Consider the following 136,535-nt stretch of genomic DNA (forward strand, 5'->3'; position numbering starts at 1 on the left):
TTTGTGCTTTTTTTTGACAACAGATGTAAATTATTGGAGGTATGTTTAAATATGTGCCCAAGGGGGTTTCTGAAGACAGGAACTTAAGCGAACCCCCTCAAAAAAACATGAAAATGGCTTTTATTAAAATTTACTTTTAAACAGTTGTAGTTTCAGGCAGCTGCATATCATATGAGTTCCGGCTGTGTTATCTCAGCCCAATCTATTAGAAAACCATTGACTCTTTATCAAATTGCCATGCTGCGTGTGTGAAACAATAGAATGGCTCAGTCAGACTCCCTGACTAACAAGTCTAGTGCATGAAAGGATTCCATTGGATAAGCAGGACTCCATTAGCATTGCCATAAAGCATCAGCTAAGTGTGGTGGTTGCACAGGGAAAGTCACTTAAAATATCACACAACTGACAACAATGGCGGCCGACAGGTCTGCAGATCAAGAACATTTACAGGATCAAAATGAAATAAAATTATTATGCCCAAACAAAAAGAAAAAACATTTTCCCATGGGATTTCCACTTTAAGAGCAGGGCCTTTTCCCACAGTATTCATATAATGTGGGATTCAGCTGCATATCTCCTGCATCTTAGTATGCAAACCTCGTTACAAAGGTTTATTTTACCTTATAGAACAGGATCTGCTTTGAATAATGCGATGTCCGGCGCGAACAAATAAATTACTCACGTAAAATAATAACACTTTTCCTTTTGCCCACCAGGGGGCACTATCACGGTTTGTGTAGATTTGATGCATGCCCTGTCTTTTATCATATGATGCGATAAATCTATTGACTGTACTTTGAGAACCACAAAAGTCGTTTAGCATAAATAAGAGAAAAGGTCTCATAATGGGCAACGGTCTTATCATGTAAGCTGTTTTTACACGTGACACTTTCTTTTTTAATTCTACATTATTTTTATATAGCAGCAATGATTTATTCAAAGGGTCTGACATAACTAAGCTCCTGTTCTCAAGCTTTGGATAAACTATATAAAAAAAATATCAAAATCTTTTGCTCCCAACAGCTTGTTTTCACTCCTGGATTTTTTTGTATTTTCTTTAAATGCGGTGATCTAAAGATGGGAAAATCTTTATTATTTCAGGGGTTTTGCAGAAGAATGGAAACGTGTGGGAGGGAGAATAGACTTGTAGCATATATATAATGTATATATAAATGTTTGCGTACTATATATATATATATTTTTTTGTTTATCAGAAGGTACGAATTAAAAAGGCAAAAAAAAAAAAAAAAACCCTCACCTCTCCCAATTCTGTTTCTTTTATTATGTGAAATGGTGACATATATATCCCTACCATACTGCCCTGTGACCTTTTGCCAACATGAGAGCACTGAAAGAACATTACATTGCGTAGTTTGTGCCATTGAGTCATGTATGGTACCAATAAAAATCAGTTTTGAGTTTCCGGCTGTCCTTTTTGATTCTTTTATATTTGTTTTCTCTTATGCCTGCAGTTTCGATTGAAGGGACTATTCAACCATCAAACGCACTTTATTACCAAAGGGGTCCCTTTACGTTTTCGTGGTATCCCCCGTTGCAAAGGCAGAATCCCCCTTGCATGCATTTTCCATTCGCCATATGCATTAATTGTGTAGGGGGCTTGCTTGGGGAACCGGAGTGTCCCTTTAATTCGTTCTCTTCCTGCAGGGTATCTTTCCATTTAATAAAAAATAAAAAAAAATTAAAAAAAAACCTCCGGCGAGGATGGATGGTTGGGGGGTTACATTTTATCAGCTTGGTTTCATAAAAGATATAAGAGCTACACATCGATGACATATTGATGATGCGGGTCTTACGGCGGGGAGTATATAACAGTTGGGTTCACGCTTTTTAGTCTGCGTCTGTTGCCGATTTTCACGGTCATTTCCCAGAAAATAATAAAGGGTAACGTTTGAAGTTTTTCTATCCGATGGACACGTAAGTCCAGGATATTGTTTTGTGAATCATACTTCCTGAGTTGCGGTACACATATGGTAGTGCTATAGAAATTATGCAAATTCCCTTTTTTTGTTTTAGTCTTATTTTTAACCCTTTCAGTGGAAAATGTCATCGTATCGGTAAGAAAAAAAACCTTAATCCAGCAGTGCTTAACAAACTCTTGGGGGGGTTATTATTTTTAACATTACAGTTTACTATTCCATGCAGCTCCACCGACGGAGAATGCATACTAAAATACTTCATAAGTAGTTAAATATGTATTCTTCAACCCGTACGGCAAAACAAAGTTACTTTATAAGCGCTACAGTGCACAACCCCTGTGTGATGCCATATGTGTATAATGCCCCAAGCGACAAATCAACAAAAAGGCGGCAAATCAATGATAAAAAAAAAAAAAATGATAATGCAAATGGTCCACTCAGCTATGATATGATGGCTGGAATGTCTCTTTACATTTTATTTCAAACTGATTATAAAGCTAACACGTGGCATACATGCTAACTAGCTTTGTATGTATTAATATAATATATAATATATATATATATATATATACATAGTGCTTTCTATGTTTAGTAGTGTAAAGGTTTGCTACTGAAATATATATGGAGTTTAAATACAAAACCTTTTTTTATGTGAAAACACTCTTTTTATGTTCTTTTGACTTGTGTTTTAGGACTATAATATTTTATAGAACTTTTCACAACACTACACAACACTACAATGTTAAACCAACCAATCCAAGGTATTATTTCTAGTTTTTGTAATTTTCTCCATATTTATAAAAGGGAGGACCCGAGATTTTCTGCGTCACCGTAGAGGTCATTTGTTTATTTAGAGAGAGGTCATGTGGCAAATATATATTAAAATGAAATGAGGGGAGAGAACAAAGGGGAGAAGTGTCGCTTCTCGCAGGAAGTGCGACTGAAGACGTGATAAAAAGAAAGCAGGGAAGCACTCATGCGGTGTCGGGTTTCTGGTGGTTTGCTATTAAGAGGAAGCAGAGTCAACCTTTCTGGAGACCAACCTGTGCCTGGGATTTATATCTCATCTCGAACCTGTTTTCGATCCGAATAGAAATAAGTTTTCACAAATGTTCTGATGTTTTCTTATAAGAGTCCTGGTTTTTGCAGAATAAGATGTTTTAGGCTCTGTTATATGCAGGACAAACACCCTAACCCATACTGCCTTATGCTGAACAATAGAATGGCTCAGTCCTCATTACCCAGCTGGACACTATAACTATGTAAATGGAGGAACGGACTTCATTAGCATTGCCAAAAAGCATCAGCTCAGTGTGGTGTTTGAGCAGCCAGAATATCACATGACTAAAAACAATGGCCGCCTCCAGGTCTGCAGATAAAGCAGGGTGATAGAATCACAGAATTACATTTACAAAAAATATTAACATAATGAATTAAATGTATTAATACAAATATATCTCCCTCCATCCCTCCAATCAAGCACATATAATTCCAGACCAATATGTGTACAAATATATATATATATATATATATAATGTAAATACACTCTATGCAGGAACAACGGAGCAAAGAAGAAGGGTTTTATAACTAATTAATTCATTTATTGATTAGCAAATAGGTTTATTTGGTATTTTCCCGGCGTATAGTGGCAGTACCGTTGGGGGTTGCTCTCTTCCCCGGGACAAACACTAAAAAAGATAGAAGGGGTTAAGCTCCACCCCCCCCTTACCCTATAACTGCACATACCGGCGACCAGCAGTCAGTTCTTTTTTGTCCCGCAGGGACGAGCACTGGGGATTCTGCTCCATTCTTCTGCCTCAGCAGCTTGGATCCAGATCGGCCGGCACACGGGTTGTGTCCGGCGAAAGGGGGTTCCTGCAAGTCCGTTCGCTCCCCGGGTGGGAGCTCGGCTGATCTTTGCAGCACCACGTTACAGAGTGAATCTGTAGCGGTGATTTGTTTCAAGCAGGGGAGGAGCATGCGCAGTACGGTGGAACGCACGCCCGGGTGGCTATGCGTTCCACTGATGATCCGGCCGTGCTACAGCGCATGCGCGACTCGGATCATCCGATTTTGGCGCCAAATTCAAAATTGGCTGCCTATTTTATGCTGTGCAAACCTGTCTGACCACAAGAGTGTGTGTCAGGACAGGTTTCCGTGTTGTCTGAACCCCCCACACGGTTTTTGGTGATCTTTTTGATACGCCAAAAAATATGTTAACCTTCATCTCCAGAGAAGGATAAAGTGCCTTCGGCTCCTCCCTGAAAGGCTTCATGCATGTCTAAACGGCTACAGGAGGAGATGTGCCGGCAGTGTTTAGCAGATATCCGGGCAAAAGAGAAACAGAAGGATATGCTGTCCTTTCTATCCTGGTTCCAGGATAATTTGTCTCAAACATTTCAAGCATTTAAGGAGGCTGCCAAACCAAGGGTGCACGACAATCGAAGTTCATCCACATCAGAGTTGTCGTCTGGGGAATGTTCGCGTTCATCTATGGATGTGTCCAGTTCTGAAGGTTCAGAGTCGGAATCCGGTTTTCCTTCGCAAAAACTGGGGAAATTTGTTACAGGAGTAAACCAGATATGGTTGAATCCAGAAGCTAAGAAAAAGGGTTTTCCAATTTTGCCTCACCTAATGGAATTTGCACAGCGTGAGGGGAAACATCCAAGTGATGTGTGCTTGTTTCTAGACACTTTTAAACATATTTTCAAGCTTTAAGATGACATCATGTGGGGAGAGCTTCCTAAGGGTGATGTCCAGATTGCTCAGTTGTCTAAGAAAACTACGTTGCCGATCGGAGAGGTTTCCGGCCTAAAAGATACCATGGACATAGGAGCAGAGACCGCTAATAGCAGAATCTTCCAAGGTCATCAAAGCAAAGCAACATCAGCTGGAGCAGCAGTAGCGAGAGCTCAAGGCTTATGGCTCCAGAAATTGGAAGACCACATTCTGGAGGATGCAGATAAGGATCTTTTTCACAACTTTTGGAGAATTTGAAGCTTTGTAATGAATTCTTGATGTCTAGCCTACATGGAACCGCAGGTATCCCTATTATAGGCAGAGATATTCCACGGCAGCGTGATCCTCACCGTAGGATAGATCTTTCTTTCAGAAACATAAAGATTCCAGATTTTTCCCTTAACAGCTAGACAAGATAGGGCAAGACGGTTCTGTCAAAGTGGGAGGTCGCCTTCAGACTACCAGCCATGGATCCGTCAGATTATATCAGAAGGCTACACCATAAAATTTTGCAGGTCTCCATGCAATTGTTTCCTAGTATCCTCTTACCCAGCGTTGAACAAGTATGCAGCGTTTATTATAGCAGCATCTACACTCCTCGAGCAGGGAGTTATAGAAAACGTTTCAAAGATACAGGTTCCTGGTCCCATAGCCGGGGCACTCTTCATCCTGTACCGGATCTGAAGTCCATCAACAAATATATTCCATATCAACACTTCCGTGTGGAAACCATCTCTTCGGTTACTCAAATGATTCAGAGAGAAGATTATGGGGCTTCCATAGACCTACAGGACGCTTACCTGCAGGTTCCAATAGCAGTAGAGTCAAGGAGATTTCTGAGATTTGCAGTGAAGACAAGCAAAGGTTTCCATCATTTTCGGTTCAAGGCGCTACCCTTCGGCCTATCAATTGCTCCAAGAGTCTTCACCAAGATTCTCACTCCGTTGGCGGCAGAACTGAGATTGAGGGGAATAGCTGTGGTTCCATATCTGGACGACTGGCTGATAAAAGCTTCATCCGCTGCACAACTTTTAACAGCTCTTCAAGTGATGATCACTCTTCTCAATGAACATGGCTGGCTTCTGAATGTAGCCAATTCACGCTTAACCCGACCACAGAGATCAAGTTTCTGGGGTTTCAGGTAAACTCAAGATCTCTACGCCTCTATCTTCCAATAGTCAAGGCCATATGCATTCGCCGAGCTACAAGCGTATCCTCTCTGCTCTATCAGAAGGGTAATGAGCAGCTTGGGAGTTATGACTTCCACCATGCCGGCGATAGCCTGGGCACAGGCAAGAATGAGGCCTCTGCTATGGCACGTTCTGTCACACTGGTCCGGGACCGACGAGGATCTAGACAAGTACATTCTGATATCTCAGGTTGTACTTCAACGACTAGAGTGGTGGAAGGTCAAAAGAAATTTGACAAGCGGACTGTCCTTCCAGCCCAAGCAGTGGCTGATAGTTACCATGGACGCATCCCAGACTGGTTGGGGAGCTCATTTCCAATTTCACACAGCACAAGGGAAGTGGTCAGTGCAGGAAGCGAGTCAATCGACAAACTTCAGGGAACTAAATGCCGTCTTCAAGGCTTAAGTACTCTTCAAACCGTGGATATTGAGCATCCCAGTGAAGATTCAATCCGACAACGCCACAACGCTAGCCTATATTAACAGACAAGGAGGTATGAGAGTAACCAGTCTCCAAAGTTTATGCACAAAAATCGTGCTATGGGCACATGAAAATCTAGAAGCTATCTCGGCGGTCCACATCAGAAGTCAGAACAATGTACTGGCAGAAACAGATGTTCTCAAGCAGATTGGTCCCTTCATCCGCCTATTTTTCAAGGGTTGGTGGCAATAGTAGACCTGCCGGAAGTGGATCTCATGGCGACAAGACTGAATCGGAAAGTCCCTCTTTTTGCCTCTCTATACAGAATGGTTTTCCCTTCTTTTTTTGGGATGGTCTGGAGATCAAGTGGCGATTCAACCTGGCATACATCTTTCCTCCGGTGTCTATGATTCCTCGAGTCTTGCTCAAAGTCAAGATGGACAAGAAAAGAGTACTGGCAGTTATCCCGTTCTGGCCAAACCGGAGCTGGTTTTCCCACCTTTGCCAGCTTTCGGTAACATATGGGGACCTTCCGTTGTCCGCAGACGTTTTGGAGACAAAGGGAATTCCACTCCACATCCTTCAAATGTTCAGATTGACGGCTTGGTTGCTGCAAGGCTGATCATGAAATATCAAGGTATAGACCCAGTTATGACTACTCTCCTCTTGGGGTCAGTAAATCTCTCTACATCAAGATTTTATCTAAGAACCTGGAGGAAATTTCTTGAATGGTGTCAGTCTCAAGGCCTGCAGTCTTCTCCTCCACCCATTCCGGTCATTCTGCGTGTTTTACATGTGGGATTTAAAGCGGGCCTCAAGGTTGCATCATTTAAAAGGGCAGATCTCTGCTGTTCGTCATTTTCTGCTACTCAATCTGGCGTCGGATCATTTCATTCGGAGATTTTTTGTTTTTAAGGCCATCACGATTAGAGACCTCCTGTTACATCGCTTTTTCCACCGTGAGATCTTACCGTTCTACTCAAGGCTCTATGCTCGACTCCGTTTGAGCTTCTCCAAAAGGTTTCACTTATATTCCTCTCCCTGAAGACAGCATTTTTAGTAGCTGTCACATCGGTACGACGGATTGAGGAACTCCAGGCTCTCTCAGCCTCAAAAGGTTTTTTCTCATCTTTCATCAGGACGACGTACTTATGTATCCTAGGCCGTCATTCCTGCCTAAAGTCTTATCTCAAGCTACTATTAGCCAACCTGTAGTCCTGCCAACGTTTTCTCCAAACCCGATGACACCAGAAGAAAGTGACTGGCACTGTCTAGATGTTAAGAGAGCTCTTACCATATACTTGGGGCGTACCGCTTCCATTTCGCTCATCTGCCCATCTGTTCCTTTAGTTCCATGTAAGATCTTCAGGTCAAGCTGTATCTAAATCTACCCTGGCCAGATGGCTTCCATGCCATCCGGCTGGCATATGACTCCTGTGGTGCGACTATTCCTCCTCCGATTAAGGCTCACTCCACACGATCCTTCTGTCTCTTGGGCCTCCAGGTCTTCAGTCTCTCCGGAAAAGATTTGTGAAGCAGCAGCGTGATCCTCATGGAACACTTTCATTAAACATTGCAGACTGGACATTTCCTCTGCTTCGGCAGCTGAGTTTGGACGTCAAGTCCTGCACGCTGTTCAGATCTAACTCCCTCCCTTTTTGGGGGGGATCTTGCTATATCCCAACGGTACTGCCACTATACGCCGGGAAAAACAGTAATTTTACTCACCGTAAATTCTCTTTTCCCAAGTATAGTGGCAGTACAGGTTTCCCTCCCTAATTTCGTTATAAGATAATGTTTTTCCATCCTTTGGTCCTCTTGTTATTAACTGACTGCTGGTCGCCGGTATGTGCAGTTATAGGGTAAGGGGGGGGTGGAGCTTAACCCCTTCTATCTTTTTTAGTGTTTGTCCCGGGGAAGAGAGCAACCCCCAACGGTACTGCCACTATACTTGGGAAAAGAGAATTTACGGTGAGTAAAATTACTGTTTTTTTTAATAGATTTTGGATATAATGGATTGTATTGGATTAATAATTTATATTTATTTTGAGCAAATGTCCCGGAGTATGTTTAACAGCCTTAGCTCTTCCCGATGAGGTTATCTGAATACCTCTAACATTAGTATTAAGAGGTAGATCTAGTAATTATTATACTTTACATCTATTGGGCTCATTTGGGAAATTAAAAGGAACATTGCAGGCATAAACAAAAGCTTTCCATTTAAAGTGTGATTAATGATAGAAAGGGCTTTGTAACCATTATCAAGGCTGGGTATATCAAAATTCTATTTTTTTAGGGCAAATAGCTAAATTTGGAGAAAGCTATAGTTATTCTAGAAACTGGGATGTTGCTGACGATTGCTCCAAATTTGGCACCTTGAGTTTTTAAAACTTCATATCCAATATCAGGAGAATCCTTGTCTATTTATTTAACTGACACTCCAGTCTTCATCTACACTTTAATGAGTATGAAAGCTGAGTGGTCACTTAAAACTTTCACGGTGTCCCCATTACAAATGCATATTTGGATTCCGCAGCATCCCCCCATAAGCATTTGCCCCTTTCCCCACCCCGCAGCTATACGCCATGTACGATATGTGTCGGGCCAAACACATCTCCTGATGTGGTATACTTACCCCCAGTCGGCTCCAGTGTTTGAAGTCAGCTCTAACGCTGATTGGTTGTTTGAAGCAGCCAATCAGTAGTCTGACATATCTTACTATGTTTTCTTTATTTTTTTTGCAGGATAAATGAATGCGGGTGAAAGTACTTATGTAGTTATTGTTCGGGGGCTCCCTGAGACACTGGAGCGTCCCGTTGGAATACGTTATCTAACGTCCGCAGAGAGCTCGCAATTTCCAGGAACACAGAAAATGGATCCTGACCTGGACTTCCTTGGGGATTAGAAAGCTGCTGACGTTACAATTAATATAAGTTCTGCAGGTGAGGGGCATCTATGGAAACGGAGAGCATGGCAACCATCTATGTGCCAGGGCCTGCAGGCTGATAACTGCAAGGAAGTGTTAAAGCCACGTTCTCTTAAAATGTTTTCACCCCCGCCATTTATGCAATTTGATTGCATAACATGTATCATAAAAATAAATGTAAACAAAACTACACTCCCTTCTTTAGAACACATTGTTTATCCTATCACTTACCTAAATTCCATATCTCTCACCTGATCGTTGCTTAGTTAAATCAGCATGATGACTTTCAAGAATTTTACCTGTATTATGCAGGGCTGACTCAGCCCGTCTTGCTGGAGTTGGCACTAGGGTTGCCAAGTGGTTATTATTTGGCCGGCTTGACTACTTCAAGGGTCAACCAGTCTACCTGTTGGATACCCTGACATACACTTCTGTCCTGATAACAAAATACTCAATACTCGATCTTTCTGTTCTCCCCGTTGGTTAAGGATCTCCTTTTCTGGAACTTACTTCCATCGAACCTCCAGCTTTTACCCTCCCTCTTAATATTTCAGTAAAACCTCAAAACACAGCTAGATCTCCTACTGATACAGAGCCGACATTCATCTATGGCGTTATCTCTCTCAATGCCTTATATTTTGTTACTATAGAGTGTAATCATACGAGCAGGGCCCTCCTTACCTAATGTATCAGTTCATATTACTCTGTCAGTTCTAGTTTTGACATTGGATTGGATTGGATTATATGGATTGTAGAAAGCACTGCGTCAATTGTTGGAGCTATATAAATAAAGAATAATAATAAGGAGCTGAGTTTAGACAGCCTGGTCTTCTCTATGACTGCAGAAGGTTGGCATAGCTGGCTCCTTACTGTCAGACACAATGTAACAGCTCAAACAGAACCCTAGAGAGCCCTCTGCAGCCGATACATTGCGACTAAGCAAGGACTAAAGCTGGAGTGCAAAACTTCCATGTCTCTAATTAATCTCTTCAACACTGAAGGGCGACTTTCATATGTAGTTACTTGATTTCTAGATTATCTTGTATGTCTCAAGCTAAATTTGAGGTAAGTAAGAGAAAAAAGCATTGTGAAAAAGAATTACTGTTCTAACCTCACTAGAATGTGATCAGAAAAGTATTTTGATCTACTTCCTCCATTGTGTTTCAACATAGATTTGCAAACTTAACTTTTCCTGGTCGAAGAGACAAGAGACAATGACCTAACATTTAGTAATGTGATGAATAGCGTTATGACATCACCTGGGATAGAACCTAAAAAAAAATAGTATTTTAAAGCAACTCAGTCATGTGAGAATGACAGCCAGAGATATTTTTAAGTAACAGTTGCTAGCGGAAAGGAATGACTGCCTCATGTAACGTTATGTGTGCAAAACATGTATGGGCCGGTCTTAGTGCCAGGCAAGTCAGGCAGCCGCCTTGGTTGCCGGGATCAGAGGAGAGATTCATTAATTCAGTCCTTCAGGGTTGGTCTGGTACTTGATGCCAGTTAATCAGGGTGCAAAACCTAAGAAATAGACGGACGGCACCAAACCGGCCGGCCCGTTTACACTATAGAGGACGGCGCTGAGCTGGCAGAGCCTCCATAGCGTGCTGTTCCCTGGGCGCCGCGTATCTTCATAGTTGGAGCATAGCTGAGCAAATATATCATAGTATTGATGGGTATATATACATACACACACACACACATACATACTAACCATGTGACTTTGTCCCGAATCCCCACTGTTACTGGCACTAGAGCCACTATAAACTACAACCAAAGTCAAAGAGCTGGCTGAGCATCACATCACTTTTTTTTTCATGTGCGCCATCACAAAAGCTTCATTGATGTTACTATTATTTTTTTGTTCTTACATTATTATATGGTGGTGGTACCAGTAGACATTTTGGTTATGGTCACTGGGAGCTCAAATCAGCTGTATCTGATACATTGATCTTCTTCATTCTGGTCGTTCGTATGGAGCAAGTTCACAACATGAGCAAATGAATACAGAAGGAGCCAACATGCACAAATGCGCCATGTCTTTACTAAGTTACAAGTTCACTATTATTCCAACTTTTAACAGACCCAGAGAACACATGTTGCAAAAATATGCAAACATAATACATCTCGTAATGTATACATTTGCAAGGCATTTGACTTGTGTCTGCAATCTATTTACAAAAGGGGACAAAATGACCATTACTATTGGCAATACACAAACTTTACAAAGAGATAAACACGTTAAGACATACTGGTACGGAAGGATAAGAGGGAGCTTCTCTTGTGAGTTTACAATCTATTAGGTAGTTGACGTAGAATGAGACAGAAGGTGAGAGGCAGCTTGGACGAGGATAACTGATTGTAGGAAGGGTCATATGGAGGAGCCGGTGGCTACGGCACCTAGAAAACATTGACCAAAATACCCAATGTCATTGGCAATGTACCTGTGCGAGTTCTTAGTCAGTGTTTGGGGCGCAAGAATGAATGCTTTCTATCAGCAGTAATTTTGCACTGTTGACACGTTAACGCGCATGAATTGTTATCTTCGTTATCTGTGTACTAGATCTCAATTCTCAATAGAAATCTCCTCTACAGCTATCCATAATTAATCCCCAGAGGAATTTAACATGCACGTGAGAATGTGTTTTGATTAACACATCCATTATTTCCAGTATTTGAAAAGAACTTCCTCCTTTACATTAAAAGAACATCTGAATACTACATATTCTAATGCACTTATGAAAAGTGGACAGAATTCCAGCAACAAGACTTTGTAACAAACAAACCTGGGAATCCTTTAGAGCTCCGATAGGTAGGAATTATGAATTACAAGATTTCAAATCTCATATTTAAAACTGGACTCCAACAAATAATACATAAACTATATGATCGAACTTTTATGACCTGGCCATCACACCTATGTGAGCTTGTTAAACATGTCATTCCAAAACCATAGACATTCATATGGAGTAGGCCTCCCCTTTGTAGCCATAACAACCTCTACTTCTCTGGGAAGGCTTTCCTTGGGGGAGTTTCTGTGGGAGTTTTTGCCCATTCATCCAGTAGAGCATTTGTGAGGTCAGGCACTGATGTTAGACGAGAAGGTCTGACTCGCAATCTCTGTTCCAGTTCATCCCGGAGGTGTTGGACGGGGTTGACGTCAGGGCTCTGTGTGGCCGGTCAAGTTCTTCCTCACCAAACTCATCCAACCATGTCTTTATGGACCTTGCTTTGTGCGCTGGGGCTCAGTCATCCTGGAATAGAAAAGGGCCTTTCACAAACTGGAACCACAAAGTTGGAAGCATACATATATCTAATGTGCATTTGTATGCTGTAGCATTAACATTACTCTTCCCTTGGGGCCCAGTACATAATTCATGCCTGGGCCCCTCTGCCCCTCCAATCAGCTCGCCCCCTGTTCATCCCACTGTCCCAGCCATTGCTTCCTCACACATTAACATCTTACAGTAACACCCATGCTTACACCACACTCATGTACATGCACACACTATCCAACAACATCCAATAACACCCCCCCACTGACTCTCTCTCTCTATATATACAGTGTTAGTGTGTGTATACATATGTATGGTATTTATAAAATACACACACTCACTATAACACTTTATACACACAGACTCTAACACAATAGTTTTTACACACACAGTAACATACTAACATACCTGCACACACATACCTACACATAGTATCATAGTTACACACCTACAGTAACATACTTACACACACTAACATACTTACACATGTATAGTAACACACACACATACAGTATACAGTAACATACTTCCACAGACTAACATACATAATAACATACAACATACTTTCACAAGAGGGAGAGCAGGACATCCGGCCGCCCTGTCTGGTGGGGCTGTGTATAGTAGTACCGGTTGTACATTCCGGTCTGGTTGGGCTGGGTACTGTAGTAGATTGGTGGGGTTGTCCCTCCATAATGTATAGGGAAGTTGGAGCATTAAAAGACACCTGTACTCAAGAACTAACCTGAAAACTCTTGTTTTCGTGGAAAAACCCTTTTTGGTTATTCTCATATTTCACATTTTCCTTAATGAAGCAAATTGTGGAAAACAGCACATGACACAATGTACATGTATTTGGGTTTAACTAACACATTTCTATGCAAATCTTCTAGATGTGACAACAGGTTGGAAACATTTGTTTTCAAGAGGCAGATATTGTTTAAGTTGAACGTAGAATTGTAGAACGTAGAAGGACGCTAACACTATGTAAGTTTGCGTGTAATAGGAGAATATATATATATATATATATATATATATATACAGGAGGGGGAGAAATAATGATCAAAAGAACTTTGTCTCAGAACATGTCATTATACAAATACTAAACCTGTACTTACGTGCCGTTATACTGCGGAGGAAGAAACCTCAAAGGTCCCTTCTTCAGATGTAATTGGGACATTTCATTTTAAAAGTACATCATAAGCACTTTTTTATGAATGGTAGATGTGTACAGTATTAAGCTGGGAATTGTATACTATTTTGCATGATATAAAACATTATATGTGTACGTTAATATTATTGTATATATTAATTGCTACAATATTTATTGAGATATATGTGTAGAACGATGCAGCCCCATTTAATATGTTCACACATTACTAATAGAATGTGTGTATTTGTACAGACTGTAACAGGACTTCAATTATTGGGGCTAGAGGGGTTAAAATGAGCAATGAGCAAAACTACGGTAATTAAAAAGACAAGTAAACAATTAAAGTTGTATAAACAATTAAAGTATTCTTGGATCTTGGATTTGGATAAGAGCCGGCAGCACCTTTAAAGTGATTATAGTGAGAGTAAGCGTGATTGTATGGAGTCCCTGGTCCGCAGAACTCACAATCTGTCTATTGCACTTCACAATTCACGATGAACTCAATGAAATTAGAGTTTTATACAAATAAACCAGCTAGTGGGAAACTGATCAGCAAATAAATAAAGTCTAAACTTCATGCCTAAGAAGCAACCACCATGGCTATACCAGAATTAAAATGGTTCCCTGTCTACATGCTGGGCGAATGACTGGTGGGCTGCTGGCCGACAGAGCCACGCACTCCCCCAATGCTGGATTTACCCTGCCGCACGCTACTTGAGCGTAAAAACATAGCGTTCAGCCAGTCCGGCCCTGTATACATGCCCCAGGGACATTCAATGTATAGTAGCCTATCTTCTGTAGACAACAAGTCCCATCATGTCTTAGCCAACTAAGTATTTGGCATGCCTCATCACATTTCAAATATGAAATGACTGCACCATGTTAGTACCAAAAAATAAGCAAATTTGGTGAAGATGGTGATACATTTATTGGTTAACTAAATTGCAAGCTTTTGTGGCTACTTAGGTCTCAGGATAACTAATTAATTGATGGAAATGTCTCTAGCTAAGTGAGGAATAATATTAAAACAATTCTATTTATGAATCTGTTTCTGATATAATTCACACCCAGTAAACATCCAGATCTCCTAGAAATGAGGGGGATAAGGGGAGGAAAAATGAACAGAGGGATTGGGGCTCTAAAGAGAGACTGATGTTCCCAAGCAGAGACTCTTGGAATGTCTGATGAGGTCCCTGTTCAGGACACATTTGCAGTAATCAGAGGTGGTCCATCTCTGCCTCTACACACAAGAAACTTATTTCACCCACCAAGAGGAGCTAGAAACTAAGGATTGTTCTGTTCTCTTCTCTGCAGGCAGGAGAAGCTCTTGGATAACCCCCCCCTGAGAGATCTGCTAATTACATTTAACAAAAGAAGTATTTGCTCAACAGGCTAAACTGGCAAATATGCAAATAAAGAGGGACTCGCAGAGATTGCCCCCCACCCTTCCCAACAAGCCAGAGGAGAGCTTATCTGGAGCCAGGAGCCTGCAGGAGCACAGATCCCAGCAAGAGGAGCCCAGGGGAGGCACCCGAGCATTACATTCACCAACAATCATTAACCCCGTGTGAGCTGGAGGAAAGTCTATTCTCCAGAACGCATGCAAGCCATAGGAAGCCAGAATTGTGTCATATCCTTTAGACTTCACAGCAGCCTTTGGATGGCACAGACCCAGTTTGTGTGTGCAAGGCAGGCTGGGTGTTGTTAACTCACAAAGGGAGGTGATAGTGAAACCTCCTGTTCACACCAGAGCTGAGTGCCTGCTGGCTCAGGTTACAGGCAGAGAAAGGCACATCTTATTTGCCTCTACCTTGGGGTATAACTCACATCATGCTCTCACTCACCCTCCTCTAGGACAGGACTGCTTGGTAAGTATACTCAACTCAATGTATAATCTTCTTTATGTATCAGACTTGCTTTTACGCGCTTATTCCCCACCCCTGGTCCTCAGGGGGTTAAAAAAGAAAGCAACTTAAAAGAACAATGTAAAAAAATAACTAGATGTTCTGCTTGTGTGTTTTTCTGAAAGCTATTTCATTGTATATTTTTCTCATATGTTTTCTATTTAAACCTATACATTTACCTGCATACTGGCAAGCTTGTTAAAAGCCTTCCTTGGGCTGTAGCTGGTGGGATCTACTACTCCATGCCCATCATGATTCCTTTCCTTGGATTATGATATATTATTGTTTATATCATGTTATAAACAGACTTTTTATTATTCTACTTATTGTTAATCTGTTTTATGGAAACATATTGTGTTTGTAAACTAATGGAGTGGGGGAGTTTGATCACTAATGTCCTAACACATACAGAAACCACACAAAGTATATAAGATAAGATCCAAGGTTTTCAAGTCTTCAGACTCAAGGATTTTACATTGAGGTTTTTGTGTAAAACATAAAGATTATATCAACAACTGCGAGTATCACCAGTCCCATTCTTTCCAGCCAGTATTACATTATAGATCTGCATGTAACACATGCAATACAGTAACAGTTATACCACTGCAGAGTTTCACTAATAAATTATAAGTATAATCCCCTCTTTTGCCTTAAACACCATGTTTTGACAGTATTTTTGCCTCTGCTCCATCACCACCAGGTTTAGAATGCTTTAGCTGCATCTTTAAGTGATGCTACAATATGAGTAGATTAAGTGACTGTTTGGGGTCCCCAGTGATGTAGAAGCCCCCAATCAGTTATTGAGACCTATAGGTCCCTTTAGATCCCTTTGCTTTAAGTCCCCCCAAAACCTAAAGTTGCCTTTATGTTACTAGGCACATTTTTTATGACCAAAGCCCACCCTGTGACATTTTACATGTGGGCTTATTATTCCATCATTTATTATTATTATTATTATTATTATTATTATTATTATTAAATCTATTGTGCAGGGAGGTATCAGCAGCAGTAACATTGTTGGGCACAGTTATAAAAATAGGGCATACATGCCAACTGTCTAAGATTTCTGAGGGCCATTCCTATGTATGGTAAACATACTTTTCTTTATGTGACTAATACAATTTTCAAGTTTTTGTATGGTTTTAATGAATGTTATGGTGTAGTGCAGTGTTAATAAGCTCAGCAAAGTCACAAAAACATCTTAATTTTAAGTACATTTGAATCTATTTCCACCCAAAACCAACTTTGGGCACTGCGCATGAAACTGCAAAGATATACTGACTTGAGATCCTTAATAAAATTAATAAACAACAAATGTATATAATGGTGATCAGTGCTCCAGGAAAAGGCAAATTATAGTAGAAAAACAGTATAATAAGAACATACATAAAATCAAGTAAATATCTGGTAGGTAAGTGGATCAGTCATCCAACAGAAGTGGTAATGGCTAATACAGTAAGGGAATTTAAACATACACGGAAAAGGAATAAGGGATTTTTCTATATTCCCAATTAAATAAGAGCAAATTCACCCGCATGCTTGGGGTAACATTAATGATTTCTATGATGTCATCATGTTCCGTGGTGCTGTACAGTGGTTAAAATGTTAATTGTTCTGTTGTAAGACTAGATTCATTTTAATAAGACAGGGTTTCAAATCAGCTGGAAACTGTTCTTATTTTGTTACAATGTGACCTACATGTCATTTTTTATTTAAAAATATTTTTTTCAAAGTATTAAGAATTTTAAAAACACACCTGATACAGCGTTACCCATCACATTGTTCTAACATTGCTTCCCACATACAAATAAATTGTCAGAAACCGAATTTCTATTTATCTGATTTTATCAAGCAGGAATTTGAAGTACGATACACTTCCATTCAAAAGTTTGGGGTCACTTAGAAATGTCCTTGTTTTTGAAAGAAAAGCACATTTTGTCCATTAAAATGACATGAAATGGATCAGAAATCCAGCGCAGATGGGGTTAATGTTGTAAATGACTATTGTAGCTGCAATCGGCGGATTTTTAATGGAAAATCTTCATAGGCGTAGAGAGGCCTTTATCACTCCCATCACTCCTGTGTTCCAATGGCCCTTTATCACTCCCATCACTCCTGTGTTCCAATGGCCCTTTATCACTCCCATCACTCCTGTGTTCCAATGGCCCTTAATCACTCTCATCACTCCTGTGTTCCAATGGCCCTTAATCACTCTCATCACTCCTGTGTTCCAATGGCATGTTGTGTTCGCTGATCCAAGTTTAGGTTTAAAAGGCTAATTGATCGTTAGAAAACCCTTTTGCAAATTATGTTACAGCCAGAAATGTCCTTATTTTCCATGAAAACAGCTAAGTGACCCCAATAGCAAGAAAAACACACAATAATAACAGGGGCAATAATTTATCATTATGATTATCATTTATTTATATAGCGTCAACATGTTACGCAGCTCTTCTTACAGTCCACAGTCATTGAAAGGATATGATAAAACTAGAATTCATATTGTAATTAAATCCAGAATCCTGTCCTTTTCCCCCTAAATACCTTACCGCTGAACCCTTTAAGCTCCAGGAACACGCGCTCAACACCCTGACAGTATCACGCGATACCGGCTGAAACCTTCCGTGTACAATTAGGAACACTGGGTTTCCGTATACATATGTAAATGAAATTGCCATTGGGGGTTCTCTTGTTCGTCGTTTATTGGTAGTAAAAAGCACCCTTTGTGTTGAGATAAAGGAAGCCGCACAGACGGATAGACCTTATCGCCCATAAGCAAACAGTTTCACATGTATAATTGATCCTGCTGCTATTCCGGTGACTGAAAAATGGATAAAGTCGTATTAGTCCAAGAGAAAATAGAGTCTCCTGCTGAATGTCTTACCTTTTCCTGGTCCAACAAGATATCTGAAGAAGAGACCACTGAGGTCTCTTCTATGCTGGCCCAAGAAAAGGTATCAACTTCAACTTTTGGCTGATTGAGGATTATTTGTTCTTGAATAATGCAAAACCTCTGGACATATATCTTAATTGTATCTTCCATGTTAATGAAAATGCAATATCTTTGCATTTTTCCGTGCGTCCGCTGTGTCCCTATATTGGGTCGGAAGCTGAATACATAAAGACTTTATCTTGCTGCACCGGTTTAAACAAAATCTATTAATCTTCCTGTTCCAGTCAAACCATTTGAGTAATGAAGGCCTACTGGGTCATACTGGTCCCCTGGCAAACCTCTGATAAAGAATCATATTGTGTAGCAGCTTGTAAGCTCTTGAGAGCAGAGTTTAGGTTTCGTTTCCATGGTATCCTGAAATACGGTCCCGTCTATCTCCCTAAATGTAAAATCAGTCCCTGTGAATTCTAAGAGCCGCGGGTAAGCCTGACACGTGCTTCCCAACAGTATGTAAAACTCACATGCATGAATGATGTATGTAAATTGTACATGCCATTCGGGAGCATTCGTCAGACTGACCTCAGAAACCTCAATATGTCCGGCTTGGAGGAGAGAAGCGAGAGATGGGATCTGATAGAAACCTTTTAATACTTAAAGGGAGTACAAGAGGTTTATTCCAAAGGAGAACAAGAGGTCCTAATCTAAAACTAGATGGTCAGAGGCTTGGATGTAATGTAAGGAAGGTTTGCTTTACTGAGAGGGTGGTAGATTAATGGAACAGCCTCCCAGCAGACATGGTAGAGGCTAATACAGTGAGAGAATGTAAATATGTATGAGACAAGCATATGGCTCCTGAATCTAAGCCAACGTTTGAGTCTTTATAGCAGGAAAAATCGACAAACCCGGAGAGTGGAATTGTTCTTATCTGATGTAAAAATCTTGAGAATTCAGGTTTCTGTATTTCCACCTGTAGCTCATGGAAGTCGGAGGTGTCCGGTTTTAAATGGTCGAGGTGGCAAAATGTCCCATGAAAATATGTGCAAGGCTAAGCAAGCTGGTTTGTTAAGTTATACAGTCAGATAAAATGTCACAAAACTCAAAACAGTAACCTCCAAGTCATCGTGTAAAGATAAGAAATGATGATCTTATCACTACACAACTAGCTGTTGGAAATGGAGCATTCACCGTCCCACCCAAATTCATTAAGATAACTGACTATAACCTCATACGAGAGCCGGCATTCTCTAATCAACTTCCTGCCATGACGCTCTCTTCCTGCTCCTAACCCGCTCTCCCAAAGGCTGCCTGAGCCAATCAAAAACAGTCAGCAACTCAACAGGTCAGAGATAACATCATGGGGACGAATAACCACGTAGATCCTGAGAAGTTGAGATAATTTCCCTCTTTAATCTACACATTGGTCATCATATTAAGCGTAGGATATACATACATATAAAGTGATAGATCTGCTTTAAGGTTTATCATTGCCAGGGAGCTTCATTTCGACAAACATATTGATGGCCATCGGCTATATGTTCAAAGCTTGGATAGACATTCCTATTAACTTCCAGCAGCTAAACTTCCTAAAGTCTCCTACTGTATACAGGTCCAGAGGAAGCCCCTCGCTGTGGGGAGGAAGGAGAAGGGGGGGCATTAAAGAATCGCATTGTTCTCACAATAAATAACTCTGGAACTACACATTGTGCAGCTCGGTTATTTTTGTTTTTCTTTATAAATTGTTGGATTCTGTTGTAACATTGTATTTCAGGGATTATATGTTTTATATCTATTTCAGCTTGCCTAATATTATCATATTTTATGTATATAATGCCAATATAACACGGGACATGGGGTACGACTGCAATATATAGAGGGAGGATGCCCTGCGGGGAGATCTAACACATATATCGTTTTGACTGCTCTATGAAGAGTTAATCAACGTGCTTTTGTTAACGGGAAACTCTAGCTTTTGCATTATATACTGTATGCAACATTATATATATGCAGCTGCGTGTTAACCATTTGTATGAGTTCTCTTAAGCCAATCTATACGCTGACTCCTTATCATACTGTCCTTGGTAAACAATAGAATGGCTTGCTGTTAATCACCCAGCATAGCCCAGCCAAACCCCTCCTCACCCCAAACCACACATCCCGCTGGGATGGAGAGCCGCTCTGCCTCAGCCCCCACGAGTTGAGTGTGAGTGCCGGGATATGATGTCCATGATGCATGGAGACAGGTTGTATGTATGTATTTTAGTGTGGATGTGTGTGTTTTATTATCTTTGTGTTTAAATAAGTATGTTAGTATGTGTGTGTGTGTATGCTATTGTGTATTTGTTTAAATATGTTACTGTGTATCTTTGTAAATAAATTCTTGTTTAAGTATGTATTTGTGTGTGTACATATGTTAGTATGTTAGTGTGTGTGTAAGAATGTTACGGAGTGTGTAAGAATGTTACTGTATGTGTGTGTGTAAGAATGTTGTTATGCGTGTGTGCGGGAGGAGCCTAGGGGCCCCAATGTCATCCGGAATAGGTTTCTGTCTATCCCATGCATGTGTAAACTCTCTCACTATTTTAGTCTCGACCACTTCTGCTGAGAGGCTGTTATATTTCTGTATAATATCAAACAGCAAAATAGATGTCCGTATACATTTGACTAATACTGTTTAGAAAAGTCCTTCACCTACTTTATGTACAGAACGTAACACTATTTCATTGTTCTAGAGTATGATTTCTGCATGCAGAAGGGCTGCGTCAGTCCAGGGCTGTCCTGCCGCTAGTATTTATAGGACTCCGGTTTCAAATCTGGGATACTGAAGCTGTACCGTCCATTAAATCTGACCGTTCTAGCTGAGAATATCGGTGGGACGCTCCACAGTCTATAGCAGTAGGGCTTATTTTCATAATTTTGATTTTGAGATGAAATCTGGGGAAAGTCTTATTCAGAAGCAAGAATCCTTGTTATTGCCGTAAAATGACAAAAATATTTTTTCTGGTGTTGGATCCAAAATCTGCCCTTTTCACCCCAATATTCCGGTTAGCAATTTACAATCAAACTCTTAAAGATACAAAGTATATAAGTCAGATTTGCTTCCCTTCTGGTCCTGACAGAATCGCACGATGCTGGCTGAACCTTCATTACGCTTCGGAACCTCGTGATAACCCTATTGAATAAATATCAAAATTAAAAGGATGCTGGCTTCACAGTAATTTAATCATGAAGAAATGATGATATTAGGAATATCCTGATTTCTTCTTGATTAAACAAATATATTCGGGTTACCTCCCTTGGTATTCCTCTCCAGTGCAGCTCCTATCACATACAACTCTGCTTATTGATAAACCCTAAACGCTCTCCAATTAAAAATAAACTAAAGATACAGCGCTGATATTATTCCAAAAAATATGTGTAAAAAAAAACACAAAAAAAAGAAAATAGATTAATATCTATGTGGAATATAAACCGCTGCCCTTTAAAAAAATAAAATTATTATTTATAAATAATTAAATCTAAACTAAGTATGTGAATTTAAATAATAATAATTACCAGTCATATATAAATATATTTATATATATCAATGAGAAGAGGTAAGAGAGGAAGATGGGAAATAGTCAGGGCCGGCCCTATAATGGGGCAGACTGGGGCAATTGCCCCAGGCGGCACTTTAGAAGGGGCGGCACTTTGCCGCCCCAAGCGCTTTTTTTTTTTTTTTTTTTTTGAAGCGGAGGAAAGAGGGGCACCGAGTGGTTTTCGCTTACCCGCTCGGCGCCCCTCTCTCTCCTCTGCAGCGAGTCTCCCTGTTCGGTCCCGGTGCCGGCTTGTAATGCAGAGCGCCGGAAGTGACGTCAATTTCCGGCGCTCAGCATTACAAGCCGGCACCGTGGCAGAGCAGGGAGACTCGCCGCAGAGGAGAGAGAGGGGCGCCGAGCGGGTAAGCGAAAACCACTCGGTGCCCCTCTTTCCTCCGCTTCAAAAAAAAAAAAAAAAAAAAAAGCGCTTGGGGCGGCAAAGTGCCGCCCCTTCTAAAGTGCCGCCTGGGGCAATTGCCCCAGTCTGCCCCATTATAGGGCCGGCCCTGACTATTTCCCATCTTCCTCTCTTACCTCTTCTCATTGATATATATAAATACCCGGGGGGGGGGCGGCGTTTTAAACTTCGCCCCAGGCGGCGTTAAGTCTTCGGCCGGCCCTGGAAATAGTGTTCAGTATTTTTAGATGTAATTAGCAAAGCAGCTAGTCTTGAGAATTTAAGTTCCACTTGCTTGGGGAAACCTAAAATGACAAGAAATTACCTAAAAGAAGACAGTGCTAAGACAATATGCAGGTAAAAAAATATATATTTATTATAAAAAACGGAAAAAGAGATATATATATATATATAAAAATATACACAGGGTCAAATAATCAATGACACTGCTGGTACAAGGATATAGATGTCAAACATTCATATCTCAAAAATATATCCAAAAAAGGGAAAAATACAACAAACATTAGAATTAAGAATAAAACTCACTGTTGAGTTAGTTTTGCCTGGCCAGGCTTGGTGCCGAATGCAGCTCTCCAATTAACCCTTTATTCTCTTCTCTCTCAGCCATTGGGGACTAGGCTGCCTCTTTAATAACATATTTGCATTAACATTACTTGCCTCATGCGGCTTGAAAAAACATCTTCATCGTTAGCGCATGCATCTGACTTCTTTATTTAATTGAAATTATTACAAATATTTAACTTGCTACTAAAAAACCCTGAAATGAGAGGAGGTCGATAATGTGGAAAACTTTTATGAAACAAAACATTTGGCGTTTTTAGAGCTCCTCTGATGGCTGTAAAGTTCTCACGGGTGACGATCTCTTTAAGACTTTTTTATTTTGAAGGCCGTAAAGGTATTAAAGAGATTAACTGTAAATGAGCGATATGGTTATAGTTTACTAGTTAAATATCCTGTGTGTAGTTATTGCTGGCTAGTTAAATATTTTGTACAATCATAAAAATATTTCATAGTTCAGCATTGTAAAGTTACCAGTGATGTATTTACTTTTGGCAATGGCCTAAGCCTGACCTAGGCCACCTCCGGGACTTATCACCGCGGCTGCTGTCCCTACTGCAGGGGATGATGTCTCTTAGGCGGGTAGGGATAGAGTCCTCCATAGTGTACCTGGGCCAGTTGGAGAGATCAAAGAAGAAGCCAACTGAGGAGCTCTTCACCAGGGAGCTTTCATCACCCAATATGGAATTAGCCCCTCGATGTCTGTGACATCCCCTCCTTGCATGACTTTGCTTATTCTGTAGCAGGAAACTTTCTTTAAATACGCTAAAGCCAAATATGCCAACGGCAAAGTTTCAAAATTCAAGTAATCGAATACATCTTCATGCCACGAAACAGGCCGTTAAATAAATAAAACCAGTCAAGCTCACTGAAACTTGATGACTGCCAGTAGGTTGCGCGGCTTTGTTTTGGTCCTGCTTCCGGCGATCGGTTTGATCACTGGTTGTTCCTGACTGGCTGGAAAAGCAGGATCCTGAGATCCCATTAACAGTTCTCATGCTCTTCTAGTTGGTGTGATTTTTTCAGACAGGAGGTTTATGTTAATTGAGGGCTGTTTACCCAATACAATCATTGTGTAGAATGTAAAAGTCATCCTCTAGGTAACTAAATTCATTCAAACAATGACAGCGAAGCCAACTGTGCATCACTGAAAACCTGAAAAATGTTCATGACGGAAAATCAGGTTTTGGTTCCTACTAGTTACTTTCTAAATGGCCGAACCTTACTGTTACCTACAACTGGAACCTGTAATCACTGATCACATCAATTCTCTCACAAACTCAGAACCCGGTGTAGTTTCCATTTAAATTGTACAATTTGCAGCTTGAAGTTGTTCGATGTTCTGGCATCTTTGGAGTCATGAGCGTACCCTGGTACTTCCCAGGTTTGGCCAACTGGAGCCTTTTGGTGGAGTGGCTTCAGGTGAAGGTGTCACTAGCCTCGCATATGGGCAGGGCTAGCCCCAGGATACCCTTAGGCAAAAAAATTTAGAAAAGGCAAGTGGGCTGACTTTCCAAAAAGGAAAGTGACCCAGAGACTCTGGGTCAAACCCAGGTGTGGTAATGAGTCTCCTGCAACATCAACTCCAGACAACGGGGACTGGATCCTGACGATTAAGAAATGGTCGTCCTATGGTGGATTATCCAACCACATCTTACAAGCGTGTGAGAACCTAATAGTTCTCGTACCTTAACTCATGAAGATTTAAACTCTACCTATTGCCTCTAAGACTGAACTAAAAACTCCAAAACCTGGGTTGTTAACTTCTTAAGTTCTGAAGTATGGTGTTTAACTTCCCATGGTGATAACCTGGAACCTTATAAACAACATATGTCCTTTAGATGGTTTTCATTTGCACCATCCAAATCCTGGCTCCGACGAGCTAATCTGTTATGGCATTGTTTTGTCTTTTCTTATTTTGTCCCCACCCCATTTTATGTTCTAAAAACCCCAATAAATATTGATTTACCAAAATAAACACTATATGTCAGTTATCGGTTCAATCAGCTGCAGGAGATTTGCATTTTTCCGGCTTCTCTGTTTATTTATTGAACGTCTGCGAACTATAAACTAGTAAAGGATGTGGTTGCATTTTACAAGCCCAGAAATATATAAAATTATAACATCATTATATCAATTGGATGCAAATAAATTGAAAATGTTATGCTAAGAACAATTGAATATTTCTCAGGAAATTATTTCTAGTAATGAACTTATTTGTAAATTGTTCCGAGGTCACAGTAGGTTCTGTTTCAGATAAGTGATAAGCAAAGCTTTTGACATCAGAACGCTGCTCGCTTCTTGGGCCGTTGATGGTTGCCAGGAGAGGGGATTGTTAAAGATCTGTCACTGTTCCCAAATCCTATAATTTACAGTTCAGTACACAAAATAAACTCTGTTTGCAGATTAATATAAGTATATCTAAATATATATTGGAGGTTTGTCAGCATGCCAATGGTGCAGAACAAGCTATGCTAGGCCATGCCGGTCGTTGGAACCCTCTCGCAACATAAGGAAAACAAGATAAAAGTCATTAATTAATGAAGGTTTCTTTCCCATACCTGGGAACTCTCCCAGTCTCATGGCTTACCTCTCTCCCCGGGCAGGGAGAGCTGTGTCTAGCCACGCCCACTGCACACCTACTTTACCTTTATCCAATACTATCTGGGGCTAGCCATGCCCCCTACAAATGGCTAACCCTAACTACATGGGCAACTTGGCCCACCACACTCACAATGCTGCTCTAGTAGAAGAGGAAGCGCTATGGGTAGCCTGCAGCTGGATCCAAGTATTGGCCCAATATTTATAATAATTATTAAAAATATATATGATTAGAAACCCAATAAACATGCATGGCATGGGAGCAGCAATTTTTAGGTTGCCCTTGGTGGAAACTAGGTGGTTCAGGTAGCCTTTGTTAGGGTTCTGTAGGTAGAAACCTGTCAGGACAGAATATATCTCTGACTCCAAAACAAAAAGTTGCGCAAGCTATAGGTAGTTTTAGCAAATAAATGTAGTTATGAGGAAAAAGCTTTGGAGATGACAGTCCTGCAACCGTTTGAATTTAGAATAAAACCACAAAAGTTCCGCCCGCTTGTTTTGGAGGCAACATTCTATAGGATCTGCTCTGATGTTATCGGAAAAGTGTTTTACAGCAGAATAACAGTCTATGCAAGAAGCTTTGGTCAAAAAAAGGCATAGCTAGGGTTTTCCAGTTTTATTGATATACTAATTTTATTTTCAAAAGATATTTAATTATTTATAAATATCTATACATCTATCTATTTAATATTATTATCTATTTAATATTATTATCTATTTAATATTATTATCTATTTTATATTTTATTATTTTATATTATTATTAATTGTAATAAATTAAATATTACAACTTTAAATCCTTATACCTTACATAAGCATTTTTTTTTTTTGTATTTGACCTCCAGTCAGAACAAACGCACAACAATAAAACTGGTTTTGCAACATGTGACTCCCAGGACACTTTTTTTCCCTGCAGGTAGACGTTTGAATCTTTTTTGGTTCTTCTCGTACATATTGCATATTTCACACAAACGTTCCTAGATCTGTAGCTGTGAATGCTCACTTCTACCATTTATTTTTTTTCCATTTTCCAGCCAAGTGTTTATTATTTCCCTGTGGATTGCCAGCAAAACGAAATCAATGGAGTTCCAGAACGTAACAAAGCCTCAGTATGATCTGGTGGCCGTCCCAGAGAGCGGCGGAGCCAAAGTTTTTAATGATATGGTGCATTCTTATCTTGACCTTGTGCAGCCAAACAAATTCCCTTCTGGTAAGTAAACAACTTTATGCAAAAGTGTATTTAGCAAATTTACTATTATTTCACAAAATACACACTTCACGTGCACGTTCTACACATTGCAGGATGGTTTGGGGCAAGAAAGCAGATAGAATGCAGTTTTGAAGCATGTGGTTATAAAGATTTTTAATTCTTTAAAGCAGCACTAAGCTTTTTTTTTTCTAAAAAAAGCTCATTTGCTTCCCCACCGATGATCACCTCTTCCTGCCGCCTTGTCCTTGGTCGAGAAGCTGGTTGTGTCGATTCAGTGCAAGCAAATATTGGCTGTTAAGAGAAGGCTTTTCTTCCCGCTTTTACAGAGTCACATAAATTTGATGATACGTCAGATAATCTGTGGTGGGTGCCCAGGGTCCTAGTCTGCCTCTCGATCTAGTCAGTCAATGACATATAATCCACTTCAGAGCCAGCATGGGGTTAATGAGGTTTTTTAGGTTACCTAATGTATTTCCAAGTGGCAAACAAGCAAAATGCAAATATATAGTTGAGAAGACAAACAAACGTCCTGTGATAGATGTGAAAAGTGTTCATTTAAGGAAACAGCGCTGCTCACCTTGCCATTTATTTGCATTTATCAACTGGCTGACGCAAAAAACAGAAAATACTTTAGGAAAAATTAATACCTCTTAAGCACAAAGAGACGCAGCTGATTGGTTCCCTGTCACGTTCCCTGAGTGACATTATAGCGCTGCTCTAGATGACATCGCTGCCACATTCTGTCCCAACATCACGAAACAGAATCTTGACCGGTATGACCGGTGACATTATGAAAGAGTTAAGACATTTTTATATGTGTTGCTGATGTCACAGTAGCAAAAACTTTCCACCAAGAAGCCATAAGAGCAAACCTATCTCTAGTACAGCATGTAGTCTAAAAAAATCCAAAATACTCCTTAGAATCGCTTCCATTTTTTAATCTGTTCTAAGGTTAGTCAAAAAAGTTTAACTTTAATACGAAGACATTTATGCTTTATTAATGGGAAAATGTATGTTGGCAACTGTTCCTTTTTACGATGGTGCGATGGAAGTTTCCTTTTGACCGTAGTTTTGTAATCTGTTGATGATTCAAATAATATAATCCTGTACATTTTTTTTTTTACAGAAATACTTCAAAAGGCAATCAAGAAGAGCGAATATGATCCCAAAGAGGTAATAGTTGTTTTTTTCTCTCCATCGTGCATGTTTTTAATATTAATTGTTGTATTAAGGATCCTTTCGTTTTCCTTCATTAGAAGAAGGCGTGTGACCGGTCCATTTATACGAAAAATCTGGGTTTTGAAGAAAACACAAACAAAATAAGCAAACCTACAGAAGCACTTTTTCGCCTATATAAATAAGGCTGTTTTTTTTATAGTCCGCACGCTCCTTTATCCCACATAATATAGAAATTCTGCAGATTCTACATCTGGAGGGCAAGGTGCTCCATTACAACCATTAAGAGTTATTTTTAAACGTCTGAAACCCAAGCCTTACTTCCGCCTCAAAAATTCCACGCACATTTATCATGGGTGTCAAGACTGCAATCGCCCACAGATCTGGGCAAGATAACCGGGTAAATTCATGTTTGCTTAGTGGGAAGTTGCTCAACAGACTCTTTTACCTTTTTTTGCTTCCTTCATGGGAACATTGGCATATTAATACATTGCTGTTTTGCTTGCTGTAAATAACAGCGACCTTTGCAGGAAAAATACATTTTACTTAAGGCATTCTTTGTGCGACTGTATACCCATGCCAATAATCTCTTCCGTCTACACTGCCCTTATGGGTGGGATTGGTCTGAGATGATCTTGGAGATACGAGCTAAAATTGGACAATCTCTCAATTAAGGACAAATTACTTTTTTATCTCTTCTTAGATGAGCTCGTCCTGGTTTTTTTTTTTAGGAGACTCCAGGGGCTTCCACTAAGTTTCAACCGGTAGTCCAAATGTGAAGCCCCTCGCTCATTATGCTTACAGGAACACAGAGCTTACTGATGAAGCTCGTGAAGGCTGAAACATATGAGGTTGTTGGCTTCCTTGTGAAGAGGGATTTGCTATGCATTTTAGGGCAGGTTGTCAGGTGCTGAATGACCACTGGTCTCCTAGACTAGCTAACAGCATCCATCCACTTGAGTAAACTTTAGAGTATAATCATTACTGTGATTTCTGTAGAAAACCTTGGTCTGTTAACTTATCTTTATTAGCTTTATTACAAACAATCAATACGGCTGATTAATGTGTGTGCCCTTCTCCAAATACAAAGCAACCACTGTATTTCAACACAAAAGGTTTAATAGTCACAGTTTTTATACACTGATTCCGTTGCCGACAGTCTTCATTGACAAATACAATAAATTTAGTTTATTTATACTTTCTCTCTATTTTTTTTAGATTCTCACCTATGAAGTGGGCTTCCTGGTTGCAGTGGCTATTGGCTTGGTCTTCATCATCTTGATGATTCTGGTGGGTCTCTTCTTCCCTTGCTGCCGCTGCTGTGGCAACTGTGGTGGAAAGATGTATCAAAAGCAAACCAAGAGAATTAACTGCAAGAGGAGATTCCTTTATGTATTCCTCTTTGTGATAACGCTCATCATTCTGTAAGTACCCACATCTAAATGGTAATAAGACTGTATTTCCAGTTATATAGTATGGCAGACTGGGGTATTGAGGGTCCATGACTGGAAATCATCTCTGGCTCTCTAGTTCTAACAACTTTAACCAAGTAAAGACAGCTGAAGATGACCAGTGTTGGAATGGTGAGAGAGAAGGTTTATCACCATGGTCTTGTTGGAGCATTTCCAGTGAAGGGCTGGTGATATTCAGACGAGGGGGCCAACTGCCCCATACAAACAAAAGCTGCCCAGAATGTATTTGGTAGAATATATGCTCAGTGTGCAGAATAGGGTCCAAAATATCACCTAAAGATTTTTGTTCATCTGGATACCCTGCTGGCTCTGTGTGGAAATTGAAGTAATAGGCACCAAAAGGTGTCAGATAATCCCTCTCAAAAATAAATCAGAGCTGCCCATGGGGGGCAACCCCCATTCCAATCAACATTTTGATGCTTGCTATAGTGATAAGACCACTTTTGGAACTTGTAGCAGAACCAGTTTTTCAAATGTATCTTCTACAAAGTGTTGGTGTCTATAGTACACTTGAGGACTTTGTTTTTGGAAAGCCCAAGGGAAAGTATCATGACCTCACCATTAACACAAGTAGTAAAAATAATTTTACACAGACTACGGAACATTTTTTTTTTTTATATATGATCATCCATCCAAGAGCCCATTAAAACCATTAGCTGCGATAATCTCATTATATGGTAGCCTCACACTGGTTAAAAATTCAAGACCAAAGGAAGAATTATTTTGCTTGATGGAGGCAGCCCTTTATTATATTCCTTTATTGCTTAATTAGCTGGTGCTGACAAACGTGTGGCAAGTTTCCAAATAAAAGATTGGTCCTATTGAATGGTGTCTCTGGATGTACGTTCATTAAATACATACATAGAGCGGCTGAGAAGTATACCGCTACGGGAAAATCTGGCAACTCCGGGCATTGTGAAGAAACCGCTATTGTGTTAATAGAAAATAATAAACACATAACCTAATATTCTTTACAGAAACCTTAATAATAATTACATATAGACAAACCATTATATACATGTGTTTTCGCAATGCTGTACTCATTAACAGGAAAGGTGCTAATGGCAATATTAATTTCTATTCCTAACATTGGTGAACGGTTACAATGGTTTGGAAAATAACCCATGCAATCCATTGCAACCTACAAATACCAATCACGTGCTGCTCGAAACAAGGAAATAATGTGAGCTTCGAAGCAATGCCTAACCCTTAACATTATTGTTGAAATGTTCAGTGTAAAAAACAACACATAACTTGTTCAAGGATAAGAGATAAAAAACTAAATAAACGTGGGTGTCACCAACATATTGAACAATTCCAAGCTAGAATCTAAAAAAATGATCTGAACCACGTTACTTATTCTGTCGTGCAAAGATTCTGTGGTTCCCCGAGAATTCTAAATCTCAAAGACTTTACAGAGGAGATTAGTGTCGCTCGTCCTGCCGCCTCCTCCTGGATGAATCGACTGATTACCCCCCCGGCCAACAATACGATTCCAACAGGGCGATGTTTGAAGAGCAATGCTGGTGCAAAGAGTGATGCGGTCACCATAGCAGTGTCGCTCTACCTGGACCACATTGCCCCAAATTGGCTCTGTAACAGTCTGTCGTCGTGATTGGATCCGAAATTGCAAAGAGTCCTTAAACCGTTCTTTAGGATCATTGGAAGTTTGGTCGCTGATAGGAAGGGGCTCTGCAAATGAATCACTGTAAGGAATTAATTAAGATTATAGATCATGTGCGGCGATAGAGCCATTTTATCTCATCAACTTACCTGTGTATTATGAAATATATACTGCATGGGGAGGAATAAGCCAGGCTTGGCCCTTCGTAATGCAGAATTCATTTGTTCAGGTGGAATTGCTGAATTTGCAATTCGATTTTTAGTTAATAAACCCTGGCTACGTTCGCAAGTAACTTAGTTGATCATTTTTCTTTTATTTTCGCAGGGCTGGAAACATTTGTGCTTTTTTCAGTAACAACAAAATCACCATCGCAGTGAAAAACACGTTTAATTATTATAATGACACAGTTTATGTCCTGGAAAATTATATTGATTCAGTGCCAAAGGTATAATTCCCTGTCAATCCTATTGTTCCAATCCATTTTATCTAGCGCTAATTGTATTCTTGGCAGCGAACCTGTTACTTATTTTATTCCCTATTGAACTTTTTACATCTGTTGTGCGGATCAAAGGCCTTATACAGAAACGAGGAAATATACATATATATATATATATATATATACATATATATATATATATATATATATATATATATATATATATTTTATAGCCGTCTGCTTTTTATAGAATAGAAAATGGTTTGGTCCATAAAGAGTATTGGCAAAGTTCTAAAGCCTTTATGTTTAAAGGGAAAATTGTTGTTCTAGAAATTAACTTTGTAAAAAAACATTAGATTTTTTTCTTTAAGTCATATAATATAAGGGCGCCGCACCCTGACAATAAACCTCATTCATGGCAAAGAATACAGAAGCTATTGCTTCTGCCAAGGAAGATGTAGGCATTTGGCCATATTTGTCTAGGCTAAAATAATCTAGTCCTTATTTTTGACGCCTCGGATAAATTATAGTATGGAGAAATATAAAATTTGGCCTTCTATGGTCATCTGATGGACGGAATTCATAAATAGTTAGGGTATCTTCTTAAGTGACACTTCTGTGTGTGTGGGGGGGTATGCATCAGATAGATAATATTTTTGTTGGTGAATGTGAAGCTCGAGTTCTTCAATGAGGTGTAATTCTACGTTCAGTATCTGGATTTATAATCTATGTTTGCTTTTTCCACAGCAAATTGATTTTATTGTGAAAAAAAGTAATATTCCGATCGACAAGGCCAACAACAGCGTTCATGGTGAGTTTAAAACCGGAGGTGTGAAATGTACTGAGCTAATTTGTTAATGAATGAGACTTACAAGAGATGGGTTATTAAATGTGTTGGGGAGGAAATAGAGAATAAATAATTCCTGCCATTACATTGTGTCAGATAAATTAATACCAGTGGAAACGATGATAGTAACCATCACCGTCAAGGGGGCTTCTAAAGAGAACCAAGTAAAAAGTGGAGTCATCTCTCTGATATTTCTAAGTCCTTTATTAATAATAAAAATGTATTTTTCCATTAACTTGTAGTTTGTGGAATGAAATTAATATGAAATATCGCAATGATCCAAACAGGAAAGATAACGTGCTTTCCAACGCTGAGTGATTATTTTACGTACAGACACGGATGTTCCTTGCCATGGTTATGACCGGCCCTGTGCGTTGTTGGGATGATTATTTGTCATAGTGAAGGGTTTTTTTTTTCCATTTTTTCTTAAATCAAACTTTTTCCAACAAGAATCAGGACCAGTATAATTCAGTATAAAACATAAAAAATATACACAATCTGTGCGTTGTGGCTGTCAATGAATGTGATCTTGTTTTTAGGTAGGGGATGTACTTGCAACCAAATATTCATACTTGTAATTATTAAAAAAAAATAATAAAAACACCAAACAGATAATATTAGAAACTGTAGCTTCATAATAAAGCTCTTCCAAAATGAACTTCAAGTAAATGTCTTTAATGGTGGGTGGCAATGTTGTTTTTTTCAGATATTGGACCCATTCTCGGAGGGCAAATTCAGAACGTCGTTGGGAAGGTAGCGAATACAACGCTGGATTCTGTAGAGAATGTTGTTTATGGTAAGTGAATTGATGTGGCGGATAAAGGGTAGTCGGTCTATGACTTGTTAAGTGCAACAGTTTCATTGGCTAAAAGTAAGCTCCACGGTTAGAAGTTATTGGTGATCTTGTAAGTGTATTATAGAAAACTGCAGCTGTAATAGTTTATTACCCTACCAATCAACCAGCTATATTTAGAGTGACTGAAATGTATTCATAAAGCATTTGTTCCGGAAAGTTTTCCATTAACTCAGTGTGTGTGTGTTCGGTGTCATGACTGAAAGCATCATTTAGTTTTTACATTTGAAAAATAGAAACACAAAAATAAATGAAAAGAGATCAAATAGACCCGCGATATACAAAAAATCCTTGTGACATTTAAAAACACTCTGGAACTTACCAGGGTGGGCTACCTGGAGCTCTCCCAAGAAAAAGAGAGCTCCAGGTAGGCTGTCTGTCGTAGGGGCAGGGCTAGCCTGCACAGGGGTAAGGTTACCCTTAGACAGCCATTAGTGGGAGGGAACTGGGTGGAGAGCAGAGGTTAAGTGGGTGGGGAGTAGGCAGGACATAGGTGAAGAGTGGGCGTGACCAATGTGGAAAAAAAAGGGATGCTGACCCAGAGACTCAGGGGAGCAGGGCTTCACATGGAGACTCTGGGTCAAACCCCGAGAGTTCCCAGCTATGGACATAAAGCAGATCCAGGTAGACTACATCATGCTCAACGAGTCAAGCAGTAGCCAATAGCCAATAGTTTGACAAATGTACACTGCTATTTTTTTTTTTGTAAGAAGGGTAGATATTTTTTAAATATTTTAAAATATATATTAATCAAACTCGTGCAATTCTTCAATATGTGTTCGTATATCAGATTCACAAGATGGAGTGAGAAACCATAATAAATCAGTGATGGAGCACAACGGGTGGATTTCCAGGCAGGGTTCTCAATAGCAATTCTTATTTGTCAACTAAAGCCTATGAGCGTCCAGGTGGACAGCCCTTCCTTTCAGACAATAGCAGAGGCAGAATTTCATTGATTCGTTTAATTTACCTTTGAGGCATTTGAAAGATTTTATCTGCGCTTGATTAACCAAGTTCTCCTTTGAGTGCGGTATCCGTGTCTTGTTGTGACTTGTTTTGTGTCAGCTGCTCCCGGAGCCACCGGTTTACGACACTGTCAGTTGGTCGGCTCAACGGGGCTCAGGACAGAAGCAGCGTGTGACATGTGGAATGTGGAAATTATACGCTGGGTATAATAGAAAGTTGAAAGACGAAAGTCTGCATTCAATCCGTATTTCAGAACAGATGAATAAACCGATTAATGATATGTTTCAGGTTACGCGTTTTGTTTGGTTATTTGAATACGTTAAAAATACAGGAAGAAGCCTGGAAAAAAAATATCCAGTCATGCATAATAATGACTAAAGCTTCCTGGAACAAGCATATAAACAGTGCATTAAGGCCTTACCTTACCACAATTCTAAACGTCGCAATACACTCCCTTTATTTATATAAAAGCAAATATTTAACCAGTTTCTGCTGGAGTTTCTAGTCTGCGGGACGACAGAGCACTGTTATACGTTGCGCTGTTAATTGTTTTGGCAGGGATCTTATGGGTATATCAACTTTATCCTACCGGCGCAGAGGACGTAATCATCTGTTTGTTTGATTTTTTATTGACCACAGTTATATTCATTTTGTTTGGAACTTCCTGCAGCTTTTTCAGTAGTAATGATTTACAAATGGTCAGTTACAATGTATTCAGCCATAAACAGGGCTGTGCCGGCCTACCGAGATACCAGGAGACTCCCCGGTAGGCTGACCCCCCCCCCCGCACTGGCGGCCACAGCCACGTGTATAATTACACGGCCGGCCTCAAGACCGGTCCCCACTGCCAGCACCGCACTGGATATGATGTCGTATCCGGCACGGTGCTGACCGGCAAGAACAGACTGTCAGACCTCTGTGTTTCTGCTACCATTGGGCCAATACCAAACTGGCACCATGAAATATTGGGTTGGTATTTGATTATTACCAGGGCTGGTTTCAATTTCCAGTGCAGCCTTGGCTGTGAAGTATTCTGGATTTACCAAACCATGGACGGGCCATCTGGCACACCAGGCAAATGCCCAGGGGGCTGTTGGCCGACATCACCATACTTTAACCTGGGTGCTGCAGCCTGCGGCCAGTGTTGGATAAGCAGAACAAAATAGCATGCGGCTGCACCGTCGTCACTAGCCATTAAGAGCCAGGACCGCCTGGTCATCACCAGTCCAGGCCTGACCATGGATATCCTGTGGTATTTTAGTACATAAATGCCAACTCTTACTTTACATTTATGTGTAGAGCACTAGCTGGTTCTGTAACGTTCCTACAATAGGGGAGAGTGAAAATTAGCAATAACCTTAAAATTATAATATAAGACTGACTGTATCGCTAACCAGAATTACCGATACCAAAGGAGAAGAGGACCCCGTGAGCTTACATTCTATTCATATCCTAGTTTGGTCTGGAATATCCTATTGGTTGCATGAGAATTTATGGCTCATTCATCCACATAGAGCTGCACTCAATAAAAGAAGAACCAACAGACAAAAAGTGATAGAAATGGTTCTAAATATTTACACATAAAAGCAAAATACAACGTTCAGAAACATATGTCCATCCCAAAGGGGAAGCTCCTCCGCAGACTTTCATTAGTCAGTGTCTGCTGTGCCACACCAGCATAGTTCTCCATACTGTAAATGAGCCGGTTTTGGGGTGAAATCAATGGCTTTTCATCACTTTTCACACTTACTATTGTTTCAGATTCTTCTAGTAGAATATTCAATACGTTCTCGTGACACACGGCGGTTTAGGATTATCATTCCGAGAAAAAGCTAAAAAAATTATTGACATTCTACAGAACGTTGTTATTCGTGTCTAGTAATACTATATTCTTAAATACCATGCCCTAGAGGCTCGTAGAATTTGATAGCTTTTTGAATGGTTTTGTTGAAACCTAATAAACAATGAGCCATGAATTCACCAACGTGCTGCCGGGACCACCGGCAGTAAAGCCTTCCTATGTTCTATCAGCATGGTAGGTGGATAGTTTAAAGGGAAAGAAGCAATGATTGGCCCCTTTGCACTCATCTGCGGGGATCCAGAGATCCTTTCCTCTTAGAATCGTGACTCTCTTATCCAGTCATAGCGGTGAAATAATGTGAATTATTTCCAAGCGGGGTCATTGAATCTTCTTTTTGTATATATTTTCATTTTTTTCAGTGCTTAACGCCACTGTGATCTATATGACGGCTGTGAACGATTCCTTTAACGCCCTCCAAGTTGAGCAGCAAGCTATCAGTCAGAATATCAGCGATGTGAGGGAACGGATCGGCAAAACGGTGGACAAGTGCAGACCTGATTGTACTTTTTCCTCCGACGGACTGACTATGGACGCTAACTTCAGTTCGGTAAGAGGACTGCACGTGCATGCTTTGGTGTCAGCATTCTGTGCTAACTGCTTTCGTGTCGCACGAGAGCAACATACTTAACAAAAGCAATAACTTTTATGACCAGCAGATGTGTTTAACTTTTGCACCGAACAGATTTTATTGCGATCCCTGCCTCCTATAGACTTATAAACTGCCTGCAGGTGGGGCTGATGGGCAAAGCCATGGAAATTATTGGGTCTGAAATAATTTTAGCCATGGTATCCAGTGGCTAAGCTCGATGTAAGGGTAAAGAGGACCACCCCGAGTGCGTATAAGCTGAAGGGAGGTGGGCAAACACGGGTCACCCGGCGCACCACAATCCCTGGGGCTGGCCCTTTGTCGGTCATCAGCAATGGGTTAAATATACATAAAATACATATTATTGTATCTCGCCCTTCATAGATGTGCATGAGGAAGGATTGTTATAAATCTGATTGAACTTCTGAATAACTGTCTGTCCGCAGATACCAGACTTCAGCGAGCCGATGAAAACGGTTAAGGACTTTTTGAATTCAGGGATTGAATCTACGATAGCGAAGGTTTGTAAACAGGCTTTGCCGTGTCCTGCTATGTGGTTTCTCTGTAGTTATTGACAAGCAGCCAATATTGGATATATATTGAGAGTTTTGTTTCTACTGATTCTTTAGTGAAGCGCTCTAGAAGGAGCTTTGTGTTTGTCTGGGGGTGTTATATAGAAATCTATAGCATATTAAACACCCTACCCACCTCTGTAATGTGGAAAAAACAATGTATCGCTGTAACTACAGCCAATAGCACAGGGGTGTCCAACCTGCGGCCCTCCAGCTGATGCAGGACTACATCTCCCATAATGCTCTTTCAGCTAAGGGGCTGGCTGAGGAGGATGGGAGATGTAGTCCTGCAGCAGCTGGAGGGCCTCAGGTTGGACACCCCTGCAATAGTATATACACAAAAAACACAAACTGTGCCCGCGCTTACGTCATCAGATGACCACTGGCCTTAAAGTGCCAGCGCTGCCTCATCATCTATGTAAATATAATACATTATTCTTCTTCTAAAATCTAAATGCTTTACCTGTCACATAAACAGCTCTCTATGGGTAAAAGAAATATTAGTTTCTAAAGCAATTTGATTCCCAATTCTACAAAATGTAACTGGTATAAGTGACAAAAAGTTCTGCGTCTCCAGGTGGAGGTGCCAAGAAATGTTTCTTTATGCTTTCCGTCCAAGAGGCACGTTGACTCCTTTTGTGTTGGCTTCTTCCCTCAGGCTTCCAAACGGATCAGATGTTTGATCTTCGTTTTCCAAGTTTATAACGTTCTTTTTTTCTGTTTTTTTCTAATAAGGCACGCAAGACTTTGCAAGACATCCCAGGGACCGTGACTAATCAAACCAGGAAAACAGCGTCAGGTGAGACGTTCATTCCATTTCATTTCATTACAAGGTGAGAAAGGGCAGGCTTAGAAAAATATTCGTAATAACTGGTAACTGAGAATTCCTTATGTTTTTATGGCCAAGCTTTTTTTTTATTCAAATCCAAAGGAGTAAAAATGCAAGTTCTAAAATGGATTTTGTCAAGTTTTGTATCTTTAATAACCTGGGCCCCCGGGTTACTTTAGGGGCCCATAGTTGCTGAGCCTTGGGGCTCCTCAACAGCCGCCATAGTCTGGAATTGGAGGTCTACGATACCTCTTCATTAATGTATGGCCATCAGCGGGCCGCTAGGCAGTGGCATATTGTCACGTAGTGGTGCCACTTTACTATGATCAGATCGCCCTTTTGGGACCCATATTCCATTGGTGGCTATTATGATAACATTTAACCCTTTGAAGTTACACCACAATTTAAATATACATGTATGTACAGAAAGCTATATAATTTAGCTTACTTTGTTAATTTGGGTTGGTTTATACTGTGAGGAAATATATTTTTTATCGTTATATCATGTGATATTAAGCACAATTTGCTCTGAACCGTGCATTTCGAAATAGCTTAATATAGGTTTTCATGGAAAAGTATAAGCTGCTACCAAATATACTATATAATCTATACTATAGAGAAGCGATAACAATGATAACAATGAATGGATGAACTAGTAATGCACACTGGGTAATACGAGCTCTTTGTTGTTTCTTATAGATATTCAAGACGAATTGTTAAATATCAAACAAAAAATCAATGAGATGGGTAGCCGCATTTCTATTGATGATTCGCTACAAACGGTGAAAAAGTATTTTAACACCTCGAATGAATTTGTGGATAAGAACCAGCAGAACGTTCAGCGTTACGATTATTACAGGTGAGCGGAGCTTTATTCTTGCTGGGGGACTTGCGGAGAGAGACGTGCTCAATCTTCCGGTACATCAAAGCCTAAAATAGGGAACCGGTGCCATTGGTGACCGCGTGAGATGCTGGCAGTTTGGGGATTTATTCACTTAACACAAGCGTTACATTATAACTCGCAAACGTGTATCACGGTGATCCTCTAAGCTAGTAAGAAAGCCTTCATTTTAAATCTATAAATTATGCCTATTAGAGCCCTAGTTATGCAGCGAGATATAACAGCGAGATAACGTAAGTGTTGCATGTATTGTACTCCTGTAGTATATCGCTCGCGTTATAATAATTTGCTTCCTTTGTGGATGCCAACAACATTAACCGATAGCCTTCAGTGCTCAGAACCGGTTATTTATTAAATAAAGGTTTTCTGGCATTTCTATATTATAACTATTTTTAAAACACCACCAAGATCCTACATGATTGTGCGTGGGATGCACCAAAACTCCTGAAGTTTATAGCAGAAGCTGCTAAGCGAGCGCCTCAATTAATGTGTCAAAAGAAGACTGAAACAAGCTTTCTTGCTTCTGCAGGTGGATTGTGGGGATCTGCCTCTGTTGTATCGTGCTTCTGGTGGTCGTCTGCAACTTGTTTGGGTTATTTTGTGGCCCCTGTGGTCACAGAGAGAAAGTAGACCCCACAGAACGAAGTTGTCTGTCTAACTCTGGAGGAAACTTCTTCATGGCGTAAGTTGCCTTCAATACATGGGTCTCATGTCTTACGCCAGTCTCTTCCCTATTTGAATAATTTCTCTATTAATCTTCTTTGTAGGGATATTTGCCAGTTTCCCATAACCCAGCTATGTGTTTGATTATAGATTATTGTGTTTCTCTATAGCTTGCGTCTTTTTACACCCCATTACCTCTAGATCGTAAGCTCGCGAGCAGGACCCTCTATTCCCATTGGTTCGTCTTAGTTGGTTTTCTCACACCCTTTAAAATGTATGTACAGTATAAAGCGCTGCGTATATTGTTGGCTCTGTATAAATAAAAGATAACAATTGGCTTCCCCTATGTATCCCTAATATATCTTAAAAGTAATACTTTATTAATACACTAAAATAGTATCCTGTATAACTGTACGTAATTATGTTTACAAACTATAATATCCATGTATTAGAAACCCACTTTACATTTTTACTGCGGGAGTAGCCGCTCAAGTCCTATTCTCAGGATCTGCATGATTATTCCTCCCCATGAAGTTATCTGTCCTCTGTTGTTATTTTAACACTGCCAACATTTTATACATGAATACATCATGATCCTTTACTTCTTCTGACCCCATCATTTTAGTTTAGGCAGTCTTTGTAAGGATAGGGCCAGGAAAAAGGAGAAATTGTTGACAGTGGCCACTAAGTGGCGCTATCGTCACATAATACTTACATTTTCCTCGTGGATTTTGTTCTATAGGGGGACCGGATTCAGCTTTCTTTTTGCGTGGCTTCTGATGCTAGTGGTGGGGGTGCTGTTCATTGTTGGTGGAAATTCCTACACGTTGGTCTGCAAACCCTGGAGCAATAAACAGCTTTTTACGGTACCAATAAACATATTTCCTTCTTTACATTTTTATGATAGACCTTGTTGGGCGTTTGAAATCTGTATTTATTTTCTTGTGTCTGATATGTTATCTTGCGTCATCTTTCTATGGTTTTTTTCCCCCCACGTTGGAGCAGCATCGCTAGAATCGACATATGTTATTTACCAAAGACACATCGGAAAACACACTTGTGCTAAATTACACCAGAAGTTCATATTTCTATGTCGCTGCCCCGATCTCAGGGTCTTGGGGTGAAGGCGCAGGTTCTCAGGGTCTCACAGTCTAGAACTGACTGATTATTCTAAACTGCTGTCTATCATTAAAGGGTTAATTTTCCAAGGGTCAACAGGAAAGAGAGTGAAGACTAGAACCTGAGAATTATTGACTTAAAGAAAAATCTTTTTTCTATAATCTAATTAATATATATATAAAATGTATTTTGTCTAGGTTGTAAAATGGCGATCAGAGCCTCTTTACCTAATGGATTGGGTAGTCCTAATCTGTCTGTTCTAGTTGTGCCAGACCCTTTGGATGTACGGACTGTAAGAAGTGCTTTGGATCTGCTCCTTCCGATTTATAGTTTTGATGAAGTTGTTGATTAAATTATTAAAGGTTATTCTAATGACTCTCACGTTGACTTTTGCACTAGGAGGATTAAACCTGCAGTTCTTTTTTAGAATTATATATTCCATTACATAATCCATAATCCCTAGACTCTCTTTATATTAAAATAACTTCTGCTCTTTACCAATTAATACATCACATTAACAGCAGTTACTCCTTACAAGGTGCCTTTTGGTAACTTTGCCCTATATTCCCTGTAATATTAAAACACAAGTGTTTTTTATGTCAAAAAATTATCAGTGATGTTTTCAATTTTGTTTATTCTACTTAAGATACACTTTATAATGAAAAATGTTGCTTTACTTCTTCATTTTAACAGTTTCTTGATACACAAGTGAACCTGAGTGAAACCTTAAACATCAGTAATGTCAACATATCATCCATATACAGGTACATAAATATATATTTTGAACACTGGTTTTTTAAGTTACATATAACAAGTTTTATGTTTGTCACTCTTCTGCGACTAATTTTAAAATTAGAGAAAGATAACCCGACAAGACACAAGATGCGGTTTTACCTTGGAGTGTCTAGTTTTCAAAAATATATAGTTTGAGTGGGTAAATTGCATTGGCCAGCTTCAAAGATGTCCCAAAAAGTACATGGGGCAGAATGACCAGATTTGGAAAAAATGGTTTTGAAACATCAAAATTCTACTTGTACTTATTGCCAAAAAAAAAAAACATTGGGTATTTCTAAACTCAGAACAAATACCAATTCTACTTAGCAGGCTTTTTCATTAGCTTTTGTAGATGAGTATAAGATTTTTGAAATAATAAAAGTGAGAAAGTGCTTTTTTTTCAATTTTTCATCATTTTATTATTTATTATTTTATAGGAAATTAGATGACATGATAAAAAGGCCCTTCTTATCCTGAAAAAAACCAAAAACAATATATAACTTGTGTGGGTACACTAAATGGGAGACGAGAAAATTACAGCTAAACATGAGCACCGCAAAAGTGTTAAAACAGCCTCAGTCCCAAAGGGTACAAAAAATAAAAAAAAACAGCCTGGTCCTTAAGGGGTTAAAAAAGTAGTAGTTTTGCTTGTTAATCATTTATTAGGTACTATCCATTTTCCCATACATTAAAATAAGCTAACCCAGGTCCGTATGGATGTTTTCATTTTTTTTTTGCGAATGTAAACTTAGCTACATAATAAGGCTCTCTTGATAACTTGGCCTGCAGCGTGAACTGTGCGTCTCTGTAGAATATCTGAAGTTCAAACCTTGATTAAACAGAGGCCAAGAGTAACCTGCCGGCTACACCTGAACGCAACACTTAAACCTGTAATAATACATTATTTCTTTATTTTTTTTATTCTTTATCTTGCAGTGATTGCCAAAAAGATTATTCCTTGTGGAAGACCCTGAACTTAAAGGATAAATTCAATTTGGATGAATATCTGAATATCAGCCAGGTTAGTGTGAATTCATAGAAATATGTTTTATCTAAAAGTAGGGCATACCATAGTTCTGCTTCATAAGATCATTGATTTAAGGGGTCAGTACAAGTCATTCGTTATATTTAGGCTTCAAATACACATAGCTGCGTAAAATTTTAGTCTATGCTACCGTTTAGTGCTGCAAGATGCCCCTTAAGTGTACAGAAAGCTAGTAATGGGGTTGAAACAGCGACACATGCGATAAAGCAATTTTAAAGTAAAGACAAGTTTAAAATAATAATAAAAAAAAAAAATTTTTTTGTCTTTTGTTTTCTACCTTCAAGCTGCAGTTTATTGTTAGCGGCTAAAGTTTTGAGACTGTTAATAGTACTGCGTGGTGCCTGTGACTCAGTGTCTTTTATTTTTTCTTTCTCAGTATACAAGCGATGTTAAATCGACTATTGAAAAAACAAAAATCGACATAACGAATATTAAGTTTTTGAGCGATAGTCAGAAAGAGAAAGCGAGAAATGCGTCAAATTCGGGGATAAATGAACTCAATTTCACACACATCTCTCAGGAGGTAAGGCAACGTTAAACAATTCTCATAATATAATATTATATAGAAATAGTAAACCTGCCGGCGGCTGGCTGTGGTGGCCGTTCAAGAACCACAGTTTGTTGCGTTGCAGGATTTACGTGCGGAAGGGGCACCTCCGTGATGATCTAGAGCAGGGGTGGGCAATTAATTTTCCCATGGGGCCACATGAGAAATTGGAATGGTTTTAGAGGGCCAGACCTCTACAAACTACAAACTCCGAAGCCTTGTCCATTTTGTTAACTTATGTGCTGTTTAATAAAGTTATTCAAGCCTACGTCATTGGTAGAGGTGCTTGAATAAGTAAGGCCTGAATAACTATTAGCACAGCACAGAAGTGAACAAAATGAACAAGGCTTCGGAGTGCATACCGTATTTTTCGCTCTATAAGACGCACCTGCTGATAAGACGCACCTAGATTTTAGAGGAGAAAAAAAAGGAAAAAATATTTTGAGCTAAAAAATGGGCTAAAATATTTATTACAATAACTGAATAAGCTATGAACACAGTAAGTCACACGCAGTAAGACACACACAGACACAGTAAGACACACACAGACACAGTAAGACACACACAGACACAGTGAGACACACACAGACACAGTAAGACACACACAGACACAGTGAGACACACACAGACACAGTGAGACACACACAGACACAGTAAGACACACACAGACACAGTGAGACACACACAGACACAGTAAGATACACACACAGACACAGTAAGACACACACAGACACAGTGAGACACACACAGACACAGTAAGATATACACACACACACAGTAAGACACACACACACAAACACAGTAAGACACACACACACAGTAAGACCTCCCTCCCTAACCCCCCTTCTCAGTATCTCCCCTCTAACTCCCTAACCCCCCCTTCTCAGTATCTCCCCTCTAACTCCCTAACCCCCCCTTCTCAGGATCTCCCCCCCCCGCCCCGGTCACTTACCTTAAACTCCTGTGTTGGAAGCGTGAGGCGTTTGTCTCGGGTGCCGGCGCTTCACTGCTGATCGCCGGCGTCTGACGTCATATGCCGGCGCCCAGCGTAAAGCGCCGGCACCCGAGACAAACGCTTCCAACACAGGAGTTTAAGGTAAGTGACCGGGGCGGGGGGGGACACCGGACTCATTGGTGAGTCACCAGGACACTCTTTGCGGGCCGGTCCGAGCTATTCAGCGGGCCGGATGTGGCCCGCGGGCCGTGCTTTGCCCAGGTCTGATCTAGAGTCTGGAATGGAGATCTATGACTCTCCATCACAGATCTTTATGGCTCCTAACCAGATGAAAGGGAGCCACCATAGAGATATGGAGAGCACGGTCTGATCTCCCATGTGGGTGGCTCCATGTAGGCTGCTCCTCTTCCTTCTCAGAGGTCTGGTCTCCAAAGCTTTGCGTTGAATTGTCGGACAAGAGTAGCTACTGTGGCCTACTTCACAGAATTGACTTTTTTTTGAGCAACTTGTGTATTTACTAAAGTTACAACTATTTCCGACATAAACAACATTTCAACCTGGCTCATAACGTGTGAAGTGTTGATATACTCAGCTTTTCGGAGGCTAGATGACAGTTCAGATGAATGAAAGACTCAGATATGACTCTCTGGTAAATTAACCCAGATCCGGTCAAATATTCATTAAATCAGTCCTACTCGTCAGGATGCTTTTCAGAATGTAGGGATCGTGGACCAAATTGGAAAAAACACTTTAATCAGGAAAAGCCTACGTTTAGCCTATTCGCTTTCGTGGAGCTGGGAACACCCATAATGCTCAGCTACCTTCCTAAAGGAGGTAATGCTAAAAAGACTGAATATGACACAACGAGGCAGATAGACGTAGCGGGGGGTGAAGATCCCGTCCGTAAGATAACACCCTACTGAAAATGTGGGACAAGTGGAAGTTTGGAGAGCGGATGATGTCAGGCACGGCCTGTAGAGATAAAGGGATTGACGTAAGGGAACAAAACCATAGTGGGCTTCGTATTTCAGAGTTAAAACATTCTTATTTGTTCAATGTTTTTTTCGAAATAGATTTTTGCCAATCATAAATGACATTTTCATAAATGGAATTTTCTCTTGCTTCAGATGAAGAAAAACATCACTAAAACAAACCTTAAATCGTTTACAGCATCTCTGAGGACCTTTGCAGATGTAAGTTATTAGTTATAAGATAAGACTTAAAATGGGGCCTTTTGAACCATATTGTACAAAGATACACCCCTCCCCCGTAACCTAGATTATAACTTGTATCTGTTACTTTTTCCAAATTTCTATACTGATTTCCCGCCTCCTCCTTGGTATCGCCACACAGTTTATATTATAACAGTGTTAAAATATGGTCTGTTGCCTAGGAGACAAAATAAAACCAAGATTGTGTTGACTTTTTCAGAGTGTAACAAATGCAAGTATAAAAGAAGAACTGAGACGCGAGGCTGATGACCTAGATGCCATCCAGTCATCAATAAACACTAAACTTCAGCCAGAAATTGTAAGTATTTTTTTATTTTTTTTATTGTATAATTAATTGTTTGGCTATAAAATTACTTTTGGACAAAAAGTAAAGAGGTTTCACCAGATATCTTCATAACCTAGTTATTCAGCCCAGGGGCCGGAAAACCCCTGCTTCGAAACTAGGAGGACGATCGCCTAAGTGGGTCAGGCCCCTATGGGGAGATCCACCATTTATACCATGGCTTGATTAAAAGGCACTGTGCTCGTTTAAGACACTGAGCCCCGGAATAGGACTTCATATCCTGGGGCCTTGTTGTGAAGATGGTGGCCGCAGAAAGGGTGCCCGGGGGCGCCGCCCTGGGTTTGTGCCAAAGTAAATACGCTACTGTCCCAACATCTTTATTGTCTGCACCTGATTTTCTATTAGCACGCAATGCATGTTCCTAGATGCAGAATAGAAGGGGCTTAATAGTAGCTTTGCCTTCCACAGCCATGCCCCAGCCATATTTCAACATGCCCTGCTTATCATGCCCTGCCATATTTCAACATGCCCCGCTCATCATGCCCTGCTATATTTCAACATGCCCCGCTCATCATGCCCTGCCATATTTCAACATGCACCGCTCATCATGCCCTGCCATATTTCAACATGCACCGCTCATCATGCCCTGCCATATTTCAACATGCCCCGCTCATCATGCCCTGCCTATATTCGCTCATGTCTCAGCAATTTTCTGCCTATGCCTTGCCAACTGAGCCTTTAGATCTATGAGCGGGTGGGATGTATATCTGGTCCTCTTTATGTCTCTTATTACAAATATTTTTATTTAATTAGCTGTCTTGGCAACTGATAGGCATGGTTTTAAACAGCATTTAGAGCATAATTATTTATAAAAAAATCTAAATATGAAAATCATATGCATTTAATAACGTTAATTAAATGTCTGCCCAGGCCAAATATAGAAAAATGTATATTTTTTTTAAAGGCAGTATATTTGTAGTGCTAGACACTTCCTTAAAAAACACTGAAATTTGTTAAACGATTCATCTTCATTTGTAGGTAAAACTGAATACCAGTATCACTAATCTGAAACAGATATCGGCAAATCTGTCGGTAAGTTCATATCGCTGGTCATGGGTTTGAACCCATCATGTAAATTTTACGCAAAAATGAAGAACTCTTAATAATTTGCTTCTTATTGGATCAATGAAACAATAACTTAGTAGTTGTTCAAATTTGTTGTAATCTCTTTAGATTTCTCATAATCACGCCATACGTTTTTGAGAGGATGAATGAATTGATTCTTACAGCGTTTTAATTTCGGGTGGATGAGGTCTGAAGTCAGTAAACGTGATGGTGGTCACTAGTTAACAGGGCTTAAAAATAGCAACTGAATGGGGTAATAATATCAATAATAATATTAGAAATAGTAATAATCTAACGTTGTTTTTTGTTGCTTAGGAATCCATGAACAAAGCCCTGGCGTCAACTGATAACGCTCAAGTATTTATGGATACGAAAATAGCTGATATTGTAAAAAACGTAAGTTTCCGTAGATAGAGTGGTGGAACTGAGGCGTGTGAATGTAGAAGCTGTGACTAGGCTTCGGTTCTGGGTGGCTTTGCACTCGCGGCGTGCTCTTCTCCTGGTGATCTACTATCCATTACAAAATGGCCAGTTTTCATGGCAGAGAGTGTGCGAAAGCACCATGTACTTCATTCATAGCTATATGGAGTAATGCAGGGGGACCGGGGTCACACATCGGATGGGCAGCCCAGACTTTAAGGGCCAAACTGTTCAATTGTGGCTATTCTACACATTCTTGCGGCTGGACATTATTAAATAAAATGCATTCTTATAAGGGAATCCTAATCATCCGTAATGATCAAAATTAAGTACAAATACTGGCGCTCAAATCGTTAACAAGGCTACGGCCATTTTGTTCTTTTAGATATGACCTTCGGTGCACAATGCATCTTTATCATAATGAGTTCAGATTAATGGTTTGGAACTTAGTGATTACCGGGTAAAATTGCAAGAATACGTCGTCACCTGTGATCAGTCAACCCTGACCCTGATGAGAGCGCTGAATAACTGCTAGTAGCTAATCAGGGTTATTTCAAAATGTAATGAATTCCCAACTTTTATCATCAATGCATACATTTTTATGTTTTTAAAGTCAAGGAAGAGCCATAAAAGCCATAGCATCAAAAGTTCCAAGTGTTTCTTATTATCATTTGATGTTCTTTGTAAGATCTAAGTTTAATCTGTTGGCTGTTACCAGACATTTATCCGTTAACTGGGCGATTCCTTTAGTAACCTTTTTAGTAAACTGTTTTGTAAACTTTGATGGCCAACTGATAAACATTTATATAATGAAATAAAGAACAATAATGTATTTGTAATGCAATTTAATTTATAAACACACATTTTGCTGTTTGTATACACAACTGTAGCCACCAAATATTAATGGCTAGAGAAGCGGGGAAGAGGCACATGATAAGAGGCACAGGTTTTGATAAATAACTGTAAACTCAACCAAATCAGAAATCACGTAATCTTTAAGTTACTTTGAAGTGTACGGTATATTTGTATATCTCGTCACAAGCATGTAACTGTTACTACAAGCTTTTCAATGCCCTGCCTCTTTTGCTGATGTATCTCATTGACATCACATTTAAAATTTGTTTTGGATATAAATAACGTATTCAGTAAAACAGGGGGGGTTTCAATGAATTTCAAAAAACGTCTACAACCTATGCCAATGGTATATCGCGCATAAATGTATAAATTGACATCTGTATAGAAACTTAACTACTTTTTCTGCTTTATCCAAACAGGAGACAAATAATTTCCTGGACGCCTTGCTGAAGTACTTCCAGTCTTACGTTGACTGGGCTAAATTAATGGCAAGTGATTATTTTTGATGGCTTTATTTTGATGGCTTTATTATTGTAAATGTGATATACAGTGTTACAGTGCATAGAAATATGGCAACTGAGTGATCTTTAAGAATTGTTCTTTCTTTGGGATTTTTTTTTTCTAGCTAATCCTCCAAAAAGAGATAAATATGACATTCTAAAGGCCAATAAGCTCTGGGAGTAGTAGTCATTATTTAGGAAAAAGAAAGCAAGGCTAATTAAAATTAAAACGCATAACCTTTGGCATGGGACGATTGTCCATATTGCCTACTGGAGAAAGTAGCCTACAATCAAGTAGACCGGATGTGGAAGTAAACTAATACTAGATGTATAGTGCATTGGATCATATTAAAGTATCTGACAATCTCTATGTTCCTTTTTAGTTTTTTGCTCTCCCTCCTTTCCGTTCACTTGCCTCTCCCTATTTTCACTTTCTTCTCTCCTCATTTCTTATCCCAGTCTCCCTAATCAATGTTTGCTCCCCATATCAATATCCGTTCCTCTCCCAAACCTGTGCCTACTGTTACGGCCCTGTCTTGGCTGCTGAGTTGATACATGTTATTTCTTAAAAAGCTAATTATTTGGCTAATCTTGGGCCTCCTATAGAAACTGCTTGGGCATGTTTGGCCAAGATTGGTCGATGGGAGATGACTGCATGCTGGCACAAAAAAATGCATACGATTTTGATGATTATTGAAAGAATGAATATCAGATTCCTAAACTATCTAACCCTATTTACTGTTCTGTTTAGATCACACAGAATGTAGGTCAGTGTGGGCCGGTTGCAGCTTCTTTTAACGTTGCACAGACTGTCCTCTGTAACTATATTGTTGACTCCCTGGTAAGTATTAACGTCAATCCTTGTTTAATTCTTTATTTTAACCTGATTTAATTATACATGTCCATTCCAACTGGTGTCACAATTGAAAACCCCTGCTTGAATATAAGTTACTTAATTCAGAATATTTTAACCTGGTTTTCATAAGGACTGTTATGTAGAGCCGTTTCCCACCCTTAGCGAGTCGTTACAGAATTCTTCTGATCTACTGTTAAAAGGGGTTTATTTGCTGTGTATTTTATAGGAAAATCACACAATGCTATACATACTATGATGCTTGTCCATGAAACGCATAACATTACACACTTTTATTTCACTTTATTAGCAGTAAAAAAGTTAGGATGTAAAAACTACTCATCAGCTTTATTTCATGTATTGCTACATTAACATATGCCACTTTTTTTTTTTTTTTTTTTTGCAGAATGCATTTTGGTTCAGTCTGGGCTGGTGTACGATGTTCTTGATTCCCAGCATCATCCTGTCGGTGAAGTTGGCCAAATATTACAGGCGGATGAAGTCATCAGATGTATTTGAGTAAGAAAAAGCGTATTGCTTTATCATATGTAATATGTGATGATTTGCTTGGTCCGTAGAGCTCACACGGGTACAGACAAAGCTTCAATGCTTGGCCTCCAGTGGATCATTACATAGGGGGAGTCAGATTTTACACATCCGGAATCCGCTTCACTCTTGGGGAGATTCCAAGAGAAAAAATGTGTATAAAAAAAAATGTAAACTAGTTTATCCAAGAACAGAATAGAGATGTTTAAATACCTTGTCCTACAATGAAGGATAACAAATTCTGCTCAGTGTTCCAAAAGGAGATACCAACCACACTGAGAAGGGCCACTCACAAGTGGATCATTGGTTTATGTTTTGGTTCTTAACGGCCCCTGGGGGAATTACCAGTCTGGTATACTGAGACAAGCAATGTAAGCATTGTCTGTTCTCAGATTGGGGTTTTTTTTGTATTGACTTTACTTTGTGAATTATTTAGTCCTTTCCTTCTATATTCCTCTATGAAACTAAAGTCTATCTTGCAATATTTATCAGGCTATAAGAAGAAAGATTGTTTAAATTGTGTTCGTTTTAAAAGTTTTTGCTTTGCACTTATAACGAATGACAACAATCTAATCCTCTTCATTTCTTAATTTGCACTGTATTCACAGGGATCCCAACGATCACCTAGAAATGTAAGTATCATTATATCTATATATACATATATACATATTCAAAATATAGATATGGGTGGGGCTTAAGGCTGTGGTCCAATCAGTGCAGTTGCTGGTCCATGATTGGATGATATTCTGTTCCGACTGTTGTGACACTGGCAAAGCTGGGATGTATAGCTGGTCTCTGGTGTTGGGAAATCCTTCCTCCCAGTCTCCAGGAAGCCGATTATAAATAATTGGTATCAAGGTGGTAGAAATATAGATTATTTTTCAAACCCATAAAGATTATGATCACAGCTGGGAACTTTCCGGCTTTCACTCGGAGACTCCTGGTGGGTCGCTTCTAATGGTCTCCGAATCGCTGCATGAAAACTCTGGGTTGCCCGCAATAAAAAGCTGTAAAAATGGACCAAAAATATCCTATAGAGGACAAACAATGTATTTATTTTGGTTAATGAGATTCATTTGGATGCAGCCATATTGGTCTAAGAGAAGATGGAGTCTTTAGTCAAAAGTGATACCTTTTGTTGAGCCGACATAAGGAAAGATGCCAGATAAACTTTCAGGTCAGGGGGCGAGCACGGTTGCATTCCCAGGTATGCACATTAACTATACATTATACAGGGCCGGCTCAGGCACCTGGGCGTTGTGCAGGGGGTCGCAAGCCCTTGATTATTTATGCTAATTTGTTTGAGTCCGCCATGCTTGTACTGACACGGGATTATAATTTGTTTTGTTTTCTATAGGACGTCCACCTCACAGCAGTATCTCATTCCTCGAGTAACCGCAAAAGCGTAACGAGTCCATCGTGCGCTCAGTGACAAGGCTACTATGACAGCCTTCATTTATTCCGGGATCAATATGGACATTTTTAATTCATTAACTTTTCCAAACAGCATATTTGCATTTATATATATATATATATATTTGTTTTTCTAAAAAAAATCATGGATTATTTATTTCCTAATCATTTCAAAGGACTTTTAATTTTGGGCAGCATTAGGCAAATTCAATCTGCTCAGGACTACAACTCCCATCATGGTAAGCAAGGCCACTCATGATGGGTTCAGGGTAATCCTCATCAGCTGGAGGACCAGCGTTTATCTGTCTTTGGGTGGAGGGAGACATAGTGTACATTTTAATGTATATTTGTACAGAATATATGATGTCGCTTAAAGATAATTGTTTTCAACATCTAAACAGACTAAGGATCCACATAATTTTGTGTGTGTATATATATATATGTATTCTCATTTGACATGCAACTGTAATAATTGTCTACAGTATCTTCTTAAAGAGCAGATATTTAAGGTGTCTCTAGAAAAAATAATCTAGTTTGCTCAGGATGACAGGAGTTTAAATCCGTAACTGCTGGAAGGTCATCTGTTCCTTCTGTATCCCAAAAACCCAAATATTATTTTATATACATATATTTTATATTGAAGAAGCAGTGGTGGATGTAGGCAGGGCTAATGTTAACACACAACCACTTCTTAAGCATGGCACCTTATGTACCTTAAATGAAATTAAGGTCTGGTCTAACGCATGACCATGCCTCCTAACTCACCTGTTTTTTTGCAGAACAGTCATGACTTTCAGACCCTGACATACTATCCTCGTGTTTTTTGCTGCTAACATAAGTACATTAAAGTGTGTGGGTAAAGCAGTAAATATTCTCCACTGTCACGGCGACAAAGCATTCCTGATTATTAAGAAATAAATATATAATTATGTAAGGCTTGTTAAATATATATATATACACACACAATATACTAAGTTTGGAAACACTGATACCTTTACAACACACTTTGGAAGGGCAGACGTGTGTTATCTCTTAAATTGTAGATTCTAAATCCCATCATCTAATTTATTAAGGATGATGGGACTGTGAGTCTGTATCCACTTGAAGGTCGCGTTTTTCTTATGGCCAGGATAGAATGAGGCTCTGTATAGGTGGCTCTCAAATCAAAGTCTATGAATTAGGGCTGATTATCCTGATTAAGGGGCATCTGTCCTCCGCACAGCTTTTAGCACGGAAGAATTACTTTATCAAAATGACCTACAGCTTTTTATCTGATGATCATCTCTTCTTGGGGTAGAAATAAATAACTGAATCTTATTTGGTGTATTTTTCATATTTAACACCAGGCGTGGTTATAGACTTGTAAATCTACAGCATAAAACACTAAACACGCATTTGTCTTTGTTTTTTTTACAAAGCTTGTGGAAACCATTGCTGCCTATGGGGTATTTACTGAAACATCCGCCACAAAGCCTGTCGCTGTCTTCCCCTGCCCAGATATTTTAAACTTTGCTGAATTTAACCCTTTTGTAACTAAATTCCGCATTACAAACACTATTCTTGGTAATGTTGATTGCCCAAAACTTTTCCCAGAATTATGCCTTAGTGGAACTGCACCTTTATGGTATTTTTAAGAGGCACACGGATCAGTCTGTTCTTAGATGTTGTTCAAATGTCAAAATAAAAATAAACTTTTGTTCCAACAAATAAAATATTGCGTTTCTAATCAATTTTTGGCTTAATTTCATATTCTTTCCTATATTTATACAAAGTTATATTGTCGACGTTACTCAGAGACGTGCTCTTCTGCATTATTTTGCGAGTTATTGGAATGTGCTCAGCGCCCGGGGCATTTTACGTATAAGACACTAAATCACATTAGGCTTCATCCGTCTTGTTATTCCTTTCATGTGATTCTCATCGTAAGACCACTTTGTCTTCTGTAGACTGAAGAATAAGGGCTTTTCAGCAGTACATTTAAGTTTCGTAAAGGTTTTTTTTCTATTATAAATAGATTAAAGCTTCTGCTTCCAAGTTTGCTAACTCATGAGTTGGATTATCTTAACTAAATTAGTAAATTCCAGACAACCCGAAGATGTCCTTCTAAAACTCTCCTACCTCGCTGTTGGCAAAGTAGCCAAAAGCCTAGGCTAGCTGAGATTGATCACATGATAGATCGATCTATCACCGCAGATATTTAAAACTAAATTTAAAATGATTTTTGTATCCATACCACAGGCTCATATAGGGAGCAACATTGCGTACTAATTTCATATATCCAACACAGGATGCATACAACTTTCAGAGGGCCCTATGGTTTTTGTGTTATATCGCTAATCACAATTCTCCAACTTCTGACCTCAGGAGAGTATTCCTGGACATGTTTTCAACATAACTACTCAACCCTACAAATTTAGGCTCAAAATATGTAGGGGTAGAGAGGAGTTGTTTTAATCAGGCATGGAAGCTGCTGTGATATGAACGGTACCAGCAAATCTTAAATTACAGATAAATTAAAACCACACTGGGGGCTTTATTGTCAATTTAAATCTATGGGATAACTATGAAATCTAGCATTACATTTTGATTGATAACTTTTTTCATTACTCTTGCCATCGCTATGAAATATAATTACACAGACCAGCTACAGCTGTCAATTACAAGTACAGAGAGGTCTTTTGTAAACGATTAGAAGACATGGTTTAGGGGAAAAAGGCTTCAAGAAAGGAAGGTCCTTCAATGGTTCCCTAATGGGAATTCAGTCTCAAGTTATCTGACCGTAAATTAATAACATTAATAATATTTGTTAGGCTAAGTTTAAAAGGCTAATATAGCGTTACAAAACCCATTTGCCAATTATGTTACAGCTACAAGGTCCTTGTTTTCCATGAAAGCAGCCCAATGACCCCAAACTTTTGAACAGTAGTGTGTGTATACTCTATAACCAAGGTGACCGCATTGAACAAAGCCAGTAATTTGTGGACGGATTTCGTTGAAAAAATTGTCCTCCTCCAAAAAAGAAGCCAGTTTTTAACACAATACAATAAAGTAATGTAATGTAAGAAAGTAAAGCTATGAAACGCAATCATCACAACATATATAGTAATTTGGTGTGTGGGGAGTCGTGGCCAATTGTGTCAAGTCACAGCTGCATAGTCCCAAACTTAATAGTTTAGTCATACTCTCCATCTGTCTCAGCCACGTAGCAAAAGTTCTATTTCAAAGACTAGTTAATCTGTTTTGAGAATGTAGAACATTGGCAGGTTCCAGGTCAGATTCCAGAGATTAATCTATCAAGAGCTGCATTTGAGCCGAAGATCGCTATGCACAATGCCAAGAATCGGCTCGAGCGGTGTAAAGCCACCTCACTCAAAACATACAACACTTACAAAGTACTTTCATATGCTCGAGTGTCCCCTTAAGGCTAAAGACAAGACACGGGTTGGCAATTTTCTCTTTCATTTTCCAATATCACACAGAAATCAGTAACAGGACCTCCGCTGTATGTTTCTAACCTCCAAAGACATGTTTTGAAATTCCAGCCGCTCTAGAAGAGATTTACATGAACAGGGGTAGTGAAGTTATTTTTGTAACCTGTATACAGCCATCTGCCCTGGTTTTCACAAAAATAGAATGTGATAATACATTATATATATATATATATATATATATATATATATATATATATATATATATATATATATATAAAGTTTTTATCACCTCAGTCCAATACTAAAGGCAGTGGTTGGGAGAGATTTTTCGGTCACAAAGTAATCTTAAATTGTGCAAATGGAACTTTATATAATGTAATGGTAACCAAGGACACGAAACCAGGTTGTTTGTAGTTGGCGAGCCGTGGTACAGAGACGTTCAGAGAAGGAGCGATGTTGTCAGCCAGGTATTTCGAAAGTCAGTGTAAAATTTATTAGTCTGGTGCGAACATCATAAACTCTCAACGTGATGAAATCAGCAGCAACATCACACGGAAAGGCACACGGACCAAGCTTCGTTTTAGAACGTTGGTCAGGATGTATTGGTATTTAAGGGATTTTTACAAGATTACTTATAACTATTCCATTAACGGAAAAAATGGAACAGTGCAGAACTGCTTTCCTTAGAGTTTTGATTGCAATGGAACAGCCGGCCTCACATAAATAGTGGACCCCCACTTTATTGCTTCTGCTCACATGAAACGATCTACCGCATATAATAATAAATACATAGCAGGGGAGCAAGACACTTTTTGACTAAGGAAAAACAATATAAGTGCATGCTGGCTCTAGTGAGATCATATTGCCAAAGGAAAATAAATAGACCCCCCCACCCCATCACACAAGGCAGTCAGTCCCTCTTACTGGCAAGGCTGCCCAACTCCAGCACCCAGCTGCTTATGTTTATCAATTAAAACGCAAGATAAGCGAGCCGGGCTCTCTCAACCTAATGTATCGGTTTGTCTCAGTCTGTCAATTCTCGTCTTGTCAGACCCCTTGAATATATGTATTGTATTAAGCGCTGCGTAAATAGTTGGCGCTTTATAAATAAAAGATAATAAAAATAAAACATTGTCTAACAACAATTTACCCATGTTTCTCATGCTAGAATCATAATAGAGACCCTGTATAAGGCATTGTCAAACTACTAAGATTTAAATACTTAATCAGTTCCTCTTACTGACTGAACTATGTATTTAAAATATAAAAGTCATTACGCTGAAATCATAACTCTTCTGCCAACTCCGGACTTATAAATAAACATCACAAAACAATGATTCAGGTTTCTCCTGTCACTCACACAGCAGCCTTGGTGCCAACTCCCTCTCTTTTTAGCCAGCTCTATATAATTTAAAGTTCAATGGGTGAGGAAACTCTGGAGAAATCTCACTGATTTAACTATACATAATACAGGGCCAGCCAAGCTCATCCTGCAGCAGACGCTCTCCAATGATAGCATTTCATAATGTATAGTAAAATATACATTATAGTGAATACACCTCAAGCAAATTAATGGAACATAGGCACGGGAAAGAGTGGATATAGTAACTCATACTAAAAACATCACTTACATGTTAAGCTTAAATTAGAAAAAATGATTTGCACATGGCTAATGGAAACAAACCACACGGCACACTGTCTACCAAGTATCGGATTCATACGAATAACGTGGTGGAAGAGTCTGTTTAAAACGCTTTAACGAGCCCGGCTTGTTTTCTCAACACACTGAAAGCTGCATCCAGGAATCAGCACTGCACTGTCCGGCATGGACAGCAGAAAACAGTTTGCATACAAAAAAAAACAAAAAGAAAAGAAAAAACATTCCTATGAAAATAAAATACTAAATTTTTTTTTAAAAAGTGTTGGATTTAAGTAAAGCCACGTTTTAAAGTGAAAAACTGTTGCATTAAATAGAAAGTGAGGAGAGATGAGAAAAAAAAACCCAGAAACCCGAGGAAAAGGATTAAAAGCATTTATTGTATTTCACCAATACTGCAAATTAAAATGGAGTACGCAACTAAAATGTGCTTCATAAATAAAGCAGGCATCTTTTTACACTTCAAGGCTCCCATGATAACCTCAGGTTTCCTGCAAAGAAATTACTTGTTTCTATATAAAACCAGCCCTATATTGGGCAATAAGTGAAAACAATGGACTCTTTGTAAGGGATGCTTTCCCAAACTACTCTACACTTAGTAACTAGATATATATTTAAATATACTTACAACACGTGGATTATTTACAACTGAAGTGTTAATACTTAATTTACAGGAGGCACCGCTAAAGACTGACTTGCTTGTCATCGCCGTTTGCGTGGTAAAGAGGAGAGGTTACAACTCAAAATAGGCAACATTTCAAATATAAGACACAGAAAGTGAAGAAGTGTGTCCCATTATAAGGAGTGAAACAAAAAACAATCAAAATAACACTGACATAAATACAGGAGCGGAAAATTATCAAATGAACAGAAAGTGCTTTAAATAACCCCCCCCCCCGACACCTTTACAACTGGCACACAGTGTAAGGAGGCATGTTCACAAGCCATTAGCTGTGCGGATGTCCGTCAAAGGACAATATTCAGGGGTTAAACCATTTCCATTAAGGAAAACATGGTCTGCCCCCAATTTGTCAGTCCGTGGTGGAGGAGACGGCAGAAAGGTTGGAGAGATGGCTTTCTGATCTATCCTGGCCTGATTTTGTAACACTTTGCTCAGCAGCGGCTTCAGCAAGCCGATGGTAAAATGCGCTCCATCATCAGAGGGGAACGGACACTGGTCTCCTTCCGTTTTGGGCAAGTTCTGTAGGACAATGCGCAGAAGAGCAGTAGCAGTCATATCTTCCGGGCAGATGTCACAGATCTGGTTAACATAAGCGTCCAAATACCTGCGCTTGACAAATTCTACCAAGAGCGTGACGAAAATATCTTTGGTAATGACAGGACTCAGTTGCGAGAACTTTTTGGTTTCTTCCATAACCCTTTCCCACTGCTGTAAGCCAATTAAGATATGGATTGCCTGGGTGATAGCCAGCGGCCTTCCACTGCATAATAAAATGTCAACCTCTAAGTCACAATCCTGATCAGCGGTAGTGTATTCTTTTTGCTTACTCAGCACGGACAAAGCCCTTTTATACAAAGGTACACTTTCACAATTGTCTTTGTTACTAAAGCCCCAGGAAAGCCCCAAACAATCTTGTGCGTGCTTTACAAACATTGGCAGCCATTTGGGTTTAAATGTATACAGAGACTGACAAATGACCTCAAAGAGAGGGTACACTCCATTTTGAGAGCTTTCCTTTGACCCAGAAGGAAGGGGTCCTAGTACCTTCTTCCACATATCGGGCGTTGCTCTGACTACAAGCTTTCCATCACCGTTTTGCTGGAATTGAAGGTTATTCCTGACGGACAGCCACGCGGCTTCCGGAAACAGGGAGAAAAGAGAGTTGATGTAGATTAAGCTCTCTCTATCCAAGTCGGAGTGAAGAAGACGATTGATCTCTTGGTCTACCAAATCCTCACAATACTTCTCTATGTCTTCTTCCGCAACATTAATAATGCAAGTTTTAAGACGTTCCAGGCTTAAGTAGCTCTCAAGGTCATTGTTCATTGTGCTCAATAAGTCCACATACTTAAGATCTATTGACTTTTCTTTTTTCTGGTAGTACTTAAGAATAGAGGATAACATTATCGGCGCTTGGAAAACGCCTTCCGTCTTCAATGACTGCACTGTAAGTTTGGTATTGCTGAGACTCCTTCTTTGGTAGTACTTACAAGCTTCTTCAAAAATCATTTCTACCAACGCCGGCTCAGATTTGACATTATTTTCAAAATTTCCCATTACACCACTGGAACGGCTAATTTTATAAATCCCGTTCTTTGTCAAGAACTGAATAGCGCTGGTCTCGAAGACGCTCAAGAAGAACAATCTATCGGCATTTAGTATTTTTTTCTCCATCAACCTTCCAGTACTGATATCGATGAGGTACAAGACGGAGTCCAAGGCACAGGCCAGTGTTCTATCAAATATCTGCATAGCAATTTGGGCATCGCTCGCAACAGGGTGGTTATCAATGTCACAAACAAGTCTCATTGCTCCATCTGGGCTAAGTAAATATATATGCCTACTGGAATCCATTAGTAGTAGTTCACCTGACTTAGTCACGTTGAGGCACACGTTATTCAAAGGGGTCTGAGAAGTCACAAAGCCTAGATATTCAACAACCATTTTTTGGAAGTCTGACTCGGCCTCAGTCAGGCTCTTGCTGTGAATAAGTCCAGTGGATATAGACGTCATGGTGATTTTCTCTTCCACATGGGAATACACAAGTAGGAGGCGGGTGGCAATGCCCTTGGTGCCACCATCAGGTATCATGAAGATATGATGTGGCGTTGAATGAAGATGGTACAGAGGACTGTGATGTAAGACTATTTTCATACCGCCCAGAGTCACTTGCTGTTTGTGGAGCACCAGGAACCGCTGGCAGATGCAGTAACTGTATGGTCTGTCTGTGGATGATGATGACGACAATGCTTTGGCCCCAGAAGGGGGTCTCTCCTCACACCAAACCAGATCCCTGCCGCTGTTGCAGACCGATACCACCCTAGCCCGGGCACTGTTGCACAGCTCCAGGGTCTGCAGTAACACCCAGCCCTTGCTGAAGGGACCCCTGGGTGGACTCCACACTTCTGCCCGGCCGCTTTCCCAAACCAGGGTCAGTAACCATGGGTGCTCTGAGCATTCGAGGAAGAGAACCCCAACAAGCTGCGGGGAGGTCCATGTTATCTCCAGATAGGAGGCAGGGAGGAGCGGGGCCTCTGTGGGTAAGCGGAGGAAGGAGAGCAGTCTGTGAGGGAGCAGGAGGAAAAGGTGCTTTCCGTCCGGGCTGCAGAGCGCCCGGGATTCTCCATCTCGCTGGACATCGCGCAGAACTTGCTGCCGGCCGAAATCACTGAAATCGGAGAGTTGCTCCGGGGACCCGAACTTCGTCATATCCAGACGCCCAGCACCTCTCAGGGTACCGGAGAACCCAAGCGCCCCAGGACCCGCCTTTAGGTGCCGAGGCTTCGACTGTTCAAACGCACCTTGTGCCCAACATCACGGGACTGTGCACTGTCAGACTGGCTTCCGGATCACCCAGCCTCACACACGCTTATGATTGGTCTAGGCGTCAGCCAATCCGCTCAGCCGAAACACTGCGACAAATCACATCCGAGTTCGAAAGACGCACATTGGCGGCTATTCTGTTGTTATTATAAGCAAGATGCGTAGCTTCGGGCTCATGGCTGAGATCTAAACAAAAGAGAAAGCAAACAGTTCGCTTTTAATGTGCCATCCTGTTATAGACTATTCCGTCGACTTCAGCGATCCTACGTCTCCGCAAGTATGTCTAAGCTGGATGCACGTTTTGGTCGGTTTACTTATCTCTTGTATTTAAATCTCTTTTTGCTTAAACGGAGATAGTGCTTACGGCAAACTGGATGTACAATGGCGCATACCATATGTGTCACAATCATGGGGGTGGCACTTAGATGTTAGGAGGGATGCTTCCAATCAGGATGAATGTGTTCCTCATACCTCCACCCCTCCATGGAATTAAGCCATCATGGCAGCAGTCTGACTGGATACCGAGACCTCTCTTTCCTACTGAGCAGATACATGGTATCCGTTTAGCCGGATGCGTTACTACTTGTGCCGGGGAGGGTGGGTATGTACTGGCATTACTCCACCCCGACCCGGATGTGGGGTGGTTCTGGTGGAGAGATAGCTGGGATGTGTGGCGGTGCGCATAGTGGCCGGCAGCTGTAGGCCGCCGCTGGAGCAGTCTTCGCAGGATGTAGGTACCGGGTCGTGTCCGTATACTGAGGCAGACTCTGCCTGTGCTCAGCAGCCTGGCACCTAATATGCAGGGGGTTAGAAGGCGCCCGGTCCCCTCGTTGAATGGAGAATATGTCACTGAGGCTTCTGAGCAAGTTATTACCTCACATTTTGCTAAATAAACGGAAGACGCGCGCCCCTTTCTCTCAGTCCCCTGATCAGGACTGTCCGTTAACATTTTAATTTTGAAAACTTGAATTTGGTGGCAGTTATGACCCGTTCAGCCTGTCTAGCCAGTTCATTACTCTTCTACTGAGAGGCTGTTACACTTATCTATTACCCTCACAGTAAAGTAAAACGTCCTGTACAATTAGTTTCCCCTGTTCGGTTTGATTAGATTGACTTGTGATGACACGAAGCTGGAGCAAAAATATTGCCTGAATAATTTAAATGGACAGGTTATTTTTACTCACAATTCACCGGGTTAATAAACGTTGGGTACTTATAAGCGATGTAAAGCGGTTGCTTCCTGAAGTTTAAATGCATCCCATTAATACACATATCCAAAACTGCCAAATACAGATCCACGCGCTGGATCTAATAAAAGGTCTGCTAATGATATTTACAATAATCTAGAATGAGCTCCAAAAGAGCAGACCTTTTATGGGGTCCTAAATGCAATGGGGGCTACAGTCTAAATCATAGGTCTCGTCGCTGAATCTGGCCAGTATTCGGCTAGTCTTGTGGCCTGCGTGGCACTTTTGAGGGAGGCTAAAGGGTGTGAAAAATAACTATGCGGTATATTGGCTTAGTGCTTGTCAGGCTATACAGCGCTATGCGACTTTCACAGGCCGAGGTGTTAAGCAAAAAAAAAAAGAAATCCTCAGTAATGTATTTCTTTGCTGACTTTATAAACTAAGGATATAAGCTAACACTGAAATAATCTACACCATTAAATATTAATATTAAATATAGACAAACCAGCGAATGCTAAACACAAACCGAGCCGTACGCCATCCCAGCATGCCATACGTGCACACGAGCCTAGTGATGGAAGGGTAGGAAATGTATTGCCCCCCCCCCTTATGGACCACCGATCCATTTCTTAACTAAAACACATCAACCAAAATATATTAGAAATAGCGTTTCTATTTACACATGCACGCTCAAACCCTGCCTGGAAGTCAGGGACATTTTGGCCCATTGTTGCTCGTAGTCACAGAGGCCGTTTATCACTCCCAACCACTCCTGTATTCCAATGTTTGTCAATCCAGGTAGTTTAGAAGGCTAATTGATCATTAGAAAACCCTGTTGCAATTGTTACCCAGCCAGAAATGTCCTTGTATTTCACGAAAACAGCTGAGTGACCCAAAACTTTTGTACTGTAGTATACCTATTGGGGTAATAATACCCTACTCAGGGCTTTGTGTTCTTGCAAGTGATAGAGCCAAGAGTCCACTTGTTTTTCCAGATTTAGCAGTTTTGACGTTTAGCCAGCTAGTGCTGATAAGTATTGGCAAGTGTTGCGAATATTTATTGCTCATCTGAAAATAGTGAACATAATACCAACAGAATACTCATTTTACTTTAATCATATTTATTGATTGTTTTTTTCCATATAACAAAAAATAGAGACATAACATATAGTTACATAATACATACACAAAACCAAAACACAATTTCAAAATTACAAGCATATAGTATTGTTGCTTTCAATTTCTTCATAGAGACAAAACAAAACAAAACAAAATCTGTGAAGCCAAGTAATGGGCTAGCCCCAGTTAAAATATTTCATAGTTCTTGTAATTTTTTTATCCAGTCCTCATAAATATATCTGACTTCCTTTTGTACGTTATACTAAACCAGCTCATACCTTTCTCCATTTGCAGCTGAAACATTAATTGTTTCTTCAGCTGTATCCTACTTATGGGTTTAGTTTCTTTCCATGACCGTGCAATTAATAGCTTAGTGGCCGCAAATGCATGTATTGTTATTATTTTTCTTTCTAGAGACAAATTTCCGGGGAGAATGTGTAACAGCGATTTTCATATTTTTTTTAATCGTATATTATCTATTTTTTCCAATATTTCATAAGTATCTTCCCAAAGGGATCTTAGTTCTTTACAGTACCACCAAATATGTGTGTAATCCCCTTTTTCCTTATTACACCTCCAGCATTTATGTATTATATTTTTAACTTTGTAGGTATCAGATACCATCGGTGTATAAGTTTAAAATAATTTTCCCTAATCGTTATAGAGTGTATAGTATCATATGTCCGTCTTATTGCTGTGTACCAATCTTGTAATGAAATCTCTATGCTCAAATCTCTTGACCATCTAGCCAAAATTAATTCTGGTAGAATCTCCTCATTATTTCTAATCACTTCGAGAGATTTAGACATAACTTTTTTAATACCACATTTATTAAATATACCTTCCGGTTTTGCCTGAATATCCCTATTGCCCTTGTATCGTGCTTGATTTAGAAATGATTTTATTCTTAAATATGTAAATGTTTCGGAGTTAGATATGTTTATATTCTAAAACTAATTGATTAAACGGTTTTATTTTGTCATCTTGTATAACATCTTTTACCGTTGTAATTCCTGTGTTTTTCCAATTTTTGAGATTCGTGTTGGGTAAAATGTTTTCTATAAGATTAAGTTCTGCATTATCTAAGATCTTATTTCGAAGATTAAAATTTTTTTTGATCCGTTTCCATTCCCCCAGGATATCTCTAATTATGTAGTTTTTATTTTCCCTTAGTTCACATTCCAATGACTTATCAAATTGCCACATATAAAATGGTAGATTTTCATTCTTTGCCATAAATTTTTCTAATTTAAGCCACGGTTGATCATTATTTATTTGGAGTTGCGTATTATATATATATGAGTAAGACGACATGCAACGTATAGACTCTCTACCCGAGGATAATTTAAGCCTCCTTTATTCGATTGTTTTATCAGATATTTTATTCCTAGCCTAACTTTCTTTCTACCATATCCTCCACTCTCGCTGTAATTTTTAGTCCTAAATAATTTCAGTCTGTTTTCCATCTAAAGTTATAATCCTGACAATTTTTTTTTAGTAATTTGAGTTTTAACATTTATTGGTAAGATTACTGACTTTTCTATATTTAATTTGTAATTAGACACATGTGAGTAGTCTTTTATCGTTGACATTAGATTCCTAATTGATTTTTCAGGGTCCTCTACTGTTATGAGGAAATCATCAGCGTACATGCATATTTTTAGTTCTTCCTGTAGGAATCGAAGCCCTTTAATATTTTCATTATTTCTTATGGCTATAGCTAAAATCTCTATTGATAATACGTAAAGCGTAGGAGTCCCATTTTTTAGGTAAAAATCTGCTATAATATTTTGACCGGTTGTTCTTGCTGTAGGGTTAGCATACAGGGCCTGAATGGCTGACAGAGCTTTGCCTTTAATTCCATAAGCACGTAGTAATTGGAACATAAAGTCCCAGTTTACCCGGTCAAAGGCCTTTTCTGCATCTAATGCTAGTATACATAATGGTATTTTTTCTAAATTGACAAAATCCAAAGTATCAATAGTACGCCTGATGTTATCATATGCCTGCCTTTCGGAAATGAAACCTATCTGGTCCGGGTGTATTATAGTTGTTATCACCGATTTTAGTCTCTCAGTCCAGATTGCTGCGTAAATCTTCATATCTACGTTAATTAATGAAATTGGCCTGTAGCTTCTAACATCCTCTGCGTTTTTATTATTTTTTAGGATTGGGAGTATATTAGCTCTTAAAAGTTCTTCTGGAGCTGTCCCTTGTGTACTGATTTCATTAAACATATCTGCTAATATTTTACTAATATTCCCTATCAAATTTTTATAAAAGTCGCCACTGAAACCATCCGGTCCAGGACTTTTTTTTGATTTTTAAGATTTTGTATAGCTTTAATCACTTCTGCTTCTTCAATAGGTCTGTTTAATATTCTTAATTGATGTTCATTAATCTTTTGGATAGGTAGCACCTTTAAATAGTTTTCTATCTCTTCCAAATTTGCACTGGCCTCTAAATTATATAATAATTTATAATATTCGTTAAATATTTTACCGACAGCTTCAGGAGTCATATAAGTCTCATCTTCTTCTATTATTTTGTAGATACGCTCTTTTGCTTGTTTTTTTTTTTTAGTCTGTTTGTTAGACTTCTATCCACTCTGTTATTTCTATAGTACCAGCATTGTTTCAGTCTTTCTAGGTTTTTATTAGTATTCTCTATTTCCAACTCATTTTTTTTTTTTTTTTATTTGGCTAATCTTATTTGATCTGAACTTAGTTGGTGATCTTTTATTTATTGCATCAAGTTGCTCTAAGTGTATATATAGAGAGGATAAATCCATACCCCTTTTTTTGTTTTCCGTAGCCCCTATTTTGATCAAATGTCCCCTAATCACACATTTATATGCACACCATAGAGTTGAACGTGGGATTTGATTATCATAATTTTCTTTAAAGTATAAATTGGTAGTATCTTTCAGGTATTCTAAATTGTTCTGCTGTCTCATGAGGGCGGGATTTAATCTCCATTCTCTTCTTATAGGATATCGCTTATTTTAATATATTTCCCAAATGTTTGCGTTATGATCCGACCATATAATATTTTTAATTAATACTTTCTTAATTCGGTCTACAAGATGTTTATTTCCCAGTATCAAGTCTATTCGTGCATATGACACGTGTGGGGCAGAAAAATGTGTGAATTCCTTAACGGAGGGATTAAAAATTCTCCAAATATCATATAACTGATTTTTTTTCAAAAAGTTTATCATTAATTTGTCTGTTTTAACCACTCTTTTGTCTACTAATTTCCCTCTCATTGTCATCTTATCCATCGTTACATCGGGAGTACAATTGAAATCTCCCGCCATTACAATTGTGCCTTTAGCATATTTATCTATCTTAACCATTATTTTTTCTAAGAATGTTACTGGATTATTATTCGGTGCATGCAGATTAATTAGGGTAAATGGTTCATTTTGTATCTTACAAATAATAATTATGTATCTAGCCTCTTGATCAATATCCTGAAAAATAATATCTACTGTAATATTAGATGTAATCACCACTGCAACTCCTCTTTTTTTTTTTTCTAGAGAGGCCGCTACCACCTTAGTTATATTTTTTCCTTTAATGAAATTTTCTTTAGTTTTAAGCCAATGAGTCTCTTGGATAAAACAGATATCAATTTTTTCCTTTTTTATTAACTTCAATATACCCACTCTTTTGTGAGGACTGTTTAAACCTTGTGTGTTTAATGCCAAGAAACGTACCATTTCATTTAAAATTTTGGCTGCACATATACTGGGCTTCGTATATACCAACATATAACACGTCTTACATAAAAAAAAAAAACATAAACATATGCAAAACAAACATACAAACAGAATATAGATATTCTATATTCTTGGGTTAGGTTCAACTCAGGCAATCTGTCTGAGTGGAGCCACGAGGTCCTTCCCAACTTCCTGGACCTTCTAATATAGAGCCACATATCAAAATTTATGTGGAATACCTCAAACGTGATTGGTCTATTGAGATTTGGGGGCAAACGATATACAGAAAAAAGAGAAAAAAAAAAATCTGCGTGTATAGATATGCATTAAAATGATATATATTGTATCTCAGGTTATAATTAATTGTACGATGTGTAAATGAAGTGTTATATGTGACGGTGTGAGTATACGTCAATATGCTGAAGAACTGTGAGTTATATAATTGTGTGTAATAAAAATAATTAGATAAATAAAAATAAAAAATATGTGGAAAAATACTATTTGTGAAGTCATGTTTGTAAAATCGTGTGTCCATCTTGTGTGTAGCTTAATCTGTGTTGTTGAAACGTCTATATTAGTAACTATATATGTGTACAGAGACATGCAAGAAAGAAGAAAAAAAAAAGCTCATTATTGTGTATTAAGTTAGGAATCGTAGATTCATCTTTTATGTGTCTACGACTATAGTGTGTATACAACTATATCAGATGTATAGTGAAGTGAGAAAAAAAAAATAAAAAAAATAGATAAAATAAAAAAGGTTACTCATTTTAAAGGATTTTTTTCTTTTCAGACCAGAGAGTTGGTACAACAGACAAAGGAAGCAGACTATACTAGATCTACCATCAATCGCCTTATGTGCTGTCAAAGAGGTAAGTAGCTATAGTTTTCTCTGTGTATTTTGGGTATTTTACTGTGAATTAATTAATCCAGTTTGTCAACTGACTGTAATTTACTTTTACATGCAATGGTTTAGTTTGTTAAGACCAGAGAGTGTCTGTTGTGCAAATCTCTTTTGCTATATAAATATATACAACCATAACATTATGACCACTGACAGGTGAAGTGAATAACACTGATAGTTATCACTTGTTATCATGGCACCTGTCAGTTGGTGGGATATATTAGGCAGCAAGTAAACATTTAGTTCTCAAAGTTAATGTGTTAGAATCAAGAAATGTTAAAACAGCCGTTGCCACAAAGGGGTTAAAAAAATTTCTTATACTTGACTTTCTGTAACTAGATCATGACGTGCTTTGTTATTTAATTACAGGCGGACATAGTTTCTATGAGTTGGGCAGAATTATATATTTTTTTCCAATTACACCTTGTCTGCCATACAACATATTGCAACATTGTATAGCAGTTGTTTCTTCTGTTGTTGCTGAATATAAATTCCCATAACGTTTACCTGCCATGGCCGACTTAGCTTCAATTGTGATTTGGAGTAAAACTGCGATATTTGTATAGGCAAGCGAATCGTTAGGTGGTAATATCGGAGCTATGTCTGAGTCTCAACAGTCCAGTTACTCTTGTTTACTTAAAATTTTGGTGCAGGATGATTTTTACGTAGGCTGACACTCCCTTATTTTGCTAAGGTTTCCCTCAGCTATTATTCACTGGAAATCAATGTCACCTTTCGCTTTTAATTCTAAATTCTCCTGCCGATGTAATGACTGTGGCTGACCAGCCGTTGTCAATGTTTGTGTAGTATTTTGTTTCTTTTCACACATTGCAATTAAGGTGTTTACAGCTCCTGGTATTAAGTCACTTCCAAACACCCCAAAACCTATAGCGATAGCACCTATCCATATATTTGTCAGGTTGGGGACTAAAAGGCAACATTTGGGACATGCACATTTCAGTTTTTCAACTTGGAATTTTGACACCTGATCATCCTGTCCCCTAAACTCTTCCTGAGACAGGATTTTTGAAAATGCAGTGCTCCTAAAAATGGATTTAACCTCCTTTTTTTGGGGGGGGGGATTTTTTCTTTACATTTTGTTGAAACGGAATGGTTCTCCTGATGGTAATATCAACGGGGGAATTATTTTTACATGTTACCACATTCTGATTTTAAAGTTTTCTTTTAAATATCTTATAAGGATAGTGCTAGGTAAGATGTTTCATTATAATTGTCACTGGGATGATTAAAATTTTATATTTATAATATAAAAAGATTTATAAATTTAAATGAAATATTTTTGTTGTTTTACTTATCAGTAGTCGTCAAGGGGTTAAATAAAACACCAGTATTCTGTTATTCAGTTTAAATGTTCCCTTTAAAACACTGCACCTGTAAGCACAGTTTATGCCACCATTTTCCTTGGACACCATGCCCAAATACTAGGCAGTCCGGTTTAAAACCGGACACCAGATAGAAAAACGTATCGAATACGTGCACCGCGGTTCTTTGTCATTAATAAAATAAAAATATTATAAAGAATGAAGTAAAATGCGAACATGAGTTTAAGACTCTTTTAATGCTATCTTAACCAACTATCTTAACCAACTATCTTAACCAACTATCTTAACCAGCTATCTTAACCAACTACTATGAACTATGTTCAGTCCGCATCATTCCGTGATGATCTCAAATGGAATGTGCAAAGTAAAGTCATTGAGTAGGGAGTTCAGGTTCCTCAGCATCAAAATACTGGCCGTGTTCATCCGCAAAATTCTCTGCAAAACCCCCGTTTCTGGCCGCTTCATAGCCGGTCAAAGGGACGTGGAATTCATAAAATGCTGCTACGTTGGTATTTTTCAGAAGCTCTTCCAAAATTCTGTTTGCCTGAATCACATCCTCTTGGTCTTCTGGATGGCTGAAGATTTTATCTATCATCAGGATTTGTAACAACAGCAATGAAAGCACAAGTGTTGCTACCCAGAATTTGAGTTCCTTGTGCGCAGCCTCAATGCGGTTCATTCTCTCCTCCAGTTGCTGTTGCTGAATTTTGAGGTTCTCCTGTGCAGCCTCAATACAGTTCATTCTCTCCTCCAGTTGTGTATGCTGAATTATTAGGTTATCCACATGCGCTCTGAGTATCTGTATGAGGACCTCATCAATCACAGTGTCAATGTCACTTGCGAAAAGGAATGGGTGGTTGACAATGGCGCAAACCAAAAGTACACACACTTTAAAAATAGCGAAAAACATGCTGGACCTAGAAAGAGACCAAAAGGAGAGAAAAATTGGCCTAAATACCATAGATTCTATATCTAACACCATACAGGTGGCCACACAGGACGCTTCATTTAACAGGAAATTTAGATGAGAAATAGGTGACCTCTAATAAAAACAGGAATCATGCTGCTAAATAATGGAAGAATATCCGTATTTATCAGGTGTCACCACAGGAGGCGTAAATCCACTCATCACAGACCTTCCCCTCTGTATAAAGGGCATTACCAGGTACAAATTTGGCTGCACTTACCTTTCCCTACTACTGTAAATGTAGAATAAAAGTCAGGGAGATGCTACTCAGTGCCCCCCCACTAGGGGGCACTAACAGGCTAATTAGCTCTGTACAATCTCCGACTCGTATCTCCTCTCGCAAGTCAATTGTTTTTCCTCTTGCAAGTAAATTGTATCTCCTCTCTCTCTAGTACTGCTCGGTAAAGTGTTGCTAGCAGTAGTGGTGAGTGGCTGTGTGCTGCTCCTGTTCATAGCTGCCTGCATCTGTGACATCATAGAGCATGCATGCCTCTGTGACATCACCGAGCATGCCTGTAATGGTTGCTATGATACGGAAGGAGCACAAATCCAATAGGGTAGAAAATAAAATTGTGTGCAAGATTTTCAAAATTGGCACAATGTGGCAGAAAACAAAGTAAAGGTCAACTATGAGTGCTTTTTAGCTGCTTAGAAGACAGTGCCTTATATGTTTAAGTACAAGTAACTACATGGACATAGTCAACTAAGTTGAAAAAAGACATATAGTCCATCACAAACACAAATTAGCTCATCCAGAAGAAGGCAAAACCCCCCACAAAGCCAGTAATGTCATCTCCAATAACTACATATGCTTTGAAAAATAAATATTTTTTAAAAACTTATTTTTAATTTAATGCTAGTAATAAAAAAATTGTAAACCTGATATAACTCCCTCATTTGCTACCCATGCTACATTATACATAGCTTTAAGCACTGGGTTTTCATCACTTAAGCCAGAAGCTTTCACCCACATGCGGCTGTTTTAGTACAGTATATACAGTACAGTATATACAAGAGACATGAGTCACTTTAAAGTTTTAATAATTATTTTATTTTTGTCTACATAAGACTTCTAGAGCCTATAGACCTCTTCCACCTGTTATTATTTCATGTTTTAGCGTGTGTGAGGATGCAAGGAACAAGGAAATATCGTAAAAACCTGCTCACATGGATTCATTAGGCAATGTAACAAATACTTTTCTTAAAGATAGATAGATTAGGTAGGTAGATTTCATTAAATATACCATGGAGAATAATTGTATGTATATATATATATATATATATATATAACTACAGTATATTTTCAGGTATTTATAGCTCCTGACATATGTCACTGCCAAACACCACCCCAAAATGTGTTCAGCAACATTGAGTACAGTGATACTATGTATTCATAGGTTTGTCAGGTTTGGGGCTAAAAAACCAACATTTGGGACATGAGCATTTCAGTTTTTCAACTTGGAATTTGGACACCTGCCCTCTAGACTCTTTCTTTGCCAGGATTTTTTGTGAAAACACACCGCTCATAAAAATAAACTCTTTTTTTGTGCACTTTTTTCTTTAGATTTTGTTGGAACTGGATGGTGCCCCTAATGGTAATACCACTGGGGAATAGTTCACATGTTACCACATTTTAATTTAAACACTGCACCTGTAAGGAAAGTTTATGCCACCATTTTCCTTGGACACCATGCCCAAATACTAGGCAGTTCGGTTTAGAACGTTTCGAATACGTGCACCGCGGTTCTTTGTCATTAATAAAATAAAAATATTATAAAGAATGAAGTAAAATGCGAACATGAGTTTAAGACTCTTTTAATGCTATCTTAACCAACTATCTTAACCAACTATCTTAACCAGCTATCTTAACCAACTACTATGAACTATGTTCAGTCCGCATCATTCCGTGATGATCTCAAATGGAATGTGCAAAGTAAAGTCATTGAGTAGGGAGTTCAGGTTCCTCAGCATCAAAATACTGGCCGTGTTCATCCGCAAAATTCTCTGCAAAATCCCCGTTTCTGGCCGCTTCATAGCCGGTCAAAGGGACGTGGAATTCATAAAATGCTGCTACGTTGGTATTTTTCAGAAGCTCTTCCAAAATTCTGTTTGCCTGAATCACATCCTCTTGGTCTTCTGGATGGCTGAAGATTTTATCTATCATCAGGATTTGTAACAACAGCAATGAAAGCACAAGTGTTGCTACCCAGAATTTGAGTTCCTTGTGCGCAGCCTCAATGCGGTTCATTCTCTCCTCCAGTTGCTGTTGCTGAATTTTGAGGTTCTCCTGTGCAGCCTCAATACAGTTCATTCTCTCCTCCAGTTGTGTATGCTGAATTATTAGGTTATCCACATGCGCTCTGAGTATCTGTATGAGGACCCCATCAATCACAGTGTCAATGTCACTTGCGAAAAGGAATGGGTGGTTGACAATGGCGCAAACCAAAAGTACACACACTTTAAAAATAGCGAAAAACATGCTGGACCTAGAAAGAGACCAAAAGGAGAGAAAAATTGGCCTAAATACCATAGATTCTATATCTAACACCATACAGGTGGCCACACAGGACGCTTCATTTAACAGGAAATTTAGATGAGAAATAGGTGACCTCTAATAAAAACAGGAATCATGCTGCTAAATAATGGAAGAATATCCGTATTTATCAGGTGTCACCACAGGAGGCGTAAATCCACTCATCACAGACCTTCCCCTCTGTATAAAGGGCATTACCAGGTACAAATTAGGCTGCACTTACCTTTCCCTACTACTGTAAATGTAGAATAAAAGTCAGGGAGATGCTACTCAGTGCCCCCCCACTAGGGGGCACTAACAGGCTAATTAGCTCTGTACAATCTCCGACTCGTATCTCCTCTCGCAAGTCAATTGTTTTTCCTCTTGCAAGTAAATTGTATCTCCTCTCTCTCTAGTACTGCTCGGTAAAGTGTTGCTAGCAGTAGTGGTGAGTGGCTGTGTGCTGCTCCTGTTCATAGCTGCCTGCATCTGTGACATCATAGAGCATGCATGCCTCCGTGACATCACGGAGCATGCCTGTAATGGTTGCTATGATACGGAAGGAGCACAACTCCAATAGGGTAGAAAATAAAATTGTGTGCAAGATTTTCGAAATTGGCACAATGTGGCAGAAAACAAAGTAAAGGCCAACTTTGAGTGTTTTTTAGCTGCTTAGAAGACCGTGCCTTATATGTTTAAGTACAAGTAACTACATGGACATATAAATATGTTTTTGCTTTGGCTTTAGTACTTTTATCACATAATTCAAGGCAAGAATTAGACAGTCCTGTTAAAAATATGAATGTGATAAAATCTGACAGGTTTAAAGGTTAGGAGAGCACAGCTAGGATTGGGATGAGTTGATAGGATCCGGATGATCTGTAGAGGTTGTTAAGATTAGGATTGATTGATTAGGATGATGTCTGAGAGTGTTAGGAGGAAAGGTTGTACACTTCTCAATATGCCTGTTCAGAGACAAACAGTACCACTTTAACGTGACATGATCGTAACACAATTTTCTATCATTCTTCGCTTTCTCTGTGAATTAAGGCTGCCAACAAATTTTATTATCGATTAGTTGAATCGATTTTAACGAATATAAGAAGGGTTGTTTTTGTTTGTTTTTTTTTCCGTCTTATAATGTGACCTCAGATAGAGGTCGGACTGTAACATTAAGATCCAGAGCAGAATGGCATATAGGGGGGTATAAGGCATATTTTTTTGGGGGGGCAGAGTGGCATATATGGGGGTATAAGGCATATTTGGTGGGCAGAGTGGCAAATCAGGGGGGCACGGTGGCATATAGGGGTATAAGGCATAGTTGGGGGGCACGGTGGCATATTTGGGTATAAGATGTATCAGAAGGCACTATGGCATATAGGCGGTATATGGCATATCTAACAGGGTAGAGGGGCATATCGGGGGGCACAGTGGCATATTGGGGTATAAGACATATCTGGAGAGGGTAGAGTGGCAATCTGGGGGGTATAAGGCATTTCTGAGGGTATAAGACATACAGGGGGTATAGGGCATATCTGAGAGGCAGTGTGGCAAGCCTGGGGTCAAATGTGCATGACTGGGGGGGGCAGGTTGGGAAATAAAAACAAGAAATGCATTTTTCTCAGTTTTTTTTTTATTCTGCTCATTTGTTCATTAAATTTTTTTACATAAACAAAAAATGTACATTTATACTCCAAGTATGTGTTTTCTTTCATTCCTTCACAGATTATGCTTAAACCATGGCCCAAATAGAGAAGAAGGTGGGGTTGCTTCGGAAGTCATTGGCCTCTAAGAAACCCCTAAAAGAAAAAGTGGTCTTGATGTATGATGAGATTTTTGCGGTAAGACCAAATTCGTTGCCATTAAATTTGCCTTATATCCGCTGCAAATAAACTTTTTTCCATTTCCATGAATCCTAAGTGATTGCCATACCATCAAATTGTGTCATGCATTTTGTGTGAGCCCCTTAACTTTGAAATAATTTAAAATAATGTAAACTGACTTGTGTGTATAATCCCTTTATTCCCATTAATTTCTTAGGATCAGAGTTGAACAATTATCTTGCAGGCTGCTACATTTTCTTCTCCTTACTAACTGATTTATTCCTCCCCTGTAAACTTTGGTCATATTTTTTTACCCTGGTTATTTTTTTTTTATTATATCGGTACTTTGTAAATCACAATGCAATGAGGTTAAGGGTTACCATTTATGCCCTGTTTGTGTTTACTACCTCGCTCTATATGGGTTCACATCTGTGGTTACACTGAGACTATTCAAATATGCATATAAGTAAATTCTGAATTTGAAAGGTTCCTGTGGCGATTAAGCCTTTAAACTTGATGTGTCTCTATGGTTACTGTTCAATTAAAAATAGTTTGAGTAGTGATTTGTAGCATCACATGGGTTAATGCAGAAACAGTCAACAGGTAGCAGGGTGTAAGTAAATAATGTGAAAGTTAAAAAAAAAACTGCCTTGAAATGTGGTGGCGTTTCAAACATGGCCAGCTCTAGAAGGCTTCCGTATTAAATAAGGATTCCTGATGACATCATCCCTTTTTTATGAAAGAAGAAAATAAGTGTTCTCATTCACCGGCGGTTTTATTACCTATGAGAGTTTGCAGCTGATATTTTCTATTAGAGAGATTTGATATTTCTTTCTTCTTACCTAACGATCAAATCGTTTTAAGTTTGTCCACTTGTATCCGTGTGCATTTAGCACAATGTCAGACACTAATCTCTGATTAGTTGACAGTTTCGCAAACTTTATACAAGATTTCCCTAACTTCCCGCTCTATATTGTAAAATATTCCAGTGAAACGATCAGCGGAAGCATCGTGTGATAGGTGCTGTGCGTGTTTATTTCTAACCTTCAGGTGCTTTATTCTCTAGAGAGAAGATCCAGCCAAAGCCAATCCAAGATTTTGGGATGAACTTTTTCTGATGAAGGTGATTTGTTTCTTTTCTTTTTGTTATTCTTAATTTTAAGACTGTGTATATATATAGATGTCCTGATGAAAGTCAGCAATGACTGAAACGTCGACTTGACTTTGAATAAAATGAAATTGTCAATTTAAAGACCTGGAGTGCTGACCATCTTTTGAAAGTGTTTTATATATATATATATATATATATATATATATATGTCTATATATATCTATCTATCTATCTATCTATATATATATATATCTATATATATATATATATATATATATATATATATATATATATATATAAAAATGTATATAAGGCAATGCAATATCTTTTTGGGGGTAGTTTGTACCTGGGATAGGTACAAATGGGCATTGTTGGCCCTCAATGTGTATTATTTGTATATTTATTTGTGTAGATAGATGCATTCATATTGTCAAAACTTCCCAATGTGATGGATCAATGTATGGCACATAGAAGTGGTGCCCTTCACTTAATGTGTTTTTATATATAGATAGATAGATGTATATATAAATAAAAATGATATGTGTATTTTTTTTATTTCTTCACAGGTAAATCTAGAATATCTGGAAGCCAAGCTGGAATCATTGGATGGTGAAGAATTAATGAAGATAAAAGATAACATTAACAGCCTGTTCCAGCACTGTATCCAGGCGTTACGAGCGGAGCACCAAATTCGCGTTGTCAATTCTCTGCAGGTATCGTGGAACTAAATGACTTTCAGCCTTGCTTGAGTTTTGAGCAATTTTGTGTCTAGTCATGTCTTTTCTGCCAGGTTACAGTCTTTTTTACAGATTGATGTGTGTGTGTGTGTGTGTGTGTGTGTGTGTGTGTGTGTGTGTGTATATATATATATATTTTTTTTTTTTTTGTCACACACTTTTAGATAATTTTTATTTCAGTTTACTAGCTAATTTACACTAATAAGTATAAATATTCGTTCGGATTGTCATTTTTTTCACATTCTTGCAGACACTTTGTGCTTTGATTCGAGGCGTTCACCAAAAGAACAAGCCAACGTCAGGCTTCGATATCATTAACATGCTGATGGGGTTTGATAAGGCCGAGCTCAGAATGAAGGTAAAAGGGCACAGAATCAGAGAATATCTTTATATATGATTGCGCTCTAACGTCTCAGTGGACAAAAAAGGGAACTGAAAATGACAGATTTAAGAAGATTCCTGGGGCTGACCCAGACGTGGAGTTGCCTTATTTTCTGTGATTTATTGGAAAGCAGGCATCAGTGAAATGAACTTAAAATACTGGAATCTATGTACGACAATATAGAATAATAATCAATCTTTTCGTGTTATCAGAATTTGATGGAAAGTTTGGACGTCCTTTTGTGCGGTGAAGGCTCTGAAAGTCTCAAGAGTTTGTGTTTGAAGCTCCTTCTTTGCCTAGTAACTGTGAGTGGACATGATGTTCTCCTCCGACTTTTGCTGCTATTAAACTTTGCTGGGATGTGGCACTAACAGTAATTAGAGCACCTGGTTATTTTTTTTTTTATTAAATAGGTACTTTGCAAATCACAATGCAATGAGGTTAAGGGTTACCATTTATGCCCTGTTTGTGTTTACTACCTCGCTCTATATGGGTTCACATCTGTAGAAAAATGGTTAAAACAATGTAAGCTTTGAATAAAATATTTAAATTTCCCACCCTCAGCACAGCTTACGTGTTGTTTGCAGTGCTGTATAGGTATACTTAAGACAACTCTTGTGCCAAGTGCTGAAATATTACTTTATCTGTCACTTTTGCCAAATCTTACATTTTACTAAATAAGCCTGTGTAGTGAGACTTTCAGGTTAAAATATAATTTGTGATCAGCAGTAAGGGACACTTTTATTGATGGGAATATACATTACTGTAAGTCATTTTTTATTTGTGTGACTAATTCTTGTTGGTTTTCCATTGATATAAATATATGCAGGTTGTGTTCATTCTGTATTCTGTCCTCATTAACATTGTAGGTGACTGATAACATCAGCCAGAACACCATACTCGAATATGTAATGATTAATAGTATATTTGAAGCCATTTTACAGGTATGTGTGCGTTCATCCCAATGTTTTTAAATGTATTCCCACAGAGTGCTGAGGAATGGTCACAATGCCAGCCATTGATATTGTTATAAATCACTCTGAGATTTTAAACTTGTAAAGATGGCAACATAAGCTTACATTTTAAACCGGTACTCCGTAGCCCTTTGGTTACTTTTACGGTATCATTATCAACCTTGTCACCTCTGCACAAACCCCAAGCTAGTTATGGTGTGGTTTATACGAAATTTGTGTAGATGTTGGCGTCCGGCATTAACGTGTAAATGACCCAAGTCCTTGTGTTTGTCTCTTCAGATTCTCTCTAATCCTCCCAGTAGAAGAGAACACGGCTACGATGCTGTTGTTTTGCTCGCACTTCTTGTAAACTACAGAAAGTACGAGGTGAGTTTAAAGATGAGCATCAATTATCCTGTAATTCTAGCTCTTTACAGCACTATATGATTATATTTATAGGATTTAGTAGGAGAATCCTATATTTTACAGATGTTCATTTTGTAGTAGGCAAAGTCCTGGTTGTCTTCTATCATGTACAGAAAAGTTTTTGTGCTGGTAGCACTTTCTTTTTCTTTAGCATGGAAATAAACATGTTCCTTGCTCCGTGCCTGTGAATGACAACTAGCAGATTGCAATAATTATGTATTTTTGACATTGTTTAAAGGACAAGTTCCACTGAAAAGTGTAAAAATATTATACATTGTATCATGTTGACCTTTGTGCGTCATTTTTAAAGGAAAGCAAAGTGGTTATGTCAAATGGTATGAATGGTTTCATAGCCAGAGGAGGGCTGGCACCATTCTGTCCCGGGACAAGCTCAAGCTAGAGGCCTGATAATATAATCTCCCAAAACATTGGCTACTAATGGCAAGGGCAACAAAAGCTCAATGTACCCACTCTGATCCTGCCCCATACAAATGGACTACTTAAAAGAAGCACAGCATGGATGCAGTGAGGATGTAAATTCTAACTAAAGCCCTTGCTACTCTACCAACCCTGGGGACCTTTTGTGCAACTGCGAGTAAAAAAGAGAAAAACCTCCTGCCAGTGGCCCAAAATCTTCAGAGCGGCTCAGTGGGCAGTAGCCCCCCTGGCCTGCTTACCAGTCCTCCCGTGCTCAGAACCTTCTGTATATGTTAACACGTTGCCCTCTCTTTCCATGTGTCCGCTTATTACTGTCCACTGTCATTGCCTGCTCAGCCTGTCTCTGAGAATGCAGATTTCTGTCTGAATTCACAGACATGATAGGTTGACTATTTGGGGCAGAGTTATTTTTTTGTTCAACCTCAGTAGCTAGATTAAGATAAAAATGTAGCCACGTCTCAGAACGATTAGTGTGCAGACCAAGAAAACATAGCAGATGCTTACTCCAAATCAACTTATCAGAAAGTATACTTTTGTACTTTTAGTATTGTTTAGTAATTTTGTTTCTATTTGCTCCCACTATAATAATATTTTTTGTGTTTGTTGTATTGATATAGTTGCATGTTTTGATTATTTTTAGTCTGTGAATCCTTACATTGTGAAGCTGTCTATTGTGGATGATGAGAACACACTCAATGTAAGTAAACTTTCCACCTCATTGTTCTGTATTTCAGGGTTTATCACAGGCAGAAATATGGGCTTTTAGCAAAGGGTTCTGTTTGTCATTAGATTCTGTGGGTTTACCTATAAAAAGTAATTCTGTATCAGTTCTCAGTCTGCGTTACATGTTGATGATGTTCGTTCTCTTATTCTTACAGGGAATGGGACTAGTAATTGCTCGTGCATTATTTGAATACAACACGTAAGTTTTTGACTGCCTTTATAATCATGAATGCAGGTCCTATAACTGGAACAGTTAAGAAACAGGCTACATCGTTTTGATGCCAGTTCTACCAGATTTATTTGGGGGGGGGTTGTTGTATGTATCCCTTAAAAGATACATTTCAGTTCCCAAATATGTGTATATTTTGTAAGCGCATTGCAGTCTACAGCAGGCAAACACTTGTTGGCGTTTGTTGCATGTGCAGTAGTGTATGCTGGACCAACTTGCATACTAGCAAGTTGAACCCCCATTAAAATCATTGGGAATTCAGCTTGCGTATTTGCAGTTGGCTCACACTTGCAAATGCGCCATTTAATAGCCAACATTTAGCTGGTGACCTACTTATTGTGTGCAAGGACAGCCTGTTCACCAGGACACCACAATGCATTAGTAAAAACAAATTCTGTAGTATAATGTTATTTTTTACTAATAACATCTTCTCTTACGTTTTCATTTTCAAAGGCAATACAGAGACAAAGAGGAGGAAAACCAGACTGGCTTTTTCTCAGCCCTGACAAATATGGTGAGATCTTTGGTTCTCAGGGTAATAAAATGTATTTTAACAACATATCAGTAATGTTATCTCTTTGTTTTATTTATACATTTGCTATAAAACCAGTGTTATCACATTAACTTTTTACGTTATTGTTTTTGTTAACTTTGTGAAGTTGATAAAATTATGACCACCTGCCTAATATTGTGTAGGTCCCCCTTTTGCCACCAAAACAGCCCTTTCCTGTTAAGGCATGGGCTCCACTAGACCTCTAAAGGTGCGCTGTGGTATTTGGCACGAAGACGTTAGCAGAAGATCCTTTAAGTCCTCCTTCCACTGGTCCATTTCTTATGCCCTGCCTATTGTAAGTACTTTCAGCAGTGGACAGTGGTCCGCCTTGGCACCCTGACCAGTCTGCGGCTACGCAGCCCCATATGCAACAAACTGCAATGCACTGCGTGTTCTGACACCTTTCTATCAGAACCAGTATTACCTTTTTCAGCAATTTGAGCTACAGTAGCTCGTCTGTTGGATTCACCAACTTTAACCCCCCACGTGCATCAATGAGCCTTGGCCCACTTTTGATAGATACTGACCACTGCGGACCTGAACACCCCACAAGAGCCATCACAATTTGTCCCTCGTCAACCCTTGCCTATTTTTTCATGCTCCTAACACCCCAACTTTGAGGACGAAATGTTTACTTGCTGCCTAATATATCCCCCCCCCACTGACAGCTGACACGATAACAAGATTATCAGTGTTATTCACTTCACCTGTCATGGTTGATCGGTGTGTATAAACATTCATAAGTTCAATAAATTGAAAGATCTGCCGTTTCTTTTAAACCTTTTCTTTTATTGTTAAAACCTCTTTTCCTCTCACTGATGGCATATTTTTTTCTAACCACAGGTGGGCAGCATGTTCATAGCTGATGCGGATGAGAAAATCTCTGTACAGTAAGGAGGCTTAGATTTCCATTGTGTAATAAAGAATATATAAAATGTGTTGAATGTTTTTCTCAAATGGAGTGTTTGAGGGAACAGTATTGTCTGACATTGACTCACCAGAGATGGACTTGGCTTTGATGAATGATCTTTTGTTATGTTTTAGGTATTCTGAAGGAATATTGGGGTTCCCTAAAAAAAAAAAAAAGGGAATCGCCATGAATCTTAAACACCATTCCTATAGATGTGGATGACTTTTTCTTTACTACCATCAGAATGACTGGATTCATCTTCTTAAGAACATTTTAACTAATTAGTTAATTATCTGTTTGTCACTTTGTATTGATTTTAATTAGCTGTCTTTTTTGCCCTCCACAGAACTAATGAGGCAATCTTGCTGGCCCTTTACGAAGCAGTTCATCTAAACAGGAACTTTATCACCGTCTTGGCACAGGTTGGTTGATTTCGTTTACTTACTGTGCTTTATTTCTACTTCAATATATTAAACGGCAAAGAGATACGATCAATGGCTGAATGTAAGTGATTTATTTCCAGAAGGCTAATAAGACCTCAGAGTAAAGAAAGACAAAACTTTATATATTGACACCATTCCCTTTGATACCCATAAGAGAGGTATATAGATGTAATAGTTTGAGGATTTCATGCATTGTTGGATATACCGTATTGGCTCGAATATAGGCCACACTTTTCCCCCCCACTTTAAGTCTTTAAAGTGGGGGTGCGGCCTATATTCGGGGTCTAGCGCCCGACGCCCGGGACATGCAGGAGGACAGAGTGGCAGCATATCTCGGGGGGGGGGGACAGAGTGGCAGCATATCTCGGGGGGGGGGACAGAGTGGCAGCATGTTTTTTTGGTGCTTTTTTTAAAGAAAAAAAACTTTTTCTTTAAAAAAGCACCAAACTTTTAGTGTGCGGCCTATATACGGGGGCGGCCTATATCCGAGCCAATACGGTAATAAGTGTATAAGCGAATAGATCATGCCCAAAAAAAGGTACTATATTTTTGGGGACATAAGAGTCACGTTTTTAGGAACAAAATGCATTTTCTCAAAAGTTTAATACATTTTAGTTTCAGGGATTTTTTTATATGTTTGAGGATTTTTATTGTTATCAGTTTTCCAAACCATGAAAATTTGGAACACTAAATATTAAATATGCATATCCTATTCGTATTGAGGAACTCTTTTAACTAGCTACTCAGTGGCATTACAATGGCACCCAATATATACTGCCCCAAATTTGTATTGATTATTATTTGGTTATTTAACTAGCCTTGAAAAGCCATTTTTGCCTCAGCTTCCAACAATTAAAATAGCTGCTTTCATGGTATTTCTAATGCATATATTTGCCAACTTTGATCTGTAAACACCATGTTTCTTTGGGTGAGTGATGTTTTTTTTTGTAGCATTCATGGTCCTGGCAAACAGGAGATCCATAGCCATGACCGATCAGAAAAATACCCTGTTCTTGGAAGAAAATACAGAACTTTTTCTGTAGATGGAACGAAAGCTGTCTTCGCTTGAGCCCATTATATGAAAGAAAAGAAAAAAAATGTATTCACTAGCTTGAACCTCAGTATTTTGACATATTCACAGCTTTTCATTCTGATTAGAGTTTAACTGCAATGCCTGCAACAGCTCACGTTTGTTTGCAAGTCGCTCTTGGCTCCAGCTGAATTATCATTAACATTACTATTTTTATTAACTGAAAATAAACTGCCTGTAGCGCAAGGACAGGGCGTTTAAAAGACAGTGACATCAGGGTGACATGATGCGAAGAATCTGTAACCCTTTCTTGGCTAATAAAGTACATTTATTATTATTTTTTTCAAACAAAAATTAGACTTGTCAGAATGACAAGCAGACAAGCGGATGTTACTAGATATCAGCTTCTAGATGAATTGTAATGAAAATGATGGTATTTGATGAATGTAACCATTCTGGCTGTCTCGGAGTTAAGTAGTGACAGTAGATCTCATGCAGAATAATGACCTCTCAGTATATACAGTGTATTTGTGTTACTGCGGCCGCACTGCGCTTGGAGTCCCATCTCTGTTATGGGATCGCCGTAGGGCTGTCTGTCCTTGTTGCCAGCTCTGACTCCCCGGGCTGAATCCAGAGGCGACATTGAATTCAGCAATATGAGTCAATGTCATTCATGGCAATAGCTGTAAATTAACAAGTTGAAAGACTAAAAAACGGAACGTGTAGGCTTCTACGGCTCTCATCTGGAAGCTTGGATGTTATATATTTTGCTAATCTGAATGCATTTAGTGCCTGGGATTCCCATATGAGAAAAAGCCAACCCTTTGCATATTTGGGAAAAACATATTTTTAATTGGGGGTCAGTCAATATCTTGAGGTCTCTGCATGCTCTCTGTTTTTGTAGTTGAATATATTTTGTCAGTTTGTATATACAAACACAAAGGTAAATGCTGATCCGTATAGTTATGCTGAAAATACTGGGCTTGCATGATCCGTATCATTCAAAGCAGTCATACAATTGAACAGGTTATTGATTTACCGTTACAGAAGACATTCTATTTTATGCAAATGTATGATATGACTGAATTGCCGAAGTCCCCGGATTCCCAGCTGATGCGTCACTATTTAACGTACAACATCCATAGCAGTGATATATATGCATATATAAACCTTCAGGACGTAACCGACAGCTACATTTGTTTACTTGAAGCAAACCAAAACCTCTGTTGGTATAAAGGAGTTTAACTGATGTTGCCGTTTGAGTTAAACGCAGGGGCAGCTAATGTGCGCTCTGGGCCTCCAGTTCATGCTTTGTACACCTTTGTCTTATAATCTGTATGGAAGGATGTAATAATGTATTGGAAATTCTTTCATTATTTAGAGTCATCCTGAGATGGGATTAGTAACGGTGCCCACCAGTCCAGTCCCCACGACGCCAACTACCCCTCTGGGGACGACTCCTCCTTCGTTGGATGGTACTATTACAATTACTATTGGCGCATCTTTTGTTTGTTTAATTACTTTCCTTTTGAGCATTTTTTGTTGTTTAAATCTTGCATTAACGGTTTAATCCTACGCAGTAAAGTATCCTGTGCCTTTTCTTTTTTGTTCTTTGGAAAATAATGTACATGTGGTTGAGACCAGTTGCAGATTAGAGGCGACAATGTTAATAATCCTGCTTGGTTTTCTATATTGCTATATAATTGGGACTTTCGCTTTAGACAGTGCATTATTTTATGGGAATAAGATAATCATCCCCTTACTATTAGTGAATGCATGGTTTATTTTGGTAATTATTGTGCTTTTAACAGTTCATTGTAAAAATAGAGTTCCCAAACCCCCTTGCATGTTTTTTTTTTTTTTTTTTTTTGCTTTAACATATTTTTTCGCAGGGCATTGAGAACCATAAATCCCATTCAGTCCTCTGCATGATTTTTTAAAAGCAGCAGACTAATAACAAACTTCTGACTATCCTTAAACCTTTATATATGGGTGCTTAGTAAGTATTTTGATGTGATTTGATTCTGAAGTGTGTTTTATGCTCCTTGTTACAGTAATGAGCCCTACAGAGCTGCCCCTGGATGCGGATGTACAGACCAGTAATCTGCTCATTACGTTCTTGAAATACAGCTCCATTGTTATGCAAGATACAAAAGGTAGGAGTTCCGTGTATGTCTCTGAACTCAGGCGTACGGCTCCACGTACCTGTCAGGTTTGCTATTGTGTAGAACAGCTGTTGTATCCAGGTACCCACGCAGCGTTCTTTGTGTAGGACTAGGCATAGCTTCCTTGTTTTGTGCTTCCTTTGACATGTCATGCAAAGAAAGGAAAAAGTAACAGGTGAACTGTGCAAAGTGTCTCCGGTGTTCTTTTTTATTATTATTTGTTACATATTTTAAATGAGCACGTTACCTCACCTAATGCTATAGGAACAAAAACTGCTCCCATGAGAAATATTATAAATATTGTCAGTTGGTAGCTGATAGGTAGATGTGGAGCTGTTGTTAACTTCAGCCCAAGACATCCGCCGATGACCTCCCCCATCATACTAACTAATCTATTCTTCGCACTATGCTTGTGAATGCTTAATAACACAGCTGGAGGTCCCATGCCATGTTTAGGTGGGATGCCGCTCTCTGCCAACTGACTGTGGGTGCTGGGAGTTGAAGCTGGTATTTTTAAGGATTAAAATCCTTAATGGTGTGAATTGTATATTTGGATGTTAGTATGTTTCCTTTTTTGAGAGTCGTGCATCAAATGAAGGTAATTGTTGAGTAGTAAATACTTGTTACTTGTTTTCCTCATATTACCATACCCTTTAAACAATGGTTTTTTTATTATCAGTTTTACTTCCTATTTCTACCGCTACAAATTGTTGTAGATTTTATTAACTCTTCGTGAATCCATTGATTCTCTGGTGCCTGGATGACCTGTTCACTCCTTCTGTATCCTTTGAGGGATTAAATGCACAGAGAAAGACTTTATTCTATTCTCAGCACTGTTCTGGCCAGGTCTACTGACCCCGTCACAGAGCCGTGGATGACCCCAAAGGTACCCCCGACAACACCTCCTCTCCTTGAAAGCAGAAATGATAATGAAACCTGTTTCCTGAGGGATCCTTAGGTTTCCCAGCAACATCCCCTCCGCTAAATTAGAGAAGAGAAGGGGCTGTAATGGTACAGAAATTCTATTCACTGAAAAACACCATTTTTAAAAGGAACAGCTTCAGTTATGGTGGATTAATTTAACTGAGTTCATTCAAATTTCGAGAGTTTTCTAATAGGATGTCTGAAGCTGGGGTATTAGCCGTGGTCTCCCGTATCCTTTTGGCTGCTTTAAAAAACATTATTTAAGACTGTATCACATTTGTGTTAACGCAGCACAAGAATGTTTCTGTTTTTGCTGATTATACACTGTTTTCTCTTATTGCAGATGAACACAGACTGAACAGCGGTAAACTCTGTCTCATCATTCTCACCTGCATAGCAGAGGTAATTGCCAAAATCGGGGGCTTTATTGAGTACCTGCGGGAGTGAGTAACGCTTTGCCCTGCACATTCCCATCTACCACTGAAAGGGTTAATAAAACAGGTGTATTACTTGTTGACAGAAGCCCAAAACATGTCTGCTGATTAAGGCTCTTAAATTTTGGAAGCTAATGAGCTGAAGAAAGCCAATGTAAGATGGCAGTCTTTCCGAGCTAATTAGTCTTGTAAATCTTTCTAAATAGATGCCATGGGTAATGGCAGACTGCCAGGATAACACTGCGTTTCAGGAATTTATACCAGAAACGTGTATGTTATGGATATATCGGCCACTGGTCCAGCAGCAGTTCATTGGGACCTTTCTCTGGTACCTGCATTGGATCATATGGCATTTAATCTACTTATTCCACCATTTATTTATTTATTTATTTTTAACTAATAAACAGTTACAAAATGTATATTTTCTGTTATCTAGTCTAATTTATCGTATTGCCTTGCGGTAAAATAGAATGGCTTAGTTTTAATCAACAAAGAAAATGACTTTACGTATGGTGAGGGACGGATTTCATTGGACAAGCAGCATTGCCACAAAGAATCAGCTCAGTCCCCAAAATATATATTTTACCTAAATCGTAAAATATGCTTCCCCTTTAAACGATCGTCTCTAAATCGTTTAAAGGGGAAGCAGCACAGGTTATATGTTTTTTTAAAGCTTTTGATAACACAATGAAGCGCCGGTTATTGGAATATGACGTATGTTAACATTTTTTTATTTACATTTATTGAGTACCCAACAATGGTAACTTTTCCTTATTGGGGTTTAAACCTTAGAGCAACATGCATTACCAATCCTAACTCCTGCTCAAAGCATAAGCATGAAGGGAGAAAACCTCAGAGCAGAAGTCGAGTGGATAAAGCCAGCCCTTCTTCCCCACGTCCTTGAGGTTGACTTTCAGTCTAAAAATCTCAAAAAACAATTAGTCATTGCCAAAAAACCCAACACGCGTTAAAGGTTGTTTTAGTTAATTGAGTTTAGCTAAAAACGTGGCGACGGTTCCTCATTAAATGTTGTTGATACAGCCATTACTCTGACTGTCCCTAGAACCACGAGAAAATGTCCCAAAAATGTAAATTAAAAATGGGATTTTGTGTATCTTCATCTGGATTAATGCAAGGGATATCCAATCAGTCTGTTAAAGCTAGAGGTTTTATTTTTTACTTGAAAATGTCACATAATGTCTTCCATACCCCTGTAATTTAAGTAATAAATTGGTTTTTATATATATATATCATATATTTATTGAAGAATTGGGGCTTGAGGGAATCACTGACTAATTGATATATTTTCAGTATTTTCTGCGGGGTGGAAATAAAAAAATCTTATTTCCTTTTTATACATGTAATTGTCTTGAAAGCCGTAGCTATTCTGAAGCATTCATGATTTAGAATCTGTCCAGTGTGTATACGGGTATAATGAGACGCTCGGCGTAAATCTGTGAGATTAGAGGCCGCAAAATGTTTCATTCCGGATGACAGCTGCCCAGTAACTCCGAAGCGTCTGTCAGAAAGTAGCACATGCTATCACAGAATGTTGTCTGTTTAGCGATCAGCCAGTAAAGCGCGTCTGCTCTGTGTGTTTGTACACAGGACCAATATGCCAACGCGTTCTTACACGATGACAACATGAATTTCCGCGTAAACCTTCACAGAATGGTGAGTGTTGTTTGTAGAGAAGATGCTCATATGCAGGACCGATAAATATTTGTGCTCAACCTTCTGACTGCGATAGAAGTGTATCCAATCGTGTCGTCGAAAGAAAATGAGCAAATTTAGTAAAGATGATAACCTTTATAGGCTAACTGAATTGCATTATATTGTAAGCCTTCAAGACTATTCCAGGATCTTCTTCAGGCATAATCTACTCCACTGTTGACCTCCTTGTAGCTCACAGAGCTCCTTGAGTTCTGGGACCGTGTCCTATTCCTACGGTTACTATACAAGGATGTTATTTAAATTGGAGAGACACTCTTTGGTCAAGTAGCCATCAGCCAAGTGGTGGGTCGGCTATTCTAGGTTTAATTATATTTCTACAATAGTATTATCCTGAGGTCCTGACATTCTTCAGAACTACTCACGACTTTTTTTTCCCTTGGAAGCAGGCAAGAAGTAACCAAAAAATCCTTTTCTTTATAAGAAATAAGGATTTTAGAGTCACATTTGAATGACAGAGGTTTCGTTATTTCAGGCAACAACATATAATATTAATAAAAACTTTGACCTAAAGAGACTGTTTCTTGCAGCTTTATCTCTCCATTATAACAGAAAATTGCCTTTCTCTAGTCAAGTGTTAGCGAGTGATTAGGGATGTTCAGTATGACACTTTTAGACATCTCTTCTCTGTTTTTGCTTTTAAATCATTGTGTTTTTTTCTGTAATCATAATCCTTTCCAGCCCATGAGGCACAGGAAAAAACCAGCTGAAAAAAGCATCCCATGCCGCCCCCTGGTGTGTGCCGTACTGGGTAAGTAAGTTGAATTCAGTGCATCCATTTACTTGTGACCCATGCTTCAGACTCCCTGGTGTCTAGTGGGGCAGCCGGTGGAGGTCTGTGCGATGCAGCAGGGATGCGCACAGACAACCTTCGCTGCTGCCGGCACTTCCGCCGGGGCTTCTATGGTGGAGCACCGGAAGGTCATGTGATGCCGCCTCTCAGTCATAGAAGCCCAAGAGGAAGTGCCGGCAGCGGCGGAGGTTGTCTGTGGAGAGGAGGATCCGGGTCCCCTGCAGCGCTGCAGGGGTTCTGGATCTTGGTCTTGTAATCAGACCTCTATATAAGACAAGGGGTATTTTTCAGAGCATTTGCTCTGAAAAAAACCTTGTCTTATAATCGAGGAAATACGGTATATAGATCATATACACAGTCTGGAGCCATATAAATGGATAGCCTTTTGCCGAGTAAATATATAAATATTAATGCTTTACTATTTTATCATATATTTATATTCATAAATATATATTTTAAAGATGTATTTGCCTCTAGCTATTTCACGGATTATTTCCCATGATATGCTGCATTTTTCCAATCTCAGTACCCTGTCTTGTTTCTGGATTTTCACTGGGCTTGCTGGTTCTTAAGAGCTTCTCTGCTGGATGTAACCCCTCGGGTGCCTCATTTCTGCTCGTTCTCCTTGTGTCAATGGGTTTCCAACTCTGAAAAATGCTCTCCTGGGCTCCATCATTCAATTTCAGCTCAGCCCAGAGACACAAAGCATGGTGGATGGTGCCGTGCTGTCATGTTGGAGGTTCACAGCACATCGGCATATGCATAAAACTAAATTCCGTTATTACAGAGGGACCGCTCATTCATTTCACTCGGGGTTTTAGTGAAAGTGAAAATAGCCGAGCAAGCTGAGGCAGACGTGCCAAGGAGCATTGTCTATAAATAAGTATTCGGAACAGCTTCCTATATATCCTTCTGGTGCTTGCAACGACGATCTGGAAAGGTTATGTGCTTCTGAAGAAGAAGATTACAGCAGGGTCTGATGAATTGCCGTCAGTAGGGAACAGGCAATCACGGTGGGCACAATGGCTTCTCGTGCTGTGTCTCTGTATTGGGCAATGAATGGTTCATTCACAGAAACACAGGTAGGCTTGATATAGACTCCCGTTATTTTTAGCTGCTTCAGTTTCCATGGAGATCATTCACCTCCTCTGTTGGATGGAAGCTGGGAGTTTATGACTCTAATGCTTTTCTGAGATTGTCTTACATTTTAAAATAAAAAAAAGCAGAGCACGGGTCATATATATAACTACGAGGCAAGAATAAAAATGAAAAAGTACAGCCCGTGCCCCTTTGTTCATTACCGCATGCCATACTGATATATCCCTGTCATAAATATAAGGCTTCTCTTCACAAACTAACAAGCACTTAATTGCTTTTCTAGATTTGATGGTGGAATTCATTGTGACTCATATGATGAAGGAGTTTCCTATGGATCTCTACATGTAAGTAATACAAAGTTGCAGTGAAAACTCATATTGGAGTCAGTGGTCAGGGGGCTAGAGGTGGCTGCGCTTTCAGATATATTACAAGAGCTCTGCCAGCAATTGATTAAGGATGATATATGAAGGGATTTAACAAAGCACAAGAGGGAAGTTTGTTTTAAAGAAGAAGAGGTGTTCGGAACATGCCGTAATAGAACACCACGGGGTCAGAGGCTACGATGTAACAGAAGGACATTCGTTCTAACAACAATGTCCTAGAACGGTGGTACAAACTCCCAGGAGAAGTGGTAAAGGTCAACACAGTATATACGTAATGTAAATATGGGACGTGCGCTACAGCAGAAAACACTTTAATGTCGCTGACACCCCTACTATAAAGCAACGCTCATTAAAGCAATCTAAGAGTTAATTAATATGCATTCTTCCAAAATGATACTACTTCGTCAGTGATCTGAACTTTCTTGCTGCTGATTGGCTGCTTAAGCTGCGAATCAGTGGTGGTAAATGACTTCCAATGAAATCAGTGGAAGAATATGCCTGTCACTGGTTAACAGCTTATTCAGCCAATCAGTAGCAGTAGCAGTTCCCAATGAAAACGAGAAGACTTTGCACATGCGCAGTCACATGCGCACTCCTCCACACAGCGTTCAGAAGAGCCAGCGCTGGAGCTGACTGCAGGCGAGTGCATCATGCGCAGGGAGATGCATCTGGCTGAAAGCATCACACATGTGTAATAAGCGTCCCGTGTAATCGTTGAGTGAATTCAATAGTTTGATTATTTTTATATTTTGCTGCCTCTCCCTCACATATTTATTTGCCTTATACACACACTACCTTTCAAACATTTGGGCTCACTTAGAAATGTCCTATTATAGCTGGAAACGGCTGATTTTTAATGGAAGATCTTCATAGGCTTCAGAGGTCCTTTATCACTCCCATCACTCCTGTGTTCCACGTTGCGTTGGCTGATCCAATTGGTCCAACCTAATTGGTTGTTAGAAAACTCTTTTGTGATTGTTATAGCTAGTGATTTCCTTGTTTTCCATGACTCCGAACATTTAGTGGTAGTGTGTGCGCGCGCACGTCTCTTTAATTCTCCAACAATTCTAGTTTACTGGTTATTAGACTTATTGACCAGTAAAAATGATCATATAGCATCAATATGTAGCAGTGACAGATGGCAGCATATAATGCTCCGCGTACGGCAGGCACTATTGCGTGGAGTGTGTAACAGATGGAAGGCGCTCGTGTGTGGATTACTTGACATTGGGGGTGCAGGAACCAGAAGATTTGCGCAGTAAATGGAAATTAAAGGCGAAGTCCCATGGTCCAATAAACTCCCTTTATCTGCAGACCTGGAGGGGCCATTGTCGTTAGCCATGTGACATTTTGAGCGACTTTCCCTGCTCAACCACCACACTGAGCTGATTCTTTATGTTAATGACGTCTGTTCCTCCATAGACTGGCAGTAATCATAGATTCCTGCGGGGTGATTAAAACCGAGCCATTCTGCTGTTTACCATAGTCAGTGTGATAGTGAGTCAGTGTGTTTGTTTAGTCGATTAGGCTCACATAACAGAGCTAACAGATATACACATGACAAATACGCAAATATTATCTAAAAACTAGAACCATTTTAAAAATAGCAATAAATTAGTTTGGAAATGTGATACTTGTATTAAAAATGTGCTGGGCGTTCCTCTTTAAAGAGCAATAATTCATCACAAATGGATGTAGAGATAGATCTAAAGGTAAAACTGTTTTGAATGGATAGATGTCTGTTTATAATGCCCGTCCCATGCATGCTTACGTTCCCTCATTGTGTTTAACCTCTACCAATTCTGTTCCACTTATGCGACATGCCTCTGATTGCAGAAGCCTATTCCTACATTTATAAAAGTCCCTGATCCTCGTGCCCCTTGATACTTTGAAGCTGTAGTTAGTTCACGTTCTAATATATGGTAGAGATTTCACGAAGTGTTTAAATAACATATACATTTGAATTCATATTGTAATGGGCTAATCTTTCTGGAAAGCGTAGCCCAATAAACCACTTCTGAAACTTATCAAGCCATTGCAAATACAACTATTATTCTTTTTGGGTAATTCTACATAACACTATCCATGTTTGTGACCGGCATTGGAATCTCCGCTCAAACCAAACTCCCCCAACTTGAGACACAGCCGAGTTCTCCCCAGTTTTACGAGCTCAGAGAAGCCTTCGTTATACCCTCACTGTACAGGTTTTTTATGGTGAATATATATATATATATATATATATGGTGATATATATATATATATATATATATATATATATATATGTACTTACCATAGGGAATAGAATATATATATATATATATATATATATGTATTATGTTATTTTTTTAATCGTCAGAAGTTCATATTCAGAAATATTTCAGGTTTGACACCTAGGAGCCGGTAATGGTTTGAAGAGGGGTTTAGTTTTCTTTCCAATTCTATTCTAATGCATATTCTGTAACACATGTAAGTGTGTGAGGTGACTGTAATAAGCAGGATGAATTATTAACACTAATGATTGTAACCTAAGAGTAGAACCTTCACGCACCCTCCATCTGTCTTCATCCCAAAGAATGACACGTCTCTTTCCAAATGTCTTCTGTGCTGCTTTCACGGGTCGAGGTAAAAAGTACAGCACATATATCAGCAATAACGATTAAGTCTGTTTGAGCTTTATAAATTATGCCGTGAGCCAGGAATCCACATAATTCTCAGTAAACGGAGACCATGTCCTTTAGGACAGTATTTAAAAAGGAGAAGTGGCGATATTATGTATTCTGATACTGTACGTCTATAACTGTATGCCTGGACTCCCCATTATCCGTTCAATTAATCGGTATCTCTTTAGTTTCGGGGGAAGCAGTGACAAACAATAGTTAGATGGAGACTTGTGTGTCTGTGTCAGTAATGTTCCAGACACAGAAAGATGCCCTTTCTTAGGGAAATAAACAAATACCCCTTTACCAGTAAGCATATATCTGCATCTATTCATGCATTTGGATGAATCCCTTTGAATCTTATGCCTGTGAATTCAGCAAGCCCTGGAGGTGAGTGTTTGGGGATTTTCATACATGAACGTTCAAATGTTTGGGGTTACTTAGCCGTTTTAACGTGTCATTGGAACACAGGAGTGATGGGAGTGATAAAGGGCCAGTGGAACACAGGAGTGATGAGAGTGATAAAGGGCCATTGGAACACAGAGGTGATGGGAGTGATAAAGGGCCATTGGAGCACAGGAGTGATGGGAGTGATAAAGGCCTCTGTACACCTATAAAGATTTTCCATAAAAAATTGGCCGATTCCAGCTAAAATAGTCATTTACAACATTAATGACGACGTGATGTATTCCTGATCAATTTCATGTTATTTTAATGGATGAAAATTGCATTCACTAAATAATTCTGCATAAGTGTCTGTGTCCAAAAACAAATGTATTGAAATATTGCGTGGAAAGTGAACCTTAATCTGAAATAATGGTAATTTGTCTATTCTGTTTATTTTCCAATACTTTACAAGTAATGTCAAGACACAAAATATTAACTGGTTTAAAATTGCTGTTCCATCTACTCTGCTGGAAATGCTCAATAATCGTGGGGCACAACGGCTTCTAAGGTGCTGAGACCAAACGGTGAAGTCTGTTAGGAAGGACACGATTCTTTTATACCCGCCAGTCTGGTTAATTTGAACTAGAGAGCACTTTTTCTTCCATTCAAGTTTTTATCATTGTTTTTTCCAGACGCTGTATTCAAATAATCCACAAGCTTTTGTGTTATCAGAAGAAGTGCAGAGTGAGACTTCATTACACTTGGCGAGAACTTTGGTCCGGTGAGTAATACTTTACAATGTCCAGTAGGTTCTGCAACTAACATTTATTTTAATAATTGATTAGTTGGCTGATTATTTTTTCATCATAAAAGCCCCAGTGGAAGTGCTGGGCGGCAGTGGAGGTTGTCTGCGCGCATTGCACAGATGTCCACCGGCTGCCAGAGAGGAGGATCCAGGCCCTAAGTAGGTAGTAGAAGAGCAGGAAAACTAGAAGTTGTTGGTGTCCGTAGATCCAATTCAGCATCGTCTTCCTCATGCGCTGGCACCGGACCCCTTGTACAGGATTAATAGGGCTTCAGCAAAAGCATTTAAACCTATTATATAAAAATATAGAAAATAGTCGTTCAGAAGATATCCTGAATAATGAGTATGTAGGTGTCCTGTGTTTAAAGGGACAGAATATTTAGAAAGATGTTCTTGTACCAGAACCAGTTTATTTTCAGAAGGCTTCTGTTTCTTTTGTTGCTCAGAGCCTCAGCTTGTCATGTAACAGCCAGTTTAATTTCTTCTCCCCCCCCCCGCAGCCATGAACATTCGCATGTCCCTTTAAAAAAATTTTACCATCAAGTATGCTGAAATGCATGTCCCATTAACTCCAGTAAAGAACATATCACAGTCCAGTTTGCATGGCCTCCAGTGCATCTTGCCACATGCAAATGTATGCGTTCATTTATTTTTTTTATAGGAATTTTTGTGTTGGAGTGTAGATCCAATTGTGTTGGACATGATAGAGTAATGTGAGAGCCTGTCTGATAATTTTAATGCAGATATACAGTATCTCACAAAACGGAGTACACCCCTCACATTTTTGTAAATATTTTATTATATCTTTTCATGTGACAAAACTGAATAAATGACACTCTGCTACAATGTAAAGTAGTTAGTGTACAGCCTGTATAACAGTGTAACTTTACTGTCCCCTCAACACACAGCCATTAATGTCTAAACCTTGGCGACAAAAGTGAGTACACCCCTAAGTGGAAATATCCAAATTGGGCCCAAAGTGTCTATATTTTGTATGGCCACCATTATTTTCCAGCACTGCCTTAACCCTTAATATATATACACACACACACATACGCATGCACGCACGCACGCACTTTTTATATGACTTTATCTAAGCTACGTGTAGGGCATCCATAACTAATACCAGTGTGATTATATATGGATCCAACACTCTTCTCTGGAGGCTGTCATTACTATTCATTTTCTGTCTGTCGATTTTGAGTAATATTCAACAGCAGTAATGAGCCTGCTTCATCTGTTTCTGTCCCATGTTTATTTTTCAATCAGTCATCCAAGTTGCTTCAGCCAATACCAAATACACTAGTCAATGACAAGATGAATTTTAGCCAATTAGTTTGTCTATGAGGTTCCCAGATGGAATTAAATCTTCATTATTTCCAATTAGGCTCTTGTCAATAATATACATTTTGAATTATGGGACAACAACGACCGTTTACTGTATGCAGATAAAAACAGAATTCATTAGTTTATGCATGTTTGCAGTTATAACTGAAATGAGTATATTCTGTAATTTCCAAAATTACTTATAATACAAATATTGTGTATTATATTTATTTTCCTATTGGTTGTCAACAAGAATATTGTTGTGTAGTATGAAATATATTTTATATCATCCTCTATGATTTCTTTTTTGTTTTCTCATGTCATTTAAGAATATTCTTTAACTTAGACTTTTTTAATGAATATTTATTTTAACACTTTACAAAAGAGCTGTACGGCCAAAATTATCTTTATCCAAAGCAGCAGGTTCCGGGCCCTAAGAATCTCTTTCAGTGCATGTTTTGGAAAACATAATAATTATGTTGATTCCTCCATTGATAAACTATGCATAACTAATTTTAGCAGTGGCTTAAACTCTGCTCCTGGTTTTGGTTATTGAAAATACATGTTTAGTATGGTTTAGGCAATCTATTTGTAGGTTGAAGTCTGTAAAATGATGATGGTTTATTGGAGCCCAAGATGCGTTACTTCTGTGTGCAGATTGTGAGATGGTCCCAGAGTTGCAAAAAGTCTCTGAAGAAGAACCACAGTAGATTAGTCCCTACCTCTTTTGGAATCAAACCCCTAGATATAGGATCCCTTCCTTCACCAGCCAATAAGCCAGTAGGAAGGATGGATCTCCTTGGCAATCCTTCAAAGAGGGGAACATCTGAAGTCATCAAAGGGAGATAGCAGCCGTCCATACAAACTGGGGGTCCAGTCAATCTGTTATCCCAGTTCCAAAATAAATTCAAAACCACAGAAAAGTGATTATGTAATGGGCACAAAGCAAAAAATAGTGCAGTAGTGGAGGGGCTAAAAAATGGGGACCAACTAAGGCCCCAGCCCTGACCATACAGTCTACATTTCCTTCTGAAGCTAGAAGTACTAACTTAAAATGAAGCTCATGAAACCCCATATCTGGCCCTGATTTCCCCCTCTTTCTTTTCATAAATGAAGGATAAAATTAAAGATTTGCCACTTCCCAACAGTCCATGCAAAGGAAGTGATGTCATTGTGTCTCCAAATGAGTTTGAGTTGCTTTCTAATTGCTATTGGATCTATGACTGGGCCCCATTATAACAACCATTTACCCCCTTCTGTACCCAGCCCATTTTCCTCTAGCTCTAGAGATCAGCAGTGTCTGTACCTTCTCTCTATTTCATTCAATATGTTGTAATTCTGTTCAGCCCCTTGTTAGGAGCCCTGCCGAATCTGTAGGTGTTTTATAAACAAAGCCCAAAAATAATCAAAAGGTCACGGGGGCCCCTGCTCTGGGTTTCATTGTTCTGGAATCAATTTGTCGATTCTCTTTAGAAACCTTCAAACAAAACCCCTTCAAATGAAAGCCAGAACATCCAAACACAGGAGTCATATATTTAGAATGTATTTGCTTCTAGAATACCTTCACGTTCCGTGTTCTATACTGCCATGCTACGGCTTTTGCAAATATTTGATCTTTTGTGTGTGTAAATTGATTAATGTATATGTTTTATTTCAGCGCTGATAAATCTCTTGAAGTTTCTCATGTCTAATGAGACTGTTCTACTAGCAAAACACAACATTTTTACCTTGATTCTTATGGTAAGTATCAAGGCTGTGTTTCCAAACAATGCCTGATGATAGATGGGTAATAGCACAGTGATTGCTTTGGTAATTAACGCTCCTGGGAGGCATTGGGTTTGGTGATCATGTCTTGTTGGTCATTAGTCAGTGTTTTTTTTGTTCGTTTCTTGCTGTAGGTCCCTTAATTTACGCTGCTCTGTCAAAGATATACCTGAGTCCTTCATTAAGGCAGCTATTAACAGGAAGGCTGTTTAATGTATTATCACCTATATGATGTAGAAAAAAATGGAGAAAATGATTCTCTAATAGTACTGAATGAAGAAATAAAATGAATGTATGTCACTGATTACTTGCCGTTGTGGCACTTATTTAGGGAAGGGAATGGAGAATGTTAAAAAGCTCGCAATTGTTGTAGACTCGTCAGGATCTATAACACGGCTTCCTTTTTTAGTGAGGTCTTAACTTATTTGTTTTTGTTCTTTCTGTAGGTAGTCAATTTGTTTAATATGTTCATTACGTATGGAGACACCTTCCTTCCTACTCCAAGCAGCTATGATGAGCTGTATTATGAAATCATCCGTATGCACCAGATATTCGATAACCTTTACTCAATGGGTAAGAATGTTCGAAATCATACAGCATACATAGTTTTATACGGATCGTTTAACAATGGCGGGCTTTTTATCGAAGTTGTAATGTATTTTTTAAAAGTTATTTTAACACCAGGAGAAAGGCAGAGTGTTTTTACAGTTTATATCCATATATAAGCCACTGGTGGATGCAGGGCACAGGTTCTTGTCAATGGCGTGCATGGGTCACTGCCGGGTTTTAGGGGGGCAGAGGGAGAATGCATGTACGTATGCACTGTGGCCTAAGGAGTATGTGATTGCTATTGAGGGACTTCTGCTGGGAGAACAGGCAAACAACTTATTTTACTAAACTATAGAGAGCAGGGAAAGTAACTTAGTTTGCTTGTCAGGATGCCATATCAGGCCGTATGTGCAGGTCCTGTAGGGCTCACGTGACCCTGTACAGGGCGGCTGGGCATTTGAACTTTGACAGCCTTGTAACCGGACGCAATGGCACCAAGAAGACAGTATGTCGTCACAATACAAACCAGCGTCATACATGGAAGGTGGTAGCAAGGCCCAGACTGGGGTCAGAAACCAGTCGAGGAATAAACAGACAACAGGCACCAAAAGCTGAGTGCACAAGAAGCCATAAAGCGATGACCCATCAATAGAGGCTGGAGGTACTTGGTAATTATATACCCACATGTGTGCTCGTAATGAGTGCAAGATGGGTGAATACAAGGGGAGGCAGAGATCAAACAGGCCGGTGGTAATATGGGGCAGGTGCGTAGCCTCCCAACCCCAAGGTCTGAAACACGAGTCGCAGCAGATCATGGCGTTGCTTCACTGATCCCTGAGAAAATGGGCAAAGCTGCCTCAAACTACTATTTATAGCTTTCTAATATTATTCAGAACGTTCTCGCATTCAGGTTTTTGTTTATTCCATTTGTTCTATCATGCCCTGTTCGGTGGCTATGATCTCACAAGGTTTTGTCATTTTGAGTGGTGATCTATCAATGCAACCCCGTCGCCTGCACTCTCAGCCGCCACATTGGAGTTGCTTTGCATATTCATGAAGATGTGAGGAACCCACTTGGCTGTTCTCTCACATACGGCACCTCAAGATCAAAGGCATCAGATAACGAAGGCAAACTGTCGAGGAGGCCCTAGACAGAAAGAACATATTAGCAAAAGAAAAATCTTCTTTTGTAGAAAAACGAAAAACAAAAAAGTAATTTTGTTTTGTTGAAGCCGAATTTATTTTTAGAGGTGGCCATTTACTTGATGTCTATTGTGAAACTTGTTAGTTTCTGATAATTTTTGTGATAGTTCTCGTGTAAAAATATAGAGCTATTGGTTTGAAGTAGGGAGATGTTATATGATGCACTGTGGGGTATGGTGGTGCTATATAGATCAATAAAAAGACCACTTCGAATATATAGTGAAACCTGTGAGTTGAAATCCGCTTTAGATTAAGGTAGATTTTCAACCCGAAAAAAAAAAAATGATCTCCCCTTTGGCAGAGGATGCGTTATGTAATCAGCTCAAAACAAAGGTGCCTTCGTTTACCAACATAGCATAGGTTTCTTATTTAATGTAGGCCTGCGATATATTGTCGTATAATGTTCGACTATCACGTATCAGAATATCACCCTTAATGATGTAGTTTTGCACTGTTTCGCACGGTTCACAAACCCTCCTTTCGTTACCTGTCCAGTAAGCATTAGCCGCTAACTATTTCATTTCACTTTCTTTCAGTACTTCGGCTTTCTACCAATGCAGGCCAGTGGAAGGAGCCAGCCAGCAAGGTCACGCATGCTTTGGTCAACGTCAGGTGGGGGAACCTATACTTTGGTACTCTCTTCTATGTTATATTTCTGCGTTCTGTGGTGCTCAGTATGTGTCAATGTGTGTTGCTTCTCAGTCACCTTGACTTGAGCACAAGCTACAGAAAACCCCCAGTAACCCCGGAGGTTTTAAAATGCGCGGGCTTAACGCACACTATGCCGACACCAAAGGAGGTAATGAATTCTGATTTAAAATATAAAGGCACAGGAGGTAATGTAGGGGATTAATGAGCCAAGCAGATGTTTGTGAGCTAACCTGATCTTCATTGCAGCCAGGAAAGAAAATATTTTGACGCAAGCTGTAAAAATCTTAGTTGACCCCGTAGGCAGACTTGTTCTGATACAAAGTCGGAACCAGGGTGCAGTGGCTATTCATGAACATTAAAATCATTAGAGTGTGAAGAACGTGTCGCCATATTATGCCATGTCACATACATCTGTTTAAACCCTGATCTCTTCTCGACCAAACTTTAACGTGAGCCGTTCCTGGACATTGATTGCTTATTGTGAAGCCTAAATTTATCATTTCCCCTGTACAACCTAATGCAATAAATATTACTTTTGCTCCAGCATCTAATGGAAAGTCGATATTGCAGACAAATGGTTCTTGGTATCTCAGTAAATGATCATTCATCTTTTATTGATCGAATCTCTCTTAATACCAGCCAGGGGATAATGCATGAACTGTGGCGTAAACCACTATGACCCAAGTGTAAATGCAGTGTAGCCGAATTCACATAAAAAAAGGAATAATTTATGAAGGAGGTGATTCTCAATCCTGTTGTGTCTGAGAGGTTTTTTTCTTCATCTGTGATGCTGTGAAATGGGGAACCACTTGGGTTTTAAACATAGATTTTTAATGTACAATACGGACGGTAAGGTTTCTTAAATGCGGACATGCTGCTCTACAGCAACTTTTTACTCAACTGTTTGTATTTTGTTGTATCTTCTACGCTTTACAAGCGTGATTTTTCTCTAATATTTGATAGAAAGTGTATAAGAAGATGGCGTTTCACAGTGATGTGTTAATGCTACCCTAAGACTGACTTACCCTATCTTTGCCCACTTGATCCCCTCTTCCCACTGACTTTAGAAGGGACTCCTTTGTGTGGCCAGCCCCAATCTTTCTCTCTCACACAATGGAAATTCTGTTTTTTCCACATATCAAAGGTTATCCATTTGACAGATCCACGGGTGGAACCATTGGCTCCACTACTTACTAAGAAACAAGTTCCATGCTTAATATTTTAAAAACACGCTGGGTATTTATTTCCCCCCACGTTCGTTGGCTGGTTCCTTGCAGCCTCTAATATGCCTTTTGATTTAATCCGGCTAGTAACGGACATTTATACTGCGCACTTGTATACTGTGGCTGACTCGATTACATGCTGGTCCGCTGGATATCCATCAGACTAAACAGGGCAGAGGGACACTGCGCACATGAGTAATCCTGTCAAAAAGAAAAATGACATGTCTGCTCCTTTAATGCATTCGTATGAAAACAGGCACTTTAACGTAGGAGAATCTCCTGAACTGGACCACAGAAACCGGTCTACGCAGCTTGGGTTTCCATTAGGTAGTTGACAGTACTGATTTGTAAATCCCGTCAGGTGGCAAAATCACTCAATTAAGTTGTTCACTGAGCCGTGTCCTTCCATTAATGACCTTTGGCACGCCGTCACTCCAAGTCAGACTATTGCAATCTGCCGATAATGAAAGATAGTTCAGTCATTCTTCGTGAATGCAAGATGTGGCTCGCTTCTGCTAAGAAAGTAACAAAAGAAACTTAAGTGTTTGCAGAAAGAAATTGGACTTATGACATTGACAGTGGAGTTACTTTTCCATCTCCTTCTGGTGCTAAAGAAACAATCTTCTCATTTTATTTTTTATTGATGCGACCAGTCGTTTATTCTAAATAATACCACATCCATTATGCTGTATGTGGAAGCGGCTATCTTGCTGCTGCATCACATGTTCTAAAATGGTGGCTTGTCCTAATATATTTCTGATAAAAGCTTCTCCTAGAGGAAGCTCAATTGAAATATCCAGCTCTTCCCCCTCTTTAGTAAACGGTTCCCATTGCTATCAAACACTTAGCTGTTTTTGTATATTGTCCATAGGCAGCGTGGCCTTATTATCCTATAACATACATCGTGCATATGCTTAGATTACCGTTTTCTTTACATTTCTCCTATTCTGCGATTGCATTGTTATTTTTTGACCAAACCATTATGTCACAAACCAGAGAGTTTTAGTTACAGGTTAATGAAAGAGAACGGGGGGGGGGGGGTGTAGATAATATGACTGCCGTCAGAAAGATCAATTACTTTATACAAATCACTCGGTGAATCTGTATTTATTAATTATGCCACTCGCTACAGCCCCTATAGAATTACAACAAAACACTGGGTTTCAAAAAATATACCTCCACTTCTTAATTACAATCAGACTGTGAGGTTAATTCGACTTTTATAGTTTAAAAAAGTTTATAGAAGTTGAAAATGTGATTCATTTTATAGGCTGTCATAAAAAAAATTCCACCCGTGACTCATCTTTTTTATATAAAAATACTAAGTTTTATTAATTCTGTCATATTTTCAAGGACTCTTGTCCATTCTGAGTACTTGGACATCAAAAGGAACATCTGAATCATAGTACATTAGAGAAATTGCAGTTCATTATATGTTCTCATTTAAGAGTAGACGCTCCGACATGAAAATATGGTTACTCACATGAGAATTGGCGCACTAACAGCTCGAGATATTCCAGGATAGTAAAAAAAAATCAGGCTTGCCCCAAATGTACAGGCCGTCAACATGTTTTTCAAGCCAAAGCTTGGCTGACATGATACCCTCTCCATATACCGGTATATTAATTTTGGAGTTGTGTGTTTGCAACATTTTAAAGTTTTCAATGTGGAGCGCTTTTGTAAATATAGGACCCCTGCTATTTAGAGAACAAATTACATTAAAAATTTAATGACTGCATATATATATATATATATATATATATATATATATATACAGATCATAGCAAACACATACATCACAGAAACATACTAGTCCATTGGGAATTATGTTTTTTTTTCTTCTTCTTGAGTTTGAAATCATGAGAGGAATTGTTGGGGTTACCGGTATATACGGGAAGAGGATTATTTCCTATTTCATTACTATAACCATACAATAAAAATTTACTTTTATTTAATTAGTGCTTCAAAAATAAAATACTGAAGTTACAATTAGGGAATTCCATCTCTGCCAGTCTTTTTTGCCCATATTTAAAGGCATCCATTTCATTAGATAGCACAGTTTTTGTGGGTAGTGGATTCTGTGTCTTTATTGTTCTTACTGTAAAGATCCCTGTTTGTTGCTGAAATTTAAAATTATTTTCTTGGAGTCTGAGTGGATGACCACTTGTCCTTTGCACGATCCTATTAATGAACGAATCAGAGAGCGGCTGGTATTATCCCTGTGTATATTTGTGTAATAATATATCCCCGCCTCGCACCTTTTTTCTAATGTTAATAAATTCAGCTATTCTAGCCTGTCTTCATAACTAAGGTGTCTTATTGACTTCGTAGCCCACCTCTGCACTTTTTAAAGCTTCATAATGTCTGTTTTTAAGAACAAATGGCCAAACTTGCTCTGCATATCCAGGGGTCTTACCGTTGACTTATACAAAGGCAAAATATTTTCCTCGTTATACGTTGCAATATCTTACTGGCGCCTGCAGCACTGTTGATACGTTTATTGTGTACAGTTATTCTAAAGTCCTTTTCATTTAATGATATCCCTAACACAACCCAGTTTATGGTATAATTTATATTTGTTCTCCAAAATGCGTAACTTTGCATTTGTCAACGTTAAACTTGCCTGCCACTTGGTCGCCCTGGGGCTCCGATTTGAACGTTGCCTATATGTTCTATATCGAATTATTGGCATGGACAGAAGACGCTTTTGGGGCGATGGTTAAACGTGACAACTTCTTGACTCAATAGCGCGCTGGGAGCTACGGATCTATCAAACCTCAATCTCCTTAAAATGTGTCAGCAGCATGAAAAGGTTCATCAGCATTCAGTGCAGAGGCTTTAATCAGTCTGCCAACCTTTTTGGGTTGCCTTCCCTTTTGGAGATTTACAAGGCACATGGCAACTCTGAGAATAAATGTTTACATTTCCAGACTTGACAGATTGTTTGGAGTTGGAGCAGGCATGACATCAGCGTACGTGCCAGTATCCTAACAACACCTCAAAGGGAAAACGCCATTAATTCATTTTCTGGCCTTTATAAACAACCTTCATCGGCATCGCAGTGTATTCTGTTTTAGAACCTCGTCTGTCTTCGTGCCCCACGTTGGCAGATTTGCTTTATTGAATGTTAAATATACCAGGGCTTTATCTTGCTGCAATTCTGGGAAGCATGAGTCTTCACCCACTGTGTGTGTGATCAGTGTTCGAACGTGTAGAAGAAATGATGAGTCAAATATTTAAGCGTGGAGTCATGCCCCTTTTTGAACATGTCCTTCTGAAAAAATAACCATAAAAAATCGTGGTTATCCAGTCCAAAGATTCACTCTAGTAACCTGTAATTAACCAGCTCGTTTCGTGTATCACCCAAACCACATTATTTTAGGTCAGAAAACTATTTGGTCACCAGCTCTCGGTTACAAACCATTTAATCCAGATAGTATTTACATGATGTACATTATAGATCATGATAGATGTTTGCACAGCACTTAATATTGATTCCTATATTTTAATTAAGTTCAGGCTGATTAGCAAACCGGTGCCTTCTCGTAATTTGTGGGAGACATTTTTCATTGCTCTTTTCTTTTTTTTAAACTTTACATTTTAAAATCCACTTTGTTTCATACAAAAAGCCGAATTGCGGTCCCTTAGAAGTTTTGCTTTTTATCGTAGGTTTTGAACCAGTATACCTTTTCTCTTTAAGATGCGTATAAATAAATCTCTCCTGCCTCGTGAGCAACAGACCTGGCGTCAAGAGAACCATCAAACATTTAACTGATGAACCTTTCTTATAACTACATTTCACGGATACTTTTTGCCATGGCTTACTCTGTAAATCCAATTAGTTTTCTGGACGGGGTTGGTAATCCTCTCCAGGGCATCCAGCCCTATATATTTAGTGTTGATTTCTTCATGGGGATAGAAATAGTTTAAAGAACAGATACCCATAATCTCCAACCGAGAAGATAGGGATGTGTCTTTATATAAATTGCTATGTTTCTTTTGCTTTTTCCAGGGCCATTATAAACCACTTTAATCCCAAGATAGAATCCTATGCAGCTGTGAATCACATCTCACAATTATCAGAGGAACAGGTAAGGCCAAAATTATCCGTATTTTTTTTTCTTCTCAGTTGCAAGGTCTTTTTTTCTCGTGTAATTTGTAGCGAAGCTTTTACTCGGAGTACTGTTTGGCAATGATCTTTGCAGTTATTGACAAAGATTAAAGAACATCCAGTTAACGATGTGAGTCTTTTAAAAAGATTTGCCTTTGTGAGCTAGCAATATCAGAAATAAATGCTTGAAAAGCGGGTCTTGTGCTGCTTCTCAAATACTGTGAACTACTAAGAAGCACCACAAGATCCATAGTTTTTTACCCTTACGGTTCAGTGTATTTCATAAGCCCAGACCATCCCTGGATTATAATAACCAGTGTGTTACAAATGCAGCTTGCTGTTATGTCATGATTTTGGGTCAGGGTGGGATGGATCATGCTGCCTATAATTCAAGACAATTCCATAAGATAGTAATGTTCCTGGTCATGTGATCTCCGTGATTAGCAAATTTGGCCAATCAGTTATTGGCAGCTCATTGCACCCACATATCACGTCTTCCTGCAGTGTGGGCTTCACATGGACAGATTGTATAAATACTGTGTTTGCATAAAAATTCTGAAAATAAATCTTAAACACGTTGGGAGGTCATTGACACGACTCCTCAACTAACACATTCCCCCTGGGTTTAACATTGAACTCTTCAGAATTCACGCTACCTGAAAGGTCCTGCTGACAGCTGCCTAATTACTATTACTGAATATTCAATCTGATAATTAGCAGATTAAGCGCATCAGACTTTTTATTCGTCTTTTTTTTGTGGTACGGATGGTGTGTACGAGGTCAGTGCTTTGCACTGTCTTGGCTCCCGTTCCCTGGTATGGTAGCAGATTAGCTGGAAGGACAGCGTGACATTTACTGCTTTGCGGTCACACTTTAGGCTAGATTATTTGTTACATTTCCGCAGACATTGTTACAGCATGTCACAGTGAGCAATCAGCCTTTAATTTAGTCAGCACTTTTCTCATTCTGTCCTTATGACTGAGAGAACTGTGAGGGTTTGTCCTTTTCATGTGTAACCCGCGAGCCACACCGCAGTCTGCGAATGTATCGGCAGTAAATTGGGAGCACAGGAGAACCTTCTCTATGGTTATTTAATTAATCAGCTGTTAACATGACTTTAACAACTGATTAATTAAATTCAACCCCACAAGCCATTCTCTATGTGTGGGTCAGCACAAGGCAGGTGGAGTTGGGCAAGATTGCTGGAGAGCCGCTTTAGAGCATCCACACTTTTAGAGGCTAAGTCTCCAATCTAAATCATAGGAAACTTTTGAAAGCTGAGTCCTAGGGAGGGTTTAGACTCCAGTTTTCTGAATCTAAAGTGAACCTTTTGCTTGGAGCATCACCGATATTCCCTCTGTTTCCCTCACAAAACATGAAACACAGAAATATTATTTCACATGCTTTGTCCAGTGACATGTCATACATGATCTCTGTGCGTTCCAGATAGATCCACCCATGCAGAAATCTTCACGAGCCCGTCTTTCTGTTGTCAGTTTAAAGGATTTTTGTAACAGTCACTATTCTATTAGAAAATGGAATTGCCTTCAATGATCTGGTAGTTGAACAGATGGACAGGTTCCTGAGCTGCCAATTACTAATAATTGGGCCCTCGGTGACAGTGGCAGCTATTTCCATTATGGCGTAACAGCTTGAAAGATAAGAGCGCAGAGGCGTAAAAGTGGAAGGATACTTTTCCAACCTAGATAAGCCATGAAAGCCTCCGATTTAGATCATGTGTGCACCCCGATGGAGGAGTCCTAGGCCAACAACCACGACCACCGCCTATATATCAGACCAATGACTGGTTACAACGTCCACTGGCAGTTCAGATCTATGCAATCAATTCTTCATAATTTGTTGTTTCCAGAGGCAACTACAAGTTCCATGTTTTGTCATTTTCTTCCTGCAATTCAACTTCAAGGTCACGAGCAATACTTTTAATCTCACAAGGAAGATAAAACATTTTATATAAGCCCTTCCAGTTGAGGAAACAAAGTCTCTTATTTTGGGAAAACATGCAGACCATCTTGTGCTGTTAGCATGATTAGATTTTTGGTGAATGTAAAGACATTAAAAGAAAATACATTATTTTTATGACCCCTGAAATATTTCAACACAATATTTAAACTACGTGGCCACATTTTATAAAATGTGCTTCATAGGTTTTTATTGACTATACATTAGCACAGAATTAAACATTTAGCAATCAAGGTAAGTTGTTTTTTTTTGGGGGGGGGCTTCTCCATGGTGATTCTTTTCTGACAATCAGGTTTATTTTTGAGCATTATTTTGAATAATTCAGCCACATTCGATCATGGTAAATTTAGAGTTTTTGTAAACATTTTTCTAGATTCTAGCTTATTTACTCTGTGCTTATTTCTTGAACACGGCGTATTGCTAAGGGGAAATATTCTCAGCGTGTCTAACAATCTGCTTTAGGCTCTCGGCAGAGAGTATCCTTGGAGTGTTACTGGGAGCAAACTTGGCAATAGCTGGCTGCGTTCCTTGAAGGCTTCTTCTATGGACAACAGGCAGAAATGAGGGGACATACAGCAATGCAAATAAACAGATTATATTCTGCTCCTTAATATTCCTTAGGCTGTTCTATTGAGGAAGTTTTTACTTTTTTATTTATTTTGTATGTGTATATAGTCATTAACGATTTTTGAATGATTATCTTATTTGATCTGTGTGATTTTTGAGGGGCATTTACTATTCATATATAGAAGGAAGCGGTCATCGAATAACTTCACTTAGCTAAGAGTAAATTTCACATTCCAAATTATCAGCCCCCCCCTACTAACGTAAAGATAAGTTCTAAAGAGAGGAACCTCAGGGTCAAAGTGCTCTCTGTTTCTAGAGAAGTATATATGTAGTCTTCAAATAAATAAACACAAGACACGGGAAAGGCTGTTACTTCTTCCTTCCTGCGCTGATTTAGGGGTTTTCAAAGCAAACATCACAGTTGTGAGACATCTTGGGAAATGAATGATTTGGATAGCTATACCATCACAATAGATGGGTTTCAGTGCTGGATTCAATGAAGGTTTTATCTCACATAACAGTTTTTCTAAGGATGTGTATTTTTCAGAAAGATACAGGTGATGGGGATTTATCTAAAGTGAGGGTAGGCTTATCCGTTTCATGTCTCAGGCATGCACAGTGGTCCACAGCATGAGTAAAATATAATTATATATACTATAATTGTATGCGCATGAATAAATGACACAGGAGAGAGAGTACCTTTTGACTTACTCCGTGACATCACCGAATCAGAGACACTTGAGCTGCTGCAATACAGGTTACCATGCGGTGAGTGCATCCAGCCTATATAAACCTATAGATTTCCTTACAACAGTGCTATGTAATATGTTTCTCCTCTACAGTCTCATACATCAAACCAGATTACTGGATCACTTTAACTACAGCTGTGTATGGGAGGTAGTATTAGTGAGAAGATTTTAAATCCTTCAATGCAGTGGAAAAAACGTAATTAGATTTATACGTGTGAGCAGCCACATGTTAAAACTTCAGTGGGAAGTTGCAGTGTGTGTTTCAGAAACTTCCATCTCTGGGTAATTTTTTCGTGACTGCGTTTGACGCTGACTGCTCTTCCAGTTGCATGATTTATAGGTTAGTTTGAAGCCGAGGGGTTTGTTCTGCGTAACCCGCAGCCATTGGGTTATATTTCATCACATGAGCAGGACTAGCACCATTATATTCTTGGAGGGTTTTCTCTTTGATTTGTCGAACGATTGTTCTGTACGCTAAAGTTTCACCAATGAGTACAATCGCTCTCTGTTTTATTTCTCTCCTTTATGATGGGTAATTGTGACTTTCACTGTTCCCAAAGATGTTTAGATTTTCATATATAGTTTGCCTTCTGTTAAGTTGGAACAGTTTGTTTTTAATTTTATGGCGGACAGAATAAACCTAGATCCATGGGAAGACATTTCATGGCGTAGATTTTAAAGCATTTGTTTTGCAATTTGGAGAAATCCTAAACATATATGTATAACATATTTGTAGTTAAAACACCTGTTTCCCGATCTTTCTTCATTTTATCATATCCCACCTCAGCTTTAACAAAGCTTACACCAGACCACTCTGGTTTCCCACAGTACAAGTACCGAGGCATACGATATGCCTCATCTCAAGATAAGGTTAAGCCTATGTAGACGTGATAAGTAAAACCTCCGCGTCTGCAGTGGTTGTCGGAGAATGATTTCAGATGAGGTGCTGCCGGTAATCCATGTGCTTCATTATGGATTATGAATCCCTCTGATGAATCCGTATGATGAGTGATGGTTTATGGCACGTACACTCGTCGTGATTTCTTTCCATGCTGTGTGGCGAACGTAAAGCTGTCCTCCATTTTCATCTTAATTGTTGCATCAGAATTTATGGCCTCTTGCTTGTCTCCAACACTTAAGGCAATTTATTAATAAAGGTCCTTAATGCTGTTGTATTCTGGGATCTTGCGCATGGCCATTTGGAATCACTCCATTTGTAAAGGCAATAACTCAGAGAGATAGGCAGTGCGGACCTCTTGAGCTTAGGGAAGATTCATGAAGGATTTGTCAATTAGCGGCCAAGTCATTTCATTACACTCGGTTGACAGGCGAAGAGTAGTTACCATGGCTAAGACACAGTGGGATTGGCCCAGCGTATTAGAAGACACGAGAGTTTAGTGGATAATCCCCAAATTAGGGAAACCTCTATTCTTTGGTGCCCACTATCCGTAGCATTACTGAACAATCCCACTTTATTAACCTCTTCCACCTTAGCTAGAAGACCGTTGTGCATATCTGCACCCCATTCTTTAAACCTGTTTTCTAAGATCCCCCCCTTTAAGAGAGGCACTTTAACTTGGGCTACCTTTATTCTGCAGGTAACGCCACGCTTGTGTATTTTTCATAAATCACGGTATGTATGGAGCACCGGGGACTATCAAATAACACTTCAAACACGAACATTTGTTACCAGCACAATGGGCCTCGAGAGAACAAGCATTTTCTTCTCTTATATTAATGCCATGCGGTGTTCTATTCAAAAAGATCACAGCCAACAGTTGCCACTTCACATTTTGTTCCGGAAATGTGTGTTGATTGCAAATCCTCAGACAGAGATATTCAAATGGCAGAACACTCTTTGTTACGGGCAGAATGAATCAAGCGTGCCTCATTGTTCCAGCAAAGATTAGAATATGTGGATTCGTTCAGCCATCTACATAACAAATCCACGGAACTGGGAAATATTTTCTCCAAGTATTTCTCAAGCTTTTGTTCATTTTCTGATGGATAACCTGTGTTTTTCCCCATTTCCTTGTAACACAAAACAAAAATCAAAAACTATTTTTGACATTTCATTGGATAATTGGTTTCTGCTTTAAAAGCTATTTTCACCATTTTCAAAAACACACGGTCAGCATAAGAGCGATTATCCCATTTAACGTCAAACGCTTTTTATGTTAAAATACTATCTACATCAATGCTAGTATTGGATTCCCTAAAACTCCAGCTTGTGGAAGGCTGTTTTCTTTACACATTGCTCTCTCGCTATAACAAAATGATATATGTGATCATAGTAATAATATATTATCGGAATGTATTGCAAAGGTATTTTTTAGCAGAGAGAATGCTGGCACTATAGAAAAACAAAAAGGCATATAAAATACAGCAAATAAATTCAGGTTTTAGCTACCTATTCACGTCAACTTTGGAGCACCGGTGGCGTTTTATCGCATTCTCCCCACGCAGCTCCCGGCTCTGCAGAGTTAATCTCGCATTAACTTCAGAGGTTACTTGGCTGTAGAGCTAAACGGTAGGAGGAAAATGGCCAAAAGCTCTGTATTCCAAAATTTCATGTGCTCAGGACATCAAAGAATGGATCTCACTTTGGCCGTGGCAGGATCCCAACTCTGAGGAGCCCAAACGACTTAAAGCTGAGCGATTTAATTTAGCAAATTATTTAGTTAATAATCATCAGTTTGCGATTTGATACCAACTGGGGGGGGGGGTGCTGTACCGTTCTTTGGCCAACCAGATTTAGACCGAATGTAGAATGCTAAACCAAGCCTTATGAATAATTACGTTTGCATATTATTGAAATGAAAATACTTTCTCAGTCTCTTAAACTCACTTTTATCACTCACTTTTTTGTCTGATCAAACATCACCTTTTGATTTCAGACGGATATTAGAAGGCGATTGACTCGCATTAAAAGCGGAGTAAGAAGCGGTCTACGTAGTGACAGGGCTTCGTTTCACAAACTAGTCTTAAAGTTGACAACACTGCTAATATTCCTCAGTTAAATCTACTGCACTGGGAAATAAATACATTGTTTTTGACAGTAAACTTTTTTCAAAGGACATCTGGTAGGATTTTTGGGGTTTGAGTTGTTGCAGACATTCCCGAATCAATCATTTGGTTAAAAAAAAAAACCCTGAAGTGTTTGTTTCTCCAAGTATTCACTTGTTGCCACCTTAATAGAACGGACTGATCTTCTGTCCTGCATAGATTTTGTCATTTATTTCTGCTTGAATAGCTTACAGCCCCTTGTCAATCAATCAGTCAGTCAGTGACCCTAGGGAAGAAGAGCCTTTAATAACAACCGTTCAGTCCGCCTATCCCGTTCATACAGAACACCACTTTATTCTAGCTGTCCTTTCCAAAGACAGGCATATGTTAATGGAAGGCATGTTTGAATCGCATTGTCCTGTTGTGTAACCAATCCTTAATCATTTCACTGTATTTTTCTGTATATTATTTTTAAATGTGCTTGTTAACCATTGAGTGAAAAATCAGATCAGGCTTAGACAGCTTCTGGCAGTCCAGTCAATGCTGACCATTTTCCAGACTCTTTCAGAACAGATGTGTATATGCTGAGATCATGTGACAGATCATGTGACACTTAGATTGTACACAAGTGGACTACATTTAGCTAAGTTTGCTATTTAGGGGCTTCATAGCAAATACAGTATGCCCGCACCACTTTTCCATTTTTTTTTACTTTTTAGAAAAAACTTTTTAAAAGTTATTTTCTACATTTTAACTTCACCGATTTGGAATATTTTGTGTATGCCCATTATGTGAAATCCAAATAAAAATCCATGTTAATTCCAGGTTGTAATGCAACAAAATAGAAAAAAATGCCAAGGGGGTGAATACTTTTGCAAGGCTCTGTAAATACAAAATACTCCCCTTTAATCTCCATCTACTACTCCGAAACATCTCGGGATCTGGTGCTCTACCTGACAACCATTATGATATTTCTGAAATATAACATAAGCAGAAAACGAGTCAAACAGCAGTTATGCGATTAAACAGAGGCCTCGTGTCCGTATACTATAACTGATGGTCGCCTGCGCTTCCATTTAAAGAGTATGTTTGCATACCTCTAAAGTGTCCCTCATTAGGAGGAGCAGTACCCCATTGAGCCCCAAATGTATCTGTCCATCTTTCGCCCCCCAATGCCTCTCTTTTCTAGGAGCTCAAATTGTTTGCTGTTTATTAGAGTATCACAGCGTTCTACAACCTTAAAAGTCTCAATAATGTGTATATGAACAGATTTATTCCATTTGGTGAGCAAATACATTCTTTTTTGCTCAATTACATTACCATCAATAGGTTTCAGCAAAGCCCTGGCCCCTAGCCACCACTACATTATAAAATACATCATTTTACAAGAAGATCTCCCATATAGGGGATCTCCCGGTACATAAATGTGTCCTGCTCTTCTACATATAATAACATGGGAATTAAATACATGTTGATTTCTTCTGACAGCATATTGTATAACTGTGATGGCCATCTTAATATCATTGAAGTTAAATTGCTTGGAAAGGAGGGCTTTATATGTACTTGCTGTTGGTCTAGGTCCCCGAACCTGTTGCACAGAACGGTTCTTTGCTATATGCTCCTGTATAGGACATCATACCAAGGATGCCGGTACTCCCAGGGGCCGACTTTTCTCCTACCTCTTTCAAATGCTTAATCAGGAGGGACATTCATGAAAAATTAAATCCAGACTTTATTTAGCGTAATACAAATTCCTTTGTGACATGACAGACAGCAGGACACGCAAACATGTGGCTTGCGCATTTCACCCAAGTATGTGCTGAGTCGCAGACAGGATCTTATTCTTGCCTAACTTTACACAGAATTGTTCCTTTTAGTTTGTGCTCGTTCCATCTAGTGAGCCAAATTTTCTGAACCTGCCACAGTAAGCATTCTCCAGAGCCTCATTATATCAGTCACTGTATATAGCAGACATCGAGTAGATGCACAACTTCAGGACCCGCTCTGCTCTTTCCTTTTTGTAACTGTCATCTGCCAGCTCTTGTGTTATGTACAATGTGAACATAGCGAGGGCCGAGGGCATTGTCAGTCGTCCATTATTTTCACATGAATCTGCCATCTATGACCTTTTAACAAGCTGTGGGTCACCAGCTACAGGTCATTGGTGTCTCATTCTCAAGATCAGACTCCTGTAAGTGGACTTAAACAAAAAAAGTGTAATATATATATATATATATATTCCAAAATAAAAAGAAACTCACTAGAAATTTTATTATGTTGTATTCACGTGGCAAGAAACAAACTCAATGTTCCAGTCCCGAATTGGGGACTTTAATCAAGAATATTTTTCTTCATGTAAATCTGCATATAAGATATTTTCGGTAAAGCGTCTGTGTTACATAATTTCCCTTTTTTATTTGTTTCCCCTGCTTATATTTGTCAGGTTTTAGAGGTTGTGCGATCCAACTATGACACGCTGACCTTGAAGCTGCAGGACGGGCTTGATCAGTACGAGAGATATTCCGAACAACACAAAGAAGCCGCTTTCTTCAAAGAGCTGGTACCTAATTCATTCTTCCCGTTCAACAATATTTATTGTGTGTTCAGTTTTACCGTGATGTGCCCCCAATTTTAATAGATTTCAGCAATATCAGACCCTTTGTAACATTTTATTGGTCTATTTGTAAACTGGATCATGTACGTCCAAAGCAGACAATGTGACGTTTGTTTCATTCTGCCTTTCAGGCTCGATCAATCAGTATCAACGTACGGAAGAACCTTGCCTTCAATACTCTGAGCCAAGAAACTCTCTTGAAGGAATTCTCTACCATCTCCTGAAACGTTCTTGTATTATCACTGGATTTGTTTTGGAAGTACCTGGACTACTGTTTTAATAGCACCACGGTTGGGATGATACTACTGAATGTAGTTTTCTTTCACTCTTAATGTGCTTTTCACAGTGTATCCAGTTCCCCTTTCCTCTGATTATATTTTATGATTCTTGGATGGGAATAAGAACATAGGTTTCTTAGAAGCTACAGAAGACATTTCTTGTGCAGTTTTAAGGTTGTTTTTTTTTTCCTTTTGTGCTTGTGTTTTTTTCTTCTATATAGAGGAACTTGTTATAATGAAACAAAATTATCCAGAATCCTCCTCTGGGGCATTACCTCCATATGATGTGAGACGGGAATGAAGCAGGGGGTGGAAGTCTGCGGAAACTTCATCAAATGGACTGGGTTTTATTTTTGGTTTCGTACTGTGATAAATGCATTCTGATCCATGCATCACCTTACAGTGAATAAACCCATTACTCTCTGTGGAACTGTATCTAACAACCTTTTTATTTTAATTAAATGAATACTAACAGAACAAAGGGGAACAGCAAGGTTGTCCATGTCCCTAAGACTATATGTATGTGTATATATATATATATATATATATATATATATATATAAGCTATTTGAAAAAGGATGAGCTTCTATAATAACCCCACTCCCCAAGTCCATCAGTGGGTTACTAACATGCACTTTCCAATCTTCACATTTTTAAAACAGAATGTATTTGTTAATATCAAACTGTGTTCTTCACACTGACACCTTGTTCTGCAGTGCAAATGCCTCTTGTTATAAATGCAGGGTCTAAACATTAAAATATTCTCCCTGTATTGTGATTTGTTGCTGTAAACATTATTCTGTTGTACCGGCCATTGTCAACATGCCTTAAATCTTCTAATGCTAGTGACGCTTACTGATCACATTTTTACAGATTAATTCTTGGGGAATACATTGGAAAAATATTTTTTCAGTATCAAGCTAGTTTTATATAATTTTCCAGTAATTCTAATCGATATGTAAATGAATTGTTTTATTAATTCTTACAATGACCTGTGACCCGTTAAACTCAATACAATATTCCATGTTCACGTGTTACCGCACTAAAACAGATTAGTGAATTGTAGCCTTAAAAAAAAAACACTCGAGCTGATGATCTAATAAACAGTTTATTGCTTTTAGATCTACATTTCTCAGATGGAGTTTAGAGGGAATTATATCTGTCTTTTCTATTTCGCTAGACCATAGTTACGTTATTTTGTTTTCTTGAAAAAAATGTGTGTTTTTATATTGGAAAAGATTCTTTAAACCCCTTGACACATCTTTGTTCAGCTTCACATTTATAGTATAAATATAAGCAGAAATAGTATTTCTGTGTGCCCAGATCTTAAGTGTAGATGTATGTCTAGGTATTTTTGCTTATCCGGCAGATTGGGTGCCAATTACACTTGGTTGTAGTAGTAGTAGTAGTAGTAGTAGTAGTAGTAGTGTGTGTGTGTGTGTGTGTGTATGTATGTGTGTGTGTGTGTGTGTGATGTTTAAGCCTAACAATCTGCTTTTACCTAGGTCAGCGAGCTGTCAAAACATAGTAACGATTTTCTGCCACTTTACTGTATACTGTCTTGATCCTTTTCTTTTCTCTAGGGAACCTAACACTTCTCTATTATTCGAGTCCTTAGTTGTTTTAGTAGGATTCTGTCTTGTACTGTACTCCGCCACTTCATCCAACCACAATAATAAATTGTGTAGAAGTCCGCACATAAGAATGATTGTTTCAGATCTGTTTAGGGACTGTTGGTATTCAGGACCCTAAGATAAAACATTTAAGGGACACTCCTGTAAAACAGATAGTTTCACCAAATAATATAACTGTATTTTTATTTATCGGAGAAGACCTAATATCGATGAAACACATGGTATTAGAATCTCCCTCCCTTCACCTGTCAGCGAGTCCCTTTGAGCAGGTGCTTGTGTTATGTTGGTGCCACCAATGGCCAATGTCTGGAAACTTGAAACACCGTGCTGTGTGCACCATGTAATGGTCTCATTTTCCCACAAAAAAATGAATCTCTAAAACTGCCACAGAGATCTAGAACCACGTTTTATTCTGTGTGTTTGTTACATTGGGCAGCTGGTGCTTTATGACTACCAAGTCATGATGCCATGTCTGCCAATGCTTTGTTGTGGCTGGGCAGGCAGAGTCTGCCGTCTGTGCCCCCGGTCTTGCCAGTCTTGTTGTTGTGACAGTATGATGTTTATAATGGTGAATTCCTCTTCCTGGGTGTCTGGCAGACCCACCAGCGCAATGATCCATGACATCCGCTTCATTAATGCTCCTTTTTGTTTAGTGATGCCTGTTCCTTGATTTTCTGCACAAATGAAAGATGAGAAACATATTTGGTGTTCATACAAACAATATACCTCTCAGTGTTTGCTCTCTGCCTTGCCAATATGGAATTCTGCATATATTAACCATTTACTTTAGGCAATGATAGCATTTCTAATCAGTGCCTTTTACATAAAGGGGACTTGTGTGAAATGCGTTTTTACCCCATGCCCCCATTAAATATATAATTTCAATGCTGGTTTAGCAGATACTTTTTCAAATTTGACTCAATGACAGATTGTGTTTAACTGGGACCAGTTTATACTTTATTGGCCTTTAGTATTAATGCATTTATTAGGGGGACGATCTTCTAAGTTTGTATGTTATGGGTTCATATGTTCTTAAGAGAAGGAATCAATAGGTTTGCACTCTTACCACTATGTACATTAACTAAATTCTCAATAATACAGTTTCTGCAACCTTGCTGACAGGTTTCAGGCTTTCGGAGGAAAGAAAAGGGCCTTTGTTCATATTCAGCGCTCCCTCTGTATGGAAGCATGCTATTGATTTGAGGCCACTTGCTGGCAGCTAGATTTGTAAGGATTTCCAGGCATTTCACCTGCAGGGCTGACAAACCGGGGAAAGCGAAGGGAAGATGAAACGCTTGCACTGCCCATAGCCGAGTTACTATTCATCTGGTCGTCAAGTCACCGGCTGTAATAAGCTATTCTGCCTCGTGTTATCTCTGATGAGGAAAATAAAATGGGCTTTTACAAGCATTTCTGTACAACCTCATTTATAATGCACACTTATGGATAATACTAATGCTAACAGTTCAGAACAAATGCTACGCAATGCTTTATATACACACACGTATAATAATCTTCCTCATCTGTCTTTAAACAATTAAAATAAGCTTTTACAGTATAAGACATTTATAGTGCTTAATTTAATTTGGCAGTAAAGTCATGAAATCTATCAAAACTCTATTAGTTACCCATATCAAGGCTAACATAAAAACATAGAGTCAAACCCCTCAGCCCATCCAGTCTACCCTTTTGTTCTGCTTTAAAGATTTAAACCTTAATCCGTCCTTGGTCTCGTCTTCAGGATCTAATCTTATTGCCTTACTGTGTTAACCTCTACCACTTCTGCTAGGAGGATGTTCCATTTATCAACCACCCTCTCAGTAAATGAAAACGTCCTTACAATACATGCTCTTGCTTTCTATGTAGCTCATTTAGCAGTCACAGTCTGTAGTCCACAACTACTAACTTCTTAGACATGTAATTGAACAGCAAACCATGCATGTTCAAGCATCGTTACCAACAATTAATATTTAGATGATTAATTGACTCCATCCCATTATTCTAAGAGCTCCAGTTATATCTTACCTACTGGCAAGTACTGTGTGTTTAACTTATATTTACATAGATAATATTTTATTTTAATAATGTTTACTTTTTGAAAGCTTCTAGAAATTAGATTGTTTTCTTTTTTTTACTTGGGCCGTGGTTACACGATATATCTTTGTATTAATATTGTATCAGATGAGTTGCTACAGCAGCAGAATTTCGTAAATGTAATTTTACTAAAACAAAAAAATTGAAATTGCGACACGCCAGGGATTAGTTCCATATAGATAAGAAAACATATTGCCGTTTAGGATGGCAGTAACTCACTTCCTTCACAATAACCGGAGAGCATTTCGTCTTCCGTAATAAAGTGCTGATGTTTTGAATTTTACAGGAGCGAGCCACCCTAATTTAATTTATTGAACAGGATTCAATTTCCATGTAGTGTTATTCAATTAGCCCCAAAGTAACCATGCATCAGAACTGCATGTCTTAAGTGGCGAAAGGTGATTTACTTTCATCAGGAGACGGAAGGCTAAGGGAGAAACTGTAACGTTAACCTATATACCACAATAATGTACGCTGATTAATTACAAAGCACTGGGAAGCTTGGGACTAGGAGAGTGAATAATGCTGATAAAGCAACAGGCACCGATGCCTTTCCTTCTTCCTCAAAAATAAGGATTTGATTCAACCCCTTATGCTTCAACATGATATTCCTATGTGAGACGGAGACCTTAATTACCTCCCGATTTGGTGGTATCGGTACCCCAGCCTGAGTGACCGCTGTCCATGCTACCAGTATGGACGTGATGCCCCTATGTGTGATTCTTCTGACTACTCAGTTTTAGGAACCAGTGAGCAGTGTTTCATATTAAAGCTGCTCAGGGGAAACAAAATGGGTTTTACTGGAATACAGCAGTTCATAGACCTTTCTAAAACTACGAAAGTTGAAGCAGGGCACAAGCTGACCAGGGTCCAAGGTATATTCTGCTCCTGGTCATAGAGTCGCCTTCTTAATGGACTCGTGTCCAGAAGGATGCACGCGGTCCGCAGATGGTAGGAAAGGAGGTCTTTTGTTGGCCAGCAGAACCAACATGTCCCTTAATTAGTAGTGATATGCCGAGGACCCATCACCATCCCATAACCTTCATGACAAATTGTATTGTGCCTGCTCCCACATATTTATGATTAGTTAGTATGCTTATCCGTCGTTAATTGTTAAACCCACTGAAAAATATTACGGAATTATATGAAATGTTAATTGGAATTGTTGTTGGTACTAAAAATAAACCCACCGGTTTTGGAAATTAACTGAACCTCCACTTCAAAAAAGAAAAAATTTCCTTGCAAAGCGCACAACAAGGCATTTGTGTATATCCCGCAAATATTTCAGCGCCAACACATTTGCATTCCTGGCTATAGAAGACTGTTTTGTGTACGGCAGGAAGAGCCGCGAGTTGTTCATGCATGGAAGCATTTGTCTTTTCTGTTCCAACCCTTGTATCTCTCATTCAGTCTCGCTTCAGTGCAACAAACAAGTGCGTTTATAAAGCTCACTCCGTGTCTTCCAGCTATGAAAACAAATGTGCCTCACACTGCTGGGAGCCAGCCTGAGAGAAGGCATGCTAAAGAAATGTTTAATCACATACATACACTCATTCATGTCATGTTGTTACAGCCAGATAGTACTTCGCTCATCTAAAAGGAATACTTTAACAATATTTCATATTTACAACTGCATTTCATTACTTCTGTAGTTAAAAAAAAAAAAAAAATACTCATTGGTAGGCACATGCAGTATGATACACGGCATTGATGTCCGGCTGAGGTTTGCTTGAATTACATGAATGATTTTACTGTTTTAAGCCCTGTCTTTATTTATTCATGCAATAGGGTAATAGTGTATTGTCCATGTTACCCATTGAGGGCATCACTTCATCATGTGAAGTACTTTGTGGCCAAGGTTGTGTATTTGGTTAAAGGGACAGTCCAACCATAATATGTACTGTAATGCATACGATAGCGGAGAAATCCCTTTACATTTATTTGGTAAATACATGCGATTGTCCCTTCTACACCCCCCCTAAGCTATTTTCCATGTAAGAACTGTGTTCCGTTGAGCATATCTCCTGATGTGATATACTTACTGCTAATCAGCTCTATTGCTTGTTAGGCGAATGCCGAGGGGGTCTAATAGGGGGACTCATCAGACTAGAGGAGGAGGGAAGCATCAGCTTCTGCTTTAAGTACAGGTTCTTTTTATGAATGCATATTTAAATACCCATAAAGTACTTTAATATGCATTCTTCTTCAATGTGGGACATTACACTGCGCTTTGGTTATTCATGGGATTCTATACAATTCTATACAATCTGTGGACTTCCATGGGTTCTTCTAAGGACATTCCATTCCTCTCCTGCACTACCTCTTCCCTTCTCTCCATCTCTGTATCCCCTCTCTCCTGTCGCCATATCTAACCCAATCTTTTCATCCCCTCTCTCATTCTCAGCTTAACCCTCTCTCCTCCATAATAAGTAAATCAACAAATACAGTTGCTGTTGAATAAATACAGTGGGAGAAAAAGTAAAACCCTTTGGAATTACCAGGTTTTTTTTTGTGTATTAAATGTGGTCTGATCTACATCTAAGTCACAAGTATAGACAAACACAATGTGCCTAAGCTAATAACACACAACATTTACAGTGCTGGTGGAGTAAGTAAGTGAACCCTTGGATTTAATAATTGGTTAAAACGTTGGCAGCAATAACGTCAAATAAGGACTTCTGGTAGCTGTCGATCACAATATTCAGACCATTCTTCCTTACAGAACGGCTCTCCTGAGGTCATTCCACAGCATCTCTAATGGGTTAAGGTCTGGGCTCTGACTGGGCCGCTCCAAAACCCCAATTTTATGTAATAAATTTACTTTGATGTTTAAGGTCATTGTCCTGGTGCATTACACAACTTCCACTGAGCTTCAGCTGGGACACAGCCACCCTGACATTATCCTGAAGGTACGGTGATAAACTTTTGGGGAGGTGGTATTATTTAACCTCTTTAATGCTGGAGAGACAAACTTCCATTATCCATATATATTAATCGTTGGCAGCATCCGTGGATCCATTACTACTTATAATAAGTAAAGAGCAATACAACAGGTCACTGTCTCGCATTATGAGCTCCAGCCATAAAAAGAAAACAAAAAACCTTCATCAACAGGTTTAGGATGTTTTCTTAAAGCTTTATTCCGAAGTTTGTTGGGCAAGTTGACATTTCTTTAACCATACTTTGTAACTCAGGCTATTAAAGTTAGGACATGGTAACATGTTGAGCTTGAGGTTGAAACTGCTGTCTGACAATATAATGATCTCTTTGGGGATATGGAGATAAATGCTCGTCTAATGTCTCTCTAATCACCCACCAGTCTTTTATTGTTAATTAAACTAATAGCAGTTGCTTTTGAGCTGTACGAGTGTAGAGCAGATGGTGGCAGAAAGAATTAGAGAGAGCCTGATAGGTAACTCCTGGTGTCAGTGTTGATTTACCCCATGTAGCTCCGCTGGCTGGAAGGGAACAGAATATGTTGTACTTGCTTATTCATACTATCTTTGATGAGGCTAGCAGTTTGACAAGAGAGACACTTTATTCCAACTCACTTGCTTAGGAAACGCAGAATAAGGAAATTATAACTGATAATAAAACATTTTGGCAAACCATATTTTTTTTCCTGTATTGCCCCCATGAAAACTGCTTGGTGCAAATCTGGTGGATGTGTAGAGAGCCTGGATTTTTTTTTCTGTATTATCCAGGTGCTTTGTCCGATATGGTAAACATCAAAGACGTGTCAATGGGAGGTACTGCTCAATAGTTACTGTTTTTCCTCATTATGACTGCAAGCTCACAAGACCCTCCTTTTCTTCCATACCAGTTTTGTCTTAATATCTGTTAATGCTTTTGTCAATTTTGTATACTACAAGCCTTAACGTAATTGGTTACTTTATAGCCTCCCCCATTGTAATAGCGGAGCAGATTCTAGTGCGCTATTAATTAAATGTGGCGTAATGTAAATCATGTAGTCTGCTATCCCTTTGTGTTAAAGGCAGATGCAAAAAATACACCAACGGGTGAGTTTCTGCTGGCAATGAAAGGAAACGGGTGGTTTACACCTCTTCGCTAGTCATGAGAGTTACCAAACAAACAGAAATCAGGCCATTTTGGTACCTATGAGTGGTAAACATAGCAAAGGGAATGGAAGCTGCCAGTGGTGTCAGCAATTCCTTTATTTTGAGCACCGTTTACTTCACTGATCCCTGAAGAAAAAGTGTTTGTGTATTACCGCACGTTGCATGTAATGAAAAATAAATGACTTCTCAATCTGCTGTATATGAAGAATTAGAAAACGTGAGTCTGACAGGAGTCTCTAACAGGCTGGGCTGGTAATGGATACAATGTTTGAGAATCTGGTGAAATGTACTTGAAGGAGAAAGAGCCGTCATGATTTCATACAATCTTAAGAATCATACACGCTGGTATATTAAGGGATGTGATTACTGATGTGACAGAATAGCTTGGCCAAGGGACTTAGACATTTAATCAAGTGCTTGCCGGTGAATTGAACCTACTGACCTCATCATACATTATGAACAGCCTGCATAACAGAGTTAAAGTCAATAAGTGCTCTACCGAGAGATCAACTCAAAGACACTTGTGAATCAGATGTCCTGTGACTTGTATTCAAGTCGTATTCAACCATTTCTAGTGACTGAAAACACACACCACGCAGGAAGAAAACATTGTACGCATAATACTACTGGGCTAAAAACAAAGGGAGAGCAAATATAGGACTCTGTCTCATCTAACGAAATAAATGGTTAACATGCAATATTTAACATGCCCATTCCCAAATATAAGGAACAGGCTCAAAAACATGACTTCCTTCAGTATGGTGGCAAGCAGATGCTCTGATAAGCAATGCCAGATGGTCCAATGTGTATGGTGTAATTTATATGCAAACGTGTCATATTTTCATTTTGGGGTGATAATACATCAATATACAGGAGATTATCTTTTATGAGCTTGTTGGTTTAGGGCTTCGCCATCATGAACATGCACAGCTTCTGATGGTTGTAGCAAGAAGACTATAACATGGAGGAATGTAGTCAATCATTCTTTATCACATAACAAAATGCTGGTACGCTACGCTGTTACCCTTTAATCTACACACCAAGCTCTCACCGGACCTTAGAGCAAGTATAGTGGTTTATCACTGCAGGATTAGATTACAGACATGTCAGATTCAATTCACCGACTGGTAGAAGCCTAATATATCCGTTCGTGGAGACAAATACTAAGCTAGTGGTGAAGAAGATTTTTTTTGTCTTGGTTTAAATTAAAACCATTTCATAAGAAGTAGCAGAGCAGTTCCATGTTGTGGATGGTGGATACAAGAAACCTGTGCTCTCTTACTCTTGGGTATCTGGGGCAGTGTTCTTTAGTTGGGTGAATGTCTCATAACCGTATCCATTCTCACATGTGCCCAATCTAACCCACTCTGCGTTCTCATGCAACCGACCACAGTATTATAGAAAATCCCACTTTTAACGTTGCCTGGACCAGACAGGAACCCTCAAAATTAGCTGGTTGGCTAAGCTTATTTCCCAACTAAAGCTGGCAAGGGGGGCTGGCAGGTAATTACCCCCTAGTCATGATTTGAAGATTTTGGAACCAGTGCCTTATAGTGAATGAGGTGTATAGAATAACAAGAGCTTCAGGCAGCATATACTCCATGACTGGAACCTTGTTATCGCTGGATAGGACCAAAAAGCATACATGGGACTCCATGTTTGACCAGGAGTCTTCGGGTGAATTGTTGCTTCCCTGGGTCTCTCCTTCACTCTTTCGTTGGGCAGGGGAGTTTTATTTGACCATGCACACTCCCCAACCACTTCACCTCCTCCCCTAGGCAGGAGGACGGGATGTCCCTATGCATGCTAGCCCCCTCCAGGTGCTGGAGAGCTCCAGATAGCTTGCCTTGGGTACCTTTTATGCCAAATGGGTATTATGAGCTTTGATAATTACTGGGTCATTTGTACCCTGCCTCTTCCATAGTACATCTTGGATACAGCAGATTAAATAATGAAGTCTCCATCACAAGAGTGTTGGGATCAGTTTAGAATCCAGAGAATCATCTCCGGACATTGGATGAAAAGTCTGACATTCGGGTCCAAACAATGAGACTGCGCAGGTGCAGCCCGGCCGCGATGCATGCATTTCATCTTGGTGCTGTCCTGTGAACTGCTTAACAGCAGCTGTCAAAAGATATTAGTCCCTAATGCAGAAAACCCCCTCTCGCTAGCAGCAGGAGAACGCAATTCTTGGCTGCATTTTGTTTCTAATTGAGTTGATCAATTTCAGCCAATACTCTATAGTAACCCCTTCATAGCCAGTGATCCTCTCCCCACGAAATCGAACAGGATAAAACAAGAACTTCTTAATTTGTAGCTCATTCAATCACCATTATAGGTGATTGTTTTTTTTTTCCAAATATTAAACTATTTGGGGATCGTACAGTAACTGAAAATGTTATACATACGTGGCATTTGCGTTCTTGTAAAGCAGAGATTACCGCTGGCTGTTCTATTCAATACCAGGCAACGAGATATAAAGGGGTGAATTTAAATTGCTCGCAATCTGTTCAGAGAATCGTTCACCTGCTGTAGAAAAAATCAGCGGGCGCACCACAGTAAGTACTCATGTCGGCAAAAAAGACATTCCACCTGCCCTAAATTATTCACACTTCCTGGCAGGCACAGATGTCATTTTCACAGAATACTTAGGAAAGGAAAAGGGAGGAATTTCATGGAACATTGCCAAATTCAAGGCTTCCATTTACACCAAACCGCATCAAAATCAAACACAAAGGCCTTTAAAAAAAAAGAAGAAATATTGGGACACGGGGCGAAATATTGAACAATCAGCAAGAACAGTCTGTCGGTTTCCATGGCGATTGCTCTACATTTAGAAACTTGCCCCAGGAATTCCTTTGATTTGATTGGCAGATAGATTTGCTGGGATTCATTAAAATTCATTTAAATTCTCCATGTTTCAGGTCTGCCTTTCACTAAGGTTTGCAACCTGGCAATATGTAGCATTTTATGTAACGTTACAGTTTGAATTTAGTGTATTAGTTTCACATACTGATGGGCGGCATTTGTCAGCCACGTTCCTGCAGCACATATCATTTTTGTATCCATGCTTACGCCCCGCTTTACCCGTTATTTTGGGCATAAGACACAGCGGGTGATGACCCCCCCCAAAAAAAATGGATGCCAGAAGTAGGCTTGCGAAGAAAAGGCTGCACAATAACTCCATATAAAGCGACGTATATCATGTATACATTTTACATTCTGTATCATATCCAACGCTCTCAACCAAGCCGTGCCCCAAACTACCTCCAACAACCATATTTTTCCTTTGGGGGCCAGGACCATCAAATCATCACAGGTTCTGTATTTTATCCGGGAGAACACAATAGCTAAATTATTTGCCATTAGAGAACAAAACCAGAAGGCAGAACACCGCCGTGAGAAGCATTAAATATTCCAGTTGTTTCGTTTTAAGATGTATCACCCGTTCATCTCAGTTAATATGCTTTATCCAGAGGCCGGGAAGCAGAGTGGAACTACCTTTACACATAAATAACTTTGTTGCGTACAGCAGGGAATTCCCTCGATAAAGAAAACACTTCCAATCTTGCAGAAGAAGATGGATTATTCTGCTCCTTGATGGATGCAAGTAAATATATTCCCCCAGTGCTGTTTTTGTCCATTTAAATACACTGAAAGCTTGAGGCTCTACCAGCACCGCGGGGGGAACCTGGCATGTCGAAGGACACAGGACTCAGCCCAAGGCAAGGAATTCATTTGCCGGCTAATAGCTACTTGGGATGGAAGGCCATTTTGCTATTAATGTCCTCGGTGCAAGAAACGCGGAATGATCCATAACCACCTAGAATACCTAGAATTCTAGTGACGTAAATGTATAGACGTGAAGCTCGGGTGAGGGGGGGGGTCTCTGCGCTCCGTCTCAATATATCACACTTCAACAGCCAAGAAGGATCTGCTGGCTCTTTAGAAATAACTATAATAGCCGTCGAGTTTATCGTCTCCATTGTAGCAGCGATCTATAGAACAAGACGCGGCGGAGATCACTAGCACAGACTAGATGACCGGCTCTTGCTTTGCTTATCCCTCCCATAGACTTCCACCTTGTTATTAGTATAAGACAACAGCCAAACGAAGCCTGCTACAGAGGATTTCCCCCACCGGCCCATGACCCCCACTGCCTGAAGGGAGACATTGGGGCAGTGCCTGAAAATCAGGACTGTCCCGGAAAAAAAACGGGGCGGTTGGGAGTAGTGATCAATCATTTCATGTACACAGCAGTCCTTTTATAGGACATTTAAGAGGCTATCAGACCACGAAGCATACTTAGATCTTGGTGCTTTATTCTAAAAATGACCCTGAAAATCAGAAAGTCAATAAAACAAAGGCGAAGCTAGCGGGCATCTGTTAACACCTTAAGTACCAGGGAGCTGAGCATCTATCCAATGCCTCCTCTACAGTATGGAACACCGTGCTGGCTCTCAGTGGGTTAATTCATTTCTATTCTTTAGGGCACAATTACATGTATTTCATCCTCACTGATCCTGCCAATAGGCTGTGATGTAACTATTATTTCCCTCTTTTAATTGCTCTGGTAATGATTCATTAGGGACACACGGATCGCATCAAAGAAAACCTTATCGGAAATGAAAATCAACAGATTTTTCTGCCGTCGGGGGAAAGGAATTTGCTTTTTGAAAGTAATGAATAAAGACAATATCATATTATGTAGGTCGCCTCGCCGTGTATCCCTATTCACAAAACTGTAGCTAAAGGCACCAGCATCATCTCTCAGGATGGGGTTTTTTTAAAGGGAAAGTATACTATAAATTATAATTTAAACAGCTATTAAAAAAAAATCATAATATCAGTGATACATACATTATTTCCTTAAACCGCGTACCTGGCGGCTGCTCCTTTACTTCATTCACGCAGCTGCGTCTCTACACATGGGTCGTCACTGAAAGGGTGTTTATGCCCACAATTGTTTCAGTAAGGTTGGGGGAGGGCTCACAATGAGGGGCAAATGCCCCCGGGTTCTGATTATTGGGCCACAACCTCAAAGCTTTTTTTGTGTGTTTCACTTGCAATTCCACAAATAGCCACCAGGGATTCTAGCACTATACGCTATACGTAGCATTTACACAATGACTGGATCCTTTCTATATTTCATAAATACTGTGCATTATCTGTCAAATATGTTGTAGCCTACTATATCACTGGACCATTTAGACACAAGGAGTCACAAGGGAGCGCAGAATAGCCCTCTGGGACCCCAGGCTTAGCTATGGCTCATTGTATTATGCCACCTGTCGTGGGGGGGAACATCTCACATCACAGCTGCAGTCCACATTATCATTCTGCGAATACCGCTCGGCGCGTCAGGATTTAGCCCGAATGTACCTTGAAGGCACCTTCCAATTTCATCATTAGGCAGGCGGTGTGGGTACTTTGCTCTCCCTAATACATCTCCAGCAGAACAAATGTCATGAATATTTAATGTTATTCTATTGGAAAGAAAATAGCGAGTTCTATTATTTTAATGAAGTATAAAATCCAGAAGTATATTGTAATTAGCAAAGGCGCTCTAAAGTTATTAAGTATTCTTAACATCAAATAAGTTCATTTTTCAACTGGGTTATAAAATCCCAATATTCACTGCAGGAAAGGTCATATTATTTAGATTCAGCCTTTGTTAATACATGGAATTAAAGTGACCTTTCAGATATTTATTATGTTATAATATTTCCACCACTTGATACTCGGCACCAATTATAAGGTAAAAATGAGTCCTGGCTCCGAGAACGGAAACTTATTTCCAAATTTAGAACTGCAAACTGCAGAAGGATTTTGCTGAACTTCTCTGGTCGGTATGGCCATCATTAAAATTTGTTCCACTTTTGAAGTGCGGAAAGACACACACCTCAGTCTTATATATTTATCCTACCCTCATAAAACACACAGACGTTCACAGGTGACAACGAACCGCAGTAACATTTCATTTATCATTTAGACGCAAGCGGCTTCAGGAGCGCTCCAAAATTAGATTTCTGCAAAATGTCAAAAACAGATGCAGAATTATCGCAAGCAACTCTTTTTTTTAAATAAAAAAGCCAAAAGTGATTTGGTTTAATTCTAACAATATCAGTATTAGGAAGAAATGGCCCAAATAAGTATAGTATAGTTGAAGGCATTTGTGGAGAGATGTTTGATCAGTTGTAGCGTGCTTTAGGGATTTATTAAAAAAATGATAAACTATCACAGTATCACTAACCAGTTAAACGGTTCAAGTTTTGAACGTGTATTTCACTAGAATGTTAATAAAAGAAGGTTATGTCCAAAAAAATAATGTGGAAACAGTAAGCTCATCCAATCATGCTCAGAACATATACTGATCTTTTGCATTAGATTTAACATGATTGTTTATAGATTGTTATTTATGAGTATATGTAAATATTATTATTGCTATTATGTATTGCTTTATACAGCGACCTCATATTCCACAGCACTGTATAATATATATATATATATATATATATATATATATATATATATATATGGCATAAAGCCCCAGGGAGATGTCTTGTCCATGTCTCCTTACTGCGTAGCTCCGCCTCTTCTCTTGCATCTTCTTGTTTTTGTGTCTTCTATATTCTTTCTACTGTTTTCTTTCTTCATTCACTGCTCACTTTGCCTTCCTTCTTCTTTTGCTTTTCTGCGGACATGGCCTGCCATTGAATTTCCGCACAAATTGATGGAGAGGATGTGCCTGGAAGCTCTGCCATGGGAGGCCAGAATAATTAAGACAGATTCACTGAGAAAGCATTGGCAGATGAAGAAAGAAGACACAAGGAGCAGTGAACGAAGAATGAAGACAGAACGAGATGCAAGAGAAAAAGCAAATTTGCATGGCAGGACTCAAGCAGTTGGTGAAGAAAGTAGGGAGACATTCAGAGAGAGCGCAAGAAAGAGTGAATGACACAAATACATAAATGAGTGTGTGAAAGAGATTGTAGATGAGAGCGTGAATGAGAGCGTGAATGAGAGCATGAGAGAACTTGAGTGAGAGCGAAAGAACCAACAACAATTCAAATTAAAATTTGGAGCCCTTTGCTTTGTTTTCGTTGGGGGTCCATGACATCAGAACTAGAGGAATTTTGAAAGGAATTGCGAAGCATATGCAGACAATTTACCAGGTTTTCTGTTACTTGCAGCTTGTACTTTCATTATTATCAATCATGTAGAGATCAAACAGATGCGGCTAGAATGTCCAGGGAACTGATTTGGTAACAGAATTTGCCTGCTGTTTGCTCCTTTCTCTTGTGATGCACCAACATCTGTCTTCATTTCATCTCTGCCGTCTGCGCTCTTACACTTTCGTGCATTGGGCGTTTGGGCAATGCTGCAATATAATTCGGAGCTGGAAATGGCTCATGTGTCCCATTAAGTATACACTTTAACAATGTCTATGAAATGGAAGTGAAATGTAATCACAATGAGCATTTTAATATCATTAAATGTACTCCAAATGGCAGCAGTGGAACAAGTAGAAGAGTCTTCCAGCGCATGTGGTAGAAGTTAACACACTAAGGGAATTTAAACATTTATTTACATGAGATGGGCATAAAGCGATCCTGAATCTATGACGAGACCATAGTTTGAGTTTGATCAGGAACAAAAAACAGACAGAAGAGTTCCTATCTGCTGCCATGTTTCAGTGATTGCCTTCTGCGTGTTCATACATCCCACATACTGCAGGGGGCAGCACTTTACACGTACCAGTTAGCAACATGTGAAATGTGTAGGGGTCCTGGAAAAAAATGGCAACCACCAGGCACCCAGTATAATTGCTTTGGTAGCTTTACATGGATCCCGATAGGTATGTTCATCAGACAGCCCCATCATTAACAAAAGTCATACATTCTATTTCTTAGCTTTCTGTTGAAACCCAAAACGATATCGCTAGAAAGAGCTGGACAGATGGGATCGTTGCAAATCCCAAGTAAAATTCTTTGCTGTTCCAAATACCAAGCATCGCAGAACATTGTCAAATGTCATCAGGAATATCATGTCACTCGCTGTTCCGCTGCCATTTATTTCAGTGTACCAGACTGCATTCACGGGATTATTCTTCTCCTCGTCTGACTTCTGTGTATTCGTGACCTTTATGTTATTATCTGAAAAGATGACAATTAATCATCAGTACTGGGCAATTACAGACTCTCTGAAGACCATTTGTAAATCATATGTGAAATTTACATATATATGGGTATTATAACTAATTTGCACAACACGGCAATTATCTGAACCTTACAAATGAGAAAATAAAAGTTTCCTTTCCCAAAATCAGGAACCAGTTCTAGACCGGGATTTCCATCAATAAGTTCAAGAGCTTACCCTTGGCAACGGTAGCCTGCGCAAACATAAAAAACGTGCACCTTATACTATTTTCTCGGATAGCGATATAAGATTAGTTAATGTCTATTGGCAAATTGGAATTAGTGCTCAGTTACACGTAGTTATAGGTGTAATGGGAAAAGTAAAGCCAGGAGCCCCCCACTGGATCACAATTGCCCCTCTATCCCCCACGTCAGTCTGTCCCTAGTTTGGCTTGTGTCTCTTTCTACTTTTACCTAAAACTGGCTATTAATCTTAGAAATAAAAATGTCTTAATACATTTACTGCACTGTAATATTACAGTAAATTATATAAAACATCATATCATATTACAGTAAATAATATAATATATAATATACTATTACAGGAAATAATATATAATATAATATAGTATAGTATTACAGTAAATAATATAATATAATATTACAGGAAATAATATATTATATAATATATAATATAGAATTACAGTAAATAATATAATATATAATATACGGTACTATTACAGGAAATAATATATTATATAATATAATATAGTATTACAGTAAATAATATAATATATAACATACTATTACAAGAAATAATATATTATATAGTATATAATATAGAATTACAGTAAATAATATAATATATAATATACTATAACAGGAAATAATATATTATATAATATAGTATAGTATTACAGTAAATAATATAATATAATATATAATATACTATTAAAGGAAATAATATATATATAATATACGGTACTATTACAGGAAATAATATATTATATAATATAATATAGTATTACAGTAAATAATATAATATATAATATAGTATTACAGTAAATAATATATAATATACGGTACTATTACAGGAAATAATATATTATATAATATAATATAGTATTACAGTAAATAATATAATATATAATATACGGTACTATTACAGGAAATAATATATTATATAATATAATATAGTATTACAGTAAATAATATAATATATAATATACGGTACTATTACAGTAAATAATATATTATATAATATAATATAGTATTACAGTAAATTAGTAGAAGTGTGTAAAAACAATATAATTTTTAGTAATTTGGGTTGAAGTTCCTCAAGTTCAACCCTACTGTTGGTTTTTGAATCACAGCCATGGCTTTTTATCACAAATAATGTTCTAATTGTATCCGTTCCCGGAACTGCAATTTGATAAAGCAACGTATAATTGTCTGTGTTTCTATAAACGGTTTTGTTTTACCTGTATAAATGATCTTATGGTCCAAAGTCACCCCTGTGATCTGCATAATGCAAAGGTCTCTTGTGTTATACGAGAGAAGTAGACATTTAATAATACGTTATGTTTTATGGGAGGTTTACAATAGTGATAGGGGACCATGGCATGCCTTGTTGGTACCCCAGCAATGGTAGCTTCAGAGCAGATCTACCACGGCGTGACGCTGAGCTCCACAATATCTCACCAATGTCTAACAAGCTCTATGACTCTTCAGCCGATTACGAGGCATGCAACGAGTCCATGTAAAACTGATGTTATCTTCATCTGAAATTTGTCACCTTGGATTTAATAGGTAGAAGAGGAACAGACTCATTACGTTGTCTCCGCTGGCATTCCCAGCTGGTAACCTCGTCTCAAGTTAATTACTACCCATCAGTGAGTCTACGCAATAGTTTTCTGTTTACACCGGCATCCACACAGCACAATAAATGAACACTTTCTGTCATCCATTCCTTGTCGGGATCAATTCCATACCCCATCCTGTGCTGAGAACTTATCCATCACCTGCTGCTCTATGATAAAATATGGACACTCTGAGTGACATTGCTCAAAAAGTCAAATTTAATTCAAACCTACAGCAGACGGTTTCACATTATGTCAGTCTTATGTGCTGTAGATAATCAAGGTATCATTTGAAATCATTGGTTTTATCAGAAATTAAATTATGCGATGTGGATCATCCACCAGAAGACATCTGAGTAACTTTTTTGGTTTTAAGATTTACCAGAACCACATGCTGCCTACGTGTATGTTGTTTAGTTCATCTTTCCTGGTAAGAAACACATCTGATCATAGCTCTATTCTCTGAACAAGGATGCCCCTGGGTGTTAAACCTAAATTGTAAATTCTAGTGGCTTATAAGTCGCAGTGGACACCCAAAGATGTTGCTCAATTAGAAAATCACTTTATGGAACAGAAGTCCATCCACGTGAATGTCTAAAGTCAGGGTGTGCAGAAGAACATGAAGAACTGGGAAGTTTGTGTCATGTGATATTCTATATGGACCACAGTGGAATGTTATGTGACTAACTGTAACAATTTCACCTGGAAATCTAAAAGGGGGGGGTATGGTTTACAGGCCTCTTTCATTACACGCTCATAATAACATTTGTGGTTGGTCAGGACTTCACATCCCACCGCTTCCTGTCTGTTCCAACCAAAGAACATACTACATACAAACATACCAGCACAGATAAGGCCCCTCACCACGTCCTGAATATGGGCAAGAGGGGGTTTAAGATTAAGATTTTTTTTTTTTTTTTAAAAAAGCTTATTTTATTAGATTAATGTTTTATTTTGCAGATTAAATGAGATGCGTTCTTAACAGACGGGGAAATGCAGGTAACCAAAGAGAACACAACTCTACTAGGAACTGGCCATACAGCAAGCTATACACTGTATACATACGACATTTCTCAACATTTCAGTACCAAAGGAATATAGTTTCATTTATAGATCTACAAAATTAATGAATTCCCTTTCATCAATACATTGTAACTCTACGGTGGGCCAGTGCTTGGCAGTAGGATCTCTATCATTGATCCATTTCTAAAAAGTGACTCTGTATCCAACCTTGTAACCGGCAGGGAACTGGAAAGGACAGCTTTGTAGAACCCCATTGCTGTTGGTGCCTAGATATATATACAGTTTTTAGAGCATGTGTGATATGTCCCTTTGAAATCGACATGGGGTGGTGGGGTGATAGGACCCACAATATTCCTGCCACAAATCCTGTAAATATGAAATTCTGCTTTTTGTGAACAAGATCTCCGCACTCCTATATAATATTGATGAAAAACCATTACTTTGCATCAGAAATTGGGAAATTCTATTATGGAATTTCTTGCATGATATACATTATTGTATAAATGCAATTTCTTTATATATTTCGTAATGTCATGCATAAATTCCTACAAAACAAACAATGAATCATTACTGTCACTTCAGCACCGTTAGCTCTCCCGAGGCATTTTAAAGTAATCATCTTGCAGTTTCTGACAGGCTATCATATTTATGGAACGTGGCGTAAATGTTCTAGCTTTGCATTCCCCAATGAAAACTCAATACTGTCGCCGAATGACTCACATTTCGTATCACATTTCCAGCAAACCCCATGCCAAGGTGACATATCAGGCTATAGTACTCATTATTTTTATGGGATCATCTTTGAGCCATTGGTGTGTTGAACTATAGAGGTGACTTATTGGGCTCATTGAGGATAATGGAGGATTTTGGCAAGAAGTTACAAGACAGAACATAAAGCTCTCTTGGGGTGGAGGTGATCAGATGACTGCATTAAAGTTAAGCAATGTTAGCTTTGCCGATGGGTAATTCACATTTTCCCCACATTACTGATTATCCCAGCCATGCACAAGGTAACCATCTTTGGAGAAGTCCTCTCTTGTAACTCTCTTATCAGTTGCCTCCATGATGTCCCTTATCATTGATCGCATGCGCTGGAGACCAGGTTTCCCCATTTCTTCATGCTTCTTTGCTCTGATTCAGTTCCACTTAATGGAACCCCTCAGTCCCACTTGTTTCTGTATATGTTCTTCCCCATTGGTATCACCCTTGCATTACCTAAGGTTACAAATTGTGGATGCTAAATTTAAATTCTCACAATAGCATGTGTTATCACAATACAACCATGACTTGTATCCTTAGCCCAGTCTCAGAACAGTCACGGTAAAATAAAACTTGCTTTGGGGCTTTATCACTTGGAGGTTCAAGACCTCTAGGACACATGGCTTGGCTCACAAAAAGCTAGTAATGATGGCCAATGATGGTCCTGCACATTTTCTGGATACTGTCAGACGTGGTTTATGAGTGCTGGCATGAAGATGGCTTTCTCTTACTTGAATTCCCTTTTTGAGTCCATAATATATGATGACGTCGAACTCCCCGTTCTCATATTTGAGCTATGCAAATTCATATATTGTTCTTGTTCACATATCTCCACTCTGACAGACGTACGCAGCGATGTTTTAATTTCATTGTAAATATGCCAAACAGTTATTTGTTTGCGGATGATCTTCATGTCAACTCCACAAATGATGTTGCAAATCTCTGTTCTCTGATAATTTGATTTTGGATGAGCTGTCATCACTCTGCAAAGAAATATAGAAACGTTGAACTTGATGGCCGATAAGAACCATTCGGCCCGTCCCGTCTGCCTGTTTCTCCTGGAATAAAACCCCAGACCTTAATCAGTCGTTGATCTCGTCTTAGATTCAGGAGTCATATGCCCATATACATGTTTACTGCCCATATACATGTTTACTGCCCATATACATGTTACTGCCCATATACATGTTTACTGCCCATCTACATGTTTACTGCCCATATACATGTTTACTGCCCATCTACATGTTTACTGCCCATCTACATGTTTACTGCCCATATACATGTTTACTGCCCATATGCACTGTTTACTACCCATATGCATGTTTACTGCCCATCTACATGTTTACTTCCCATCTACATGTTTACTGCCCATATGCACTGTTTACTGCCCATATGCACTGTTTACTGCCCATATGCATGTTTACTGCCCATCTACATGTTTACTGCCCATATGCATGTTTACTGCCCATCTACATGTTTACTGCCCATATGCATGTTTACTGCCCATATACATGTTTAATTCCCCTCACTGTAAAGTAAATGCCCATATCACAAAACTTCTATCCCGTCTTCATCCTATGGATGGTATCTGGAATGGTAGTATATATTATAATATAATTATTAGCATAACTAAATACATTTATTGAAATTACTTAAAGCTTATGTTTTTTTCAATTAGTGTTTTCTCTATTTAGTTGCCTGCCAACACAAAGGGGCATATTCACTAAAGGGAGAGTTGACGGGAGAGCTTGCAGTTGTGGTTTAAACTCTCTCTCTTCACTATTCAATATGAAGAGCCCTCACTAGCAAGTTGTGCATCAAAAAGGGCTGAGCTGGCCCTGCATAATGCATAATTCACTGAGTAGAGACTTTCAAGAACTGATTTAACTATACATTATACCGGGCCAGGCTATTCCTGCTTTAGAAGCTCACTGCGGTTGTTTCTTCATAATGTATAGCAAGATCAAGATGCTTAAACACAACTTTCCTGACAACTCTCCTGTTAACTCTTCCTTTAGAGAATAAACCCAGAAGTCTCCCTGCCGCAGTCTAATACTTTAAAACATTGGATTCTGATACATTTGTTGCTGTATTTTATCTTGATCCCTTGGCCTTCCTCAGATAGGCATCGCTGTTTTGTTTGCAGGGTCCATGTCCACATGTCTTTTATTTTCACAGACACTACCTTGACTTTTTGTCTTATCCAGGATGGTGCGTATGTACAGTAAGTGTCATCCCTGCATGTTAAAGATCCCCCTCCAGGCCACCCTGTAGTCTGAAACTCAAGATGCCTGTGAGGAACAAAGTTACTCAACTTGCTCTCCACCTATTCTGTCTATAGACAGTTTGAAAGACTGAAAAATTAATTAATTAATTAATTAGCTATTAATGATTATTAATGATTAGATACGTGCTTACTGGTTAGTTCAACTATATTTTCCCAGGTATCGTAATGATCTTTCCGTGATGAATTCAGTATTACGTCTTGGAATTAGGCTACACACGGTACTTTCTATTGGCAAAGAGATGGGTCTCAACTGGACCTCCCAAAAAGTCAAAATGTCTACCCTATGGATTACTGCATGATTTTGGCCTCTTCAGTGGTAGGTTTTGTCTGAGGACCCAAATAATTGCTTGGGTTATGACATTAAAGTCATGGTACACGTGATGGAAATGCCCGTGGAGTGTCAGCCATGGAAATAGGTTTTTTTCCACCATAGTTTCTGCAGGGTGGTTTCTGCTACTTTCTGGGTGAAAAGTTTTTTTTTTTTTACCTACCTGTAGGTAACATACATTGGGTCATGTTTATAAAGAGGAGTTTTGCGGCAAATTTATCAAACTATAGAAACGAATAGAATGTTCCTGCTGTTATTCTACATTTGGCATTAAACAATATAACTTCTCTTCATATCTTTGGTCCATTGTCCTTAGAATTCAGCATTAGCACCATTTAATTAATCGGTCACTGCGTGCTGCGGAAGAGCCGTTAGAGGTCCAGGATTGGGTCATTGGACCGAATAAGTTGAAAGGGCAGTAAAAGGAAATGCTGTATAAATAATAAAGGGACTGCTGAGCCGTTTTGAAATGTAGTATGACCTCATTGAAAGCCGGTTACTGGGAAAAAGACCCGACTTCTCAGAAATTCTTGTAAATAAATCTGTAAAGGAAATTCATTATTCAAGTGTTAGAGAACGACATGGTTTTCAAATGCTGTACTGATATATAATAAGGTCCTGGTTAGACCTATAAGTGAAAATATTAAGAGGAACCAATTAAGCATGGCATCACTTGGACTAACAAGGACAAATATCTTAATGGGGAGGAATTAACCAGAAAATTAATTATGGTCACCGTTCTCATTGGGATATTGGGAACCATTGTGTTAGGTGGGTTGCTTAACCCTAAAGTCTTGTAAAACCCTGCAAATATACACAAGTATACAAAAAATTTGGGTTTTTTTTGTTTTTTTTTTAAATGAATTACTAAAGGTCCAGTATTAAATTCAATCTTAGTGGTGCAGCAAGTAAAACACTCTTATAAAACCACTTCATTAAGATTTCAAACATGCACTCTACATACATAACTTCTCAATGTATAAAAAAGAATCATTACATAAGTTATGGTCGGTAACGGTGATGGAAAACCCTTCCACTAAAATTTAGGGGTATGTAGAAGTATATAATTATAGACCTTATTTGCATGTGTCTACCCAGAATCCCTTGTGGTTGTGGCAGCACCATGAGATTTCTGAGGGAACAACAAGCCTTCTGGCTTGTCTGGTGTCTATAAAAAAAGAATCTGTATAAATGTATAATTATTTACTATTTTGCTGCTCAACGAGCTGAATGTAAGGGGGATCTCTCGTCTCCCCAGCCGGCCCCTTTACACTATAGAGGACGGCGCTGAGCTGGCAGAGCCTCCGTAGCGCGCTGTTCCCGGGGCACCGCGTATCTTCATAGCTGGAGCATAGAATATAACGTCATATCCAGACACTCAGCAGTAAGGACGGCGGCTGAGGAAATGTATCATAGTATCCATAGGTACAGATTTTAGTTTAAATGTTATTATTAAACCTACATCAATGCAATCAGGGATCTCTTGAAGAAAGTAAAAGTACCTTGCACGTCATGACCAAAAGTATGTGGACACCTGACCATCACACCTATACTTCTGTTTAAAAGTTTGGGGTCACT

General features: G+C 39.0%; 3 protein-coding genes across 5 annotated transcripts; 2 read left to right on the top strand and 1 right to left on the bottom strand.

Annotated features, from left to right (window-relative positions):
- Nucleotides 1-15,188: 15,188 nt before the first annotated feature.
- Nucleotides 15,189-51,375, top strand: LOC128468691 (prominin-1-A-like). Its single transcript, XM_053450453.1, has 25 exons — nucleotides 15,189-15,508; nucleotides 26,623-26,798; nucleotides 27,925-27,971; nucleotides 29,193-29,398; nucleotides 31,395-31,515; nucleotides 32,254-32,317; nucleotides 33,060-33,149; nucleotides 36,393-36,580; nucleotides 37,066-37,140; nucleotides 37,927-37,990; nucleotides 38,720-38,879; nucleotides 39,451-39,603; nucleotides 40,327-40,450; nucleotides 41,397-41,467; nucleotides 42,414-42,498; nucleotides 42,899-43,045; nucleotides 45,152-45,217; nucleotides 45,456-45,554; nucleotides 46,578-46,631; nucleotides 46,980-47,060; nucleotides 48,359-48,427; nucleotides 49,191-49,280; nucleotides 49,699-49,811; nucleotides 50,447-50,470; nucleotides 51,196-51,375. Exons 2-25 carry the CDS (start codon nucleotides 26,669-26,671, stop codon nucleotides 51,245-51,247), a joined length of 2,373 nt encoding a protein of 790 aa, XP_053306428.1. The 5' UTR covers nucleotides 15,189-15,508; nucleotides 26,623-26,668; the 3' UTR covers nucleotides 51,248-51,375.
- Nucleotides 51,376-56,700: 5,325 nt separating this feature from the next.
- Nucleotides 56,701-59,923, bottom strand: HPS6 (HPS6 biogenesis of lysosomal organelles complex 2 subunit 3). The gene has a single exon (XM_053450074.1). The coding sequence runs from the start codon at nucleotides 59,728-59,730 to the stop codon at nucleotides 57,277-57,279; it is 2,454 nt and encodes an 817-aa protein (XP_053306049.1). The 5' UTR covers nucleotides 59,731-59,923; the 3' UTR covers nucleotides 56,701-57,276.
- Nucleotides 59,924-60,058: 135 nt separating this feature from the next.
- Nucleotides 60,059-113,199, top strand: ARMH3 (armadillo like helical domain containing 3). Of its 3 annotated transcripts, none has more exons than XM_053450078.1 (27): nucleotides 60,059-60,121; nucleotides 66,668-66,746; nucleotides 73,326-73,441; nucleotides 74,490-74,546; nucleotides 75,101-75,247; nucleotides 75,522-75,629; nucleotides 75,866-75,958; nucleotides 76,523-76,597; nucleotides 76,907-76,993; nucleotides 78,111-78,167; nucleotides 78,349-78,392; nucleotides 78,876-78,936; nucleotides 79,819-79,865; nucleotides 80,232-80,307; nucleotides 82,740-82,833; nucleotides 83,413-83,514; nucleotides 84,791-84,849; nucleotides 86,490-86,555; nucleotides 87,294-87,363; nucleotides 88,787-88,847; nucleotides 92,623-92,711; nucleotides 95,719-95,801; nucleotides 96,272-96,398; nucleotides 98,114-98,189; nucleotides 103,464-103,542; nucleotides 112,308-112,424; nucleotides 112,610-113,199. In XM_053450078.1, the coding sequence occupies exons 3-27, from the start codon at nucleotides 73,340-73,342 to the stop codon at nucleotides 112,700-112,702; spliced, it is 2,070 nt and encodes a 689-aa protein (XP_053306053.1). In that variant the 5' UTR covers nucleotides 60,059-60,121; nucleotides 66,668-66,746; nucleotides 73,326-73,339; the 3' UTR covers nucleotides 112,703-113,199. The 3 variants fall into 3 exon arrangements, with proteins under 3 accessions (XP_053306053.1, XP_053306051.1, XP_053306050.1); XM_053450076.1 differs by lacking the exon at nucleotides 60,059-60,121 and adding an exon at nucleotides 60,267-60,445; XM_053450075.1 differs by lacking the exon at nucleotides 60,059-60,121 and adding an exon at nucleotides 60,455-60,574.
- Nucleotides 113,200-136,535: the final 23,336 nt, after the last annotated feature.

This window comes from Spea bombifrons, chromosome 11 (genome assembly GCF_027358695.1).
Source record: "Spea bombifrons isolate aSpeBom1 chromosome 11, aSpeBom1.2.pri, whole genome shotgun sequence".
Taxonomy (NCBI): Eukaryota; Metazoa; Chordata; class Amphibia; order Anura; family Pelobatidae; genus Spea; species Spea bombifrons.

Coding starts and splice junctions, on each gene's coding strand:
- ARMH3 (XM_053450078.1), top strand. CDS start 73,340: ATGGCCCAAATAGAGAAGAAGGTGGGGTTGCTTCGGAAGTCATTGGCC. Junction 73,442..74,489: donor TGTATGATGAGATTTTTGCG/GTAAGACCAAAT, acceptor TTTATTCTCTAG/AGAGAAGATCCAGCCAAAGC. Junction 75,630..75,865: donor AGGCCGAGCTCAGAATGAAG/GTAAAAGGGCAC, acceptor TCGTGTTATCAG/AATTTGATGGAAAGTTTGGA.
- HPS6 (XM_053450074.1), bottom strand. CDS start 59,730: ATGACGAAGTTCGGGTCCCCGGAGCAACTCTCCGATTTCAGTGATTTC.
- LOC128468691 (XM_053450453.1), top strand. CDS start 26,669: ATGGAGTTCCAGAACGTAACAAAGCCTCAGTATGATCTGGTGGCCGTC. Junction 27,972..29,192: donor GCGAATATGATCCCAAAGAG/GTAATAGTTGTT, acceptor TATTTTTTTTAG/ATTCTCACCTATGAAGTGGG. Junction 48,428..49,190: donor TTGACTGGGCTAAATTAATG/GCAAGTGATTAT, acceptor TGTTCTGTTTAG/ATCACACAGAATGTAGGTCA.